The following is a 144179-nucleotide window of genomic DNA, read 5'->3' as shown; positions in this document are numbered from 1 at the left end:
TATATTGCATTTTGTACTCAGCTTAACTGCCTATTGGCTTTGACATGATATTCAGCTCAGCTGCCTATTGGCTTTGACATGATATTATATATTACATTTTGTATTCAGCTCAGCTGCCTATTGGCTTTGACATGATATTATACATTGCATTTTGTATTCAGCTCAGCTGCCTATGGGCTTTGACATGATATTATACATTGCATTTTGTATTCAGCTCAGCTGCCTATGGGCTTTGACATGATATAAGACATTGCATTTTGTATTCAGCTTAGATGCCTATTGGCTTTGACATGACACTAGACATTGCATTTGATATTTAGGTTAGCTGCCTATTGCCTTTAACATGACATTGCATTTGATATTTAGGTTAGCTGCCTATTGCCTTTAACGTGGAGTTAGACATTGCAGTTGAGAATCCAAGCTGTATTTTTCCAAGCTGTGTTTTTGCACCAGAGAACCAAGATGTTTTTCTCACAGTAGACTAGACATGATAAGAGAGAGTACATGGGTGTTGTTTTTTCTTCGCTTGAGCTTGGGAACAGGAGTAGTCTTGGAGACCTGGCCAGTCTCCAAAAGGCTTGCTCAGTTTCCCAGGTCTGAGAGGAGGGGGCACACCTTTGTAACGAATGTAACAGGCTGCAGAGATTCAGATTCGAATCTGCCGGACCTCGTGCTGGAGCTTGGCGCAGGCTGCCAGCAATCCCGTGTGGGTAGATGAATCTCTCTTTCTCGCGGCTGACAGGGGTCATCAGCTTGCAGACCTTAGAAAGATGAAGCTGTAGATAGTTCCCACACGGTGAAGTATTTGTTTTGCTTTGCATTCAATATCTTATAAATATAACCTGCTGTGTATATTGCAAACTGATATATTTTGTTTGATTAACGCGGACTTGAAAGCTACTAATTCGTCATTCATAAATATTGTGGTTGGGGAAGAATTAACAACAATAAAAGTCTTCTTTGACCTCAGAAGTGCATTTCTGTTGTGTTATGTTAGTGCTTAGAAACTAAATAAGAGGAAAGCACTACACCGACAAAAGTGCAATTATCCATGTATCTGGCAAAAGTGCAATATATCCATGTAACAAGGTTGATGTCAAGCAAAGCACTCATCTACTGCCCAGTGAGATTGCGCTGCCTGTGAAATAAAGAGAAATAATAGTCCAGAAACCACGCTGAAAACATGGAGCCTCGTATGTTTTCAGTTGTTGGCCGGTGCACTCGAGGAGAGATACACCGGAAGAGGCATGACGCACGATTGCCTTTCCCTAATTAAATCAAACTAACCAAACTGATGGTTAAAAGCCCACAGAGAGATTACGCCAGGGACTCAGAGCTTTGCGCACAACCCTAAAAATGACTAAAAGCTAAAAAAAAAAAATTCTTAAACACCATACTTTTTCGTAGTAGTACTTGACACTTAAATGAACTACTTTGGTGTGGATATGTTTATTGTGAAAGGGCAGAATGGAATTGCTCATAGTGAAGATAGGTAATGGCTGAACCAGACCTACCCGTTGCCCATGTCAAAGCTGAAGTGGCAGGGAAAACATGCACTGCTAAGGCCAATAGGTCCTAACCATGTTATACAGAAGAGTGGTGTTGAGTGGAGTGACTTAGAGAAGTCTAGAGTGAAGTGGCATAGATTGGAGTGGTAGACGGAAGATAGGTGTAGAGGAGAGCAGTAGAATGGCATGCAGTGCAGTAGAAAGGCATGGACTGCAGTAGAGTGTAATGGAGTTCAGTAATGTGGAGTGGTGTGGCGTGGAGTAGAATGGAATGGAGTGGATTAGAGTGGGATGGATTGACGTAGAAAGGTGTGGTGTAGAGTGGCATAGAGTGAAGTATCATAGAGTGGAGTGTGTAGTGGTGTAGAGTGGAGAGTCATGAAGTAGAGTAGAGAGGAGTGGAGTGGCATAGAGTAGAGCGATTCACTTGTATGCAAGGATTGGTGAAAAATAACACTTTGAAGGAATATTAGATGTAAGAATAACTTAAGTGTAGTGCTCTGTGAGATTCACACTCACTGAAGAAAACTAACAAAGAAGCCCATCCTAGTTATTTACCTGTGGATATAGATAGAAGGATTTTTTCAAACAGTTATATTATTGATTTGTTATGTTTCTGTATTTAAAGCGGGAAGACCTAACAATCAGGATGCATCACTGTCCTGTAAGGTAAAATGTATTTGGTTGAACATATCTTTCTCAGCAGCAATGGCCACGAAGTGTCCAATACTGTCCACAAGTGCTAGATTCAGGCTCGATTTTCAGGATATCCACAAAAATATATTCACATAAAGTAACCTGAAAATTTCAAAATCTGTAATGTATGTTGCCCTTGTTGCTGAAGGCCATACTGAGAGACTGGAAATGTTGATGACATTTTGGTTTCACACCATCTTCTGTGGCCCTCTTTGAATAATGGCATGAGTTATTAATTAGAAGTCGCATGAGAAATCAACAGTGCTTCCACAATAAACAATTTGGCAAGCATAATGGGATATGCAGCACAACAATATGTTAGATCACGCACAAAACAGTCCTCTTAAAGGATGTGGGGAAAAGCAATTTTAGCTTCAGTCTTTCCAATCTACAGACGAGCAATGCATGTTGTGCACTGTGTTTTTAAAATTATCTTCAGTTTCTACCTTTTAAATGTGTCCTCTTTGACGTTGCTTGTGGCCTGGTTTCGTCTACACCCAGTCCCAGCTTGGTTTATTGTGACCTACAGTCAATCCTCTGAATGTTGTGCTGTTGGAAATGTCACTGAGAAAACCTCTGATATTTTATGCCTAACTTGAGTGGAGGAGTAGGTGGGAGAGGTGACGTATGTGACGCTGCGGCCCAAGCAGCCAACCTCTGAACCAAGTAACATAGGGCTTCAGTCTCGGCGTCACCGCAACAAGAGCCTGTGATTCTGGGCAAACCACTTAATGTCCTGGCTGGCTTTAAAACAAATAAATAATGCACACTTGTATAGAGTAATGGTTGCTCATGTAAGGCCGCTTTAAAAACAAAAAAAGAACACAAACTTGTGTAAAAGCAGCAGCGAGTATTGGAGCAGTAATAAAACACATTTTATTTAAGTGAAAACACAAATGTTATTTTAAAGTGACTCCCGGTCTAAACGACTGGACAAGTTGTTTAGTTCATGTAAAGCGTCCCAATACCGTATCGAGTTTGCGCTATTTAAGCATAGCGGACAGACACCAATTAAATAAAATAAATCTGTACTTGGTTGATGCTCCTCACAAAGACCAGGAAGTGATGGCATTGCAGTGCTGCCAAATATGAGGGCAGCAAAGAAGAGTGATGATTATGCCAACAAAGGTAAATTAGGGATGGGCTACAAGCCCCTTTTTAGAGAGCTTTTTTTTTAAGTTACAAAAAATCATCACCATAGCAACAGCACATGCGCTGTCTGCAGGCTCAACCTAAAAATGTGAAAGAAAGTCCACTGAATGACACGGTCTGGCTGAAAGCTGTTATAAGTGTATCACACATATAAGTTCAGTGAAATCAAAAGGTCTTGGCTAATGCCAGACCTAAAAATCCTGTGACACTTCAGCTTTCATGTATGTAAATAAGTATGTATAGAATTAGTATTTCTGTGGTCCAGACTTAAGAGTGCTGTACTGGTCAAATACAAGCATCAAGTCAATGTGTGATAGGAGAGATAGCTGGTTGGTGAACCATTAATGCATTGTGTTGTAGTACCCTTTAAAGGGGTGTATCTTCAACTCTTTTCTAAATTGGAGCAGCAGTGGGGTTGTCCTGATGGATTAGGGGATGTTGTACCATAGATGAAAAGTACTGCTTCATTGTGTTCTTTTACCTTTTTTACACTTCTGAGCCTGACGTCTGATGGTGTCCTGGTTTTGGGTTTGTCAAGAACTACCAGAGATGGTGAGCTTGTATGCAAAAAAAGAAGGGGTATTAGTTATGATGGCGTTGTAAATGATGCAGCTGTTCATGCACTAGTCAGCAGAGATCATGATTTCTCCTGACTTCTGGTCACAGAAGATCTATGCTGCCTTGTAAGGGTGAAATCACAAAAGTTACTAAATAAACCTGAGCTCAAACTTCTTAAAGCTGTCGAACAAAGCAAACAGACAACTTTAAAAGCAATGTGTAAGGTATTTATAAAGTACTTAAACTGTAATAAAGTCAAAACACAGCACAATAAAAGCCCCAAATCAATTTAAAATAGAGTAAATCTAATCAGTAGAATATGAGCTGTCAAGTCCTAAAGTTTAAAGTAAAAAATAGCCCCATCAATTGCTAAGCACTTAGCGTGGTCATCTAGTTGTGAGACTGGCACGAAGGTGAAAGTGAAGGCCAACCACAAAAGAACATGAGTTGGATACAATTACCAGGTTTGCCCCGGTCAGAATGTTACTTTCGCATTTAGAAAATTTACTGATGTTGACAGCCTTTAGTAGTACCAGGCAGCAGGCTGGAGTCGAGAGAAGACGCTTGATGTTGATGGATTTTGGCACTGGGTGAATCCATTGGTTTAGGCACGAAAAGCTCAGAGCCGGAAATGTTCAACTTTCTTGACCTGGAGGTCTTCAGCATTAATTGGATGCCCTTCGATGACAAAGCCAGTGGAGCTCTCTATGTCAGACTTAGAACTGTCCTAGAGCTCTGATTTCCTCTGTGGAGAAAGGATGCAGACTGGAGCTGAAGAGTGCTCGGTTTAGACAGATCCCAGCATCAAGGCAAGAATGTAGCAGAAGCTATGACAAAGTCAGGATGGGTGGCGATGCATCCTCATGGGGCTGGTCATTCAAATTAGTTCCTGTCTCTCATGGTTCTCCAGGTAAAAAATTGCAAAAAGTTTTTAAATCCGAGTTTCCAGGGTTAGGCAGGGAGCGTACACTTTGACACCAGCCAAGGGCCCAGAACCATTCCAACAACACTTTAGAGGTCAAGACTCACTCTAGCAGATGACAGGAGCAGGATCCAGGGCAGGCCCAGTTGGTAGTGGTCAGTGGGGAATGGAGGAAATAGGCCTCTTGAAGTTTGTACCCATGTAGCTCAAACAGAAGATTAGCCCTTTGAGTCTTGGAGACACTTCTGCAGGTCCAGTCCAGTCAAGTCCAGTCCAGGTCCAGACTTCCTATGTCTTCAGAAAGCAGGGCAGTCCTCTTAATATTCCTTAGGTCCAGCAGTGTTCTGAAGAGAGGACTGGGGATGCCACATTTATGCCCAGTGCCAACCTGTGGCTGGGGGCAACTCCTAGCAACTTCCCAACCAATAGGGTAAAAGTTGTCAGGGGGGCTCCTAACCACTTTTGCAGCACTTTGTGTGTGTTTTACTGTAACCTATCTCACAATGCCTCTCTCTCCCTAAATCCAACTTGGCAGAATCTTTCTTTCCCTTCTCAGAGCTCCCGGAGCCCATCCAGAGGTGGTGCTATGGAAAGGGACAACCTCCCCTTGTGGTCTCTTTTTCGTTTTCGGGCAGATCCCCCTCCTGCAGGGATTATTGACAGATTGATTAGAGGGACAGTAGAGGAGGCAGACTTAGGTGTGAACTGCATCTGCCCATGAGGGTAGGCCATCTTTGAAGACAACCAAGTGCTTCAGCACAGCCCCAAAGACATCTGGTAAAAGGAATTACCACACTTCCCAAACCCAAGGCCCTTTGTCCGTTTCCTAGGAGCTATTCCCACCTTACTACAGGGGAGCCATCATCTTCCAGATTAGTGTTAAAATACTTTAAAAAAGCTTTAACGGTTATAGGTAGAGAAAGGTGTGTTTTTTTTAGAAAAGCAGGTTCCTTGGGATTTTGTCTAAGTAATAAAAATGGCCCTTGAAATAATTTTCTAGCTGTTACCAAACCAAAATGAGCATTAGAAATTGTAAGAATGTAATCTGGTGTTTCTCAATGGAAGCAGTCAGCCTTGCCACAGTGAAAATAGCTTTTAGTTGTTTCCACTGTAAGGTCATGTGGAACATTCAACTTCTACAGGTCCCACATGTAAATACAATACAGCCGGCCTTTATGAGTGCTAAGAATTAAAAAGGAAGATTTAGGCCTGTCAAAATAGTTTATTTCAACTGGTTGAATTGGCAGTTTAAAAATCGCTCTGCCAGGCTACAATGGTAGGACTGCAGTCAGGTTTATTGAGTCACTGCAGTGAGTAGCACAATGCGTACTGCAGCCCAATGCTGAAATCTAACTTACAGCCCCTAGGTACTCTCTGTACCATATACTGGGGCCTATAGGTAAATAAAATGTGTCAATCAAGTGTATGCCAGTTTCATCATGTTTAAAGGGGAATTACAAGCACTTTACTTTACCACTGATTAGCAGGGTTCAAAAATAGGGAGCTTTATGGCCACTATAAACAGTCAGGAAAAAATTATGGGGTGATAAAATGGAAAAGATGGTAATTTTCAAAGAACTCCTAAGAAAATCTTAGCAAGTATACATATTCATTTTGTTTTACATATTAAAAACTTAATTTACATTTTTCAACACACTGTGGCATTGTCACACATCACAATTAAATTTATATGACATTTTTTATTGAAATTATATGAAAGCATAATTAGGACACATGGTTTTCAGTCTGCCCTTGTCTGATACCTTTACAAGGTCACCAACATATTTGCATAATGTCTTTGTGACTGATGATATAGCAATGATTCGCTTGATCTTGTAGACTGTCTTCTTGCAAATGCATTGCCACCTGCAGCCCCACCAGTGTCCCCCCTCACAAACTCAGCACATCTGCCCACACCCGCTCACAGCAGCGGCTAGTGAGCTAACACTCTACCGTAGCAACCCTGCGACTGCTCATTGGCCAGAATCAGAGGGTTCCTGCTGCTTACCTCCTTCCTCTCACTTCCAGATCTGATGAATAAGGGAGCTGCAGAAAAAACATCATCCATTGAGTACTCCATGAGGCAAACCATATTTTGACCTTCGTCTTGCTGCTTCTCACCCCCACCTCCCACTCAAAACAAAGAAAACAATAAGAAACTGGAGGAGGTACAACAAATGAAAACAAGCATTGTTCCTCTTTGAGAAAATGGGCTTAAGGTCACCCCAAGGTGTACTTCTTAATCCTCCAAGTCTCATGAACCTGCAATTGTAACAACTGCAACATCTACATCTGACCTGTCTTTCAGTCAACCAGTCTGTCTGTCTTCTTTCTCCCAGGAGCCACTCCCATACAGACAAGAGAGGAAAAGGGTAGGAGTGTAGGGGTTTGTGTGACAAGGGGCACATGGAATGCAGGGGACAGCAACAAGGGTAAGGGGGAAAGGGGGAATAGCTGTGTCTGGAGTCTCATACCCATAAAATGCAACAAGTGCATTGGCGTCTGGCATTGTGCTGATCTGAACATGATGTTTCTCTATTGTACCCGTGACCTTGTGCATACCTGTGCATGTCCTGCGATAAAGTTAAATAAAATACAGAAACAAAAGCCTTTGGTGTGGCTACCCTCGTCATTTTGCAGGCTTGTGTACTACACATGAACCTGCCTACAAAGTGGCATAGGATTTTTTTTCTGTTTTAGTTACCCATCTGAGTTACATCAGAAACTAAAAATAAAATAAAACACACAAAAGCATTATTTAGAGCTGATTAGGTAGCTGAAGCAATACAGGGGAGTGTAGGGGCAACGGCAAAGCAACATAGGGGAGGGTGGGGGCAAGCAGCAAAATGAGACAGGGGAGAGTTTGAGAAATTATGAAGCAACATCTAAGGCGATTAGAAGATAACAATGAAAGAGGAATAGTAAGAGAGTAAAAAAGCAACAGCGTATGGAGGGAGCAAAAACTAAGTGGATGTTAAGAGAAAACAACACAGAGGGCGTGGGTGGGGGAGTAATGGGCAGAAGCATATGGGTGAGCTCAAGAAGGATAATGTGGGAAAAAGAAGTTGGGCAACAGAGAACCACAGGGAGTGCAGAAGAAGAGACATAAATGAGGTACACAGCTTGAAAACACATGCACAATGAAGTGCTTCACACAAAAGAAAAAAGTAGTGCTTGAAAAGCAAACAGTAGCAACAACAATACCAGAATGTCAAAGAGATTGTAAAGAGGAAATGCTTCATGCAAGGGACAAACACAAGATTAACAATCTGGGAGACCAATAAGAAGCAGTCAGATTAGGGTGACATGGAAAGTCAGCCAATGAAGAGCAATGGCAGATTCCAAGTCTCTCTATGTTTTTGATAAACCACAATATGCCCCACAAAGGACACTGCATGCACTGTCTAGTAGGATTGAAAATGAAAGCTGCAAACATCCCTGTGCTGATGTCCTCGGGTCCAAAAAAAGAAAAAGGCAAAGCATACAAAGAAATATCAGCAAGAATTCAGGTGCAAACATATTCTGATGGAGAAAAACATCTAAGAATACGCAGAATAGGCCACATCAGGAGGAATACAAGGGTTGCCTTTGCATTACAGTTAAAAAAATATTTACCAAACTAAGCCATGATGTTAAAGATTAGCATGTTGAAATGACTTGATCTGTCTACAAATTTTGTAAACAAGGAAAATCAGTTCTGGAAGAAATGACCATCTTTTGCATGATGTTTCCCTAGTTTTTGCCTTATATACTTTACTAGCATTAAGACTCTGCACACATTACCCAAATTAATCAGGAATAAAGTGCCTGTGCTCCCAATTTAACGGTAGTTGAATATTCTTAATTGATATATTTATCTTGTCTATAAGTCTCTAATATATGGTGAAGAAAATGCACCCAGGGCCTTGAAGTTAAATGCCACCTGTGGGCTGCAGCGTCCATGGTGCTTTCCACAGAGTAGGCTCACAGAACATGATTTCAGGCCTACCATTGCAGTCAAATAGCTGCAGTGCAGCCAGTCAAAACAGCCATTTTTTACAGGCAAAAATCTCTGTTTTAAATATTTATAATTCACTCTATTTTGACCTTATAGCCCACAAGGTAGCGTGCATGTCATTTAAAGTGTGACATGTAGAAAATCACTATCTTGCTTGTCACTACAGTGGCAAGGCCCCAAAAGCTATTTTCACTGTGACAGGTCTGGCTGGACTCTACAGAGAACCTGTTCACAGAATAAACAATGTTTCCCAGACGTTTTAGAACCCCAGCCCAATTTTTAGCTCAACAAACTTTTGTGACTTACCTAGCTGTAATGGATATGATGCAGGGCATCTTTTAATGTAACTAAAGCATTGTGTCAAAGCATACAATCATTTACAGTCAGTACATTTTCCAATAAAATGGCAACTAAATTTGCACAGATATATATTGGATACAAATTATAAGATATGGAAATTGGTTTTCAGTGAATATTTATCATTTGTTTATCACCAATGTCTTGATTTGGTTTGATCCTATTAAAATCTTTGTTTCCGTCACACGTCAGAATCACAAAAAATATGCTTTATTTCTGCTTTCTTAACTACTGAATGTGTGCAGTTCATTCACATGTATCTACATTTAGTTACATGTTACAAAAAGGCCTCCAGCCTTTCATTCACACTGTGTGTACCCCAGCAAATTCTCACATAGTTCACTTTACCTTTCATTCTATTATTGCAGAGTAGTTTGTAAACACTAAACCCATGTTAAAAAATATAAGCTGCAATTTGTCAGCAGAAATATGGGCTGATTACGAGTTATGCAATGGTCTGGCGGAGTGGACCGCCGTATTACGAGTTTGGTATAACACAAACTCATCATGTGGGGGACCCCATGGGCAGCAGTTACATGTGTCATACAACACACACACACAAACATACATTACAACTGATACCCATACACTCACAATATGCACACTTTAGTCAGCACACACACATCACACTACACAAATACATATGGCCACACAGCTAGGGAACAGGGAACCTGAAGGCCACACAACATTCTCACATACAGCAACAACAACACAACTACTGCACATATACAAATACAACTCACACACTCACACCTAACACTGGCCAGGAACTGCCCACATAGACAACACACATATCCATCGATGTGGCATGGAACCCATACAACACCACCATGAAACAAACCTGCAGTGGGCATACACATCACACACCCACAGCTCAATGGAAGAACAATGGCATGTACAAAACACAAAGAGACAAATAGACAAAAGAGTCAAAGAACACCCAACCAACAATACCTGCACATATGGACGGGAGCATCAGGAGAAACATGTAAGGAGGCTGTACTGGGACCTCATGTTGAACAGGGCTCTCAAATTACCTGCACGCAGGAAATGGTCCTACATGGATACCAGGTACAAACAATGCCAAAACCAATTGTCATGCACAGCTTCACAATGGAGAAAGGCAAGTCTACAAAGCACATACAATTCCTACACCATGGGACATACCTCTACACAAACTTGTTTTAAGGGACACACCCCTAAATGGACTCATGCGCACACAAATGCAAAGCAACATAGCACAACTGAGCACACTTCATGTATGCACTAACAAAACCCAAGAAGACACACATCACATGTATACAATAGCCATATCAGGGGGACAAGTCAAACACCACACATGCCCACATTGCACAACACAAAAGATATACTTACCATAACAAAGACTACACAATCTAATGACACTACCATTGTATCTACACACAAATAGCCATCGCACAACAGATATTCTTGTCTTTGGGGACAACAGCACTGCACACAAACTCACATACTGTAAACAACACCACATGGAGCAGCAAGTAGGCACAAACGCACAACTACAGGCACACAAGCAAAGTCACTCAGGAACAACAGAAAGCTAGGGAAGGAATTAAATGACAAAGGTGTACCCAACAAATCATTTGGATTTATTAAACAAAGGGGTGTAATTCAAAGGCCATAGGCCAGTCCACATGCTGTCCAAATAATGGCTCTGTGTTGTGCACAAACTTGACTCGTAACTGCCATGTAACATCCACAGTAAGGGGCATTGAGGGGGCAGGCAGGCACCTCAGTGATTATCTGGGGGGATCAGCTTTTAGAGGGGGAGTTTGGTTTGGGCTTGGGAGCCTCCTTATTGGGAGGGGAGGGCTTCTTCTTTGTGCTTGCAGGGCGGCAAGAGAGGCCTTGGAAGTGGAAGGGATGGCCTTGACCTAGACAGAGGACCTTTTGGGTGTGGTACGTGGGGCCGAACAGGGGAAAGGTCTAGGTCACAAAGGAAGAGTTTCTTTGGCACATGGGGATGGGCATCAGAAGGGTTTTGGGATTTGGAGGTTGAAGGAGTGGTTGTCTGATGTGTAGAAGTGGATGTCTTGGATGCGTGCTGATGGGAGGTATGCTTGTGTGGGGTGGTTGGCGAGTGAGGGCTTTTATGTGTCTTGGGCTGAGGGGGCTTGAAGGTGCTGGGGGATGCAATGATAGGTGGGTGGGTGGCTGTTGGGGTGGTGACTGTAGGTATGCTGGATGTAGTGCATGTAGGTGCATCTGTAGTTGTGGTGTCTGTTGGTGTGGTAATAGGAGTAGATGTCTGAAGGGCTGCTGGGGTGTTGTCCACGGGTAGGATGGGTGTGGTGGGTGTGTCAGTGACTGTTGTGGTGGTGTCTGTAGTTATGCCAGATGTCGTCTGTGTGATGCTGGGGGTGGGCGGGTATCAGGGAGAATAGTGACTGCTACTGTGTCTGCAGGGGGATATTGTATGTGTGCATGACAGTGTGTCTTGTGGTTCTTCTGTTTGTGAGCGCTTTGTGTGTCTGTGGAGGTGGATGCATGGAAATCTGTCTGTGTGCTTTGGGTAGGTCAGGAAAGGTGATATTTGGACTGGGAAGAGCGAGGTGGAGGGGGACAAAAGACAAGGGGTGACTGGGTGCCATCAGTGTGGAGGCCAGAGCCTGAAAAGATCTCTGTAGGTCAGCCATTGCACCATGAATGCCCTCCAGAAATGCAATTTTCTGCTGGAGTTGGGTTGCTAGTCCCTGGAAGGCATTCATGATGGTGAACTGACCCACAAGGATGTTTCTCAGGAGGTCAAATGCCTCCTCACTGAGGGCAGCAGGAGTAACAGGGGCTGGGGTGGAGGTGACTGGAGCAAAAGAGATGCCCACCATCTTGGGTGAGCGAGCACGGTCAACGGGGTGAGGAGCAACAGGGAGGGCAGTGACAGAATGGGGGTGGTGGACAAAGATGATACTGGGGGGGTTCCCTGATGGGTCCGCTACCACTAAGGGGTGGCCACTAGAGGAGGAATCTGATAATGTAGAGGCTGATTCAGTCTCCCCTGTGGTGCTCCTCTCACCCTCCAGGCCACTGGGTCCCTCTGTGTCGGTTGTATTTTGAGCTGATGTCCCATGGCCAGATGCTTCCCCACTCGGCTGTGCTCCATCTCCTTCACCTGCCCGTGCTGATGCTGTCAAAAGTAAGAGAAATAGGTTCACAACATGGATATGAAAACACTTCAATCACAACTCTGAGAGGCAAACCATGCCATCATTTCAAGTAGCCCCCTGCATAAAGTTCCACCTAAATGGCACAATCATGTGCCATTACATAACCATGCATGCCATCTGGAATTACAAAAGTGACACAGGAGAAAATCAGGATCTCAGACAGCTACAATTGCAAGCATGAAGTCTAGCAACCACACTAACCATACCACAACAAGGTTACCACTCCATCCTCAAACCTGTGCCACATGTAGCAGCCCCCAGTGAACTAGTAGCCAACAATTGGATACCATTGTAAGGTACTCTACCAAATACACAGACATAAGCTCAGGCACACATCTATACTGCACTGACGTGATGTACCAACAATATCAGAGGTTGCAAAGGAAATGCAGCTGACACAGGTAAAAATCTGCAAAAACCTGGAGTAAGTGACATGGAAATGCTCATGTCACTATGGGCACATCACAAAAATGTACAGCATCACAAGTGACACCTGTACAAAATGAGTCAAGGGGTAGTACCAATGTCACTCCGACATGCCCTAACTGTGGCATTGTAAGGAACAACAATGAAGCCATGTTCAAAATCTCATGGAGCAATGTCTCTAAAATACACACAACAATGGTACTGAAAGGTGCAGGATAGCCACACCAATGTCTGACACCCACTACAATGTTCATGTCTGAGTGTGTTTGTAATGAACAACTGTACCATGCAGGTTGGAGAGATACAAACCTTGCAATCACCAACAGAAGGACTCCAACTTGTTATTCAATGAGAAGCTACATCACTACCCACATAGCAAGCATAGCATAGCATCTGTGGCAAGCATAGCATCTGTGATGGAAACATCACTGCAAGTCACTCCATAATGCATTCCAACAGTCAGGGCACAATCCCCAATCATTACACAGGTGCAGTGCACTTCTCACCATGACTCTACATCAAGGGTACATACGAACATAAAATGGATCCACACTCTGGCCCTACCTGTCAGTTACCTCATTGCTACTGCAGTTTTACATGGCTAGTGAAATGCTATGAGGCATGAAGGTATCTGTCAGACGACATATGATGGTGACACACTCCTGTCTGTGACACCACAAGAAATGGACCAGCATTCTAGGTGTACACTTACATCAACAGTTCCCCATACACATATATGTGAGAGACTTCAGACATCATCCCATCAACATGGGTAGCACATGCATAAAACAGCAGCATAGATGTGTATCCTAAAGAGAATGGAGCACATGATGACATGTAGGCTGTTGGCTACAGTGATGGCACATGACTCATGCCCATGCACATTCCCCACTTACCAAGGGAATGTAGTTTGCTACTGCTGCCAACAATTAGCCATGCAACTCATGCCACATATATGATGGACACCTACCCATCACAGACTGCAGTGAGGCACCACCTCTCATCATATACTGAAGATAATTAGCTTCTGTGTGGCAGATGACAACCTACACATATTCCCAGACACATGGCAGAGGACAGTGTTCCACATCCTACTTACCTTTGGCTTGTAATATTTGGGAAGAGTTTTCTGTTGGAGATAACTAACACCCAGTAGAAGAACAAAGAAGAACATCCACACCCATATGTGGTCCCTGCAAAACAATAGGTCTGAGGATTCCTCATAGTTTTGTCCTAAGTCCCAGGTCCAAAAGGAAAAGCACACCAGTTGGAAACACATAACCTGTTTACAAAAATAAGCTCCCATAAGATCTGTGGAATATGACACATCACTGATTGTCTGGGGAAGCAGTCAGTCCTTCACTCATTCACCTGGCAAAGGGACAAGCAAGATTTTGCCTTGTACTCATCCCCTTCTGGCTGCTGTTCCGCCCTCAAACACCCATCCAAATCAGGGTAGGCCACTGTCAAAAAGGGGGCCACTAGGGGGGCATATTGTCCAACTGCACTCTGTCCACATTGGGAGGACAGCCTCAGCTGGCCTCTGCGATCTTCAGGGCCCAGAGTCTCAGGTCGTCCCACCTATTCTGACTGTGGGCTCTCCCCCGCTGTGGACCCCCAGGGCCCACACCTTCTTGGCAATGTCTCTTTAAATTTCTTTCTTCTGATGGCCATTGACCTGCTTTGATGCAAAATACAGGACATCATGTCAAAAAGTCCCACACAAGATGGCTGAGTCACAAACGTGTCAGTGTGCTAAGCTACGAACATCCTGTTCTGACCATACTGCCCACATGTGGCACATAGCAGTCAATTGACACAGAGACATGACTACAATCACTCCCCAATATGCTGTCCTACACACCACCCAGCTCAGGCCTTGCACAGACTAGGTAGATCAACAGTGACTTCTGGGGGATATGAGCTAGCAACCTGACATGGATCAGAAACACTATGAGGCACACCATACCAAGTGGCTAGTGACAGGTAAATCCCCCATCCAGGAATGCACATAAACATCCACTATCCCGGATTATCAACCGCAGCATACAGTCCCTACAGGCCACAGCTGGCCTATAAACTCCACTATTGTCCTTGGCTCACAATGAAGGAATTGGCAGAGAGGACACACAGAGAGTCAAGACAGTCCACGTGTGGACATGTGCATGTACGGATGTAGGCACCTGACATTTCAGGGACGGGGTCTGTGTCTCTCATCAACAACACAAAACACATTCCTACACATGTTCACCTAACCTAGGATACCTTTGGAAAGAGATGGACATGCATTGTCCTGCTATGTGCCCAAACAACAGAGTCACATATCATGGCTCATAGTAAAGGAACTCACTGTTTCCACTTATGCAATGACCTAGATGCAATGACCATGCACAGGACACATGTGTCCTGGATGAAGGTGATAACAGGGCTGTGGGATCAAGGGATCTGTCAAGGCTAGGTAACACACAGTGACAAAGATGATAAAGCACATCCATCACAGATCACCAGTCTGCCCCTAATACAATTTCGATTCTAATCAGTGGACAGAGGCTCAATAAGCTGCATATTGGCACTGAGGCCTTATTTGGAGTCTGACCATGCTGTGCAAGGATACAGGGTGTGGGCACAATGTCACACTTGCATAGCAAAAGGGATTCAATACCAGCCCGGATTACAACAGATACACATTAGACAGGACCTGGTCTCTGCAGGCTGAGCATACATGTCTACATGAAACACTACATCTGACACTTACATGCATAACAGTACATCATGTAGCCAACAGCTAATTGGCGTGTGGTGCCTATGTGCCAAGCTGAGGGCCATAGTAAGTCATGAACTGCCTTCTGAACAACAGAAAAACAAATCCAGTGGTGGTTTGAGGTCACTGTGCCAACATACACATAGCTCACATTAAAAACACATACATGCATTCTCTGCTCCTGCTATCATGCAATCACATGGGATCGCACATTGATAACATCTTTTGGTAAGAGATGCCTAGGGATGGCTGTCATGACACTTCACCTAGTTATGTGCATCCAACACAAGCTGGGTCAGGGAACACTCAATACACACTCCCCACAATGTCTCAGAAAACAATACCTGTCACTTGAGGCAGAAACATGCCCCTTGACTCACCCATTGATGCACACTGACAGCACCTACAGGGCTTTGATTACACAATCTGAAAAACTGGGCCAAACTCTCTAAAGGTAAGATATGTTAAGGTATAGAGATTATTGTGCACATGGGGTACTTACCTGTTTCTCTAGGGCCCCATAGAGCCATCCATACAGGGCTAGGACCTCCTCCACAAGCTTCTCCAGGGGAGAAGGCACGAGCCCTACCGCCAATTGGACATGGACGGTCGTGTGCGGTTACTAATGTCCAGTGGAGTAGGTAAGGCAGCCGCCATTGCAGAGGCATACTATGCCATTTTAGCTGTTTTAGATGCCTCACAAATTTGAAAATGTTGTTCTGGCCAATTATGAGTGCTGGAATTGTCCTGTCATGTAGGTCAATTGAATTTGACATCATTTTGGTATGACACCAAGCACATGTGACCACATGGTTAGGGGTACAGGCCCCATCCCCCCAGGGCATTGTTGGTTTGGGGTATTAACTCACAGTCCAAGTGGCAGGTCACATGCACATATTGTTGCTTTCCAGATAGATGATGTGTACACATGTGTGTAAATGCAAAAGGGAAACATGTTACTTATGCGTAATTGAAGGTGGTGATGTGTGCTGTGTATCATATCCCCCACTACTCACATGCCATGTCATTGTTCATTCATGACATGCATTATGTATGTTGCAAGGAACACATCAGATGACGGTTATTGTCTCCTTTTGTCTACATAGTGACCCTGGGAGGGGAAGGATCAGACAACCTCCTGTGTACCGTCCACTGGCAGATCTGTAGACAATGTTGAACAGACACATCATCAAGATATACCAAGTATAGGCAGACAATCATGTATCTCTGTACTCAGTTGGAGCCAGATCTGATACCTGCCATCAGTCATCCAAATAGCATATCACCCATCACTAAAGTCATGGCAGTGTTGCATTTCCTGGCCACAGGGTCTTTCCAAAATACAATGGCCCTATGTACTCGGATGTCCCAGCCTATGTTCAGTCTGGTCTTGAAGGATGTACTCTCAACAATGTTGAAACACCTGGACAGATACATCCGCTTCCCTCAACATTAGTATTTGGCCCATGTGAAGGCTGAGTTTTATGGTTTGGCACACATCCCACATGTGGTGGGAGTCTTTGATGGTACACATGTAGCCTTGGTTCCACCGCATGACAATGAACAAGTCTATTGAAACAGGAAGAACTGCCATTCCATTATTGTCCATGTTGTTTGTTTGACAGACCTCTACATTTCCCAGGTCTGTGCCCGTTATCCTGTTTCAGGCCATTATGCCTTCATCATGCTGAACAGAGCTATTGCATATCTGATAACACAACTGTACCCTGAGAAGACCTAGCTGGTTGGTAAGTCTCATATGTCCTGTTTGTTTGTATACTATGGGGGTCATTCTGACCCCCGCGGGCGGCGGGAGCCGCCCGCCTGGAGGGAGCCGCCATATGGCCGCTGGAGGCCATTCTGGCTTTCCCGCTGGGCTGGCGGGCGACCGCCAGAAGGCCGCCCGCTAGCCCAGCGGGAAACCCCTCCCCACGTGGAAGCCGGCTCCGAATGGAGCCGGCGGAGTGGGTATGTGCGACGGGTGCAGTGGCACCCGTCGCGTATTTCAGTGTCTGCAAAGCAGACACTGAAATACAAAGTGGGGCCCGCTTACGGGGGCCCCTGCAGTGCCCATGCCATTGGCATGGGCACTGCAGGGGCCCCCAGGGGCCCCACAACACCCCATACCGCCATCCTGTTCCTGGCGGGCGACCCGCCAGGAACAGGATGGCGGTATGGGGTGTCAGAATCCCCATGGCGGCGCAGCAAGCTGCGCCGCCATGGAGGATTCTGCAGGACAGCGGAAAACCGGCGGGAGACCGCCGGTTTTCCTGTTCTGACCGCGGCTGAACCGCCGCGGTCAGAATGTCCTGAGGAGCACCGCCAGCCTGTTGGCGGTGCTCCCGCATCCCCGGCCCCGGCAGTCCTTGACCGCCGGGGTCGGAATGACCCCCTATGTCTGCTACTAGGGAGTCGATGCTTGGGACTCATGGTTGCTCATAGCTCGGTGATTCTGCATACCCAAACCGTCCATGGTTGTTGACACCAGTGGGGAACCTGACTACGGCAGGGTAAGTCCGCTTCAACGAGGCTCATGGAAGGACAGGGTGTGTCACAGAGTGGGCTTTTGAGCTCCTGAAAGCCAGATTTAGTTGTATGGACAAGACTGGTGGAGCCTTCCTTTGCTCTCCAGGAAAAGTGTGAAAGATCATTGTGGCCAGCTGCATGCTTCACAACATTGCCCCGAGGAGAAATATCCCATACATTCCAGATGAGTGGTAGTGGGCAGTGCCACCGGGTAAGCCTCCTGAAATGCCACATGAGGATAACAGTTATGAGGATTAAGGTGGAGACATGCTGCAAGATATCATCAATCACTGCTTAATTTGAGTGTAAGTATGTACTGTTATGTGATTACTGTGAATGTATGGGGAACTGTAGGGGTCAGGATGCTTTGTGTAGGGTATCTATTTTTTCCAAGAGACAGGGCATCTCATGATATGCACTATACAGGCAAGGTTTGCTAGCTAAGTCAGACTTTAACATGTGACTACCTTGATGATCTGCTTTGTTGGGCTCAGTCTCATTTTATTGTCAGAGGATCAACTGAAGTTTGAAATGTTATTAGGTCATATGGATGCCTTTACCTGTCTGAACTCCTTGTATTGTATTCGTTCTTCCTGGTGTCTTCAGCATGCCATCCTCATATGGGCATTTCAGATTTGTGTCATTGGCAAGTAGCTGTTACTAGTCTAACATGTGAAGGGGACATGGATAGATCCAGGGATTGTTGGTCACAGATTCAGGGTGCACGAGTCCTGTTCCCAAGCAGCCTGGTCAGTGGGTGGGTAAGAATCTGAAATATACAATGCACTTGTTTGCTGTGGTGTGTTGGTCCAATGGTCTTATATGTTTCGTCATATTGCCTTGCAACATATCATCCGGTGCAATCCATGCATTCTACCTTCAAACTGTGTTGACATTGATCCTGTAAGATCTTTTTGTGGCTGTTGATGTGTTTCCTCATTGCCTGTGCCACAACACTGACACAGGTTTGTGACATTCCACCAGATGCTTGCTCATTGTAATGTTGAAGTACATAGGGTCAGGGAATGTCACACTGCCCTCTGTCTGTGCCATGGCGTATGTTAAGTTGGCAGACCTGGTTTTGGCATGTGATAAGACTCAAGCTGGTGAGAACATCCATTATTCTGTTAACCTAATCTATGGGGCAAGGTCTGATAAAGTCCTTTTCTGTGTGGTCTCGGCGACGGTACATTTGGGATATCTGGCCTGACTCAATATGGCTTGGACATTCTTGGTTATGACTGTCCAGACATGTACAGTACAGTGAAATAAAATATTTGGTGTGACCAGACACTTGTGACATTGTGTTGCTAGCCATCCTCTGCATGTGTAATGCTATCTGTATTTAACCACCAACTCCATCTTGGCCACTGACTCCATTTTGTGCTTAGCTTATCTTCAGGTGCTTCCAGCCACATCAGTGGTGCAGGATTTTTCCGCACTGAGTTTAGCCCTCATTACAACATTGGCGGTAAAAGCCACTTACCGCCATGCAGAAGACCGTCAACACACCGCCGCGGCAGCAGAATTCCGCCACGGTCATTATGACCCACTGCTCGGAATCCGCCAAAATTGAGACACCCACAGAAGTCCGCCACACCAAAGGTCAGTGATAAACTGGCAAAAACAAAACCTCCACCGTCACACCAACAGAAATACATCCACACTATCACAACACACGAATCCACGCGGCGGTCTTTCAACCGCGGAATTCCATTGGTGGTACACACTGCTGCGCTCAAAATACACACACATTTACAAAACACTACCACATTGGACAATTAGAAATACACACACCTGTTACAAATACACAAACCTCTCCCACACACCCATTACAATATAAAACACACACCCACATCACCCACAAACCCCTACGACAAAATTACAGAGAGAAGGCAGAGAGAGAGACACTACAAACAACTACCAAGCATTCACAGGCACACAATACCATCACCCACATAATTTCCACGCACCTCACACAACACACCACTAAATATCATCCCACTTATCACTACACACACCACCCCACACATCACCCACACCACCCCATGGCACGGCAAAGACACCCTGTGTACTCTGAGGAGGAGCTCAGGGTCATGGTGGAGGAAATCGTCCGGGTAGAGCCACAGCTATTCGGATCACAGGTGCAGCACACCTCCATAGCTAGGAAGATGGAGCTATGGCGCAGAATAGTGGACAGGGTCAACGCAGTGGGACAGCACCCAAGAAATAGGGATGACATCAGGAAGAGGTGGAACGACCTACGGGGCAAGGTGCGTCAGTGGTCTCAAAACACCCCCTTGCGGTTCAGCAGACTGGCGGCGGACCCTCACCTCCTCACCCCCAACCAACAACATGGGAGGAGCAGGTCTTGGCGATTCTGCATCCTGAGGGCCTCACAGGAGTAGATGGAGGAATGGACTCTGGTAAGTCAAATCTTAACTATTACATCCCCCCCCTACTTGCATGCTATCACATACCCCCACCCTCACCCCCATCACTCCAACTCCTCACAAATGTCTCAACATCTCAAACCACACATCCTAACACCAAGTCCTGCATGCAACAACAAAGCATGGACACCCATCACCAAAGCATGGCCACTGCACATACCCATACACCCCCCTGAACCACCATCACACAAGGACCCACACGGGAATGCAAGCACTGGGGTACACGGTCACCCACCCATTGCACACCATGCCACACACAGATGTAATAAACATCCTTTTATACCCATGCAGGACCCCTACCCAACGTCACCGGACAGGAGGGACCACACATGTCCACACCACCAACAGAAGAGGCCCACAGTGATGACAGCAGCTCTGTCCAACTGGATCTAGATGACCAGCCCGGCCCATCGGGGACCTCTGGACAGTCGGTTCCCCTGACACAGTCACAGGCCACCACAGAGCTTCCCCCCTCTGGAAACACCAGCACAGCACCCACCCAGCGGGACCAAACCTCTGTCCCCAGGACACATCAATCAGCAGTGTGCCCACTAGTACAGGGAACCCAGGCTAACCCACCACCCCAACAACAACAGGGACCTGGGGGCAGTGGCAGTGGGCACACGGTCCAGGGGACGGAGGCCCAGGAGCACAGGGGAACTGGGAGGGCTGCTGTGCGACAGGGGGAGGACAGACCTAGGTAACCCACTCTCCACGAGGCCCTCTCCAACATCATGGGAGCCTACCACCATTCCCAGGAGACGATTGCAATGGTACTGGCTCAGTTTCAGGAGACCCAGCACCTGCAGGAGGAACAGTATTTGGGCTTCAGTGAGGAACTCAGATCCATCAATTCCACCCTGGGCACCATCGTACGGGTGCTGAAGGAAGTCCTCAACACCAGGAGGGACACTGTGGCACAACAAGGGGCCCCTGACACTAGCCTGGACGATGAACTGCCCACCAACTCTGCTGGCGATAGTGGACAGAAGGCACCGCCCCAGGACCACCACCCCAGCACCCCACCACCTGCAGAGGGTGAACCACCCCGCAAGCGGTCCCTGAGATCCACGACAAAGACAGAGAACTATGCCAAGATCCCCGCCAAGAAATGAGACCACCCTGAATGTCATCCTTCTATCACAGTTTATCACCCTGTCCATCCTAAAACTACCCCAGCTCCACTTCCTATGCCCATTTCGGCAATGCACCTGTAAGACTAATGGACTGGACTCTGCCATGGACATTCCTCCACCATCACCTCTCACCATTTTACGACCCCCTCCACTATTGAGCACTTAAATAAACACCCTTAAAGCACAAAACAATCTGGAGTCAGTCTGTAATTTCGAAATAGTGTATTAGCAATTACAGTGTCAAAATGCTCTTTCAAATGTAATGTCAACATACCTATGTCACACAGCTCTAGTCCATGAGGAAATAAAGCAGATGTCACACAGTGGGACCCACATCTGTGAAATCGTAAGGGAAAGTGACATCTCAGTGACCATACACTGGGTGAAAACAACAGACAGTTGAGAGGTAGTAGTGTTAAAGTACATGTAGTTAAGCAGGTTTGTATTCTTACCTGTGTCTCACTGGAAATATTGCAGGATCACTGAGTTCCTGTTGTCGATGTCCTCTTCTTCTGCTTCCTCGTCTTCACTGTCCACAGGCTCCACAGCTGCAACAACACCGCCATCTGGACCATCCTCCTGCAGAAAAGGAACCTGTCGTCGCAAAGCTAAGTTGTGAAGCATATAGTAGGCCACGACGATCTGGCACACCTTCTTTGGTGAGTAGAATAGGGATCCACCTGTCATATGGAGGCACCTGAACCTGGCCTTCAGGAGGCCGCAGGTCCGCTCTATAATCCGCCGAGTTGGCCCATGGGCCGCATTGTAGCGTTCCTCTGCCCTTGTCCTGGGATTCTTCACTGGGGTCAGTAGCCATGACAGGTTGGGGTAACCAGAGTCAACTGCAAATGGCGAGGGACAACTGTTAGACACACACTAACCTGTAGGGATATCCCCAGACAACCATTCCCACTGACTTGCTTCCAGTTACTCACCTAATAGCTACACACGGTGCCTCTGGAGTTGCCCCATCACATAAGCGATGCTGCTATTCCGCAGGATGTAAGCGTCATGCACTGAGCCAGGGAATTTGGCATTAACATGGGAGATGTACTGGTCGGCCAAACACACCATCTGCACATTCATGGAATGATAACTCTTCCGTTTCTGTACACCTGTTCACTCTTGTGGGGGGTACCAAAGCCACATGTGTCCCATCAATGGCACCCATGATGTTGGGGATATGTCCCAGGGCATAGAAGTCACCTTTCACTGTAGGCAAATCCTCCACCTGAGGGAAAACGATGTAGCTCCGCATGTGTTTCAGCAGGCAGACAACACTCTGGACAACACGTTGGAAAACATAGGCTGGGACATCGCTGATGCTATGGCCACTGTTGTTTGAAATGACCCACTTGCAAGGAAATGGAGTACTGACAGCACCTGCACTTGAGGGGGGATTCCTGTGGGATGGCGGATAGCTGACATCAGGTCTGGCTCCAGCTGGGCACACAGTTCCAGGATTGTGGCATGATCAAGCCTGTAGGTGATGATCACATGTCTTTCCTCCATTTTCAACAGGTCCACCAGCAGTTTGTACACCGGAGGATACCGCCATCTCCTCACATGTCCCAGCGCACGGTGCCTATGAAGGACAACAGCGAGCACAGAGTCAACCAACTCAGAGGTACGTACCCACAGCTTACACAGAACACAAATCTTAATCCGAAATTTGGCCTGTATGAGTGTTGAGGCAAGGCCTAGGTATGTGTGACGCAGTTAAAAAATTAAGCCATGTGGGCCCCTGAAATGGCAGCTGCCTTACCTGGAAAGTGGGACAATGGGATGTTAGGTAACTGTGCTGGCGTTGTACACCGTCGCTGTAGGCGGTCGACGACAGCAGCGCAATTCTGCATTGGTTAACATTGGACCCTATGGGTCCCAGGAGCCAATGACGATGTACGCACCGCAGCGGACGTGACCGCCATTTTCTATCTGTTCAATCACTCGATACCTGATCTTCGACAGGAGAGGACCTACAATGCAAGTGCTGCTGTGACCTCGGTCTGGACGAGACAATGGCTTGTGCGTTTGGGCAAAAAGGCCCCTGCCTTCACATCGGAGGAGTTGGAGAAACTCACGGATGGGGTCCTCCCCCAGTACACGCTACTCTACGGTCCTCCAGACAAACAGGTAAGTAAAATGGGAGCATGATGTATGGGCTAGGCCTGTGTGGAGTGGGGTGGATGAAAGATGGGGGTGGAGATTGAGGCGTGCATGAAACAACGGTGAGTGCATGTGCCACATGGCAAGGGTAGGGATGGGGGCCAATGACTGTTACGGTGAAGTTGGTAATAACTTTTCTTTTCCCCCTGTACAATTCATGTATGTCAGCACCCACCAGAAAAAGGATATTTGGCGTGCCATCGCCAAGGACGTCCGGATCCTGGGGGTCTACCACAGACGGAGCACCCACTGTCGTAAGAGATGGGAGGACATTCGCCGCTGGATAAAGAAGACGGCGGAAGCCCAGCTGGGGATGGCCTCCCAATGTGGGAGGGGTGCTTGTCGCAACATGACTCCCCTGATGTTCAGGATCCTGGCAGTGGCGTACCCAGAGTTGGATAGGTGCTTGAGGGCATCACAGCAGCCACTAGGGGGTGAGTACACTCTCATTATGCTGATTTTGCATGCAGTGGAGGTGTCTGGGTGGAGGAGGTGGGCTGTGGGTTCCCCTAGGCCAGGGCGAGTGTGCTAGTTAGGTCCCCTTGTTCTGGCAGACCCTGTGGCACCCCACCCCACCTGTGTACAGTGCCAAGTACACCTAATCAGGCTCCTGTGTCATCCACATGTGCAGATGTCAGCCATAGCTTTGTAGGCCATGTCCCAGGGATTGAACAGTGGAGCCCAAGTGCGCGGCGTAGTGCAGGGGGCTTCTGTGTCTGTCGTGTCCGCCAACGGTAGCGGTAATGCATGCACTCAACATGTCTTTCTTCTGTCGCCCCCCCCCCTTTTTGTGGTCTCCCTGTTCTTGTGTGCATTAGCATCTTCAGGCGGAGGAGCAGTGGCACGGGAGCCAGAGGGAGCTGCATCCCACATGGCCCTGGAGGGCGAGACAACGGACTCGGAGTTCACCAGTGGGACAGAGGGCGAGGGGAGCTCCATGGCGGGGACATGAGCTGAGACCAGTGATACGGACTCGTCCTCTGATGGGAGCTCCCTTGTGGTTGCGGCCATATGTGTGCCGCCCGCATCTACAGGTACAGCCGCAACCCCCCCTACCAGCACTGCCCTCCCAGCAGCCCCTCAGCCTTGTGCCGTGCCCGCTCACCCAGGAGGGTGGGCATCAACTTCGCCCCAGGCACCTCAGCCCCTGCCCCAGTCACCCCTGCTGCCCTCAGTGAGGAGGCCATTGACCTCCTCAGGTCCCTCACTGTTGGGCAGTCTACCATTTTGAATGCCATCCAGGGTGTAGAAAGGCAGTTGCAACAAACAAATTCATCCCCCCTCCAACTTCCTCCACCCAGACCCAATCACCTGTACCTCAGCCTATCCCAAGCACACCTTCAGACCAGCATGCACACACGTCACACACAAGGGAAGCTCTGGCAAACATAAGCACCACACATCCCACAGGCACTCACTCAAGCATCACACACATGCAGACACACCAACATCCACTGCCTCTACTGTGTCCCCCTCCTCCTCATCTCCTTCCCAATCTCGTCTCCACTCACACCTGCATGCACTACATCTACAGCCACTACTTCCATCAGCAGCGCACACACCACCACACCCCGCTCACGTGCAGTCACCACCCCCACTGCCATTCACACGTTCCCTGTGTCCTTTCCCAGTGTGTCTGTGACGCCAACTCCCAAGATACACAAACGCAGACACACACCCACCCAACAGCCATCCACCTCACGACAGCCTCCAGCACATGCACCTTCACCCAAAGTCACCAAACAAACACCTCCTACAACCACAACCTCTTCCTCCACTCCCAAACCCCCTCCAGCTACCCATCCCAGAGTTCTCAAGAAACTTTTCCTGTCCAACCTTGACCTCTTTCCCTCACCTCCCCCACCACGTCAGTCTCCTAGGGCCCGACTCTCCAGGTCCCAACCTAGCACCTCAGCCACAATATCTCCGGGACCAGTGGTGCCTGTAGTCACCAGAATCTGGAGTGCACCGGGCAGCAGGGCAGCCAGTGTGGCACGGAGCCACAGCACAGACAGTCCCCCACCTGTGAAGCATTAAAAGTTGGCCAGTGCCTGGCGGGAGAGGGGGAAGACTCCAGCCACCAAAGCTGCTCCCAGGGGTACATGTGGGAGTGTGGAGTCAGCTGCGACACCTTCCAAGGTGGGGAAGGGCCACAAGAAAGTCAGCAAGTCTGGGAAGAGCAGCACAGCGGAGAAGACCGCCATCATCCCCGCTGCCCAGGAGGCCACCGCCATCATCCCCGCTGCCCAGAAGGCCACCGCCATCATCCTCGCTGCCCAGGAGGCCACTGCCATCATCCCCGCTGCCGAGGAGGCCACCGCCATCATCGCCGCTGACAAGGAGGCCACTGCCACCAGCCCGCTGCCCAGGAGGCCACCACCAGCACCAGCCCAGCTGCCCAGGAGACCACTGCCAGCAATAGCCCTGCTGCCCAGGAGGCCACCGCCAGCACCAGCCCAGCTTCCCAGGAGGCCACCGCCAGCACCAGCCTTGATGCCCAGGAGGCCACCGCCAGCACCAGCCCTGCTGCCCAGGACAGGACCGCCAGCACCAGCCCTGCTGCCCAGGACAGGACCGCCAGCACCAGCCCTGCTGGGAAAGAGAGGACCGCCAGCACCAGCCCCGCTGGGCCAGACAGGACTGCCAGCACCAGCCCCGCTGGGCCAGACAGAACCGCCAGCACCAGCCCAGCTGCCCAGTACAGGACCGCCAGCACCAGCCCCGCTGGGCCAGACAGGACCACCAGCAGCTGAGTCACTGCCAAGGACCCCGCCGCCACAGGCACCGCTGAACAGTACACTGCCGCCACAAGCACCGCCGAACAGGACACTGCCGCCACAAGCACCGCTGAACAGGACACTGTCGCCACGAGCACCGCTGCCAAGGATACCGCCGCCACAAGCACCACTTCCAAGGACACTACCGCAACAAGCACCGCTGCTAAGGACACCGCCGCCACAAGCACCGCTGAACGGGACACTGCCGCCACAAGCACCGCTGCCAAGGACACCGCCGACACAAGCACCGCTGAACAGGACACTGCCGCCACAAGCACTGCTGAACAGGACACTGCCACCACAAGCACTGCTGAACAGGACACTGCTGCCACAAGCACCGCTGACAAGGACACCGCCGCCACCAGCACTGCTGCCAAGGATACTGACGTAACAAGCACTGCTGGCCCATGAGCGCCAAGGGCACTGACACTACTGAGTTCGTCATGAGCAGGATGAAGCACTCTGGGCACAAGACCCCCTCCAGAACCAGTGGAGAGATACATCCACTACCTCTGTCCTTGGCAGGAAGAAGCACTCTGGGCATAAGGCCCCCTCCAGAACCAGTAGAGAGATACATCCCCTACCTCTGTCCTTGGCAGGATGAAGCACTCTGGGCACAAGGACCCCTCCAGAACCAGTGGAGAAAGGCATCGACCTGAGAGACTGTGGCTTTGCACTCCCCAGGATGAAGCAGTGGGCAACCCACCCACTTTAGAGGCTTGAGAGACTGTGACTTTGCACTCCCCAGGATAATGCAGTGGGCAACCCACCCACTGGAGAGACTTGAGAGACTGTGGCTTTGCACTCCCCAGGATAATGCAGTGGGCAACCCACCCACTGGAGAGACTTGAGAGACTGTGGCTTTGCACTCCCCAAGATAAAGCAGTGGGCAACCCACCCACTGGAGAATCTTGAGAGACTGTGGCTTTGCACTCCCCAGGATAAAGCAGTGGGCAACCCACCCACTGGAGAGACTTGAGAGACTGTGGCTTTGCACTCCCCAAGAAAAATGCAGTGGGCAACCCACCCACTGGAGAGAATTGAGAGACTGTGGCTTTGCACTCCCCAGGATAAAACAGTGGGCAACACACCCACTGTAGAGACTTGAGAGACTGTATATATATACATTTTCACTCCATATATTCATTGTTCATGTATTGCCTGAGGTCATTCTACCTTTTCCTGATGTCGTCCCTTGCACGTGCAGAGATGCCTAGAGTATTTACTATGGGGGTCATTACAATCCTGGCAGACAGTGTTAAAGCGGCGGTAAGACTGCAAACAGGCCGGCGGAAAAAAAGGGAATTATGACCGTGGCGGAAACCGCCAACAAAGACAGCCACTTTAACACTCCGACCGACAAGCAGAGCGGCGGTCACCGCCAACAGACAGGCGGGAGACAAAGTACCGCCCACAGTATCACAACCTACCAATATGCCACCTTTTCCAGGGCGGATTCACCATGGATAAAAACACGGCGGAAACAGCCATTTCAATGGGAAAACTCTCACCTCCACACACTCCACGAGGAACGAGGGCACCATGGAGCCGGAACTCCACATACTCCCTGCGATAGTCTTCCTGCTTCTGTACAATCATCATCAATGCCGGCGCCGAAGACAACGGTGAGTACTGCACCTACGACATAGGGGAGGCAAAAGTCAGGGACACACACACGCAACACCCCCACCTCGACCGTCACCCACTACAACACACACACCAATGCATATTCAAACATAACAGTAACAACCCCAAAACCCCCCGGAAGAATGCAAAGACAAAAGGAAATGAGTGCAACCATTGTAATGTATCAAAATACAGTAAGCAAATATATACAGATATATATACACATTCAACAAAATATACATCATGATTAGTAGTACAGGTATGCACCATTCAATGTCCGTGGACCACTGGGCCCAAAATGCATGGGCGAGGCCCACACACGATACCTGAGCAAAATGGAGAGAACACTGCAGGAGCATCAGATAGAAATACAACAGGCACCTCAGGGGGAAGAAAAGGGGGGGCACCTCAGCCGGATGACAGCACCACGCCAGATCCACGAGGGGGCTCCATGCCCACTGATGTATCCTGGGGAGTGCAAAGCCGCAGTCTCTCAAGTCCCTACAGTGGGTGGTGTGCCCACTGTTCAATCCTGAGGAGTGCAAAGCCACAGTCTCTCAAGTCTCTACAGTGGGTGGTGTGCCAACTGTTCAATCCTGGGGAGTGCAAAACCACAGTCTCTCAAGTCTCCACAGTGGGTGGTGTGCCCACTGTTCAATCCTGGAGAGTGCAAAACCACAGTTTCTCAAGTCTCTACAGTGGCCTCCTGGGCAGCGGGGATGATGGCGGCCTTCTCCGCCGTGCTGCCCTTCCCAGACTTTGGCGCTTTCTTCTACCCCTTCCCCACCTTGGGAGGAGTCACAGCTGACTCGACACTCCCACCGGGACCCTTGTGAGCGGCTTTGCCGGCTGGAGTCTTCCCCCTATCCCGTTGGGCACTGTCCAACTTCTGGTGCTTCTGGTGCTTCACAGGGGGGGGGGGGATTGGCTGTGCTTTGGCTCCGTGTCACACTGGCTTCCCTGGTGCCCGGTGCACTCCACATACCTCTAACAGGCACCACTGGTACCGGAGATGTTTTGGCTGAGGTGCTAGTACAGGACCTATGAATTGGAGGGGGGGTGGTGGGAAAGAGGTCAACGTTGCTCAGGAAAAGTTTCTGACGAACACTGGGATGGGTAGCTGGAGGGGGTCTGGGAGTGGAGGAAGAGGAGGTGGTTGTAGGAGGTGTAACCTTTGATGATTTGGGTGCAGGTGCATGTTCTGGAGGCTGTCGTGAGGTGGATGGATGTTGGGTGTGTGTGTGCCCGCGTTTGTGTACTTTGGGAGGGGGCGTCACAGACACACTGGGAGAGGACACAGGGGACGTGTAAATGGGAGTGGGGGTGGTGAGTGCAGGTGAGCGGGGTGTGGTGGTGGGTGTGCTGGTGCAGGTCCTAGTTGCTGTAGTGGTAGTGCATGCAGGTGAGAGTGTAGAAGACACTGGGAGGGAGGAGGGAGACGAAGAGGAGGGTGACACAGTGGAGGCAGTGGATGTTGCTGTGTCTGTATGTGGGTGATGCTTGTGTGAGTGCCTGTGGGATGTGTGGTGCCTATGTTTGCCTGAGCTTCCCTTGTGTGTTGAGGTGTGTGCAGGCTGGTCTCATGGTGTGCTTGCGATAGGCTGGGGTACAGGGGATTGGGTCTGGGTGGAGGAAGTTGGAAGAGGGAGGCTAGACACAGGGACAATGGCTGCCATCAGTGCTGAGGCAAGAGATTGCAGGGTTCGATGATGGGCAGCCTGACCAGAATGAATGCCCTCCAGGAATGCATTAGTGTGTTGAAACTCCCTTTCTACACCCTGGATGGCATTCACAATGGTAGACTGCCCAACAGTGAGTGACCTGAGGAGGTCAATGGCCTCCTCACTGAGGGCAGCAGAGGTGACTGGGGCAGGGGCTGAGGTGCCTGGGGCGAAGGTGATGCCCACCCTCCTGGGTGAGCGGGCACGGGGTGAAGGCTGAGGGGCTGCTGGGAGGGCGGTGCTGGTAGGGGGGGCGGCGGCTGTACCTGTAGAAGTGGGGGGCACAGACTTTGCCGCCACCACAAGGGAGCTCCCATCGGAGGACGAGTCCGTGTCGCTCGTTGCAGATCCTGTGACCGCCGTGGTGCTCCCCTCGCCCTCCGTCCCACTGGTGTATTCAGAGTCCGTGGGGTGGCCCTCCATGGCCACTGTACCTCCGTCTGATGATGCTGATGCACACAATAACAGGGAGAGCACAAAGGGGGGTGGGACACGACAGAAGAAAGACAGGTTGAGTGCATGGCTTACCGCTACCGTTGGCAGACAATACAGACACAGCAGCCCCCTGCACTACGCTGCACTGTTGGGCTCTACTGATGCAGTTCCTGGGATATGGCCTACATGGCTATGGTGGACATCAGCACACATAGATGACACAGGGGCATGTATACCTGTACTTGGCACTCTACAGAGGTGAGGTGGAGTGCCACATGGCCTGCATTACGGAGGGGCCTAGCCTACGGAACTCGCCCTGGCCTAGGGAAACCCACAGCCCTCCTCCCCCACCCAGACACCTTCACTGCACGCAAAGTCAGCAGAATGATGTTGTACTCACCCCCTTGTGTCTGCTGTGATCCCCTCAAGTGCCCATCCAACTCAGGGTAGGCCAGCGCCAGGAGCCGGAACATCAGGGGGGTCATGGTGCGACGGGCACCCCTCCCACATTGGGAGGCCATCCCCAGCTGAGCCTCCGCCATCTTCTTGCTCCAGCGGCGAATGTCCTCCCATCTTTTACGGCAGTGGGTGCTCCGTCTCTGGTGGACCCCCAGGGTCCGGACGTCATTGGCGATGGCATGCCAAATAGCCTTCTTCTGGTGGGCGCTGACCTACATGACATGTACAGGGGAAGAATAGAAGTCATTACCAACTGCACCGTCGAAGTGAGTGGCCCACATCCCTGCCCTTGCCATGTGGCACATGCATTCACAGTCCTTCATGCTCGCAGAACTCTGCCCCCTTCCTTCTTACAACCAGCCCTCTCCACCCAGGCATAGCCCATACAACTTGCACCCTATGTACTCACCTGTTGGTCTGGAGGACCGTAGAGTAGCGTGTACTGGGGGAGGACCCCATCCACGAGCTTCTCCGACTCCTGTGCAGTGAAGGCAGGGGCCCTTTCCCCAGACGCACGAGCCATTGTCTCTTCCAGACCGAGGTCACAGCAGCACTTGCAGTATAGGTCCTCTCCTGTCGAAGATCAGGTATTGAGTGATTCAACAGATAGAAAATGGCGGTGACGTCCACGGCGGTGACGTCCGCGGTGGTGCGTTTAATCACCGCCGGCGCACTTCGTCATTGGCTCCTGGGACCCATAGGGTCCAATGTTAACCAATGCAGCATTGCGCAGCGGTCTTCGACCGCCTACCGTGACGGTGTACAACGCCAGCGCAGTTACCTCACATCCCATTGTCCCAGTTTACAGGTCAGGCAGCCGCCATTTCAGGGGCCCACATGGCTTCATTTTCAACTGGGTCACTCATACCTAGGCCTGGACTCAACACACATACAGACAACTTTTTGGATTATGTTTCGTGTTCTGTGTAGCTGTGGGTACATACCTCTGAGTAGCTTGACTCTGTGATCGCTGTTGTCCATCCTAGGCACCGTCAGCTGGGACATGTGAGGAGATGGTGGAATCCTCCGGTGTACCAATCGCTGGTGGACCTGTTGACAATGGAGGAGCGACATTTAATCATCACCTACAGGTTTGACCGTGCCACAATCCAGGAACTGTGGAGCCAGTTGGGCCCTGACCTGATGTCAGCAATCCACTATCCCACAGGAATCCCCCCTCAAGTGCAGGTGCTGTCAGTGCTCCATTTCCTTGCAAGTGGGTCTTTTCAAACAACAGTGGCCATGGCATCAGGGATGTCCCAGCCTATGTTTTCTAACGTGTTGGCCAGAGTGTTGTCTGCCCTGCTGAAACACATGAGGAGCTACATAATTTTCCCTCAGGTGGAGGATTTGGCTATTGTTAAAGGTGACTTTTATGCCCTTGGACATATCCCCAACATCATAGGTGCCATTGATGGGACCCATGTAGCTCTGGTCCCCCCCCCCAAAGGAGTGAACAGGTGTACAGGAACCGGAAGAGTTATCATTCGATGAATGTACAGATGGTATGTTTGGCAGACCAGTACATCTCCCAGGTAAATGCCAAGTTCCCTGGCTCTGTGCATGACGCCTACATCCTGTGGAATAGCAGCATCCCTTATGTGATGGCTCAACTCCAGAGGCACCGGGTGTGGCTATTAGGTGACTCTGGTTACCCCAACCTGTCATGGCTACTGACCCCAGTGAGGAATCCTAGGACCAGGGCAGAGGAACGCTACAATGAGGCCCATGGGCAGACTAGGAGGGTGATCGAACGCACCTTCGGCCTCCTGAAGGCCAGGTTCAGGTGCCTCCACATGACAGGTGGTTCCCTATTCTACTCACCAACGAAGGTGTGCCAGATCATCATCGCCTGCTGTATGCTTCACAATCTTGTTTTGCGAAGCCAGGTGCCTTTTTTGCAGGAGGATGGTCCAGATGACGGTGTTGTGGCAGCTGTGGAGCCTGTGGACAGTGATGAGGAGGAAGCAGAGGATGAAGACATTGACAACAGGGACTCAGTCATCCAGCAATATTTCCAGTGACACACAGGTGAGAACACATTCTTGCCTACTACAAGTACTTTCACACTTCTACCTTTATCCTGTCTGTCTATTTCAAGCAGTATTTGGTAACTGAGTTGTACATATCCATTACGGTTTCACAGGTGTGGTTACCAACGTGTGTCATCTGCTTGCATCCTTCATGGACTGGTGATGTGGGACATAGGTATGTTGACAGTACATTTGAAAACGCTTTTTGTCACTGTCATTGCTAATACACATTTTCAAAATCACAGACTGACTCCAGATTGTTTTGTGCTTCAAGGGTGTATATTGAAGTGCTAATTATTGGAGGGGGTGGTAAAATGGTGATGGGTGATGGTGGAGGAATGTCCATGGCAGAGTCCAGTCTATTAGTCTCACAGGTGCACTGCCCATATGGGCATAGGAAGTGGAGCTGGGGCAGTTCCAATATTGACAGGGTTACAAAGTGGGACAGTGGGATGACAATCAGGGTGGTCTCATTTCTTGGCGGGGGTCTTGCTATCGTGCTCTGTCCTGTTCCTGGATTTCAGGGACTGCTTGCGGGGTGGTTCTCCATCTGCAGGGGGTGGGGTGCTGGTGTGGTGGTCCTGTGGCGGGGCGTCCTGTCCACTAGCGCCGGCAGAGGTGGTGTTCCGTTCTTCATCCATGCTAGTGTCAGGGGCCCCTTGGAGTGCCACGGTGTCCCTCATGGTGTTCTGTATGTCCTTCAGCACCCCTACGATGGTGCCCAGGGCGGAGCTGATGGTTCTGAGTTCCTCCCTGAACACCAAATACTGTTCCTCCTGCAGGCGCTGGGTATCCTGAAACTTGGCCAGGACCGTAGCCATCGTCTCCTGGGAGTGGTGGTATGCTCCCATGATGGAGGAGAGGGCCTCGTGGAGCAGCCCTCCCAGTTCCCCTGTGTTCCTGGGCCTCCGTCCCCTGGACTGTGTGCCCACTACCACTACCCCCAGGTCCCTGTTGTTGTTGGGGTGGTGGGTTATCCTGAGTTCCCTGTAATGGTGGACACACAGCTGATTGACGTGTCCTGGGGACGGAGGTATGGGCCCGCTGGGTGGGTGCTGTGCTGGTGTTTCCAGAGGGTGGAAGGTCAGTGTTGGGCTGTGCCTGTGCGAGGGGAACTGACTGTCCCGAGGCCCATGATGGTCCGGGCTGGTCATCTGTATCCAGTTGGGCAGAGCTGCTGTCATTACTGTGGGCCTCTTCTGTGGGTGGGGTAGAGATGTCTGGACCCTCCTGTCTGGTGACGTTGGGTAGTGGTCCTACAGGGGTATAAAAGCATGATTATTGTATCTGTGTGTGTCATGGTGTGCAATGGGTGGGTGAGCGTGTACCCCAGTGCTAGCATTCCTGTGTGGGGGCTTGTGTGATGATGGTTGGGGGGGTGTTATGGGTATGTGCTGTGGGCATGCTTTAGTGAGGGGTGACCATGCTTTGTAATGTCATGCAGGGCTTGGTGTTGGGATGTGTGGTTTGTATTATTAGTACATTAGTGAGGAGTTGGAGTGATAGGGGAGGGGGTGAGGGTGGGGGTCTGTGATAGCATGCAGGTAGGGTGGGGGATATGATAGTTAAGATTTGACTTACACGTGTCTATTCCTCCACCGACTCCTCCGAGGCCCGCAGGATGTATGATGGTCAAGACCTGCTCCTCCCAAGTTGTTAGTTGTGGGGGAGGAGGTGGGGGTCCGCCGCCAGTCCGCTGTACCACGATGTTGTGCCTGGAGACCACGGAATGCACCTTCCCCCGTAGGTCATTCCACCTCTTCCTGATGTCCTCCCGATTTCTTGAGTGCTGTCCCACTGCGTTGACCCTGTCCACGATTCTTCGCCATAGCTCCATCTTCCTAGCTCTGGAGGTGTGCTGCACCTGTGATCCAAATAGCTGTGGCTCTACCCGTACGATTTCCTCCACCATGACCCTGAGCTCCTCCTCAGAGAACCTGGGGTGTCTTTGCCCTGCCATGGGGTGGTTTAGGTGATGTGTGGGGTGGTGTATGTGGTGATGGGTGTGGTGATGTGTAGTGGTGTGGGGTGTTTTGTGCGTGGATGTTGTGTGGGTGATGGTGTTGTGTGCCTCTGTGTGGTGGGGTTGTCTCGGCTGTGCTGTCTCTCTGGCCTTCGTCTAAATTTTTGGTCATAAGGGTTTGTGGGTGATGTGGGTGTGTGTTTTATATAGTATTGATTGTGTGGGAGTGGTGTGTGTATGTGTATCAGGTGTGTGTATTTCGAATTGTCCAATGTGGCGGTGTTTTGGAGATGTGTGTGTATTTTGAGCGAGGCGGTGTGTACCGCCAATGGAATACCGCGGTTGAAAGACCGCCGCGTGGATTCGTGGGTCGTGATAGCATGGGCGTGTTTCTGTTGGCGTGACAGTGAGGGTTTTGTTTTCGCCAGTTTATCACTGACCTTTGCTGTGGCGGACTTGTGTGGGTGTCTGAATTTCAGCGGATTCCGAGATGTGGGTCATAATAGCTGTGGCGGATTTCCGCGGCGGTGTATTGCCGGTCTTCTGCACGGAGGTAAGCGGCTTTTACCGCCAATGTTGTAATGACCCTCTATGTCTCTTATCCTTTGGCTCATTTCCATTTACCTTGTGATAGTAGTTTGCTGGACTTGATCTCCGAATAAGTGAGGCTCCAATCTAGCGATTTGGTTCACCAGGACTCTTAACTCATCATCAGTGAAATGTGGATTTTTCTGGGCTGTTGGATGAACACCTATATTGATGGGTGCTCAGTGCTAAACAGGTAATGCGGAGCATTTAGAGTGGGGAGGTACAACTGGATGTGATGGGTGTGTCTTGAGGATGTGGGATATGTGATTGTGAAAGTTGGAGGGCTGCCTAATCTATGGTTTGGATTTTCTTTTTGTGAGCTCTATCTTGCTGTGTGTGGCATTGTAGATGCCAAGGATTGTGGTGTGTGAAGAGGGGTGTTTTATAGTGTGCTTTGCAGGTTTGTTGAGTGTGTGATTGTGTGTCAGCTATGGTGTTTTCGAACATATCCGATGTTGTGTAGTTTATTACTGTGGTGACCTCCAACTGTCATGGTTCAGACGGCCATTGGAAGACTGCCATGGGAGGATCGCCATTGCAACTTTTGACCTGTAATACAGTTGGTGGTTGGCTGATGGGCTGGCAGTGCCGGTGGTTTGACTGACAACCTTCCAGCCTCCAAAGTCCTGGCAGGGTCATTGTTTTGACAGACTTTTGGCAGTCCTGCCTATGCTACTCCTAATTAGGCTGTCTGTGTGACCACCAACATAGAGGTCTTTTGGCAGCCGCCACTATGACGGTCTGACTGCCAAACTCGTAATGAAGCCCATAGTTTGATATTAGACCTTTATCTTTGATGCAGAGCAAATGTGACAAGATAAATGAGGAATTTATAGATATCTTTATTTATTGGTTGGACTTTCACAACCTACCAAAAATTGGCTCAGGACCCCCAGGTGGGTCACAAGTCACAGTTTGGGAAACACTGGACTAAAATATTATTATTGCTATCTCAGATTTCAACAAGCTAGAAAAACAATTAAAATAAATTAAATTTAAAATCAAATTGAAGAGTGAAGTTGGATGTTTACTAAGTAACAAGGAAAAGTAACATTTTGAAAGTTACATATATACTTTCTGAAGCTCTTGGAGGCTGATTTGCATTAGCTTTTCAGTTGCTGTCAAACCTGTACTTAGCCTCCTTTAAGGTGTGACATTCCTTCCAGGAGCCACACAATAATGAATGCAAATATCTCAAATAATAATTAAAAACTGTTAGGGCACTCAGAAGCCATACAAGGACAAATTAGGAAAACAGAACCCACTACAAATCAATAAGCAGAACGAAGAAGGAAAACACCTTGCAAAATAAATTTATTTCATTACAAGTGGCACTGGAGAAATATTTGCAGACATTTTGGCAGAAAATTGGTGAAGGTCTACAAGCAAAAAGATGCATAAAGACCAACATCTCTGAGAATGACTGGATAAATCCTTTCCCCACCACATTTGGCACACTCAACCCATCACCAGAGCACAATTTCAATGTTTTCGCTGAGCCATAACAAGACGAAATAGTGACTGAGACAGGCTTATCAGCCAGAAAGGTATTCCTGGACACAATTTTCAGAGAAGACAAGTGGCCATAAAGTAATTAGCAAAAGGGAAAGCACTGGATCCCAGTGTGATACTAGCAGAGGTATTTAAATACAGTGCGTATTGGTGGCAAGAGTTTCTAACACTGACTCTTGTATCATTATATTTTGCAGGTGTTTGCCCCCACCCCTTCAGGAGGAACAGCATAACCATACCCCTGGGCCAAAAGTGATCCACGATCTTACAGTCTCATGGGCCTGACATATTCTGAATGTAATATTTTCTTCAAAATGATTATTAAAGTGGTTTACGAATGGATCCAAGGAGGACAGGTTTTAAATCAAATTTAAGGAGGCTTCATAAAAGGATTGTAGACCATTGACCAGATCTTTATGTTCTGCAAACAGTCCACAAATATGGTGCAAAAAAGTCCCACATTATTTAGCCTTTTGAACTGGCTGCTTTAAAGGGATGTTTTGAAAGCAATCAGCAATAGGCAGCTTTCTTGCCCCAGGGTTACTATCTTCCGATGATTCTATCCTGATTGCTCAGTCTCAGAAAAGCCTTTAAGCCCACCTTTCAGCATTGGAAAATACTGTAGTGTAAATGGCCCAAAAGTGAACACTGCAAACAAAGGCTATGGTCTTCAGGAAAAATGAACAACTTGAAGTTGGAAAACGTAAATTCCTTTATATATCTCTGTATTCATATCTCAAACAATCTGCATTGGGGCTTGCACATTAAAAAGGTGATAGACGAATCTGAACCTTTCCTTAATTAATCCTTGGAATCTTTGGCACTCATGGCCATAGATTCTCAACACACATCGACAGAGTTGTAAAGACTGGAAGTCAGATCATCTACGGAGTGATACTTGGGGTCCTGGACCAAAAAAACTTCTAAAATCTGACTTGAAAGGATATTCTTAAACTGGTTACTGATGTTACTTACAGGGATTCTGAGAACTGCTTTAGAGAGTGGGTTTAATTTAACTTCCATCCTAAGCAAATGCCAAGTGAGCCAAACAAAGAGTACACTAAAAAGAATAAGGGGCAGATTTAAGAAAAATGGCTCTACGTCCAATGCAGCGCCACTTTTCTTTCGCCCATAGCAATCCCCTAAGGCCACCATGTGTGCGCCATATTTAAGATATGGCGTACCATGTTGGTAGTTAGGGAAATAGCGTCAACATTTTTTATGCTAGTTTTGTGCTTTGCAGAATCAGCATTAAAAATGTTTATGCTAATCCTGCTCAGCACATTGAGACCAATAATAAATAATGGAGTGCCTACTTTTAAAGCCTGTTCTATGCACACATTAAGGCCCATATTTATACTTGCTTTGCGCTGAATTAGCATAATTATTTTACCATAATTCAGCCAAACTTAATTTAGTTAAAGTCATTTTTGGGATTTGTGAAACCATCTTGCTGAGCACCATTATTTAATACCTGAGTCAGGGTAGGCGATAGGAGACCTGTGGACTCTTTTCCATGGTTAAACACCATGGAAAGTGCCCACAGGTGCCCACCCCAAGCCCCAGGAACACCCCTACCCACACCAGAGGGACAACACAGGATGGGGGGGGACCCCATCCCAAGTAATTAGGTTAAGTAGAGGTAAGTATTTTTTTTTAAAGTGCCATCGGGGTCCTGAAATGGGGCCCCATACATGGCATTGGGTGCAATGGCCATGCCCAGGGGACCGTTGTCCCCTGTCCTTGCCATTGGGGTGGTGGGCATCACTCCTGTCCTTTCTAAGACAGGAGCCATGTGGCATGGATGGTTTTGCGTCAGAAAATTATGCTAGGCTGGTTAGAGTCATCTTTTTCTCCTCTAACCAGCATAATGTCAGTTTTGGGTGCAAAACCCCCTTCTCCCATACCCCACCCGGCTAACGTCATTTTTATTGACACTAGTCCACCCTTTGCACTGGCTTGTGGGATTCCATACATTTGGCACCCGGATGGCACCCTGGAATCACGCAAGCTGGCGCTATAGTTTTTGACGCAAAACTGTGTTTGCGCAGTTTTGTGTCAAAAAGTATATATATGGGCCTAAAAATGCCTAAAAATGGTGCAAAGAATCTTTTAGATTTTTTGGCAACATTTTTGGCCCCTCTAACGGGGAAATGCCCCACTTGCATAACTTATGCCTGGTGCAGGCATAAGTTGGTGCAAGGGGTTACAAAGTGGCACAACGCATGTATTGTGCCACTTTGTAAATCTAGCACGACGAGTTTGGTCTTGTTGGGCCACATTAGTGTAAAAATAAATGATGTTAATGAGGCGCAAAGAGGCGATAGGCCCTCTTAAATCTGGGCCTAAGATTGTCTGGAACACATCTCATAGATATAATCTGGAAACCTTAACCTTCAAAACTCTTCTTTTGTCACAGGTTGGGAGAAAGCAACAAACAGCTTGGGCCTGGTCCTGACACTGGGTAACCCTTTATAAAAATGATGACAACAAAAGAATAAACTGAACTGTTCATAAACAATTTCCCACTCTGAAAAGGGTCATAAAATATAAAATCTTTAAAAACTTTCACCAAGGATGGCTTGGTGAACCGTGTGACATTTCGCCACATGCACAACCCTATCTGGCACAGCTTTAAAAAAAAAAACACATGTCAAGAATGTGTTTGACATTAAACAGAAGCGGCATTCTTCCTCTAAACTACCTGCTAAAAACAGAGAACAATCCACCACAACAGACTGTCTTTAGAATGACGCCCAAGACATCATGCATTTTGTGATTAATTGCTCCTCAATGATAACATCAGATAAAAAAAAGTATCAGATATATCCTGAACAAAGAACATCATAAGTCTGACGATAAATGCATCTTCTGCATTTCAAGTGATGTGTCCACAAAGATTATGTTTAAAAAAAGGGAGAAAACCCTGTAACCCGTGGACCAGGGTGAATAAGTTTATGAATAAAATGGTCCGTGTGGGTGAAGTGTCAGCCTCGAGTTCCATGGCAAAGTGCACCCTCGTTCAGTATTCCTTGGTTGCCACTGGCAATGGGGACTGGTGATTTATGGGACTGGGTTTCAAGAGGGGTTAGTCCGTAGTTTTGGTCCGGCAGAGATTTTGAATATGTTGCAGTCTTATCTTAAGCATATTTTGAGCTACAGGTTGTGCACACTGGGTCACATACATACTTGATTGTTGCAATACACTATGATTTTGGTGTGATTAATTCACGTAGTGCTTATTGACACTTCCTACTTTATTTGTTGGTCCTGATGATAACCCATTGGTAATTTATTTACTGTTGGGTCGAAACATCAACAAAAAATAATGTGGACTGTTGACAAACACATAGCTGTTGATTTTTGAGAATCAAATAATGGATGTTACATTATGTGAACAAGGAATCTTTTGACAGCCACATGTTCACGTGTATATATTTGGTTCTGGTGCACTTTATGTTCACTTATTCACTTTTCACTGTGCAGTCACCTTGTGCGAGCACCTTACTTTCCTTTCCAATTTTTAAGAACGTTATGGTTACTTTGGATGTTCTGATTTGAGTTTATTTTTGATGTGTACTATTGAAATTTGCAAATAATTTTCCAAGGAATTTGATTTTCATAATAAAAAGAAGAATTATTAAATATAATCAATCTATAATAACATTACCTTCTGGGAGGGTATATTTTGCCTTGGAAGATGAGGCTGACACTTCCCCCGCATGGAACATTTTTGTTCAGAAATGTATCCATAGAGATAGCTGGATGGGCAATGAGACACCTGGTCAAAAGCTGAGACCTGAAAAAAAATGGAAAAACAAATTGCAAATCTCAAAAAACTAACTGAGTGTGCCGTTTCACATATAAAACTCCTTGTACAGTTTTGATTTCTTCAGTTATTTAATTCTCAACAGTGCAATGTAATTATGCTTGTGCGAAAGGCAGTTTTTGTATACTGAAACCAACAATAAATAAACTCTAACTCTTCACAAGCGCCATCATCTTTGGGGCAGTAATATGCAGTTCCTCTGGTGTGGGATTAAATGTCAACTCCCTCTGGATGTATTTTTTCTCATAGGATCACTACAACATAGTCATAGTCAGTGTATACAGGATACAGCTCCTTTAACATTCGACTTAAAATAAATTACACCACACAAGTTTTCCTTTGAAACTAAACTATATTGCGGGCTTATTAAAGACAGTAATGGGTAAATTTGCAGGTGATCCAAGAAAAACCAGACAAAGTTGATATGAATGACTGCCACCTGAGTCACTATCATCCACCAGGGATCGTTACTATATTTATTATCTGGTCTTCTTCTTTTGGGGTCCATCATACTCTTCATCCCAATTGCCAAGGAAATGTTGCTACAGTACAGTTCATAGCAACTAAAGGTATGTTCTGCAACTGCTCAGGATTTAAACTGCATTTAATAATGGGTCCCATTATATCTGTCTCTGGACCCTGCCTAAGGAACTCTTGAGGTGTTGCCTTGCTGCCATCTTTGTGCTCCTCACTATGGTTATTTGTTGCGTTAGCGTCCATTGTATCACCCTATAACTCCACCTGCAACTGTAATGCAAAATCAAAAGCTGATGTAAAATATACTAAAACATTCTGCATATTATACATAGTTTTCTGGTCCTGGATTTCATCATACACAAATTCACACAGTGTTCTCTTTTGGCCTGCCCTTAAGGAGCCACACTAGGCACAGATCCAAACACTCCCCACTGCCAGAAAATAATAATGCTTGGCAAAAGCATAGGATGACTCACATTACTATATTGAGATGTATAATACAACCACAATTAAAATGATTGCAATAACTGATTCATATATTTAAATTTCCCCTGGAAGTGCTTAATTTGAGCTGGTGGTTGTCAATGGGGGACATCCACATTCATTTTTGGGTACCGGCAGCAGGACTCTGCAAGAGACAGATAAAGGGACAGGCAGTTTCTGGCAGTTGATAAAAGAAGCTTGATGGATATTCAGGACTATGCAACTTTGGAATTCGTTGTGCTGACTTTTAATAATACTGGCCTCTGAGCAGCACTTTGGGCACCCACACTCATTATTTTGCAAATTAAGCACTGTCACTTGGTCAAGACTCCCCAAATCCACATTGAGATGTAGCTGGTACTTAAATCTGGACCACTGTTTATTTAGTGTAGTTTCCAGGCACACTCTTTAATTTTGTCTGTATGATCATGTTTGCTAAGAAAGATGTTGAGAAGATAGATGCAGCATTCAGTGGGGAAATGGTGTTCTCCTTAGATAAGAACACTTGGCCCTGCTGCTGATATGCCCTCCTATTCTTGTAGAAGGCAGGGATAGTCAGTGTGGCTTGGGGGTAGCAACACTAAGGGCCATGTTTATACTTTTTCACACAAAACTGCGCCAACGCAGTTTTGGGTGAAAATGTTTACTGCAGGCTAGTGCCATTCCAAAACGCCGGCCGAGCATCTTATTTATGGAATGGTGCAATCCAGCGCAAAGGGTAGGCTAACGTCATGGAAAATTACGTTAGCCAGGTGGGGGTGGCGGTATGGGAGAAGGGGGTTTAGCACCAAACAATGATATTAGGCTGTTTAGAGTAAAAAAAGATGACTGTAACCAGCCTGCCGTCATTTCTTGACCCTAAACCTACCATAACACAAGGCCCCTGTCTTATAAAAGACAGGAGTCATGCCCACCAACCCAATGGTCAGCACAGGGGACAAGAGTCCCCTGGGCATGGCCATTGCACCCACTGCCATGTATGGGGGGCCAATTTCAGGGTCCCCAATGGCACTTTAAAAAACATTCAAAAACACTTACCTATACTTAGCTGGGATGGGGTCCCCCTTCCCCTTCTGTCCTTCCGGTGTAGGTAGGGGTGTCCCTGGGAGGGCATCTGTGGGCCTATTCCATGGTGTTCCACCAAAGAAATAGGCCCACAGGTCCCCTAATGCCTGCCCTGACCCAGGTGTTAAATGATGGGTCTAAGCAAGCTTAGAGCTATTATTTAGGCCTGCCTCCCTGCCGTACACCATTTTTACACGGGAGGATAAATAAGGCGCCTGGGCCTTAGAGTCATTTTTGGCCCGGGAACGCATACCTTGCATCTCATTGACGCAAGGTAGTTTTTCCCCAGGCAAAAAATGACTTTAACTCCAATATTTTTAGTGCTCGACATGTCTTGCGCCAAAATATAAATACGGAGTTAAGTTTGCTCTGAATTAGCGTAGCAAAAAATGACACTAATTCAGCACAAACAGAGTATAAATATGCCTCTAAGTCACTGCAACAGAGTAAATTTTGCTCTGCATGCGAAGAGTTTGGTCCCATCTTTTTCTAAGTATTTTGCTTTATTGGATTAATCATCTCTTTTTAATCTGTTTACTTTTAATATCTATGTATATATATATATATATATATATATATATATATATATATATATATACATTTCTGTGTAACTAGGCCATAGAAAACATTATACATAAATAAAACATTAGAAATACGTAGTAGCTGGTGGAAATGTAATTCAACGTGTTCAACATTTATATTTCCATCAGATGTCATTGATCAATGTGCACTCATAATTTGAAGTAAGATTCATAAATGCCAACATGAGCTGGGCCCATTGTCGAGTCTTATGTCTTAAATACTATTGGACAACTTCCTGCTCCTCAAGTAACCCATAGAATATGTTTGAACGGATGTTCTTGCCTACTAAGCCACATTTAAGATGAGACTTAAAAACAAGCGTTAACCCAGATCAAAAATGCATGATGGTATATTTGATGAGATATGGTTCTGAAAATCAAAAACTTGAGTATATGATGTACATTATATTAGAAGCCTTTTTTTCAGAGTAGTGGTGGCCTCTGAGTTGTACCAAGATGAATTCACACCTAGTTGCCCATAGAAATGCATTATAGTAAGGTGTGTATAAATATGCTAACCTTTAGAGCTGAACTTTGTCAATTGATTAACTGTGAGCTATTTCAGCAGAGAGACCGAAACTGCAACTGCACCTGCACTGGCACAAGAGGAACTATTTGTCAGCAGGAAGATTGAATGTAGACTACAAGTAGAAGCTACTGTGAAGTTTGTAGAACGCAATATAAAATCAAGTCAAGCAGTCTCCAAAGAGGCATATGCGGTATTTTTTATTAAACAAAATATTTGCATCTACAAAAAAGCCCTACGTTTTGTCCATGGCCCATCAGTACTATGGCCCTGATTGATGTCAGGGTGGACAGCCCACTTGTCATCATGGGCACAGAGTAATTCCATCCCCATGATGAAGGGACCACCCGCCTAAATTAGAACTGACAACCAAGCAGATCAAATGCGTGCCAGGAACCACCGTCACAACAATTCTTGTCAATGCAAGAACATATGGGGTTGCATCATCTCTGTAGCACAGAGTATTATTTTTTTCTTTTCAAAAATAAATAATGCTTCACTCACCATGGCAGTTTTTCATATAGCAGGGTGTTCAATATTACCATTTAACTGTCCTGTACAATTCAAGACAGTAAAAAATATCTACATGTTTGCCAATCTAATTTGGGCAAGTGGGCATGTAGCCATTTCTCCAATGGCCCTTGCTCACCAGGGCCATCAGGGAAATGCGGTCATAGTGCAGATTGACTATTCTCTTCTGTGATTAAAGTGAAGGTCCCCCTCATTTAGGATGGGTGGGTAGACCACTATGGTGGCAGACAGGGAATCTATTAATTATGCCAACACATAAATCGGGCCCTAAGAATGCACCATCCATAAGGATCATAATCAGTTCAACCTTACACACCTTCCTAAGCAGAAGTGGAGACAAGTAACTCGTCCCTCTAATTAATTTTCTTTGTGTTCAGAAACCAAACATTTGTGTGCACACTTTATTAAGTCATGTATGCATTCCAATGATGGACTGCGCTATTGTGATGTGTAGGGTGGAAGTTTCCCCTATTGGCAGCATCTGGGGTTCTCCTCAATATTTTTTACTGAAAACATTTCCTAAACAATGTTTACCAGGTTTTTCAGCCTTTTCAAAGCCCAGAGATTTAAAAACTATTTTAAATGGGCTGAAAAGTTGGGTGGAGGAACTCTAAAGGGCTATGGCTTAGGGAGAATAACTAATAGGCATTTATCAGCAGTATAGCCTTGTTATAATACATGTGGCATAGAATCAGACTGACCACCTCCTTCTGATCTACCGACTGCTCATCTTTTTGGTCCTCTTCTACCTCCTCCTTCCTGGTTTCCTTTTTACTGTCCCATTCCTAGTTTTTAACATCCTGATCTGTTTGATGATCTTGGTCATGGTTCTATTGGCCCTAGCAGCTTTAATTCAGCCCTTTTCATCCTAGGTCTGTTCTTTCAGAGTCTGGTGCTACTTTCTCCAGTTTTTCTAGTCACAGTGTTCCTAGTACTTCTTCCTAGTCCACTTGTTTCAGTACCTGTTCACTCTGTCCCTCAGTTTAGTGTGTGCTCCCCCTGGTGGTCCTCCTGGTCCTCCTGGGCCTCCTCCTGGCTAACCCCTTTTTTTTCTCAAAGAACTGGACTTCCGGGCCTTGGACTGCCTATATAACCCTTTTCTTACCCATTCTTTTGATACTCTTTCCTCTAATACAGATTGATTCTAATCTTCCTTATCCTTTTAGTCTTGATGCTCCTAGCCATGATTCTTTTGGCCCTAATCCCCCAGGGCCCCTTCTTTATGCTCATTTACTTCATGGCTCTCATACAGTTGGACTTTGTCGTCTTCATTTTGCTGTTCCTACCTGCGCACTTAGCTTTACTCATCCAATTCATGGTCCCCTGGGCCTTAGTACCTCTAGTCTTTGTTCCACACCTCCTGACCCTTCAGCTCCTGGTTATCCCGGGAATCATAATGCTGCTCCTCTTGCCCCTGTTCCTAATGTTTTTTGTCCTTTTGTTCCTGTCCCCTTGCTCCTGGTTCTTCTGTTCCTCCTGGCCCTGCTCTTCCCGGCTGTGGCCAAGTAGCTACTAGTCCTGTGGAATCGTGCCATCCTGCCACTGGTCTTGGTGGTCCTAATCTTGATGCTAGGGTCACATGTTACTGTACTAGCCGCCATAATGCTCACGTTTTAATTAGTTAATTCTCGTATGTGAACTTTTGCTTGTTAAATAGCAGCTCTCCATTTGAGTGTCTAGCAAGCATTTCTAAATTTGCGCAGCAAATTGTTATGTCCTATAAAAATGTGGTGCACTACATTTTCCATTTTTAGGCTAAATATCTAATAAGTCAGTCTTAGTTCCTTTGCGTAAGAGCAATCCTTTTTATTTCACACAACCAATGTGTGTTTCATTTCTTTGGTTAGGATTCTTCAAAGCAGTAAGCAATCAATTAGATGTATTTTTATTATTGTATTTCACCCTCTCAATATGCAAAAAGTACATGATCATATGATTATGTAAAATGTATTAAAACATCTTAACAATGCTTCTAAATCACTTGTTTTGCATTGTTCACCCTGCAGTAAAAGGCTGGTGGAAATAAATCAAGCAATGTTCCTTTAAAAAGGATAATCGGGTTCTTCTTTGCTTTTATTATTATTTCATTTAATCATGTTTAATAAGCAGTTACTCTTGTTAAAAATTAAACACAACATGATGGGAAGCCCTCAAGTTGAACATGCACGTAATGCAAAAATAGGGAGCAGCACAGCAAATAAATAAAAACATGTCATTAAACTTAAGAGCTCTCACTAAAAAAGAATCAGTTGGAACCTAATGCTACAATACATGAAATTTAGTACAGTTTGCTTTTGCTTAGGAAAAGTCTATAGACCTAATCATGTAACAGAAGATGTTCCTTTCAGCAAAAACGTACCTAACAAGCAGGTGGCTGGATCTTCTCCTGTGGGAAACGTGTTATGTCCTTGAGGAAAGGACATCATTCATAAAGACAATACTGAGTTCATTATTCTCCTAAAATCCTATTTCTGACTACCAGATCTGTGAACGAGGTGAGCTTTTCAGAAATATTCAAACATACCACTCTGAATAACATTGCTTCTGGGCAAACTAGAGCCATGAAACATATCAAGCATAATTTAGGTTATACAAAGCTTCAGATGGTAAGAAAGACATCCATATTAGCTTATAAAATGTATCCGTTTACAAAGTGATATATATAAAAAACAAAATGCTGAGTACATAATAAGGGATCATGTTTTCACCTCCCTCTTTTTTCCTGGAGGAACAATTACTCACAATACAATGATTCATTAGAAAAGAGCCTCATCACTTCCTTTTTTACATCTTACTTTTTTTGTTACTAGTTCCGAGGTCTGGCAGAAGCACATTCGGGTTGTTGCGTATGGTCTCATTATTCTAATGAGACTACAGGATTTGGGCGGCAGAATCATTGCACTGTGGGGGCCCGAGTGTAACCCACTACAGGTGACGCCTGTTGGCCTAATATGGGTTTTCTCTGGCTAACTAGCAGTGCCTCATCTCTACCCAAGAGCAGGGATGATGGGCAGCCAAGCACATGACACAATTGATTCCTCAGGATAATCGTGGTCACTCAGATCACATCCGTTTCTCTCAGTTTACATTAGTCTCACATATACACAGACAATCAGAGGCAGTATATGTTTCAATAAGGTTTTAATGAAGCAACTGCATCTTAGATAATAAAGCGTGTAAAGATTTGCAAGTCCACAGTGGTCCAAGTACACACATTGTAAGGGTTTGTTGGAAATTAGGAGTGGTGTCTGCGCTGGGCGTTTGACGGTGGAGTACTTAATTTGTTGGCAGATGTCACAACAAAGGACATACTGCATGGTCTGTTTGGATAGATCTAGCCACCAATAACGGGCTTCCAATAATGATATTGCACCTGCCAAACCAGCATGGGCAGATGCAACCCCCTCATGCGCCGCTTTAATCAACTCTGGTCTCATGTCTTTGTTGGGAATTACTTGAACTCACGCACCTGGTATTTTTACTTCTGCATCAAGGGAGACTCCCATTCGGTAGTAAAATTATTTGGGATAGGGCGTGCATTCAGCCGTAGCTTTCACGGCAAACCCATATGTCATTGTCTGGTTTAATTCCAGAACGAGTTACTGCAGGAACAGCAGCCGTATCTACTGCTGATTTGGCTGCTTCATCAGCCGGTGTATTTCCAGCAACGTGTATTCCAACGCGCTGGTGTCCAAGTGTATGTACAACATGGACGTTTGGTAGCATGTCCTTCAGATCCGCTACTTTCCCCCACAGAAGTCTGTGTTTAATGGTGTTGCCTTTAGAATCTCTGAATCAATCAATCATTAAATTTATAAAGCGCACTATGTACCCGTTAGGGTTTCAAGGCGCTGGGGGGGAGGGGTGGGGGGCAGCTGCTATCGGTCGAAGAGCCATGTCTTGAGGAGTCTCCTGAAGGTGAGGAGGTCCTGGGTCTGGTGCAGGGAGGTCGGGAGTGAGTTCCAGGTCTTGGCGTCGAGGTAAGAGAAGGATCTGCCGCCGGCGGTCTTGCGTTGAATTCGGGGAACGATGGCGAGGGAGAGGTTGACAGAGCGGAGTTGGCGGGAGGGGGCGCAGAAGTGGAGTCTGTTGTTCAGGTAGGCGGGTCCGGCATTGTGTAGTGCTTTGTGCGCGTGGGTGAGAAGTTTAAAGGTGATCCTCTTGTCCACGGGGAGCCAGTGTAGGTCCTTCAGGTGGTGGGAGATGTGGCATTGGCGGGGTATGTCGAGGATCAGACAGGCGGATGCGTTCTGGATGCGTTGGAGTCATTGGATGTCTTTTGCTGGGATGCCTGTGTAGAGTGCGTTGCCGTAGTCTAGTCTGCTACTGACGAGGGCCTGGGTCACTGTTTTTCTGGTTTCCGTCAGGATCCACTTGTAGATTCTACGGAGCATGCGGAGGGTGTTGAAGCAGGAGGAGGAGACTGCGTTGACCTGTTTGGACATGGTGAGGGCGGAGTCGAGGATGAAGCTGAGGTTGCGTGGGTGGTTGGCTGGAGTAGGTGGGGGTCCCAGTGCGGTGGGCCACCAGGAGTCGTCCCAGGCCGAGGGGGAGCGTCCGAGGATGAGGACTTCCGTCTTATCTGAGTTTAGCTTCAGGCGGCTGTTTCTCATCCATTCGGCGATGGATTTTAGTCCCTCGTGGAGGTTGGCTTTGGCGGTGTATGGATCTTTAGTAAGGGAGAGGATGAGCTGGGTGTCGTCGGCGTAGGAGAGGATACTGAGGTTGTGCTGCCGGGCCAGTTGAGCAAGGGGTGCCATGTAGAAGTTGAATAGCGTTGGGCTTAGCGAGGAGTCTTGGGGGACTCCGCAGATGAGGTTGGTGGCTTCGGAGCGGAAGGATGAGAGTCGGACTCTCTGGGTTCTGCCGGAGAGAAAAGAGGAGATCCAGTTGAGGGCTTTGTCTTGTATTCCGGCTTCGTGGAGACGAGTTAGTAGGGTGCGGTGGCAGACCGTATCGAAGGCGGCGGATAGGTCTAGGAGGATGAGGGCTGAAGTTTCACCGTTGTCCATTTGCTGTCTGATGTCGTCTGTGGCGGCGAGGAGTGCAGTCTCGGTGCGGTGGTTGCGTCTGAATCCGGATTGGGAGGGGTCTAGGATGGAGTTGTCTTCGAGGTAGTGGGTGAGCTGGATGTTGACGATCTTCTCGATGACCTTCGCTGGGAAGGGGAGGAGGGAGATCGGGCGGAAGTTTTTGAGGTCGTTGAGGTCAGCCTTTGGTTTCTCGAGGAGGGCTTGGATGTCGGCGTGCTTCCAGCTGTCCGGGAACCCATTCTGGCCCCAGTAATGCAGGTATTCATTGAGGTACTGGACACAGTAATACAAATCAGAGACGATCATGTTAGCTGTGCAGGATCCGTGTGTTCCAGTGCCGTCACCAAAGCCTTTAGCTCTGCTAGTTGTGCCGTGCAATCCCCTAGGATTTGCGTGAATGTATGCTGAGGACAAAATTTAGTATCCTCTATGTTGCCACTTCCAACTGCGCAAGCAGTAGAGTATTGACGTTTTGTGGCTATTGCAGTTTGTGCTGAGCTATCGGTGTACATGACTCTTTGGTATTGATCAATAGGCAGTGTATTTGCCAGAACTGGGTATTCTAGTTCATATTGCAAAAATTCTTGGGTTTGTAATTTTGGGTGGAAAATAGTCAACATCAGTGGCTATCAAAGACATTGTCCATTGAATCCAACTTGGATGTAATGCTTTAGGCTTTGGTAACAGCCTCAAGGGCTGGAATTGGAGATACAAGAATAATGCATTTCCCCTGGGCCACTGGTGTTTCTTTGATGACAGCTATCTGAACAGCAGTGGGAATTTTCTCAGTAGGAGCAAAGCGTTGTTCCGCTGCTGAATTTAAATGTGATTTTATGCAAGCGAGAATGTCTCACGCTCATTGAAAGTTATGTTGGTGAAACCAATGGCACAGGTAATTACTCTGATGACCAGATGTTTTTTATTGTCCCTTGTGTGTAAGTGTTGTGCTGCAAGCATGTCTGTTTGCAAAGCTCTAAGAATGCATGTGTGTTCGACTGTCCAAAATTTACTGGAAAAGTCAGGACGTATTAAGTCATATAAAGGTTTTATGCGTGATGCGTAATCTGGAATGTAAGTTCTGCCAAAATTTAGAAAACCCAATAAGGATTGGAGTTTTTTAATGGTATTTGGAGGTTATAACTGTGTGCATTTTTCCAAGAATTGTGTCGCTAGGCTCTTTCCTTCACTCAATAGCTCATATCCCAAAAAACAGGACGCTAAGGAAGACTATTTTTGTTTTCTTGTAGTTGAATTTATAGCCAAATTTGGCAAATCCTACAACAATGTGGGCTACCCATTTTAGATGTTGCAGTAATTCATCATCCATGAAATAGATATAATCTACATAAGGCAGTGCTTCAGGGTCAATGTCGTGCAGTATTGAAGTCACACGAGCCGCAAACAATCCTGGACTGTTCTTGTACCCCTGGGGTAAACAACAGAATTTTTTCTAGGAGCCTAGTGCGCTGAAACTTGTTAAGTCTCTACTCTAAGGCCCTATATTTTGGCAGAAGAAACCATTGGAAATATCCAGTGTTTTGTATTTTTTGTGCACTATGTTGTTCATGAGTGCTGGGCTATGCGAGTTTTGTATAGCATATGTGTGTGTATTACTGTTTACATGTCTGCAGTCTTAGTCTATTCTGTACGAATGTTCCGGTTTAGCTACTGGGAATAAGGGATTATTCATTGGTGAGACACAGGGTTCTATTACGCCCTGGTACTCCAGTTGTGTGCGGATTTCCTTCACGTGTGCTTTAGCATCATGTTTTATTAGATACTGTGGTTGAGGTTGATTTTTAATTGGAATTAAATGATACGGGGAATCTTTATCCCATCCTACGTGATTGCGATATAACATTGGTGCCTGCGCCAATGCCCAATTGATGGCATAGGATTCTGCAAGCTCATGGGGAACAAGGGGTGAGAAAGAATGTTTGATAACATCTTCCCCATATGGGCAAGTACAGACAAATTCAGGTGGCCAATCCCTTTCGGCCAGTAGAAAATCATATATATTCATGACACAATCCCAAAAGATTGCGTTGATTGTGCGCTCAATGTCTCCTTCTAATTGTAACGTTACTTTGTACACCCTATCAGGCATGGAGACACATGTCCACAATTTCAATTTGTAAGAAATCATCAGTTACTTTCACCTCCAGATGCTTTAGAAGATTCCAGCCAACTATTGTGACCTCTGCCACGCTGTCTAATAGCGCTAAAGCCCACTACTTGTTCTTCAATAGAGCCCTCTTCTTGAGTGGCATGTTGAACTACAACTGCTGCCACTTTTTTCTTTTTAAATTGGGGTTTTTGTTGTGGAAGTTTCTCTTCTTTTTAACAGAAACTTCTGTTGAGCGTTGTGATTCCTGTCTCGGTTTCACGTACTCAGTTCTTCACTCTGACAGCCCACCTCTCTCATTGCATTTTTCCAGTGAGTCCTAAATGGAACGAGATTGGCGTGTATCAGTATATTGATATCTGTCAGGCGTTTTTATACTATCTTTATTTCTGAGATTATATCTATTCTGTGGGGTCTCTGTATGCAGAGATTCTCCCCTTTCTTTTTAAGGTGTTTATCCGAGCGTTTCTTAGTACACTCAGGAGCTTGCTTGGTAGAATCTTTATTAGATTTACCCTGAAGTTGTGGTTTTGTGGGTCTGGCTCCAAGACTATCGTAACCAGTGCTGAAGTAGGTCACCGTGATAAGGAACATCCCGGAGCCACATGTGCACCGCTAGTGCAACTGCTTCCCCTTTAAGGTTACCTAATATAATTGAGGATACTGTGGCAAAATTGCCCATTAGTTGCATCCCCAAGGTCAGGGCCGGGGCAGCCCCGTATTCATCTTGAATTTGTTTCAACTATTTTGGTAAATTGGCATGTGTCGGAGTTCCTTGTGCACTAGTGTAGAGTGTGGCAAATACTGTGCCCCATGTATTGCAGTTATCTATTGTGGGAACCATCCCAAATGGCAAGCACATAATTAATATTCTGTGCTTATCCTGAGGTCCCCTATGGAAAAATACTGTTTCCAGTGCATTTACTTTTTGAGCTAACAATCCGCAATTTCTTCTTGTTTGGCAGGTACTTTACCCATGATCGAATGTACAGTCGCCAGATTAAGACCTGGCGTTACTGCATGTGGTTGCGCCAGAGCAGCATGTGCTGGGTTTGTATTTAATGTTTGCATTACAAACTGTACTAATCATCTGAATATTTCTGTCAGCTCAGCATATAAGCAGCAAGCTTCAGCTACCGTCAAGGTTGCTGCATCAGGGTTCAGTGTATATGTGGCCAATAAAGGCCAGGTAGGACCGTCATTACTTAGAGGACCTAACCTAATGTGTAATATTGTCTGGGGTAGGGCGCCATTAAGCCAATTATTATTTTCTTAGTAAGATAGAGGTATTTATCGGTATCCATATGGTCTGTATTGTCCAGGCATATTTGCAGGTGTATAGTGATGAAATGTATTTGTGTTCCCATCAGCTGCTGAAAATGTGACCCAGGTTTAAAACAGTTCTGTTCTATAGGCTGGATGAGCCTCAACAACAAATGTAACTGGACCTCCCTGGGCCGTTAGGCCATGTGCCAATAAATGTGCAGTAAGGGGTGGTTGAAAGCAATTCCTGCCCGTTGAGGGTTCACCATAATGAATGGTAAGTTTTGTTCAGAGATAAGCACACCAAACTTGGATTATCCTTTTAGAGTTCAAGCTTGAACAACCTACAGCATTAGTTAGGTACTCCCTACTTAGCTGAGGAGGAAAATCCTCAATACCATGGACGTATATAGTACTGAGGTGTCTTTATTTGTAGTGAGACAGAGTTACTCAGGAGAACCCGAAAACTAGAGCCTGACCGAACGTTGGTGGCGCCATGTCGCGTAGGCTCTCCTCATTCTAATGAGACTACAGGATTTGGGCGGCACAATCACTTGCACTCTGGGGGACTGAGTCTAACCCACTACAGGTGACACCTGTCGGCCTAATCCAGGTTTTGCTCTGGCTAACTGGTAGTGCTTCTTCTCTACCCAAGAGCAGGGATGATTGGGCAGCCGAGTGTATGACACAATTGATTCCTCAGGGAAATCGTGGTCACTCAGATTGCATCCGTTTCTCTCAGTTACATTAGTCTCACATATACAAGGACAATCAGAGGCAGTATATGTTTCAATAAGGTTTTAATGAAGCAACTGCATCTTAGATAATAAAGAATGTACTGCAAGAAATAGGACGATGAAGCATGACAGGATTCAAATTGTGACAAGGAGAGTAAAGCATTAAAATAACACTACCATATTGTCACTAGAATCATTAAAATAATTCCTACCTAGACTATGGTAGAGCACAGCATGTTAAGCTCTAGTTCTGACCTTCAGGTTCCCCTGGGAAAACATCATCCCTCATACCTGAGCAAGAGGCCTGTAGTCTACATAAGCAGTTGTAGCGAAGCATTTGGTAATCAGCATACAGTCGTGTTCATCTGGCTGGAATCTCCCTCTAACGTACATGGGTCAAAATAGTGTTTTTATAATAAAACAGCTGATGTCCCAAGAAAGGGTCCCTACGTAAGCGTCTGTATGTTTCTATGAACACTAGAGACAAAGCGTTACCACGTTTCCCGGCAACCTATCTTACTGCAGCCTTGAGAAAAGCACAGAGTGAAAGAAATGTCTTGTTTAAGAATGCAGTGCTGACCTAGGCAAAGAACAGCTAGATAGAGAGAAATAAAACAAGACCACAAATGTGGCTATTGTTAAAATAATAAACAAAGACGAATAAAATATCTAGGTTAAAGTGCACAGCGGCAGACCTAGTTTGCTAAAATAACGTGTATGGAGCTATAACTAAAATGGCTACACAACAGGGTCGAGCCTTGCTGTGAGCTGCTACATGACCTGCGCTGCATTGCAAAATCTCCGGCCGGTGGGGAGGGACTTGCAATGAGGGGAGGCACAGGGTTTTCTGGTGTGGTAAGGCAAACAAACTTCACCATCCCAAAGCCAACCCAAACCCATCGCAGCACTTCAGGGCAGCCAGGAATAACAGCAGGTTTAGGTTCCATTAAATTCGTGGTTGAGCCCAGAGCTCACAGAGGCAGCCCAACTAGGATCGGATTCAGCTTGCAGGATGTGCAAGCTCACACTCCTGCACCCTGCACTCTGCTCCCTGTAGGCAAGTACAAGGACAATCGCCTACCATCCACCATTAGGCCTTCTGGGCCTGCACCAGCCTGGCAGTGCCTGACCTGGTACCCCAGCATCAGATGCTCCTGGTATCATGCAGTCCTTTATCTCCCAATTTCCCAAATTCTGCAATGCGCTTCTGGTGTATTGGGGACTGCAAGTACCAGAAGTCATCTAAACAGACAGTTGGGGGTATTCTTAGATAGTAAATTCAGGAGGCTGTGGACTTTGTTTGTGACTTAAGATGGCAAAGAGGTAGACACTGGGAATTAAGGACTATGTTAGTTCTCATTGTGCATCCCATAGCGCCACCCTGGACTCTTTGTTGGCTAGCGTAGTAGGGGTGGTCATTAAGGGGAGAGGTCTCATGGCTATTACTTGAGCTCTGTGAATGTCTTTCGCCCCTAAGCCAGCTGGTCATCTGCGGAGCCTTTGGTTTCTGTGGATAGTTCTGGGATTACTTCGGAGGTCCTGGCCTCTCTGGCATCACGTTTATGTTCAAATGACTGGATTGCCTCACCAGCAAGTAAAGGAAGACCTAAAAACCAAGAGGAAATGGTCCCTAAATGCAAGCAAGAAAGGAGCAATCTGCCTCGGCAATAACCTTCTAGCCCAACTGAACTATTACGTCCCTCTAATTATTTCCTTTGACTATGTTAAATCAATTCAATTCAATTCATAAAGCTTTATTCGGCACATATAAATGACCATAAAAGCATGAACAAAGAAGAGAAAAAAAAAAAAGACAACAGTACATATTTACAAAGACATTGCAATTAAAACTTACAGTTATTAATTATAGTTAATGGCTCATTGAGTAATACATATGGTCATTCATAAATATATAAAAAGAATAATAAAATACATTAAAAACTCATACTTTTCCTGGAATTGATGCACTGATTTAAAAAGGTGGCGGTATAAAAACAAATATCTGCCGATTGCAGATTAAAAATTAAAGCCATGGCATGTTTAACTGTACGTGTTCCGTATTTAACAAACAGAGGTTTCAAAAATACTATACGAAAACATGTATACAGTTTACAGAACAGCAGAAGGTGCACAGTGCTCTGTGTAGATACATTATCGCACCTACATGGCCCAATCGGGTGTTTCTTAATGTTTGGATGGGCTACTAAACAATGTGCCATCCCAAATCTTAGTCTGGTTAGCACAAATTTATGTGAATTCCTAGTCACCATGGTTAGGTAAGATGGAAAACCCTCCATTAGATTGTATCTATTATAAAAAATGACGGAGGACAATGATCCGGCTATAATTGCTCGTTTCCTTTCTGCATAAGTTAGAAATATACTTTTCATTTCTGATTTGGAGATCGTGGTTGCTGCACTAGGATTATTTAAAATATTCAGATTAAAAATGTCTGAAAAACAGACAACAACATATTTAACCCAGGGAATATCTCGATATTTATCCAAACGTAGGCAATCCTCAACAATAGTTCTGTTAAGTAGCTTCTCATCGCCAAGCCAAAAAGACCGCCAGACCATCAATGGTTTAAGTGATATCAGATCAGTTAAATAATTAATGGCTAATTCGCGATGGCTTAATTCAGTTGAGGCAGAGATAGGCAAAAACAGGAGCTTTTTTAAAAACATATTTTCCTCCAACTGTAAGTTGTAGGTACAGCTATAACCCCATACTCCTGCCCCATACAGAGCAATAGTCACACATCTAGCTTGGTAAATCTTGAGCATATCCCTGGTTCGACGATCCCCAACTTTTGCAGCAAATCTATAAATACCATAAGCATTTTTTGCCATTTTATTCCGGATGTTATTAAATTCATTGTTCCATTTCCTGTCGTTAGAGAAGGTAATACCTAGGTAACAAAATTTATCCACCTGTTGCACCTTTTCGCCGTCTATAAAGAAGGCATTTAACATTTTGGCTTTAGCTCCGCAGGTCATGGTATGCGTTTTTCCCTTATTAATTACTAGTTTTCTATCTTTAATAAAGGAGGAAAAACTATCCATTAGTCGTTGTAATCCGACAGGTGTTCGAGAGAGTAAAACAGCGTCGTCGGCATATAGTAACACCGGCACCGGAACACCGTTGATCTGAGGAGCATCAGCATTAACCTTTTTTAAAATATCATCAATTCCATTAATAAATAAAATAAATAAGAGAGGTGCCAAAACACAACCCTGTCTAATTCCTCGTGTAACACAGATTTTTGGAGTACATTCTCCTCTGGTTCCAAAACGTACGTTGGTTTTCAATTTATCGTATAACCTAGCGAGGAAAAAGATTATGCCTTCTGGGGCTCCTAAATTTAACAGAGTTGGCCATAAAATGGAATGATCTACCATATCGAATGCGCTGCTCAGGTCAGCAAAACAAAGATACAGGGAACCGGGTTTCGCTTCAGTATACTTCCCGATCAGTAAATCAAGATTGATGCACTGGTCAAGCGTACCTCGTCCCTTCCTAAAACCATACTGGCTATCAGCCAGTATGCTATCCTGCTCAGCCCATTCCTCTAATCTTACTAACATCACTCTACTCATAACCTTGACTGAAGAGTCAAGGAGAGAGATCGGGCGGTAATTCTTAGCATCAGATCTACTTCCCTTTTTATGAATTGGCACAATGATTGATTCACCCCAAGTTATAGGGGCCTCGGCACACACAGCAACATTAAAAACAATGGTTAAAAGGGGGCCCCAGACATCTGGCGCAGCTTTATAAACGTCTATAGGTACCCCGTCCGGGCCCTGAGCTTTCCCTCCTTTGCTAGCCCGTATACCATATTTGACCTCACTAACGGATATATCCAAAGGCAGAGTAGGCCACTTATTGGGACTAGGATCATTGTCTTTATCAGAGTCAAAAATGCTGGAGAAATGTGCAATCCAACCCTCGCTAGAAACATTAGAAGTCAACTGTGGTGTTTTTTCATCCCTTAGAAAAGGCGAGTTGACCGTGGCCCAAAATAATGTACAATTTGATAATTCAGCAGCTTGGTTGAGGGAATCCCAAGCCTGTTCCTGCAGTTCACCCTTCCTCTGTTTGAGCGCACATTTATATTCCATTCTTAATTTATTTACCAGTTTTTTGTCCCTGGGCCTCGCTGCTAAAGCCTGCTTGAGGCCAGTTAGTGCGGAAGTGCAAAGGTGATTAAACCATCTCGGTCCGTTCCTACTTTGCCTACTATTGCGACTGGTAAACTTGGCATCAATAGCTTTATTAATTTGGTTAAAACAATATAAAACCCTCTCAGAGTCAGAACTATTTTTTAAAATAGAAGCAATGTCCAGCAGGCTCTCATTAATTATGGAGCTAGTTAAATCATCGGCTCTTTCACCAATCCATCTTAGCCTTACACCGTTAGTCCTATGTGGTTCTACATTAGAAATAATAATTCCCACATCCACCGAACTACCGGCCCAAAGGGTAGTGTCCAGAATAATACGGTTGTGGTCACTTAGGGTAGTTACTTCAATTCTTGGTGGATCACAGTAAGAACTAATATTAGAAGATGTGATCACATGGTCAATGACCGAGCTGGTGTGCCAATTTTTAAAAGTGGGAATGGGTAAACCATTAACATCTTTACAGCACTCCACTATTTCCAGGTCATAGCAGCCCATGAACTTATGCAGTGCTTCCCCATAACTATTATGTCCAAAATGCGGGACATCCCAGCCGGCACTGTTAGTAACCCCACAAACCCTTTGTGTAGACAAATCGCACAAAGTAGTATTGAAGTCCCCTACCCAGATGAAGTCAAATACAACATTCTGTTCCAGACATAGATTTTCGACAGCGCCGGCTAAGTCTGTTACTACTTTGACCCGGGTAACATCAAAAATGTTATTATAATAGTTAATCAATAAAACATTATGGTCTTTGTCATCCACAAGCCAGAGGATCTGCACAAGGTCCCCTACAGGTATATACTTTTTAACCACAATAGGACGACAGATCGTTACAAGTATAAGGAGACCGCCTTTCGCTCTACCTATACCACCTCCCAACGCCGGTAAATTGTAAGAATCGAATCCCTCATAGTTAACTTCATCTTTACACCATGTTTCTTGAAGACATAAAATGTCATGGGCATTAACAAACGTTAACCATCCTGGATCCCTCTCCTTCGATTTCAGCCCTGCCACATTCCAACAAACAATAGTAATAGTATCCTTACCCCTAACACAATTACTGTCAGGCACCATACCATTGTTTCGTCCCCAATTCGCATTCTGGTTTGAATTGCTTATGTCCCCACAGTCGGGCGGTGCCCTTATATCCACCGCCAATTCAATTTCTGTGTTGTTGGGCATCTCTTGGGCCATGGTATTGTCTATACCGATATCCACACAGGGAATAATAATCACCTGGGGTAAGAACTGCCCTCCCTCATTAAGTCAATCATTTGCATCCAGAGAACTTAGGGGTTGAAACCGGTTTTGCATTGAAATATCAGGGTATAGCCTGTGTGTAGCCGGGCATAATCTACTTCCTCTACTCCCATAAGGGGCATTATTATGATGGCTGTAAAAGAAAGCAAGCGAGCGGGCACACACATTATTATCAGTAATTGGTAATAAGGCAGCTCTTAATAATACACTGGCAGCATGTTGAGGGTGTTTAAAGTTTATAATGACACAGTCACCACTAAAACTTTTCTTAGAGCTCCCTATCCAATTTACCCTTCTGGTAGTCAGAACTTGATCTGAAAGTTCAGTTGGGAATCCACAATACCTGTGCATCCAGGAAACGGTTTTATTTTTTAAAGACTCGTGGGTTTCCTGATGATTCCCCTTTGCAACAGGGGGAACATTAGCTAAAACTACCACATATGGTGCGCAGTCAGGAGGGAGATTAATGGCGCGCCTTCGCCTTACCTCAGTCCAATTCTCTTTTCTATCAGGTATTAAAACAACCTGGCTATCATTACAGGCTAAGGACTGTGCTGTCGGGTAGTTCTGTACAACACTCCTACTAATATCTAAACCTGTAACATCACCGGGAGGAGCAACCTGAGTATCATGATTGCTTATTGTTATTGGGGCTGACACACTATCTGCTTCCACAAGTGTTTTTTTGAGGAGATCGCCTAATCTATTAACCTCCGCGGTTAGCTGATCAATTTTTACCATAAGAGGTTTGACAATACCCTTAATCTTTAAGTCAATAATACTTACTAAGTTTTTTGTTTTTTCTACATCTAGTTTAACGTCGTCGATATTTGCCGTATTATCCTCATCCTTATCTGGATTCTTTAAGGGGCTAACTAATCTTTTTTTTGCGGGCCGAGCACCCCCACGTTTAGTCTGGGTCTTTCTACATGCTCTAACCACTCTAGGTAGTGGGGTGGGTGGATGTTGCACTATGGGATCAGTAGAAACCTCTAGATCGGCTAAGGTAGAAGTATTCTGCATAATCATTTCCCTATCAGGAACACCGGAATTAGTGCAGACACTACTACTGTCATCCAGAGCCAATGGAGCAGGTGAAAGTTGCACACTAGATAATGGGGGGGGGCTGCTGAGCCCTAGGGATTGTCTCCTCTCGCAGTTAATTTTACTAACAATCTTCACTAAATAATTATCCAATGTCTGGGGTATAGAGGTGACTTTTTGCTTTGACATGCTTAACAGTCACAAATTATCACTTTAAAATCGAATAAGGCTTTTCCAAATTACACACGAATAATAAGATAATAAGGGCTGCTTGAAAACAAAATGTGATATACACAACCTACATACAGTCCCAAAAAAAAAAACACTTAATGAACTCTCACAGTGTACAGGTATACAGGTCACAAAAGTCAGCAGCCTGTATAAACCAGAACCTCGTCACAAACTGTCCGCCCTTTATCCGGGCTTCGTCCTGGGCGCAGCTGTAGGCTACCTGCAATATAGGGAGTCAACAACCAATGGGCAGATGGACGTACACGGCTGAGACTCCCCATGCGCTCCCCATGCGCTCCTGGGAGCTGTAGTCCCGTGTAGCGCTTCACCAGCTCCTTCCCAGCAGTCTCCAACAATCGCACCCCCTCTAGGGACTACGGCGACACAGGTATCGAGATGCCTCCAAAGCGCTCTGTCCTTTGCCGCCCACCTCGGCTGCTTCCTCACTCTATGCGGCTGTCTCGACGGTACACAGACACCGACAGAGCCCGCTCTCGACGGCACACAAACACCGACTGATCCCGCCGCACAGACACAGAAAGAGCCTGGTCTCGGCAGTATACAAACACCGACAGAGCCCCTTGCTCTGCTCCGTCTTTGCTCCGTCTTTGCCTCCACACCTCGTCACTGTCTCGCTTCCCCTGCTCGGAGCCCGCGATCCTCGCAGCCGGCGTCGTCACTTCCTGCTGCAGCACTCTTGAAACCAGCCCGGTCAGTCGTTTCCTTTCCTAGGCTCTTCCTCCAGCAGCGACTCCTGCGGCTCAATCGTTTCACAATTACCATGGACTCACGGAGAAGCAGCTCTGCCGCGCAGCATGCCTCGCCTACCCCGGTGCCGCCCCGTCCGGACCCTGCTTCACACGCTCGTTGGGACCGTCTAACACCGCCGCCTCTCGCACTCGGACCGCACGCTCTGCCCGTCGCTCAGCCCGTGCGCACTATGTTAAATCTATTTTGTTCAATTTTTTTAGCCCAATTAAAGTGATTATCAAGGGTAGTTTAGTTCCTCTGATGGAAATGTTGAGATTTCTGAAGTCGACGTTTCAGATTATATGAGACTGCATAAAGTAGAGGCTGGGTCACCAAGTACCGTGTTGCCCATAGAAGCTAATGATATAGCTAATAATATGGTTACCCAGGAGTGAGGCAAATTTCACCACCTTGTAGTATTAACACTTCACCTTCTGTAACCTGAAAGGGTGATCCTAATGATACATCAATGTCTCAAGCTAGTATAGACAATTTAAATGGAATTGCAGAAGGGCCATATGCTAATATAGAGAAAGAAGGGCAAGGCATAGGATGGTATAAGGGGAAGCATTCATTTTTTAATCTTCCCCCTAAATGCTGCCTATATGTCACTGTACTAACAAATGTACTACTTTTGCTGCCATCAGCTGAGGAATCCATTATCCAACAAGGTCTGCTTCTGGTTAAGCCAGAACTCTGACTTTCATCCCATCAAGTACAAGGACATTCTATTCATTAGGAGGATTGGAAGCACTACTTTTTGGATAAGCAGCTGAAAGGGGATTGTATTTTCTTTAATTGCCATTGCCCAGGGCTAGGTTGTTGTTTGATATTTTCTAACAATCAACAAACATATTTGACTTATGACATTAATTTGGTGACCTTGGCTTTTTAACAAGCATTTACAATCCAAGGTGGAGACTGTGCCACAGCGATTCCATCTTGATGCAGCAGTGGTTGATGGACTTCCACCTCTCTTGACTAGTGTTGGCAAGTCAGACCTTAATAAGTAAACTTTCAAGGGGAAGCAAATAGGTCGATGAACCTTTTGAATCTCATTTAAGATGTTCCCATTATAGATCCAGTACATGCAGATCAATAATCAATAACCAATCAGTAACATCAATAATCAATGATAATCAATAGCAAAGCAATCTGGCTTTTGAAACGGCCACTAGACACCAGGGATTTTCTTTTTTTGTTTTGAAATTGGCATAAGGGAGCGACCCCTTGGGCAAGGGTCGCTCACGGCCTATTATTAGGCCGATCTGCCTCCGGGGGGGGCAGAAACCTCTAGGCACCAGGGATAATTTTTATTTTTTTTCTTTTTGTTTTGTTCTGGTTTTTTGGAGGTGGGGAGCGACCCCTTAGGCAATGGTCGCTCCCCTAGGGGGGAAATTATATTTAGACCATTTCTGCCCCCCGGGGCTGGCTGAGAAAGAGGCCAAAATCCACAGGTAGGCACTTTGCAAAAAACACCTCTGTTTTCTGTGAAAAAATGTGATGTGTCCATGTTGTGTTTTGGGCCATTTCCTTTCGTGGGCGCTAGGCCTACCCACACAAGTGAGGTACCATCTTTATCGGGAGAACACTGGGTAGAAGGACATTTGTGGCTCCTCTCAGATTCCAGAACTTTCTGTCACTGAAATGAGAGGAAAAAGTGTTTTTTGGGCCAAATTTTGAGGTTTGCAAAGGATTCTGGGTAACAGAACCTGGTCAGAGCCCCACAAGTCACCCCATCTTGGATACCCCAGGTTTCTAGTTTTCGAAAATGCGCTGGTTTGCTAGGTTTCCCCAGGTGCCGCCTGAGCTAGAGGCCAAAATCCACAGGTAGGCACTGTTTTCTGTGAAAAATTGTGATGTGTCCACGTTGTGTTTTGGGGCATTTCCTGTCGCGGGCACTAGGCCTACCCACACAAGTGAGGTATCATTTTTTTCGGGAGACTTGGGGGAACGCTGGTTGGATGGAAATTTGTGGCTCCTCTCAGATTCCAGAACTTTCTGTCACCGAAATGTGAGGAAAATGTGTTTTTTTAGCCACATTTTGAGGTTGGCAAAGGATTCTGGGTAACAGAACCTGGTCAGAGCCCCACAAGTCACCCCATCTTGGATTCCCCTAGGTCTCTAGTTTGCAAAAATGCACAAGTTTGGTAGGTTTCCCCAGGTGCCGGCTGAGCTAGAGGCCAAAATCTACAGGTAGGCACTTTGCAAGAAACACCTCAGTTTTCTGTCAAAAATTGTGATGTGTCCACGTTGTGTTTTGGGGCATTTCCTGTCGCGGGCGCTAGGCCTACCCACACAAGTGAGGTATCATTTTTATCGGGGGACTTGTGGGAACGCTGGGTGGCAGGAAATGTGCGGCTCCTCTCAGATTCCAGAACTTTCTGTCACCAAAATGTGAGGAAAACTTGTTTTTTTAGCCACATTTTGAGGTTTGCAAAGGATTCTGGGTAACAGAACCTGGTCAGAGCCCCACAAGTCACCCCCTCTTGGATTCCCCTAGGTCTCTAGTTTTCAAAAATGCACAGTTTTGGTAGGTTTCCCTAGGTGCCGGCTGAGCTAGAGGCCAAAATATACAGGTTAGCACTTTGCAAAAAACACCTCTGTTTTCTGTCAAAAAATGTGATGTGTCCACGTTGTGTTTTGGGGTATTTCCTGTCGCGGGCGCTAGGCCTACCCACACAAATGAGGTATCATTTTTATCGGGAGACTTGCGGTCACATAGAATAGCAAAACAACCGTTATTGCCCCTTGTCTTTCTCTACATTTTTTCCTTCCAAATATAAGAGAATGTGTAAAAAAGACATCTATTTGAGAAAAGCCCTGTAATTCACATGCTAGTATGGTCACCCCGGAATTCAGAGATGTGCAAATAAACACTGCTCCTCAACACCTTATCTTGTGCCCATTTTGGAAATACAAAGGTTTTCTTGATAGCTATTTTTCACTCTTTATATTTCAGCAAATGAATTGCTGTATACCCGGTATAAAATGAAAATGCACTGCAGGGTGCAGCTCATTTATTGGCTCTGGGTACCTAGGGTTCTTGATGAACCTACAAGCCCTATATATCCCCGCAACCAGAAGAGTCCAGCAGATGTAACGGTATATTGCTTTAAAAAATCTGACATTGCAGGAAAAATTTACAGAGTAAAACGTAAAGAAAAATTATTGTTTTTTTCACCTCAATTTCAATATTTTTCTTTTTCAGTTGTTATTTTCTGTAGGAAACCCTTGTAGGATCTACACAATCAATCAATCAATCAATCAATCACGATATTTATAAAGCGCGCTATGTACCCGTCAGGGTTTCGAGGCGCTGGGGGGAAGGGGAGGGGTGGAGGTGTGCTGCAGTTAGCGGTCGAAGAGCCAGGTTTTGAGGAGTCTCCTGAAGGCGAGGAGGTCCTGGGTCTGGCGTAGAGATGTGGGGAGAGAGTTCCAGGACTTGGCGGCGAGGAAGGAGAAGGATCTGCCGCCGCAGGTCTTGCGCTGGATTCGGGGGACGACGGCGAGGGCGAGGTTGGCGGATCGAAGTTGACGTGTGGGAGCGTAGAAATTAAGTCTGGAGTTGAGGTAGGAGGGTCCGGCGTTGTGAAGTGCCTTGTGAGCGTGGGTGAGGAGTTTAAAGGTGATCCTCTTCTCCACCGGGAGCCAGTGGAGTTCCCTCAGGTGAGGGGAGATGTGACATCAGCGGGGTATGTCGAGGATCAGTCGGGCGGAGGCATTTTGGATACGCTGGAGTCGTTTGATGTCTTTGGTTGGGATGCCTGTGTAGAGTGCGTTGCCGTAGTCAAGTCTGCTGCTGACGAGGGCTTGGGTCACCATCTTTCTGGTCTCTGTTGGAATCCACTTGAAGATTCTGCGGAGCATTCGGAGGGTGTTGAAACAGGAGGAGGAGACGGTGCTGACCTGTTTGGACATGGTGAGTGCAGAGACCAGGATGAAGCTGAGGTTTCTTGCGTGGCTGGCAGGGGTGGGTGGGGGTCCGAGGTCGGCGGGCCACCATGAGTCGTTCCAGGCCGAAGGAGAGCGCCCGAGGATGAGGATTTCCGTCTTGTCGGAGTTGAGTTTCAGGCGACTGTTGTTCATCCATTCGGCGATGGATTTTAGTCCTTCGTGGAGGTTTGTTTTGGCGGTGAGTGGGTCTTTGGTCAGGGAGAGGACGAGCTGGGTGTCGTCGGCGTAGGAGATGATGCTGAGGTGATGCTGGCGGGCCAGTTTTGCGAGGGGGGCCATGTAGACGTTGAACAAAGTAGGGCTGAGGGAGGATCCTTGGGGGACGGCGCAGATGAGGTTGGTGGCTTTGGAGCGAAAGGGGGAGAGTCGGACTCTCTGAGTTCTGTCGGAGAGCAAGGATGAGATCCAGTGGAGGGCTTTGTCTTGGATGCCGGCTTCCTGGAGGCGGGTCAGTAGGGTGCGGTGGCAGACTGTGTCAAAAGCATCTGATAGGTCGAGGAGGATGAGGGCCGAGGTTTCGCCGTTGTCCATTTGATGTCTGATGTCATCTGTGGCGGCGAGGAGAGCAATCTCCGTGCTGTGGTTTCGTCTGAATCCGGATTGTGAGGGGTCCAGGATGGAGTTGTCTTCGAGGAAGTGGGTGAGTTGTGTGTTGACGAGCTTCTCGATGACTTTTGCTGGAAAAGGGAGGAGAGAGATCGGGCGGAAGTTTTTGAGATCGTTGGGGTCGGCCTTGGGTTTCTTGAGGAGGGGTTGGATTTCAGCGTGTTTCCAGCTGTCCGGAAAGGTGGCGGAAGTGAAGGAGAGGTTGATGATCTTGCGGAGTTTGGGGGCGATGGTGGCGTTGGCTGTGTTGAAAACATGATGAGGGCATGGGTCCGTGGGGGAGCCTGAGTGGATGGTGTTCATGGTTGCTATGGTTTCTGCGTCGTCCACATGGGTCCAGGCGGTGAGGCGGCAGTCGCGGTTGGAGACGTCGGGGGGGGATCTGGCGGTGGGCCGGTGTTGAAGCTGTTGTGGATGGTAGCGATTTTCTGGTGGAAGAAGGTGGAGAGGTCGTCGCAGAGTTTCTGGGAGGGCGGAATGTCGTTGGCGTTGGCTTTGATCACAAATGACCCCTTGCTGAATTTGGAATTTTGTCTACTTTTCAGAAATGTTTAGGTTTCAGGGATCCAGCATTGGTTTCATGCCCATTTCTGTCACTGACTTGAAGGAGGCTGAAAGCACAAAAAATCATTAAAATGGGGTATGTCCCAGTAAAATGCCAAATTTGTGTTGAATAATTGGGTTTTCTGATTCAAGTCTGCCTGTTCCTGAAAGCTGGTGATTTTAACACCGAAAACCCTTTGTTGATACCATTTTCAGGGAAAAAACACAAGCCTTCTTCTGCAGCCACTTTTTCCCATTTTTTTGAAAAAAAATGAAATGTTCACTGTATTTTGGCTAATTTCTTGGCCTCCTTCAGGGGAACCCACAAAGTCTGGGTACCTCTAGAATCCCTAGGATGTTGGAAAAAAAGGACGCAAATTTGGCTTGGCTAGCTTATGTGGACAAAATGTTATGAGGGCCTAAGCCCGAACTGCCCCAAATAGCCAAAAAAAAGGCCTGGCACAGGAGGGGGAAAAGGCCTGGCAGCGAAGGGGTTAATCACACACACACTTTTGTGGGTGGGGAGGAGCTACTTTGATTGACTATATGTTTGTTACTGAGGATTTGAGCCAGCTTGTTTCTGCTAGGGAGGGTCAAGGAACATGTGCATAGTGATCACAAACTATAGAACTGGCACTTGATGTACCTGATTATCGGTGACCCTACAAACGTGTATGGCTGACAGACCTTGTCAAAAAAGATAATGGTCTTAGGGTTAGTTGTCAAAGAGCCCATATCCTGTCTGTGTTCACTGCTCTGATGGAATCCACCCAAGGGCTGATTAGGGATTGTCTATTGGCAGATAATCCCTCTCCATTTCAAAACTTATTGGCAATTGGGAAATTAAATAACTGTCAGGGATCTGACTAATGGCACCCATAGACCTGTAAGGAGCCCCTATGCAGGATCGTTTGGCTGCTCATGTAGAGCTGCAAATGAAAGGTTACGCCTAGCACTTAAATGTGAACCCAGAAATAAGATATTGGTAGCAGCTGCCAGGATGGATCATAAGCAACCTATTAAAATTAGAATATCTGTCAGGGATCCGACTAATGGCAGCCATAGACCTGTAAGCAGCCCCTATGCAGGATCGTTTGACTGCTCGTGTAGAGCTGCAAATGAAAGGTTACACATAGCACTTAAATGTGAACCCAGAAATAAGATATTGGTAGAAGCTGCCAGGATGGATTATAAGCAGCCTATTAAAATTAGAATATAGGGGATCAAGGTGAAAATGTGGGAAGCTCTTGGGCAAGTATGTAATCTGTAGGGTACTATGAGATTTTGAAACATCATAAATAAAGGGAGTTATAGTAATAAAATAACAGGGGTGTTAGGGTCCAATATTCTCCCCGCATGTTGTCAAGATCACTCCAATCAGTTTTATTCCTACTGGGATAGTTTGGGGAAGGATGAGATGGTTGTTGTTCTTCATTTTCCCTTGGAGATTTGATTTTATCTTGAAGAAGTTATAGAGGCTAATGAAAATACTCCATCTAATAAGGTGCCAGGCCCGACAGTGTTCGGATGGACCTTTACAAAGAAAATATCACTCTGTGAGCACACATTATCACTAATTTTCTTAATGCCGTTGTCTCCCAGAAAATACCTGCTTCTAGTGAAATGGCTTGCATAGTACTTGTTTTTAAGAAAGGTAACTGATCCCCAGTGTTATAGACTGATTTCGTTGTTGGATCAAATGATGAAGATTATTGGGTGTATTATTTTTTTTTAAATTGAGGACTGGAAAATTATATCCTCAGTTTTGTGCATTATTTTGTAGGGGAAATATATGATTTCCAAAACGGGAACATTATGTCATGCTTTTATGGATCTCAGCAGTGGCTTTGATTGCGTGAATCATTCTAAACTCTGGGGTATTTTCTCTCAGCTCGGACTACTCTAGATGATAGTTGAATTGTTACAAGCATTGCAGGAGGGGTTAGTGCATCAGTTAGGTACAGTATGGAGGGTGAGTTCACCAAATCTTTTAACCTTGTTAGGGGTTTCAGTCAGGGGTGTGTTTTGGCCTCAGGCTCTGGCCAAAAGAAGCATTGTGCAGATAACAGTGCTTTGATTTAAGCAGAAAAACATTTATTACATTTTTAAAAAGGTAGCTGAACTTAACTGCAATGTTTAAACAAGTATAAACATATTTAAAAATTGCCAACTTAATAGCATAATTGTGTAAAATTCAGAGGGGAGCCCGATTATTTTTTTTTCCCACTGGGGGTGCTCGGCATTAAAAAGTTTGAAAACCATTGGACTATATTTACCCTTTGGGGCATCTATAAGGGGGTATTGGGACTGCTCCAGTTTACAGCAGGAAGAGTACTGCTTCTGTGGGGGATTGCTCCTGGTAGAACCAGGTAGTCCCCTTTTTTTTACATGAGGAATTATGCCAGAGTTTTGTGGAAGAGCGTATTGACTGTTTGACATGTGATTTGGACCACAACAGCCCATGGTTAAGTTATATTAGGAGCACTGCTAATAGTTTGGGAAGGCCAGAGCTGATTGTATCCTCACCTCTGTTGAATAAAAGGGAGGCTGGTTGGATTAAGAAGGAGTTCCCGAGATTTACCTTTGCTGTTACAGAGGTGAAGGAACTTGGGGAACTATCTTTGAGAGTTTACATTACGTTTAAGACATATCACGGTACTGAACTTTATCTCTCACAGGTCAACAATGTTTGGGAAAGATCACTCTTGACCAGGTTCCACTGGGGACCATCAGATGCAATCTTTGTTTCCTTTTGAGATAGTATAACACTAAGGGGCATATTTCTACTCCATTTGCGCCGAATGTGCGTAAACCTTTTTGACGCACATTCGGCGCAAACCGTGCACCATATTTATACTATGACGCCCGACCCCGCGGACGTCAAAAATCCTATGTGTGCGTCAATTTTTGGATGCAGGAAACCGCCTTGCGTTAATGACATGCAAGGTAGGCGGTCCCGTCCAAAAATTGACTTTAAGACCTGTGCGCCTTATTTATACTCCTGCGTCATTTTGCCGTACAGGAGGGGGTGGGCCTTAAAAAATGGCGCCCAGCCTGATGTGCTCCGTTTTTTAACGCTTGGGTGAGGGCAGGCGTTAAGGGACCTGTGGGCTCACTTCCATGGTCTCTGACCATGGAATCAGTCCAGAGGTGCCCTTCCCTGCCCCCAGGGACACCCCCTGCCACCCTCTCCCACCCCTGGAGGACACCCATGGATGGGGGGACCCATCCCAGGTAAGTACAGGTAAGTTCAGGTAAGTATTATTTTATTTTATTTTTTTAAGTGGCATGAGGGTCCTAATTTGGGCCCCCTATATGCCACTGTGTCCAATGGCCATGCCCAGGGGACAGAAGTCCCTTGGAGATGGCCATTGGGCAAGGGGGCATGACTCCTGTCTTTGCTAAGACAGGAGTCATTTCAATGGGGGTTGTGTGTCAAAAAATGGCGCAAGTCCGGTTTGAGCCATGATTTTTTACCCAAACCTGACTTGCACCATTTTTTGACGCACAACCCCCATTTTCCCCTACACCGGTGCTGCCTGGTTGGAGTCATTTTTTTTTTACTCTGACCAGCCCGCAGTGCCGGCTAACGTCAATCCTTAAATATGGTGCCTGCATGGTGCGTAGGAATGGCGTTAGCTGGCGGTAAATTTTTTGACGCAAACCAGCGCCAGCGCTGGTTTGAGCCAAAAAGTATAAATATGGGCCTAAATGTATTCTTATGTGCCCTTGTGATGATGGCACCATACTTCAGACACTGATGTACTTTACCCTTTTTTGTAAGTTGTTTGAAACTTTTAGATGCATATTTTTGTTACCTATTTTAAAAACCCAGGACTTTTGGCAATGTATGCCTGCATTTTATTACCTTTATATAGTAGCTGATCCTGTTGTGTGTTCTTCTGTGGGGACTTTTATAAAAATACATATTGTTGGTGTACTCATGTGAATTTATATTACTGTTATACATAACTTGTATTTACATATCTAATGTTTAGCATATATTTTATATGTTGTTTGCTCTTTTATGATTATTTTTAATAATCAAATAAAGATGAACTTGAACTATGTCTTCATTTTAATTGCCCCATCCACATCGAGACCTACATCTGGTCCACTCTTTATTTAATGTAGTTTCCTTGCACTCTCCTTAATGCTATGTGTCTACTAATGTATGCTAAGGGAAGTGTTGAGAAGATGGGAAAACATTCAGGCCCTACAATATCACAAGCTGCCCCTTTGGCCTCCAAGAAGTAATTAACTGCTGCCTTATTTTGAATTAGTATCTTGACATGGGCATTTAGGTTCTCTGTCTCTAATCCTAAAGCTATTGCGGAAGAATTAGCAGTTTCTTCCAGGATCTTTGCATTTCTTCATATTCAGTAAAAAACAACATTCACCCAGTACATGGGAATTAAAGCAGAAAAGAAACTAGTAGCAGTTGAAATGGCCCACGTACCTTTCCTCTGCTCTGCGGGATGATCATCAAATGTCTCTTAGCAAGAACAATGTCTTCTGGATAACAAGCCCCAGTTCAATTGAAGGGAAATGAATGGAAGGCCTATTACCTGCACATGAAATGAAGGTCATCTACCTGATTTTGCTTATGAAACAGCAGTACATGAGGTGGTACTGAAAAGGATGTAGGTCAAAATGATTGTTTGAGAACTAAGTTAATATCTACGCCTCCCAAAATCAATATTATATCTTGGAATGTTGCAGGAATTAAGTTAAAGTTGGGTGACCCGGAATGGGTAAGCCTTGTTAATAAACAAGATATCTGTCTTTTTCAGGAAACTTGGACTGCAGAACAGATACCCATTCAAGGCTTTACAACCTATTTTTCTGCTGCCCAACCTCCTTCTGGTGGCTTTGGAAGACAGATAGGAGGGTTAATGATTTTATTGAACAACAAGCTAGAATGTGACCACTCTATGATAAAGTTTAATTCCTATGATCTGCTGGGTGTGCAACTCACATTCCGACCTGGATTTCGGATGATAGTTCTGAATACTTATGCAAGATCCGTTCCCCGTGGGTCAGAATCAATTGTTCTCACCCAGCTGATGGAATATATAGAGCTTTTGGACTCTTCAGATTTTCTGATTATAGCTGGTGACTTTAATTGCTCCTTTGTGTTGGACAACACCATCAGAAATCTGACTACTGAGGAGGACGAATATTGGGGTATTCCCCAATCCAAGGAAATGGCGTCTCTGCCAGCTTCTCGTGTTGCATCTCAATTGTCTTCCCTTTGTCTGAAATATGGCCTGAGAGAATGCAATGGCCGCACTAAATCAGATCCTGAGCGAGCTATTACTTTCAAGCGAGGGCTTTCCTTCAGTACTATTGATTATATTCTGGTGGACATTAGGCTATGGTCAAGCTCACTGGACATGGAAATATTACCCCGCCTGGATAGTGATCATAATCCCTTGTGCCTTGTACTGACCAACCGTGCATTTTTAAGAGTCCAGCACACAACGACCACTAATGTCCCACTCCCTTACCTGAATCATAGACGCTCTCGGGTCTGTTGGCCGAAGGTCGAATCCAACCCGTACTTGACTAGGGAAATATATTCATCATTTTTAAAGCTTTTTGTAGATTACGAGGCACAAGAAGTCTCTGATATTCCTATTATGGTTATCCACAATAAATTGGTGGATTCCCTACAGGGTATCTTCTATAGGGAAATCTCTTCTAAACCGAGACCTGTTGACATCCCTCGTAGGGATTGGTTCAATCAGGATTGTGTGCGAGCAAGATCTAATTTAAACGAGGCTGTAAAAAACTCTACTCAAGAGGTTACTAAAGAGGCCCGACGTAGGTATGTCAATGCCCTGAAACAAGCAAAAAAAGACTGGGATAATGAGATATGGCAGAAGCTGCTTGAAGCAGTCAAACATCAAGATGACAGTTCCTTTTGGCGGCTGTTGACCTCTAGCTCGAAAAGGGGTAATGATGATATTGGCATGTATATTCAGCCCGAAGATGGGTGTCCTATTTTTCTGGAATTTATGCTCTGCCTGCACCGCAAGCTCTGGAGGTCCCTGGATATGATGAGTGTTGGGCTGTCACCAAGACTTCAACTGAGAGCATTGTTTTTACCTTAGCCGAAACAACAGCTACAATTAATTCTCTGAGGCCAGCTAAAGCTCCTGGTCCAGATAAAATTCCAGGGGACCTGTTTAAATCAGAACCAAAGATATGGGCATGGTACATTAACTTATTGTCTAATGCCATAGCAGCTGGTAGCCCTATTCCAGATTCTTGGCGTGGTGCAGAAATAATTCCAATTCACAAAAAGGGTGATGTAGGTTCACCTGCAAATTATCGACCAATCAGCCTTATCGATATCCTTCAGAAGACGTTTGCTAATCAAGTCTTGGATAGGCTTACTGATTGGATTCAGGATAATCAAATTATATCCCCCTTACAGGCCGGCTTTCGGCCTAAAACTAACACCATGGACCAAGTCTTCAGGCTGTCATTATTATTTTGGAAGTATGTCACCCTATCTAAGCAAAAACTCTATGTTGCTTTTGTAGATTTAAGATCTGCGTTCGACTTTGTCCCAAGAGAGAAACTATGGGGAGTACTAAACAAAATCGGTATCCCAGGAAACTTAGTGCATTTAATTCAAAGGTTACATGAAAAAACATTTGCACAAGTTAGATGGGGCAATCGGGGGGAACTCACTGACAAAATAGATATTAGGAGAGGAGTGCGCCAGGGCTGTGTTCTTGCCCCAACTCTATTCACATTGTTTATTAACGAGGTGGTGCAAGTCGTTACCAACTGCCAAAATGATGCTCCATCCTTGAATAACCACAAAATTTCAATTTTGCTATTTGCTGACGATTCCCTCCTGATTTCCAGAACTCCTATGGGTCTCCAGGTACTTGTGGATAAGTTTAGTTTGTTTTGTGATGTTTATGGACTTGAACTTAATCAGAGCAAAACTAAACTTATGACCCTGGGCTGTGGCTCCACTAAGAGATATTCAATTTTCTATAATGGAACCCCCCTAGGCATGGTAAACTCCATAGATTATTTGGGGGTGAGAATTAGCAACAATCTGCATTGGGGGGCCCAAATCGATAAAAGTTTAGCTCTTTTGGCCCAGAGATCTGGGGCTATTCTACGCTTCCACAAGTCTACCTGAGAGAGTGATTACTCCAACCATTAAAATCTACCGAGCTAAGGCACAGAGTGCTGCGGTCTATGGGGCAGAAATCTGGGGGTCCTCGAACACTGGCAAGTTGGCAGTGGGGGAAAACAACTTTGTAAGGTCAACTTTGTCTTGTCCTCGTAATACCCCACTGCTGCCAATGTTCTGGGACCTTGGCCTGTCATGCATCTCAGATGTAATTGCCCTACGACCATTGCTTTTCTGGGTCCGTGTATGGACCACCCCTGAGCTATCCACATATAAGGAGTCTATTCAAGACATTCTAGATAGACCAAATGTTCTTACTATTCCTTGGTTTAATCACATCCCAAAATGGTTTTATAGATTGGGTCTTAGTGAGTTTTGGAGCCATCCAGAAAGTATAAGGAAGGATCAGAAGAACCATTTGACAACTGTTTACTGGATATATGTCAGGGAAAACTACCTGATGTGCTCAACACACTGCAGATTGACCTCACAATTGTTTGACTTCAAATGGTATCCGTATCTGGAACCATTTATGGATACAATTCTTGATCCATTAAGTAAGAGTTTATACATTCAGTTCAGATTTGGTTGCCTGCCTCTTAAATCTTATGGTAGTACACGGAGTCTGATTACAAGATCTGATCCCTGTCCTAGTTGTAATCACACTTCTGAATCTATTGTACATTTTATGTTTATATGCCCTGCATATATGACTGCGCGACGGAAGTGGTTACGACCTGTGTGTAGAAATATGGGGATAAGACACTGTATGGCTGCCTTGAGGATCATGATGAGGGATACTTCCCTCTCTTTATCTTGTGCGGTTAGCAAGTATATTGTAGCTGCTTGGCATATTCGTATCAGTACCCTGGGGAAAAAATTATGATGAGGAACAAATTATTTTAGCTGCTAAATTTTAATAATGCACCTAAGACTGAAATAAAACCCTATGGTTAATTTAAATGACAGATATTAGGGGGTCAGGCGCATTCTTGATGGAGTGCAATTTTATGTGTTTTAAGGTTGAACATATGTTATTCTATTTTATTCTTATCCCTTTTTTTAACTAAAATTCTTTTTCTTTTTTTATTCAATTGTTGGTTGTTTGCTTTTATGCTTGAAAGTAACCGAATAAAGCTATGTGAAAGTGAAGTGATTGTTTTCTACTGTTGAATCATGTTTAATATGTCCAAGAGAAACACTATAAATGCTTGCTTCTCAGTGTTTGATTATAAATCCTTGCTCAGTCACTGTAAAATGAGCCACATCAGACAACTTTCATGTCATAGGGTTGTTAAACTTTTTAAAGCTTGGTAAGAGAGGCCGGAATGCTCTGGCAGTTGGTGGTAATGGTAGAAAAAATGAAGGCAAATATCATTATAACTAGGGCTCCTGGTTTCATTACATTTATTTTTTAACATTTACATTTGTAATTATCCATATTTATTTTTTGACCATCTTAACGGTATTTATCGAGACTTATTTTGTGTTTGATGAATAAATAAAGTTGTAAAATTGTATATTTCCAAATTTATTTAACTAAGAAGTGTGTGCTCATACTTTGACACCTGTTGTGTTTTATGAAATTAGACAGCCAAATATAACATAACAATAGACACACAGGTAGCGTTATAGTTCAAAAGGATGTAGACATATGTAGATATTTAAGGAAATCTCACCCTGTTTTTAAATCCTCGTCCCATTTATCTGCTCAGCTGTTGGCCTGTAGAAGACAGTATGAAAAGTCACTCAAAAGAAGCCCAATTTGTCTCTATTGTTCAGTTTCTAAAAATAAAATGCAGTTAGGAAACCCATTGTTTTCTGTCTATGTATATATATCTGTAAACATCACTGAAAACAGAAAGCTGGGCTCCTTAGTTATCACTGATTGAGACAAACAATTTATTGTCAACCTGTACTTCTTCAATATCATCACCTAGAAGTTACTTTGGCAGGCACAGTGGTAGCTTGGCAAACAAAAAGGTTCAGTACAAGTCTGTTTCAGAATAACTGTCCATTCTGCCAAAGGATGTATCCCACCCCAAACCAGGTGCTCAAAGTTGTGAAAAAGATAGCAGTCCAGATCCACAAAATGATCTGGTATCAGGGAGGGGGCTGCTTACCTTGGACATAGGTGGTAACTATGATGGGCTACATGGGTGACAGTGCATGGTGATGGTGTTACAGACAAAGTAGATGGAATCTCTGATTAAACACTTAGCTACTCTATAGGCATTGGCATGGAGATACTTTTCCACCCATCCTGAAAACAATTAGAGCTATGAATAACTTGCACATTTGGGCCTGTAGATAAAATACATTTGCATGTACACAAAAGGGCGAAAAGGGAGAGAGGGAGCTGCGCGGTTCATCTTAAATCCCTTTATGACATGCTGTGACTGCAGATGGTGCATGACTGCCAATATTTCTGGCCTATGGAAGAAAAGAAAGACCTATACAATTGGGTTCCTGCTGCATGTATCATGTCGTCGCTGAAAACATGATCTGCTCTGTGATACAACCTAGGGAGTTTGAGGAATAGACATTTTTTGTACAACCACATACCTAGTTCTGTCTCTCCACATCACCTCAGAGTGTCTTTTACTTTTCTGCTTTATCAAGGATTGCTATTTGCTTTCTGAGGTATGCTACTGTAGACAAACGCTTTAGCATTGTATAGGAAATAAACCAGTTTTGATTACGTACACAGTAACTTCAGCAGTATTAAACAAAGCAGCATTTTAAAAGCTAAATCAACTAGGGTGTTACCCCTCAAAACATCATCACAGGGATGCTTCCTTTTTGGCAACTACAGTGCATTCAAAAGATTTTGATAATACTGTCTATCTTTAAAAGAGTGTAATGAACCTATTGTGTAAGTACAAGGCAAGCGTTTTGCATTACTCCAAATGTAAGTTTGAGTCTAATTTCCTTGGTAAACGTGAGCCAAATTCACAGTTGGCATATGACAACTCTTACAGTCCGATACATCAAGGGTTTGGTTGTGTGTGCAGTAACACGGATAAAATCTTGGGGTTTCCTATCCTTACAACTGGGCATTATGGAGGAAGGTTTCAAGGCTTGAAACCAGCTCAGGGTAGTGTGAGAAGAAGACAATAAAAGTTCCTACTGAGACAAGTGGACTGTAGAGAAATGCGGGATTTTTGTAGTGAGTGCAACAATTGAAAAAGGCACAATAACACTTAAGTGAGATTCAGCGAAATGTAATTTTAAGTATTCGGTGAGGAGATAGATGTAGTCCTCATTGCAATAATCCAATAACAGTGCCAAAAGTTGGTTGTCAGCATATTGGATTGAAGTAGATTCCCAGTAGAAAGTCAGTGAATCCATATCCTTTTAGATGGCCTGGGAAAATATTGAAGGGAACAAAGGTCAATTACAGTGGACAACTGGGCATCTACAGGCCTGCAAGAAAGGATGGCTGCAGGTTAGGGAAAGAAAGATAGAGTTGATCCCATTACTGATGGCTTTAAAAGCTTGCATGCACTGTTACACTTTGTCCTTCTCCCCTTACATATTAGGACAATCAAAGTATTACATCTACTAAGAGTAGATACTAAAATTCACTTGGCACGCATATGCAATCATGTTCAAAAACACATCCTTCACTGCACCCAATTCTATATCTTTTCCAGGGACTGCTCTCAGCCAGGGCACTTCCTCTGCCAGTCTTTTTACACTTCACTTGGGACCACCAATCACAAAAACTGATTCACATTCATGCAATTGAGTCTGTACACTTCAAAAACATTTCTGTTGAAACTAAGTGAGGATTTCCTGGGTTTTACAGAACTGCTACTCATTATATCAGAAGTGGTCCAAGGGACTTGAACCATAATTCTATTGCTGGCCACTGGGTACTCTTCTCAAGGCAAGAAAGGTGGAGGAGGAAGGGCTTTCATCACCAGCACCACTTGAAAAAGTAGAGCACACATTCTAGACAAGCATACTACAGCCTGTCTCAAACTTTTAAGAGTAATGGTAAGGCTTTGTTCTGCCCCAGGACAGACCTTAACCTTGTCCTAGGCTGATCCGCAGTAATGGAATCAGCCTTTTATCTACATGTTACTTTGCATCCTTTAAGAAATGCTTTACTGTCAGTGAGTCATATTTAAGTTCTTCCTTCTGCTCAATCCACCTGCATTTCTGCAGGCACTGCTCCAGTTCTGAGTGCTCTACAGCAACATCCTCACCCTCTTTGGCTGTCTTGCGAAACATATCCAAATAGCCTCCTCCTTTTTATTCTTACAATCTTTCTCCTTCTCCTATAGGTCAATGAACTGCAGCAATAGATATAAAGAAGGCAGTTCATTTAGAGCACAAGCCCGAACTTTGTCCCTAAGGTGACTAATTTGGTATTCCATTTTCTCTTTGGACTTTCTCATTCCTCAAACTTGGCCTCCTTATGTCATTATATGAAGAGAGTCCATTATTTAGCACCAATCCTTTATTTAAGATCCTTCAGTTTCATCTACATCTTCTATATCAAGGAGTTCTTTTTATTCTCATTAGTGAGTTCCCCCACTATGATAAATATTTGCATGTGTGTTTACCATAATATTGGTGCATATTTATGGGCAAGAGTCCCTTCAGGTGTAGGCTTGCTATGTTTAACATTTTCTTGCCTCCCATATCTGCTCCTTTTTATCTACTCACACCTGAGGAACAAAGAAGGGGGTCTGTTAGATTTGTACCTGCAACTCATCCCATGGAGAGGGAAGTGAATGGGACAGAAGTATGGATCGAGTTCCCCCAGTTATAATTACAGATTACAGTTTTCTGTTAAAGCTGATTTTAGCGGACAAAACACCGCCAAAGAGAATATTAGTTTTTCAATGGAAATCATAAAACACAGAATTTTGCTGCACTTGTACTGTTTTGGTACCCTCCACTGTCACAGTTGTATAAGTGCAGTCTCTACCTTTAGGCACTTTTCTGTGATGGGTGATCCCACTATGATCCACTTAGACCATGGTAAGCCAGTTAATATGTGTTTTTTAATATCCACAAGCTCCCTTGAGCCCCTAGACTTCATGGTTTTATGTGCACCCCTGTAATTGGAGTATGACTCAACTCATATGGCTTCAGTTCACTTATCACTTTTCACTGACGGTTTGTATCAAGCAGGTTTGTAGCTGTACTATAAGCAGGATCTCTATCCAGGACAAGATGCAACACCATGATATAGACCTCCATAACTGAGGGTGGGAATGTACTAGAATGCTGAATGCTGCATAAAACACAAAGATAAAATGCTTAGGGCAAATCTTGCATGCCTCACCCTCTACTGCTGTCAAATAAAGAAAGAACCACAAGCTTTAGTGGCTTTGCATTGACTTTCAAATCAAATAGAAAATGCTACAAGCATGGACCTACACTCGAGGTGTGTGGAATTTGCATAATTTGCTCACTTACGTGAAATTATGTCAAAATTATACATACATTAAACAAAAATGCAAGCTATAATTTTGAGCTGTATTTTACATTTAAATGAATCCTCATGTCAATATTTGGTGCAAGGGCACATTTATACAAATATACTGCAAACAACAGCCTCTGGCTTTATCTTGTTTCTGTGCATTTGTGGTCACTTTTACCTGTGAATTGCTCATATGCTGTAACTTTTTACAGTAGATGCCACAAATGCATAATGGAATAACTTGGGGAACGTGATGTAATAAGTGCAATTTGAAATTCCAAAAATGATGCAAATTACAGGCAAAGGATCAATGGCATCCTGGAGGTCAGGAAATGTCTTTATTATCTCAGCTGCATTTTTAAACAGCAGGATAGTTTACTATAATTAAGGACTCTGGGGCAGATTTATGAAAAGTGGTGCTGCACCTAGTGCAGCAGCACTTTTCTTGTGCCCTTTAGATCCCCCTCACGCCACCATGTGTGTTCTGTATTCATAAGACAGTGCACCATTGCGGTAGTCAGGGGGACTAGCATCATAATTTTTTACGCTAGTCCAGCGCTTTGCAGGATTAACATCAAAATGTTGACGCTAATCCTGCACCCAGAGGCCCATTGAAAACAATGGAAGACTCTTTTTAAAGCCTGCTCAATCAATCAATCAAATCAGTCATGGATTTGTAAAGTGTGGCTAATCCCCCATAGGGTCTCAAGGCACTGAATGTAGGCGTGCTGCTCAGTCAAAGAGCCAGGTCTTGAGGTCCTTCCTGAACTGCTTCAGTGATGCGGTTTGCCTGAACTTGAGCTGAGGTGTGTTCCACGTTTGGGCTGCGAGGTAGGAGAGGGATCTTCCTCTTGCTGTACTCTTCTGGATCTTGGGGATGGCTGCAAGGGTGAGCTAGGAGGAGCGGAGATGTCTGTTGGGTATGAAGTAGGTGAGGAGGTGGTTGAAATATGCCAGTCCTATGTTGTGCAGTGCCTTGAAGGTGTGGCTCAGGACTTTGTATGTGATGCACTTGTTGATTGGGAGCCAGAGTAAGTCTCTGAGGTGGGAGGAGATTCGGCTGTGACAGGGGATGTCCAGGATGAGTCTGGCTGCTGCATTCTGAACTCTTTGTAGCCTTGATTGAAGTTATTTTGTCATGCCGGCATAGAGTGTGTTGCCGCAGTCTAGTTTGCGAGTGATGAATGTGTGGGTGACAGTCTTCTTCCTGTCGGGGGAAATCCATTTGAAAATCTTCCACAAGAGACGGAGGGTGTAGAAACAAGATGAGGTGACAGCGTTACCTTAGCAGACGATCGATAGAGAGGATGCCAGGATGAGGTTGCGTGTCTGATCAGTGGGGGTGGGGGCATTACCCAAAGCGATGGGCCACCAGGAGTCATTCCAGGCAGAAGGGGTGGAGCTGATCACAAGGATCTTTGTCTTGTCCGAGTTAAGCTTAGGACAGCTGGCCTCCATCCAGGTGGCGATTCCTCTCTTACCATTGTGGAAATTAATCTTGGCTTGCACAGAGTCCTCGGACAGGGAGATGATCAGTTGGGTGTTGTCGGCATAAGAGACTATGTTTAGCTTGTGTTCATTGGTGATCTTAGTGAGCGGGGCCATGTAAACGTTGAAAATCGCTGGGCTGAGTAAGGATCATTGGGGCACTCAGCAGCAAGTGTCTTTAGGTTCGGATGTGAACGGTGATAGTCTGACCCACTGTGTTCTTCCGGTAAGGAACGACCTGATCCAGTTTAGGGTTTTGTCTTGGATGCTGGCATCGTGCAGTCTGTTGCAGAGGGTGAAGGGGAGACAGTGTGAGATGCAGTGGAGAGGTCGAGGAGGATGAGTGTGGCTGTGCCTGCTCTTAGCAGGCGTTAAAAATGCTGATAACAATGACACAAAGAAATTCCTTAGATTTCTTTGCACCATTTTTTAGCCCCCCCTAGTGCCGGAATGCCCTTGTTGCATACATTATGCCTGGCGCAGGCATAATGTGGCACAAGGGGTTACAAATTGGCACAATGCAAGCATTGCACCACTATGACATGGCGTTTTTGGGCTTCCAACTCCACTTTAACATAAATAAAATGATGCTAATGTGACTTAGGAATGACGCTAGGCCCTCATAAATCTGGGCCTCCATATCTAACAGTATACATAATAATTCCTTAGCTGCCTACTCCACTATGGCTGTGTACAGGAGGAATAGGCCCAGATCAGACAGTAATATCACATTAAATAGCTACTCACAGATAACAACATTTTAAGAAATTGTGTTGTTGGTTGACTGGGGTATGAGCCCTGTCAGCAATCACAGCCCTTGTCAAGGGAAGACACAAGACAATACCCAAATTAACCTGTTCTCACCCCTCTGGTAGCTTGGCACAGAGCAGTCAGGATTACCGTGAGGCAATGTGTAAAGTATTTGTACAGAACGTCAAACAGTAAAACAATGAAAATACCACATACCTAACTCAGATTAGAAAAGTAGAACTTAATTTAATAAATATAACAAGATCAAAATGACAAAATCCAATCAGTAGAAATTAAAATATGATTTTTCTAAAGAATAAACTGTAGAATAGAGCTTAAAAGCTAAAAGTGCCTACCGGGGATATCTTGCTGTGCTAGACTGGGACAAAATCAAAAGTTTAGACTGTCCATGATGAAGCACTGTCCAGCTACAGGGACCCAGCTAGTCCCATTGAACAAATTACCTTACATTTTGATTGCAGAGCATTGTGTGAATCTGAGTCGAAGATGCATCATGCAGCCGAAGCAATGTCCTGATTCTGAGATGCAGCAAGGCTGTGGTGTGAGTCGTTGAGGATCTCATCAGGGGTGCTCGCGATGTGAAGGCAGATGTCAGGGTTGAGTTGTACAGTCGAGGTGATGCAGCGGTTTTGATGAGTGGTGAAGCTGCAATGTTTAGCTTTGGTGTCATGTGGAGGCTGCCGCTGATGATTGATGCAAGGACTTGCTCCAGAAAAGTGTCATACAGTGACAGTTCTGAAGGTGATGCGTTGAACCCAAGATGCGAGGTGCAGCGGTGATGCAGTTCTTCTTCATCGGGTCCAATCCACGCAGGAGCGGTGATGCATCGGTTCTGCTCGAGGATGCACTGATGAGCCAGGTAGATGCATCAGTTCTTTTTGCAGATGCACTGCTCAGCTGAGAGGATGCATCGATTTCCCTGGTAAGCACCTTAGGCCCACTTCCAGGGGTCAGTGGACTGGGTTGACACCAGTTGGCAAGGTAGATTCACAGATGGCAGAGTCTAGGTGTAGAAGCAGGGTAATTGAAAGTCTTTTGTGTCTCGGAGACTTCAAATCATGAAGCCAGCCAACTAGCCTATGGAGTCACTCTGGACTAGAGAGATGCAGGTCCAGTCCTTCTCATTCCCAGGAGAGAGGGCAGCAGGTAACAGGTCAGCAGAGCAAAGCAGGAGGTCAGAAGAGTGCAAACCAGCAGAGTGCAAGTCCTTAAGCAGTAAAGCAGCCCTTCTTCCGGGCAGAGTATCCACAGGTCCAGAAGTGTACTGAAGTGGTGATGCCTGAGGACCATTTCTTATACCCAGTGATATCTTTGATGTGGGGGAGGCTTCAAAGACATGCCCTTGAAGGACACAGATGTCCTGCCTTCCCTGCCATGGCTCCAGACTAACTACAGGAGGTATGCAGCTCTTTGTGAGGGGACAGATCACAGCCTATTCATTATAGTCCATTATATCCTATGGAACTCGTAATACGGCTGGTGATATATCCGTCACTTTACCGTCACTTTTGGGATGGATTAACACCTCCTCCAAAGTTGTAATAACCCCCTCTGTGTCTTGCTCCTCTCTTCCATCCTGCCCAGGATGGCACATCAAGTCACACCTAAGCTGCCATGGTGTGTGACTTTCTAGGAGGAATATACAAAGCCCAACTTCCAACTACATCAAGTCCTGTGACAAGAGACAAGCTGCAGGCACCAAATGGCTAAGGCTCTAAAATGCCAATTTTCTAAAAGTGAACACCCTAAGGGCCAGATGTAGCAAAAAAGCAATTTGCGACTTGCAAATTGCGAGTCCCTGCGACTCGCAATTTGCAAGTCGCAAATTGCTATGCAGTACGGTGTCTCAGACACCGACTGCAACTCTCAATGGGGTCGCAATGACCCACCTCATGAATATTCATGAGGTGGGTCGCAAATTGCGGCCCCATTGCGAGTATAGGCACTCACTAACATGGAGGCCTTCTGACGTCAGCAGACCTCCATGTTAGCGACCTGCTTTTAAATAAAGCAGTTTTTTTTTTTTGAAATGTAGCCCGTTTTCCCTAAGGGAAAACGAGCTGCATTTCAAAAAAATCCGAAACCTTTTGTTTCGGTTTTTTCAGGGCAGGGAGTGGTCCATTGGACCACTCCCTGCCCTGAAAAAATGTTTTGGGGTCCAGTCTCAAACTGGAAGGGGTCCCATGGGGACCCCTTCCAATTTGCGAGTGGGTTACCATCCACTTGAAGTGGATGGTAACTGCGACTCCATTTGCGACCGCCTACGCGGTCGCAAATGGAGTTGCATACCACTGCGACTCGCAAATAGGAAGGGAACACCCCTTCCTATTTGCGATTCGGAAATGCATTTTGCGAGTCGGTAACGACTCGCAAAATGCATTTCTGCATAGGAAACACGCATTTGCGAGTCGCAAACGGCAGATTTTGCCGTTTGCGACTCGCAAAGTGTTTCCTACATCTGGCCCTTAGGGACAACCCAGTATTCCCCTTGGAACTGGGTACAGACAATGTCTCACTTAAAAATGCTCCTAGCGGAATTATTTAGATATAGTATGCGTACATATTATACAGTCTTCAATTAATGAATAAGACAACTCCATACTGTTAAAGTCCAATATATTACTCAATAGGATTCAGGAAGTTCAAAAACATGTACAACAATTCCAAAGAATGTCCATTTCATAAACAGCAACACTGTATATAACCCCTCTAGATCATAAGATTGAATCCCTACTGCAGATCCAGAGAGGGGTTATAACCCTTCTCATGACATAGTTCTGCACAATAATTGCCTGGTTTTCAGTCCCAGTTCAAGCAATATCATGGACTTTCAATTCAGCTTGACAAATGAGAAGGTAATGTTGACGTTTCGGCATGTAGTGGCAGTCAGAGGTCCACCAGACAATCATCAGGACTCCGGTGGTCATTCTGACCTCGGCGGTCTTTTTTGTAGACCGCCGAGGGACCGCCATATGGAAGACCGCCAGTGCTGGCGGTCTTCCGCACGGGCCATTATGACCGTTGGCAGCGCTCTGCCCGTTTCCGGACGAAGAGCCGCCAACAGCCATACTGGCGGCAGGCGGGGAAGTGGAGGTAGCTCCACCTCCACTGCCACGCCAACAGAACACCGCCCAGCGAATCACGACTTGTGATTCGCTGTGCGGTGTTCTGTTGGCGTGATGGTGTCGGCGGAGCTGCCCCCATGGGTCCCGTTCCCTCCCGGAGGATCACCGGAAAAGGTAAGGTGATCGTCCGTTAGGGAAAGGGGGTGGGGGGGTGTTGTGAGTTGTGTGCGTGCATGGGGGTGTGCGTGTGTGTATGTTGAGAGTGCGTGCATGAATGCGGGGGGGTGTATGTGCATGACTGCGTGCATGTATGCGTGCGTGTATGTGTGTATGTGTGTGTACATGTTGGGGATCGGGGTGGGGAGGGGGGTCCTGCAACCTTTTGGGGGTGGCAGGGGTGGTGGGGGGGTAGAGGAGGGAGTTGGGGTGGGGGGTGTGGGAGACCCCTATCAGTGCCAGGGAAGGGATTCCCTGACACTGATAGTGCTTACCACCATGGATTTCATGGCGGTCCCAAACCGCATGAAATCCATGGCGGCAAGCCGGGGTCAGGCGCGTCGGAATACCGCTGGCGGTATGTGACGACCGCCGGGCTGGAGACCCAGGTCTCCAGCCCGGCGGTCGTTACCGCCGTGGCGGTCGGAACGGTGAAGCGGCGGCTGGCCATGGCGGTAACCGCCATGGTCAGAATGTCAGAAAAAAGACCGCCAGCCTGTTGGTGGTCTTACCGCCGCTTCACCGCCGACCGCCACGGTCGGAATGACCGACTCAGTGTTGTTAAATATTACAACAGGTTGCAAAAATAAGATCTGTAGCAACACACCAAGGGACTTCAACCTACAAGCCCAGGTAAACAAATCTTTTAAATATGGGACCGTTAGAGCCTGTCTCCATCCACATCCGCTCAACTGTGTTATGCATGCACACTATCTCTAAATAATTCCTCTAGGAGCATTTGTAACTGAGAATTGTTTTTAAAGTGGCATTTTTAGACTTGCAATTTAAAATCTGGGCATGCCATAAGTTAACATTAGAAATTGTGATTTTTATAGAGACAACAAACTTGAAGGGGTTATCTTTTCCCATCCATTTGGAAATTATATGTATTATGTGTAATAAGGCAATTTCAATATTCACCTATGGGAGAGATAGGCCTTGCAGTGGTGAAAAACAAATGTAAGAGTTCCTCACCACCAGGACATGTACAACTAAAAAGTACATGTACTACTTTTTAAATACATAGCACCCTGCCCTCTGGGTTGTCTTCTTGGCTGGCCTACCCTAGGGGTGACATATGCATTAGAAAGGAAGATTTGGGCCCGGCAAAAGGTTTATTTTGCCAGGTCAAAATGGCAGTTCAAAAACTGCACACACAGGCTCTGCAATGGTAGGCCTCAGTCATGTTTAAAGGGCAACTTGAGTGAGTAGCACAACCCGTGCTGCAATCTTACAAGTAGCATTTAATGTACAGTCCCTGTGCACATGTATTGCACTTTACTAGGGATAAATAAGAAAATTAAATAAATATGGCAATTTGGTCTATGCCAATGTTACCATGTTTTAGGTAAAGAGCACAAGCACTTTAGCACTTGGTAGTAGTGGTAAAGTGTGCAGAATCCAAAAATGTAGTGGGAAAAAGAGTAGGTTTGAAGGCAAAAAGGTAGGAAAAACCACACCAAGGATGCCAGGTCTAACACATGCCCCCCAAGCTGAAAGTGCAAAAAACTACCCAACCTCTTGGGAGTTCTCTTCACTAAGGTAGAAAAACATGGAGAGACCATCAGCATTGGCGTGGTCGGTTCCAGGACGGTGTTCTATTGTGAAGTCCATTCTCTGTAGGGAGATAGACCATCGCAACAGGTTGGGAATATCACCCAGGTGGCAGGGGTATTCTTCAACCTGAAGGGCATTACCCAGAACTGGAAGTACCTATCTGAGTCAGAGAACACAGACCGCTCTTTGGTCCCTTTGGTCAAAGCAATCTGCCAGTACACAGACAACAAATCATACATGCGAAGGAACTTGGCAGCTCCTAGCCAATTTATGTGCTCATCAGCACTGGAGATGGGGCGTGAATCAGTCTTGGTGACTGCATTGAACCCACTGTAGTCCACACACAACCTAAGTCCCACAGTGATACCTGGAGAGGAAGCCTTGGGGATCAACACCACTAGGCTGGACCAAAGGTTGTTTGAGGGCTCAACAACCTTTAATTCCAGCATCTTGGAGACTTCCTTCTTAATGCTGGTTCTCACCTTACCATACAACCTGTAAATTGTACCCTTCACAGGCATACTATTCCCAGTATCAATATCATGGGTACACATGTATTGAGCCCTGGGGTTGAGGGGGAAAAAAGAGGAAAACTGACCCAATAACGGGTGTCTGTCTATCTTTTGGTCTATGGTCAGTGTAGGGTAGAGGCTAACACCCTTCACTGACCAATTCTGCTCCTTGGAAGAAAGGAGGTTGTGGATAGGTTCACACTCCTCTTTCCCCTCATCATCTATGACTAAGAATACATGATAGAAGGTCCCACAGAACACTGAAGAAAGTGTAAGATAAGTCAAAAGTCATACAATTATGATTCTTTTCTTGAAATGCTGGCTTACTATCCAGAAGAATATGAATAATTATTGGCAAAGTCCTCACAAAGTGGCATCCAACACATGTTTCATCCCATGGACCTTTTCAAGGCTGCAAAATGTATATACAATAACCAATATAGATTCACAGCTGTCAGTGTCACACAAACAAGAGTACACACAATATATGTGTACAATATTGAAACTCACCCTATTTCAATACAGCATTTGTGTGAAAGCAGTGAATACACCATATAAAATGTCTAGTGCATGACACCACTAGTGCCACCTATTTAAATATAAAAGTGCTTACCTAGATGGTATGCCAAACACCAACTCGCTGCAACGCTGTTATCAAAAGTGCCAGGAGAAAAAAAAACATTAAAAAGAGAAAAGCCACATGAAATGATCAAGCAGGAAAACAAGTGTGTGCCACCCTTGAACCCTTTTTGTACAGGCGTGCACATACAAGGGGAAATGGCATGTCGTATAAAAAATGACATGGTCAACTCAGATACCTTGAATTGGGGTTTGAGGCAAATCACATGCAGGACCTGCAAAGGGTTCCTAGTGGTCTTAATGTCCACCAGGAAGGTGATATCATTCTTTCACGCCTTCACCTCATAAAGCCCACACCAGCACTCTTGCAAGGCTCTGGGATCAGCAGGCTCCATCACCCACATTTTTTGATGAGGAGAAAATTCGAACAGAGAGTCATTCTAGTCATACCTTCAGTTCAAGTCCTCTTCGTAGAACTCCTCCATGGTGCGATCCCCTTCCTTCTGCCAGTTGGACAGCTGAGATAGGGTTCTCAGTTTGGCAGCATCCTGTGGGCTCTGAGGTGTCCCTCTCAGGGTCAACCTCCTCCCAGACTGTGGAAGTCTCAGGAGTGGCTTTCCTATGCGCCTTTCCCTTCTTCTTTTTGGCCAGGCCGTGGGCCATCCTTCCAGGCTTCAGTTCCTACTGACTACCCTCTCGGGTTGCCATAGACCTTGTGGTTAAGCTCACCCACTCAGGCAAACCTAGCATCTCCAAGTTGGAGCTGAGGTCGACCTCCTTCAGAATGGTGTGCTCAAGGTTCTTGTCAAACAGACAATCCAGAGACATGAACGGACTCACAGCTACCCTGAAGGAAACTGAGACCACACCTACTCAAAGGGAGATATATTAGGGAGTACCTACTCTGAGGTTACTGTCGGGCATGTGGACCCTTTACACCCAGTGAAGCAATGACCACACAGCAAATGCCCCACCTAGCATAGTACAGAGTCATATTGGAAGGGAACACAGAGTCTTGAACATTGCCCCGCAGTGTTATTGAATGTTGTTTTGAATGCTACCTCAAGTGATATTAAACATTGACCCAACAGGAAGAAAACCAGTGTCAGGGACATTTGTGGGGATATAAGTGTCATCGCACTAGCATCTATGTATTGTTCTGAAAAAGCACAAGTCTTGTGAAGTCTTGCAAGAGTTAAGGCAGATGTGGTCGAACGCGGCTGCTATTTAAAGCCATGCCCATTCTCAAAAAAACAGTTGTTGTTTGGACTCTCACCTGGCACAGTGCATTTTTCTCCAGGCTGCTCTGCGAGATGCAGATTCTGGCCAGATCCCCACGGTATCTGGAGGAAGAAAACAGCAGAGAGCAATTAGCCTCTATCATGGACAAATGTGGCAGTACATGCTACATTATACACATGCATGGCTTGATTTTAAGTGATGGCTTTTAGATTTGCTAAAATGCTTGTATTGTGTTTAGCTGTTTTATTCTGCAAAGTCTGTGTACTTTCCTAATTCTTCTGCAGACTCCCTTGTCTGTAACAAAAAAACATGATTAGTAATGGAGGAGACTAAAAGCATATGCTGAGAATTGTTATTAACCATTGTTTTTTTGTTGCCACCCTTGTTCCTTATGTGCATGCATGATGCTCTTACCTATAAAGGTAAATACTAATGTTGTATACAATGATAGCCTAACCTATGTACTAAATGCTATGTACTAAATGCAATGCATGGTGATGCATTCACATATGATCATAGTGGCACGTGTTATATGTGTTAAGGTTCTAACCAGTACAGTACTGTTAAATAATTATTTTGTTAGATGGCCACAAATAAAACCTCATTGTGTGCTTCTTTAACACTATGGCCCTCATTCTGACCTTGGCGGGCGGCGGAGGCCGCCCGCCAAAGTCCCGCCGTCAGGTTACCGTTCCGCGGTCGAAAGACCGCGGCGGTAATTCTGACTTTCCCGCTGGGCTGGCGGGCGGTCTCCTTCAGACCGCCAGCCAGCCCAGCGGGAAAGAGGCTTCCACGATGAAGCCGGCTCGGAATCGAGCCGGCGGAGTGGAAGCTGTGCGACGGGTGCAGTTGCACCCGTCGCGTATTTCACTGTCTGCGCAGCAGACAGTGAAATACATTTAGGGGCCCTCTTACGGGGGCCCCTGCAATGCCCATGCCAGTGGCATGGGCACTGCAGGGGCCCCCAGGGGCCCCGCGACCCCCCCTACCGCCATCCGGATCTCGGCGGTCCGACCGCCGGGATCTGGATGGCGGTAGGGGGGTCAGAATCCCCGCGGCGGTGCAGCAAGCTGCGCCGCCGCGGAGGATTCAATGGGGCCGCGGTACACTGGCGGGACCCCGCCAGTGGTGCCGGTCCGACCGCGGCTTTACCGCCGCGGTCGGAATCCCCATTGAAGCACCGCCGGCTTGTCGGCGGTGCTCCCGCGGTCCTCCGCCCTGGCGGTCAAAGACCGCCAGGGTCAGAATGAGGGCCTATGTGTGAAACATGAGCCTTAAGCCTTGCGTACTAACAGAACTGGAAGTACATAGGAGGGGCATAATAAGAACAATCTAATAAGGGACTTACAACAATAGGGGTGGTAGGTGCAATTCTCAGAGGGGGACACTAAGTGAACACCGTCATAATTACCATTAATACTTGCTTTTAGTTTACATTAAGAATGCCAAAGGACTCTACTTGGAGAGAGTTCAACAAGAACGGGAAAGGCGATCATTGCAGATATACAGGAGTAGAATAATACACATTCTCAGGTAAAGAGGGCGTTAAACCCAAGCTACAAGCGTTGTGAATAGATAAATCCAGATTGTTCCTATTGCAGAGTGTATCCAGCTAATTAAACCCATCTTGCTGAACATTGCAGAACAGGACCAGCACACAACAATACCTCTGTCTCTCTCTATCTCTCTCCATCCCATCCTCTTTTCCCCAGGATGCCCCTGTGCTAGCTACGTGGCGTTCGTTGGTAGGCTTCCTTGTTCAGGTGGAGTTGGACTTAACAGCTGGGAGTCCAGTGTGTCTCCGTGGGATAAACAGGTCAGTGCTTGACAGTTTCCACATGACATCTGATGGTTGTCATGCTGGCTCCAGTGTCTCTCAGAGCCTCCACCCTCTGCCTATTGATGGTGACCCACTGATTGTATTTCCTAGTATTACTAGGTATTAGAGTTCTGCACCATCTCTACATCACCCAGAGAAACTATGATAACCTCTACTCTGTCCCCAACACTATCTGAGACAATCTTCTCCCTAAGCACTACATTAGCCTTTAACTTACAGGCCCAAGGCACATGTAATGCACTTTACTAAGGACTTATAAGTAAATTAAATATGCCAATTGGGCACATGCCAATGTCACCGTGATCTAAGGAAAGAGCAAAAACACTTTACTACTGGCTAGCTGAGGTAAAGTGTGCAGAATCCTGAGACCAGCAGAAAAGAAGTCAGCAAAAACAGGAGGTCAGAAGGCAAAATGTTAGGGGAAACCACACCAAAGAGGCCAGGTCTATACAACCCTACTTGAAAATCTCCTCTACTTCAGGCATCCAACTCCTCAAACGCTTCTTGCACATCATCCAGACCTGGAAGTCCAGAACCTGCCTGAAGCTCAACCCCACCTGTTATTTGTCAAGAATAACAATCATGAAACAGTACAAACATAACTCAATGGCATGAACCTTGATGGCTTCGAATCCCAGCTTTCACTGAATGCCAAGTCACTTGGATTTACCATGGTAATCCATCTCACCTCAAGGAACACAATGCCAAAACAACAAAGATGGTCTGGTACCACACAAAGGGGGTCATTCCGACCCTGGCGGCCGGCGGTATGTTGGCGGTAACACCGCCAACAGGCTGGCGGTGTTCCGCCAGCAATTCTGACCGTGGCGGAAAAGCCACGGTCAGACCGCCAGCCCCTCCACTTATGCCTGACGGGCATAATCCCCAGGGCAGCGGTGCGAGCACCGCTGCCCTGGCAATTATGAGTCCCCGACCGCCAGCCTGTCCGTGGCGGTAAACACCGCCATTGAAAGGCTGGCGGTAAGGGGACTGGGGGTGCCCCTGGGGCCCCTGCACTGCCCATGCACTTGGCATGGGCAGTGCAGGGGACCCCAGGCATAGCCCCATCGCGCATATCACTGCCCGAATTTCGGGCAGTGAAATGCGCGACGGGTGCTACTGCACCCGCTGCACATCAACATTGCCGCCGGCTCTATTACGAGCCGGCGGCAATGTTGATGTGCCATTTCCGCTGGGCCAGCGGACGGTAACGCTGTTACCGTCCGCTGGCCCAGCGGAAATGTCGGAATAGGGAGGCATGAATAACGCCGGCAATGACGGTATTCTGTCTCCCCCGGCCTCGGCAGTCTGAAGAAAAGACCGCTGAGGTCGAAATGACCACCAAAGTGTTTTTTCTTGTAAGCAACATCAGACTTAAGGCCTTGTTACGAGTCTGGCGGTCACTAGAATGCTCCTCTGTCTCCTTGCTGCAGGCACAGGCTCCCAGCTTGCCCTTTGGCCAATCCTGATGCTACTTTAAAGCAGCATCATGATTGTCTGGGAGCGCCTACACAGTGCCGGGTTGGAGAGAGCCTACTGTGCATGTGTTTTTGGCTAGCCCGAGTTGGCAGGCCAAACATACATGCCAGTGAGGGGGAGTCAAAGTTTATTATCGTTTTTTTAAAAAGGTTTTGCAGCTGTCACTGCTGGTAGGGCTGAGGGGGTTGATGCTCCTCCGCCCTAATGGAGGCGCCGTCCCTGTTTTTTTACTAATTATGCACTGCCCAGAAGTGGAGAAACAAAGAATAAGTAGAAATTCAAATAAGGATATATGTTGATAAAAATGTATATCTAGGTTTAGACAAGGCCACTGAGCCCTCATGACATTTCTAAGCACTTTAAAAACCGCAGGTATTTGTAATCATTTATTGGTACTCGATTTCCCGACCTCGGAAAGATGTACTGTTAGCCTAGCAATAATTCCAACGCCTGATAACTGCCTCACAGCAGATCACTGAGACACTTACTGATATTAAATTCAGGGATGTAATTTACAAACGGTATACTGAATGCGAGGAAACTGCAGATATAAACAGCAGTTGAGTACAAGCATCCTGCCCTCTCAGATCTGCACAGGACCATTATACTGCTGCTTGAGAGAAGTCACCCTGAATAAATCTCGAAATTTTTTGCAAAAAAGATAGGATTTGCAGAAGTCGATGGTTGAGCAAACATGAATTCCAAATGCATTCATGTTCCTTAAAACATAAGGGGACTTTCAGCAGTTAATTAGCAGCTTTATAGAAAGCAAGACACATTCAACTGAGCAGACAGGTAAAAGCACATCCAAACATGAAAAGGGAGATGGATTAGTTGTTCAAATGAAAGTGGAAAATGACAGAAAAGGCACAATGACAGGGCTGCAGAATGATTAAGATGAAGCTGTTCATTAATGTTAGCGTGGTAACTCTAATCCTTCAGAAAACTACATTCAGCAGTTTTGCAACGTTTTAATTGAATTCTTTCAGATAGGTTTAATGTGATTTTGCCATCCACTCATTTTTAGCCTTAAATAAATGAACGTATGATTAGATTTATTTTTTCTCGAAAGGAAAATGTGACTCCTGCAATGGAAATGAGAGCTGCCATGCATACAGATAGAGGAAATTGTTTTCTTAATTTTCCAGTGCAAGGAAAATACATCAAGGGATGTTATTTCATTAAAACGTTCTGATATGAAAGCAGAATAGTGCCATTGCCGTTAGTCTATGTCCATCTTGACACCAACTATATGTGAAGATAGAACAAGAGATGTTCCATTCCAGTTTCCTAAATGTAGATTTGTTCAAGCATGTTGAATAGCATGGGTTTAACGAGCAGGGTTTGGAGCAAATACACGCTTGTTGGTAAATTTCCAACTATATTAACTCTGAAATAGCACTAAATGTTCTTCTTTTCCAAAAGTTAGGAGACAACTAGAAACAATACATATTTAAAATGACGCCATGGTGATAATTAACATTTTTTGTTGTCATCTTATAAGGTGTCTGCTTAAGAATTTCAGTAATTTATCTGGGCCAGAGTGGATGCAACAGATTTTGTTTGGGTCCAAGACCTCCATCCTTTGTAGTCAGATATGTACATGGTCCATATCAGACTCTGTCACTGGGACACAGAGGCGGAGGGGCACAATAAGTAATCCAAAACTGAGGGCTCATAGCAGCTTCCAGAAACTAGATCTGCAATGGAAAGTAGATGTCAATGAAGCTTTCTTGACTCTTAAACAAGAAGGTTTATCTTAAGGAGAGTGGTGTGGGGTGACTATGAACAAGGGATAGCACAATGTCCATAAATTATGAAGGTCGACCCAATGTGTATTACAAAACCACTTCTAATGTTATTTCATACATTAAATATATTTCCAGTATAAACAATTATTAGCAAAATTACAAACCAGTTTACACAAATATAATACAGTAATCACACAATGAAACTGGTAATCTCACAATGGTAATGGTAATCTCATTCAGACAATAATATGTCAGGAAAGCAGGTAGTAATAGCACAAAAGAACGGTAAAATCAGGACCACTGGCTAAATACTCTCTGTAATGTTTGCAGCGTGTTAAAGTTCTCAATTTTAATTTTTTACAAAGCTATAATGTTCGCAAGTTCAGAACACATCAAGAAACCAAAACAGCACAGAACAGTGGGAAACTGGAAATACGGTTACAGCAGGCCTGTAGTAAAAAGGGGTATATATTTTTTTTACAACCCATGTTGGACAGAGACACAAAGGATATTGTAACAAAGGAAAATCACAAACACAATCTCCTTGAATCAATGATTTAAAAGGGTTGTGACCACAGAGAACTATAAACAACTTACCAGCACTAAGAACATACTAATCCAATAGAAATTCAAGTTACAGCATACCTGGTACCAGCATTTTAAGTGGAAGATATTTCGTAAATCGTGAGCCCTAATCTCAGTCATAAATGTAGTTACAACCAATTTGACCTTTTTCCACCTGCAAAGAAAGCACAAAGGGATCTCCGACATTTGCATAAGAATTTATAACTGTGGATTTCTGTGTAACATGTAGAAGGAAATCCACCCTCATACCTTACATGCAAGAGGTGGATACACCACAGCCTGGTTTGACTGCTCTAGAAGGTCACCTGTGATTACACAATGTCATCTATGGTATGTTCCATCTGCTAATGTATATTCATGAATCACTGCATAGTATTTAGCAGTGTGTGCATAATAAATGTACTTCTCATTTTTCTAAATAATAAATACGGACTGGACATTAATTGAGTGCTATTGTTGTGCACTAGTGATTGGTGATTACTAGCCCATACCACCTCCCTTGAGTAGGCCTTAGACTGTTCCACCTCACTACCCTGTGAGAATCAAGTGGTACAATGGGGTGTTTGATTCCCACTGAGGAACAATTACTTGTACTGGCCACACAACTAATAGCCCAATTTATAACAATAGGTATCCAGAGAGCACTACAAAATATGGTTATTACATTTACTTAATTAGATGTCATTCAGTTAAAATCTGATAAATTACCTCAGTTGGAGTGTCCTATTTCTGTTGCATTGAATAATCGTGGGCAAGATCCCCTTCAGTTAGAACCAAGATTAGAAATGTTAGAATTATTATGAGATGGAAAGTCTTTTGAAATAGTGAACTCTGGTCCCTCAGTACAGGGAGGAGTGAGCTATACATACATTTATAATATGTGAGAAATAAAGTTAAGGAGCTTCCAGGGCAATCTGGAGTTACTGGGCTCAATTATCTCACCTCTGAGTTTCAGGGGCCCACACACTTTCAAACTGGAGAGCAAGAACCTTTATACCTCTTTTAGTACATGAGTCTCAGTTTTCCAAGCCAGAGCAGTCACGGGTCGACCCAGGAAGATGCTGTGGATCAGAAACTCAGAAGTAAGCAATTCACAGAAAAAAGTATTTTGATAAACACCTAAATACAATTATCAAATCTACAAACATTCACAAATTGTTCGATAGAAATACCAATTGAAAACTCCTTGAAAAGGGCCTCACAAGCTAAAATGGTATAAAACACTTACCTGAAAGAAGTGTCATAATTACATGCAACAAACTTCCTAACTATAAACCACACTTAGTTTAGTAGTGCCTTTATCCATTTGTGCACCGGTAGGCTCTATCCCCTAAAAGAGCAATACCCTCTATGTATACCATCCAATCATTCATGATAGCTTTTTTAAATTCACTTCAGTTTTTTTTTTACAAAGGACCTTCAATTTATAAAATACCTCAGACTATTTGATAGCGCTATCAACGAGATATTGAAGTCTACTGTCCTATTAATAGTTGCTATTGTAACAATCAGTGCCTCACTGGAACACAGTTTCATTCTATTTTTCATTTTGATCGAGAATATTGTGAGATGTGGATGGCCCAATAGTTTCAAGTAGCTTATTAGCCCTGTAGCACCAATTCTTTGTTGATTACAATGTTAATTTTTCTCTTTAGTTTTTGATCCTTACAATAGTCATAATTTGGCACACCATTCATTACTTGCATACACAATTTTAAACTCTTTGTATGCAAAGTAATCTCTAAAAATTGTTGTACGGCAAATACTAAATTATATAGCATTGATTCCCTTTACCGAATTTCACACTGAATAGTCTCTGGTGCTAAAACAGTCCGACACGTCATGGAGAGCATATTTATAACTCATAATTGATACCATTTATGCAGGTAAAACCCAAACATCTTTTTGCGTAGAGAAAAGAAAAATCAAGGCCCATATTTATACTTTTTGACGCAAAACTGCGCCAACGCAGTTTTGCATCAAAAATATTACCGCCGGCTAACGCCATACTTTGACGCACGGCGGAGCAAAGCACAGGTGTGAGTCATTTTCATTGACGCACACCACAGCGTCACGTCGTAAAGGAAAACGACGATAACAGGGCAGAAATGACTGTGAGACGATTCATGACACCGCAAACAGGATATGAGGAGTTTTTTGACGCAATAGCGTCAAAACTCGCCGCAAACACAGCACTTTTTGCAGAGGAGAGCCAAAATGGATCCCAGATGCTTGCACAGACCCCAGGAAGATGACAACAGACCACGAACCAGCCAGGAGGACCCACACAAGACCCAGGACAGGGAGAAGAAGAAAAGAAAGTGTTGCTTCAGTGCAGAGGAGCAGGAAATTCTGGTTAAAGAGGTGACGGAACACCAGCACCAACTGTTTGTCACCTCAAAGTTGCCAATCAGTAGGAGAGAGGCAATATGGCAACAAATTGTTGACAAGATTAACAGTGTGGCAGAAGTATGCAGAACAGTCATTGAGTGCAAGAAACGCTGGCATGACTGCAAGCGCAGGACCAAGGAAAAGATGGCCAGGAACAGGAAGGCAGCACTGCAGACTGGAGGTGGGAGTCGAGCACCACAGGAGACCCTGGAACACATGGAGGAGATGGTCGCAGCCGTCATCCCTGAGGAGATCATCACAGGGATTCAAGGACAGGACAGTGCAGACTACCAGGAGACAACGCACATGCAGGGTAAGTCACATGGGGAATTAAAATGCACAAATGTTAACTGCCAGGGCGTTTGGGGGGAATACCTACTACACAATGCATGTAAGACATTATGTTCAGGGAGTGGCATGGGTAAAGGGCCACAGCACCGGGCCATGGCCCGTTCAGAGGAAACCTGGGGCACACGACTACACAACACCAACAACCTTTCCATGGATGTATGCTGCCATGCCAACGATGTTGCAAAGGAAAAGCCAGGCCAGGAGGAAAGGGCACAACTTCAAACTGGCATCCCGTCACACGTCAGCCACTATACTCCCTACATTAACTAGGGCCCAATTAACAACTTCTAGCCATGCTGACAACTGGAATGTAACATTGACAACAGTTGCCACTACCACCTCCGCTGTGTGTGCTGGTCAAGTAGCTAATGGCAGTAACGTCCTCATGGATCAAACACACCCAAATTAGAGGGTTTAGGATGACAACGTTAACAATCCCCTGAAACCGGACAAATGTTTCAGTCCTGTCAAATGTGAATGTCCATAGTTGCCGCAAACATCAGCCAATGTCATCCACATTAGGAGGTACACAGCACTAATGTCATACCCATGCTGCATATGTTAGGGTCTATCCTGTGCCTGGGTCACAGTACAACATCCCAAATGTCACACTGCTCAGACAACAGCATTGAGGGGGAGGACACATGTAACTGGTCACAGAAATACACCTGCACAGTCAGAGGAGGAAATAGGACACTGCTATGACTATCAGGGCAATCCAATGTACCACACATTCCCCAACATCAGCAGTACACATTACCAATGCTGACATCCATATTGTGCCATAACAATGCTATACATAGTATACGCTACATTTCAACTACATAGAGGTGGATGTGAAAGATCAGAGACTGGGACAGGTCCAGATTGTTAAGTGTGGTGCTAGTGCCATCAGAGCACCCACAGCCAGTGAAAGGCCTCACCATGAGAATGGAAGTAGACGGAGAGTTGAGTAGGACAAGAAGGTGGCAAATCACAATTTGGCCAGAACCAACACCTAGAGGAGATGATGTTGACAAGTCCAAAAACTGACCACAATACATATGACATGCAGGTGGGGCATAGGCCTGGGAGAATGCCCATCTGAAAGACAGGAGCAATGAACAGGAACCAAGATCACAATGTGAAAATAATCACAAGGCAGGCATGCCACATTACAAAGCCCACAACACTGACACACAAATTGTACCGTATTTCATTGCAGAGGACGATGGATCTCCTGCAGATATGCCTGTCCAGGACTACCCTGATGACATGGATGACGAGCTGACAAACATCAGCCAGCAGACCCTCCAAGAAGTCCTTGGAACCCCCCAGACCCCACCTTCAGTCACAAGGAGGAGCACAGATACAGCAGCCATCACAAAGGACCCACCCACCACCCCAATTGTGCGACCTGCCAGCTCCAATAAAGCTGAGGACTCTGACGACACTGGCACCAGCTTTGAGAGAACTGTAGTCGGAGTACAGCGGGAGCTGGCCAAGGAGGTGCGGATGGGGATACAAAGTATGGCAGCCAGCCTAGAGGGGGTGCGTTCGTGCATGATGTCAACTGAAGAACAGGCAGCAGCTATGCAAGGGCGAACAACTACCTTGCAGGAAGTAGAAAAAAGGCTGAAGGAAATCAGCACAGCTGTAATACAGTTGACCCAACACCTACAACAGCAATCCTGTTAACGCTTGCACGAATGCAACATTGAACCCTTCAGGGCTGACCTGGCTGCCTACCATTGTGATGTGGCTGCTATTCTTAAGAACCAGCAGATCCTCCTTGCAGCAGTACTGCCCTTAAGACCCCCACAGTTGTCAGCTATCGGGATGTCTGACTCCACGTCTACACACACTGAGGTGTGTGTTGCCCCTTCGCAACCACCACCACCAAGGGCAGAGGAGGCAACACACACATCAGAAGATGAAGACCAGGAACAGATCACCTTCACACGTAAGAGTACCCGGTAGCACTAGTCCCTGCCACATGGCCACCTATTACCAAGGTCCTGCGCTTTGTAACAAGCCAGTCTTGCAACAACTGTACTCAAGCACTGATCTGCAAACCACTGTTTATCTTGTCAGCCTGCCCTGTCATTGTCTCTCACTAATTCATTGGCAAATCCTGTCCCTCTGCACTGTCTGACACTTCACCCCAGCTTGTCCAATGACATGTCCTTTTGCACTTGTTTAGGATCACAATGGAAGATGTCACTATAATGGACTCACAATCATGGACAATGTACATATAGCACTACAGCACTTTTCAATAAATAGCACTTACACAACCACTTTGTCTCTGTGTAATGTGGCACATCAACCGTGCAGTAGATCAGTGAAGATTGCCTCCTGTCAATTATTATAGATTGTCAATACAACTGTCCTGAACAAATGTGGGCTGATAACTATGCACAGTGGCCTGGATTGTACCATACTCTGCCCTTCCTGAGGGTAATTTCTGAGGAAAATAGAAACTATACACCATAATGCTGTGTTGGACAGAATAACGCTTCCTCAAAGGATGTCAAATCCAGAAAATAGTGCCTTCAAATTTTTGCTTCAATGCAAAACTAACGTATGTGACATTTCCCACAAATTTAAGCTAACACACACCAAACTGCATGAATGGAGGTGTATGAGTTTACATCCAAATAAGTAATCATGCTGAGCAGTGTAACAAATGATCTATGTGAGTTATGTACACTATACTACAAGAGAGCTTACCACCACTCACCTTATAAGGATTTCCTTGGACATGAGACTGTAGTCAGACTTAACACAGTGTACTAAATCTGGAAGCACAGTATGTGACATTGAAAATATACATCATGAAAAAACCACACTTTGGGATCCATAGTAACCATCATTGGTGGTTGCAATGAATGGCCAAAACTTAGCTAAGTAGCTTTGGGGTAGCTGCCAATATTACTGTTCAGTTGGGATTTGTTTGCAGCATAGGACAAAAAATCTAATACAAAAGAGACACTGTTCACTCATGCCAAGGCCCTGATCTACAAGCATTTGACACATACTGTAAAGGGTTACCTAGATATTTATTAAACAGTCAAAACAGAAGTGGAAACTCGGGGAAAGACCTTACCTAACCTAATCTACTCGAACTACTCATTACCCACAACTGTCCCTAACTAACCTATGCTAAACTTACTTATCACATTTAACGAAATGATCAAACATCAACCCCCCGCCCTCTTATGAGACGGGACACATGGAGGACAACAGATACTAACCTAAACACATACTATCCTATACTAAACAAATATATATATTTTTATTTTTTTTATTTGTAGATTTTCTTCTTTTTTTTTAAACACAAGAACCCCAACATTGCCCAACACACATAAAAATAAACAGTAGAAATATTCAGGAACCCTCACCCACTAATACTAAATAAACTAACAGCCTATACTAACCTAACACTAAGCCCCCTAAACCCACAAAGTATAAGAACCAGGAAAGAGGAGGGAGAGGAGGGAATCATGTCCGTCTACATGTCTATAGGTTGGCCCTCCGGAGGGTCTTCTTGATGGAACGCACCCGCCGGTTGACCTGTCGCAACTCCTGCTGCAGTCTGGTCATCTTTCTAAGGACACAGTCCAATTTCCTTTGCATTTGTGAAAAAGCAGCAGGGTCAATGGCTGCAGCAGGGTTGGTCTGGGTGCCAGCCGAGGAAGCATGGGCCCGTGTTGTGGCAGTGGCTGTAGGCTGCCCTGCAGGTGGTGCTGTGCTTGGTCCAGGAGCAGTTGCCTGTTGATGGTCCCGCAAAGGTCCCAGCTGCTGTTGATGCCACCTGGGTGTGGTGATGGAGGTGCTGGTGATGGCTGTGGTAGACAAAGAAGGGCCGCCTTGTGCAAATCCCCCCCAGGCTCCAGAGGCTCATTCATGGCGCTATCTTCGGGCCATGTTGCGGTACCCAGACTCGTCATCAAGTTTGTGGCGGTATCTCATTGCCCGCCGTTGAAACTCCCTGACCTGGATGGGAGTAATATTTGCAGCTGTTAAGACAAATAGAAAATCTAACATTAGGTACTGCATTGTGTGAAATGGCACAAGAAGTAAATCAGACAATATATCGAATGTACTTGTAACAGCCCATATCATCATACAGATCATTGATTGTCCCTGAGGAAGTACATGGCAAGCCAGCCTACAAAGGTCCTATCACACATAGCACATCCCAACCCTACAAGATGGGTAACAACTGACATGCATTTGGCATCATAGTTCTGCCAGTTGTCAGCTAAAAATCATGCTGCACATCCTCCACCACTGCCAGGGCTACAAATGTCATTGTACGGGATGGCAATCTAGGGCCACATGATCTGCGAGTTGTAAATGGACTTGCCAGTATAGAAAGCATGTGCTAATCATGAGTGGGTATACTAGGTTCAGACAAGTGATTCACTGATTTACATGTCTGTGTACCAGACTTGTATCATCAGTCCTTGGTTCACTATTCACAACGCTATGCCTGTGTCTGAGGGGGGGTGGACTATCAACTAAACATTTCTAACAACAAGGACACCCAGGAAGCTGGACATGGGTTTGGCCCAGCACACACACCACAGATAAGGAGGATCTCCAAATAGGAGACAGCTAAAGCTTGACCAATCCCATCAACACTCATGTTTGGAAATGCAGACCTTTGTCCACATCATTTACTACCAGTAAGCCATGACTTACAACAAACAGAGAGATGCAAGAACACCTCTGGCCATGAGTTGCATGCACACCTAGGCCATTGTACTCAAGTGCTGCATACTCGTAGCACTACATGTGGAGCTACATGCTGCTAGGAAGTTTAACATACAGTTCAACATGTTCATTAGTGAATAGGGAAGCAGAAGTCTGTGGGTAAGACTTTGGCATCCCTATTCTGGGAGAATTCGGGTCTGACTGGCTGACTAATTCACTAATATGGTCTAGTGCGACTTTTTCTGAATCAAGTTTTATCCACATGACTCTTCCCTATTCACATTGCCGTGCCTACAGGACTGACCTAGAATACCAAAATATGACAATACAATAAGGATTAGCCAACTCAAAGATGGTGATAAAATGATATTCGACTCATGGAACAAAACAAAAGATTGGCCAGCGCATCACACCTTGCTATGTGTCCAACACACAGGAGTCCATCACACATCACCAGCAAACACAACACATAACAGACATATCAACAATTACTGGAGTTGTCTGGGTCCTCAAATCGAGCCACCTCTCCAACAGTGTAGGGTGCCGGCCCACCTGTAAGGCATGGAAGGGAGAAGTGTGCTCAATGTCTGTGCACTGTACAACAATTCCAACGACAAATACTGTGTGTAAGATTACATCAGAAAGTAAAGCCTCTCAGACATGATGATACTGCATCCTACATACCACAGCAAACATGTACAGACTCAGGGACTCCAGTGAGTGATACACACATATCTGCACACATGCACTGGCCCTAACTATCATGTGGTGGCAAACATGCACCTTCATTAGTGAGCAGACAAATTCATGGAGTATATTTGTCTCATCATGTGTATCCATGAGAGACATCCAAAGCCACTTTCCGTGAGGGCTGCATTACCAGTCAACCAGCCATTGTGACTATGACCAATTTATGACACACAGGTACAATGTACAGAGGGCCAGGGACAGTTGTTAGCCCTCAATTTGTTACAGTTTCTTCATTTGATGTGGCACAGCTATGATGAGTTGTACCAACCATAGAGATATGAACCCATTTGCATACCTTTGGCCGGCCATCCCTAATTTAAATGTGGCACTACAAACTCCAGATACCAGTCTAAGATGTTAGCTTAGCACAGCTAGAACTTGTTAACTATGTGTCCAAATCCAGATCAGACATGTATCCGAAATGAAGGAGGGGCACAATAATTCCTAAGATTTTTGGGATTTCCATGATCGGTTTCCTTGCCCACTCACCAAACACACATGAGACATATGTTTGCGCCACATTGATATCATCAATTGACGTGAAGCCTGCACTAATTTCCAGGCTCCTGTTGTGCTTAGAAAGTCAGTCTAGCTGTTGCTTCAACAAATGACGGTAATGTGTCGGAAAATTCTATACCTCACAGGCAAATGTGGCCTATATCTATACATAATTGCCACCTGATTTGTGTTGCTGTTTGACACAAAGGCAGCACTAATTTACATAACACAAATATATTCAGTAAGTTTGCGGAGCTCTTGCTTCCAAACAGCTCGCAATTGTGGTCCTTAACAAAGTAGAAATATGACCCTGTATGTTTCACTAGCATCCCACACACTCAACAACATTGCTGGCAGATATAGTAAAAATCAGCTAATGTCACTAAAGAGCATTTAAACGTGCACATTAACATGATTTGTACTCACCAACAGGGCCACCAATCACAATCCCCAGGTGGTCCAGCAGATCTTGCTCCCTGGAGACAAGGTCAGCCCAGTAGTGCTTCAGCTAGTGGTCGTTTCTGGGTGTGTTGTAAATCCATTGCAGATGATGCAACACCTTTGCCCACCGGAGCCTCGGTGCCTCAGAGTGATACCCCTGTATCACACGCCCACCTGCCTCAATCATCAGGGGTAGGAAATGGCACACCAGCCAAATGAACCCACCCAGTTCCTCCTCTCCCATTCTGCCAAGACGAGGCCTACCCAACATAATGGTACAAAAAGAGAAATAGGGGATAAAGGGGAACAAAGGAGATTAGGGGGAAAGTAGGACAGGAAAAATTCAAATAAACTACTAACAAAGCCCAACTATACCCAAACTGATACTACCCACAACAGACTCCCAATAAAACAAAGACAATAGTTTACAACACAAATGACCACAAAAAAACACTCAGACAGGATACCACAACGAGTTTTTAATCACAAAAGGACAATAAAAAGACCACACAGGAGACAAATTCACTAAATGCGCAGAGACAAATCGAGACACAGCCACACAGTCAGGAAATATCACAGACTGCAAAGTGAAAGTGAAAGTACACCCACTGTACCTATTCTGTAAAGAGGCTATCCTATTACATCACTTCCTTCCTAAAATGCCGGGCATTTTTATTGTCATGCGTCAAAATATTTTGACGCATACAGTCTGCGCATCATTTTTTATTGACGCACAGGAGTAGATTTAAGCCCGCATCCATATGGTTCAAAATTGTTTCAAACTTAACCAATTTTCTGAGGTACAGTGTGGAAGATACCGCTCAGGGCCAATGGTTCTTTCGGTGCATTATGCGTTGTTTTTAGTGCATACGTTTCATTTTTAGATACTTATGCGTAATTTTTTGGCACGTATTCGGCAAAATTTCAGGCATTAACTGGGTTTGGGTCATTTTACCATTTTAATGGTGCATTAAAGTTGTGACAATACTGAGATAGGCTGATTGCACCCACTTTGGGCATGACGGTGTATGGGCACATGTGACACATCATACTACTGCGGACCATGATCCCCTACTTCATGTACAGGATTTTCATTCTTGACTGACGCAATAGATGGCCAAACGTGTGGCCTACATATATGTATTGCACAAATTGGGCATGTTTGGCGTCAGGAGAAGATAGCAAGGTGACACACATAAGTACAATACCTCAATGCCTATGGCTCAATGTGTGTGCATTGGCTACTAATATTGTTGTTGACCCACTGTGTGACCATCACAAGATGCATTATTGCAAATATGCTTGTATGCATGTGGAGTCAATGTCTCCAACCCTCAGATGCAAGTCAGTGTGGAAATGAGAGAGGACATGTGTTAGTCATACATGTAGCAACAACTGCTATGTGCACTTTCTAGTTTTTGGGTAACATAAACACCACAAATGACAAAGCATGCACCAGATGGATAGCAGATGGTTGTTCATGTCAATGGTCCAAAACTTGGCCATCACATGTCCTGGAATTTTGGATACTGCTTCCTAGGCACTTGTTGGTGAACCCACCATGACTCAGGCACATGTACATACTAAGTGGGTACCGTGTTTGTGACACAGAGAGCCAAAGATAAACCACATTTGTAATGTCACACCACATTGAGGTCATATAACTGAGCCACAACTCTCTTGTGGCAGTGGAGGACCAGCAGACCAAGGAGCACCTGGCCACATATTTCCAGTGATAATTGCACAGAGGTTTCTGGTTTATGTGTGTGGGCCAATGTTTAGCCTGTATATTTTTAGGGGTCTATGTTGTCACAGTTATGTCCCGGTCTAGTCATGAGTCTGTGGCAGCTATTCCTGTATCTACTGAGTATCCTTCAGAGATCAATGGAAGTAAAGCCAATGAGTATTTGAGAACCCACATGGTGATGGTCCTACTGCAGACGTGTTATGAGACTGTCAACAGGGCAACCTTGGTGTGCTGACTAAGATAATATCTCAGGATTCTTGTACCGGCAGGTATCATCACGACATTTGTACACAGGTTGGCCTCTAAAATTCCCACTGCATCTGGGAATATCATAGCCTCTGTGCTGATTATTCTTGCAGCTATTCACCATGCACTGCCCATCAATATGTTGTGAGCAATGTGAATGAGTGTGTGGACTGTCAGGGTCCTAACATGTGTGGACTTTTCATGCACATTATCTGACATTGCTGGTTCCCCTGGAGGCACCATACCCAATCCCTGCATACGGCCATGGTACATTGTCACAATTTGTCACTCATGCATACATGAGGCCCAGACAAGGGATAGGCCATGATTTGGGTATTTGGAGACAAGTCCCCAACAATGGTACGATAAATAAACAGATTATGCTATACAATGTATTTGAGTATGCATTGTAGACCCACCTGACAAAATACCCCAGGAGGAATGTGAGGGTTGGGAAAGCAACTATAATACATATGTAGCCACAAGGAACCTTTAGGGTAACGCACAGACAGGAGCCAGTCAGGCTAACAGGATGCAGGGTCAATCAGGATCCAGCAATTTCACAAGGTACATACTCAGTGGTCTGACTGAGACTGGTCGGAGGAGGAACAAGACAGTTCTCCTCTTCCTCCTCTTCAGGAATTTGTGGCTCTGGTTCCAATAGGGGAATGTTCCTTCGTACACAAATGTTGTGCAGGGTGGCACAGGTTAAAATGATCTTGCAGACCATTTCTGGTTAGTATAGGAGGCTGCCTCCAGTGATGTTGAGGCACCTGAATCTTGACTTCAGGATGCCAAAGGTCCTCTCAACTATGGTGCGTGTCCTCCTATGTGCCTCATTGTAGGCACACTCTGCTGCAGTGCTTGGGTTGGCAAATGGGGTCATAATCCATGGCTGGATCCCATACCCCTGATCAGCTGAAAGAGAAAATGATTGAGATCATGTTGATGTAGCTTGCCCCATTAATACCACCTTGCATGGCAGTAGTTCTCTTGTGTTGTCTGTGACTCATTTGTGTTTGTGTTATTGTGTCGATTCCTAGGCTTCTAGGATGTACCATCAGCATTGGGTTGTTTCCTTGGCTGAACGAGTGTTTGGCTGCTGATCGGTTGTCAGCAGTAGATTTTGAGAGTTGCAGTACAGTGTGTACTCCCTTGTATTTTGGCTTGTGATACAGGTGTCCCTGTGTCTTCACTGGGGTTGAGATGATAGTTCCATACACAGAATCAATTCGACAGTGGTGGTAACACGTTTGCATCTATGTACCCTGGACATCCCATACATTTTGACATATGCAATAGATTAATTTAACCATCAGTGAGACGCTTACATTTTGCAAGGTGACAATTAGCCAAACTTCTCCGTACATTGTGATCTTTGACGTCTTAACATTTGACTGTACACTAATTTCACATGTGTGACAAGTTCACTGCAGACCTAGTTCTCTGCCCTTGGCAAGTTGACTCAGGTTGTAATGTCTACCTAGACTACTGCACATGGTCTAGTTCAGCTGGCTAACTTGGTTGTGAGGTTGTTGTTTTGAGTTTCAGAAGGTCCGTATGGCAGTACATCTGTTGTGTGTGTTTTAATTTGTCGCAATGCGTATGTGTAGGAATGTGCACCTTCCAGATTGTCCCATCAAGATATGTTCTTTGCACAGTCCACTTGCCTCTTGGTAGTGGGCAATGTGAGAGCAGGAGTGATGTTAGATATTGGAACGGCCTCAATGATTGCATGTGACCTTCATTGTAGTCATCATAATGCTATGTGAGACACAGTGTTTGACCTGCAGCAAATTCCATTCCACACCCCTTACACAGTACATATTGGTGGGAAGGGTGTTTGATTGAGTGTTCTTGATGTGATATTGAAAGCTTAAGCTTCCAAGTTGTACTGCCAGTTGAGGCCATGTCATTGTCTTTGTGTTGTTTTAAATTGTTCCCTTGTGTCTGTGGAGTGGTATCTGTTGTTATTTGGATCTGTCATTTGTCCATAGGTGTATATCCAAATGAGTGAGGATATCAAACATGCCTAGGGGTGTCACAACCTCAGTGTGTTCCTGTCCACATGTCGATGTCGTGGTGTATGTGTTGTTTGTCCTAGAGGGTTGATGTGCAGTGTCTATTTCAGTAGGTTTCTGTACTTACCAACAAGTAGTCCATTTCCATATCGTCCATCCTGGAAGTGTTGATTGATGGTGCTGTGGCGGAAGATGAATGACTCATGTACACTCCCAGGATACTTTGCAACAATGTTGGTGACCAATCCCTGGTGATCCACAATGGCCTGCACATTCATGGAGTGTGTGTGCTTCCTGTTGCGGTATAGATGTTCAGTTGCAGCATGTGGCACAAGACGTACATGTGTGCAGTCAATAGCACCAAGGACGTAAAATCCCTGTTTTGTCTCCTGCTGCTTCTGCTGTGTGTTGGGGAAGCAGATGTGACAGGGTGTGAGTGTGATGATGGCATCCAGTACCTTGGGCAGGAAGGTGGAGAATGATGGCTGTGAGATCCCAGCAACCAGGGTGCCAGTGGTTTGAAAGGAGTCACTTGCCAACATGTGTAGTACAGCTAGCAGCTTGGTTTCTGGGAGGATGGTGCGGGGTGTGTGCAAGCTGGGTGCCAACTGTGGCTCAATGTTGCGCAGCAGCTGCTGAATAGCTTGCCAGTTCATCCTGTACCTCTGGATGATATTATGTTCCCTGAGGCCATGAAGGGTTGTCCTGGTGCGGAATATCCTCTCCTGCCTTCTTCGTTGCCTTTGGGGTCCCTGCTGGTGTTGTGGAAGCTGCTGTTGCTGGTCCTGTGCTCTGCGTCTGCGTGCACGCTGGATGAGAAGCACCTTCATGTCTTCCTTTTGGAGCTCTGCTGTTGCTTCTCCATGTTTTCATTAAATACAGGTGTGTTTGCCCCATTTTAATGCCTGCCCTGACCCAGGCGTTAATTTTTGACGCAAATCAGGCTGTACGTCATTTTCTGACTCCGCCTCCCGGCCCTGTGGGATTTTTGCGCGGTAGCATAAATAAGGTGCACAGGTGTTTGTGTCATTTTTTGGACGGGAACGCCAACCTTGCATGTCATTAACGCAAGGTGGTTTCCCGCATCCAGAAAATGACGCACACAGCGGGATTTTGATGTCCGCAGGCTCGAGCGTCAAAGTTTAAATATGGTGCACGGTTTGCTCTGAATGTGCGTCAAAATTTTTGACTTTTGACGCACACTCGGTGCAGACGGAGTATAAATATGCCCCCAAGTGTTTCACTTTACATGGTTCTGGAAGTAGGGGTATGTGTGGGGGTTGCTGTCATACCCCATACATCCGTGTTGGAGTTGAGTTAGTGTATTAAAGAAAGTTCTCTGAATTTCGCACAGTGACAAAGAAAGACGTGCCAGCATTTAAGTACATTGAAGAAACGGAGTTTGTCCTATCTGCCATGCAAATACTTCTCTTTCTTCTTTTTTTTTAATCAATATTAATTCTTTCGTAATGAATGATTATAACTGCAAAGGGACTTATGCTTTGACCAAAATAAGAGGGCAGATTTATGAAAAGTGGCCTTGCACCTAGTGCAGCACCCCTTTCCTTGCGCCCTTAAGCGTCCCCCTAATGCCACCACGTGCACATCGTATTTAAATATGGCACACCATTGCAGTACTCAGGGGTACTAGCATCATATTTTTTACGCTAGTCTGGTGCTTTGCAGGATCAGCGTAAAAAATGTCACTACTCCTTTATGTAACATTGTGTTTATTGTATTTTAAGATCATGTATATGATAAAAATAAAAAATAATTATAGTACCGAGCCCTGTTAGGAATTGAGTTTCTATTTGGCAGAGGTTTGCACTCTGTCCAAGTAGGGATCACAATCCTAGTCAGGACAAGTAAGAAACACACTTAAGTTTACCTGTGCTCACCCTCTGGTAATTTGCTACAGAGCAGTCAGGCTAAACTAAAGAGGCAATGTGTAAAGTATTTGTGTGCACCCACAGTAACACATTGAAAAGACTGCAAAAGGACTCCACACTAGTTTTGAAAAATAGCCAATATTTATTTGGGTCAAACAAGACCAACATGGAAAAAATTCAACATACACATGTCAGGTTATGAATTTTCAAAGATTAAGTCAAAATGCAGTGCTTAGAAGACAATAGCTCTATTCGAAACTATCTGGTCGCTGTGGACCGGGGCAAATTCAAAAGTGCAGTGCCATTCTGATGAGTGCATGACGGGTACAGGTGTCACACAGACCAGCTGACAGTACATTTGTTGCATCAATGCTTGGTGACGATGCGTTGATCCAGATGAGGGGATGCGTCATGCTTGCTGGCAGGGGTGCGTCATGCTTGCTGGCGATGTGTCATTTCCTGATTGGGCAACGTTGTTGATGCATCAATGTCTAGAAGCAATGAGTACTGGTTCCAATGAAGCACTGCATTGGACAAGCCGGGACTGCATTGTAAGTTGGGGTTGTTGCGTTGTGTTGTGCATGCAGCGTGCAGTGTCTGAGCTTTGGTGCAGGCAGCGGCAAAGCAGTGTTTCTGTAGCGGGATGCGTCACTGCCAAGTGACACACTGGTGTATTTGTGTCAGTTCTTGTGTTGCAACACCACACTCACTTCCAAGGGCCCAAGACTGAATTTGGCACAACTTAGTAGAGCAAGACTCACAGCAGAGGAGCAGCAGTGCGGGTAGCAAGATGTGGGTGGAGTGTTTGATATCCCTAAGACTTCAGAGACAGGAGTCAAGCTCAGTCAGGCCAATAGAGAAACATTAGATTGCAAGTACGTAGAGAGTTAGATCCAGTTCTCTCACTCCCAGGCAAGAAGATGCAGGCAGCAGGCTAACACAGCAGAGCAAACAGCAAAGTGGAAGTCCCTCCTAAGAGTACAGTGGTCCTTCTTCCTGGTAGAATATCCTCAGTCCAACAGTGTTCTGAGTATATGGCGTCAGGGCCTGGTACTTATACCCAAGAAGGCCTTTGATGTAGGGGTAACTTCAAAAGAATTCTCTGAAGTGCACAAGGTTCCCTTTCAACCTAGCCATGGCCCCAGACTATAAGTAGGGGGTAATCAACCTTTTGTGTGAGGGCAGGACACAGCCTATTCAGATGTAAGTGTGAACTGCCTCTCTTCTCCCCACCCAGGACAAATATCAGTATGCAGATGTACCTCCTGTCACACCCAGCCCTTCCTGCTTAAAGAGAATGCACAAATGTAGCTGTCCCCTAAACCAATAAGTATATTCAGAGGCAGGCTAAGGCATCGAATGGTTAAATTAAGAAAATGCCATCTTTCTAAAAGCAATATTTTCAGGCTCGCAATTTAAAAACAAACTTTGCCAAAAGATTTATTTTTAAATTGTTAGTCCAGAGACACCAAACTCAAGTTTTCTATCTTTTCCCAATGAGAGAATACACTTATAAGATGTTCCAATGTAACCCCAAAGTTAGCCCATGGGAGAAATGGTCCTTGCAATAGTGAAAAATGAATTGAAGGGTTTTTCACTACCTGGACATATTAAACTTAAAAGTACATGTCCCACTTTTTAAATACATTGCACCCTGGCCTTGGGGACAACCAGTGCCTACCTTAGGGGTGACTTACATGTCATAGAAAGAAGGTTTGGTCCTGGCATTGTTTAAACAATGGCAGTTTAAACAATGGCAGTTTAAAACATGTTTGAAAGGCTATTGTAGTGGGCGGCACAACCAGTGCTACAGGTCCACTAGTAGCATTTGACTTACAGGCCCTGGGCACACAAAGTGCAATTTACTAGGGACTCACTAGTAAGTCAAATATGGTGATCATTTAGAAGCCAATGTTACCATGCTTTTAAACACAGAGAGCACATGCACTTAGCACTAGATAGCAGTGCACAAAGTCCTAAAGCCAGCAAAAACAAAGTTCACACACAGTCAAAACAGGAGGTCATAAAGCAAGAAGTCAGGGTTTCCACCCCAAAAGATGTCCGGTCTAACAAGCCCGCTCAAGTATCACTTATCATTCACTGCAGCACTACAGTGATTGTTATTTGGGCACATGTTTTACCTTTGCAATGTACATGTATAGGAGAACATGTAGACTGTGGTATAGTTCTACACTTAGGGTGAATTAGATTTTATAATCAAAACAAGTTATATGTAAGGTAGGAATAAATATTGGTGATGCAGCCCATCCCTTGTTCAGCCAGTAGTGTGCAGTGATAGGGCTTTGGACGTTGTAGGAAAGTTTGCTTTGGACCAGTGGCAGCCCCGGGTGATCCGAGAGCACTGACTCCCACAGTGCAACTATCTTTGAAGCTCAAATACGGATGCAGTCTCAGTGCCGATCTCCCCCACCAGAGCTCTACCCTTAGCACTGCAGCAGCAAAAGACGTGGGCTGCCAGTTTCGCACACCAGTACCTGCCCTCCCATTCACTACCCCTACCCACCCTCCTGCTCACCATCCTCCCGCTCACTACCATCACCCAATTGTCAAAGGTAATAGCTCTCCCATAAGCGAGACCCATTGGCTTTGCCAATTCTTGTTATTCAGTTTTTAGTTTATCAGCAAAACACAACCCATGTATCTATTCAGTCATTATAGATCACAACCTTTGAGTTAATTTATGCAAGGGAGCTCTTCTCCCTGTGATCACTGTCCCTTAATCCCAGTAGCTACATTTTCAAAGGACATTGTATAGCTATATTAAAATAATCTGGCTAATTTCTCTTTCCTCAAGAGCTTTACCTCTACAAGGCTGTGTGAGCTATGTCAATTTGTCACTCGAATCCTTCTTGTCATTGAAATGCCAAGAGAGAAATTAGAAAAAAGATTAAAGTTAGTTTGTTTGAGTGTAGTTACATAAAGAATGTTAAGACAACATTTTGGGAAAAGTAATAGATTTCTGCCAGGGGCCTTTTATGCCTAGCACCTGAGGAAGGCACTTCTTTAAAGATGTGGTCTGCTACTTTGCCTTCATTATCATTGAACTGCACGCATGTGGTGAATGTTAGTTATGTTATTCCCCAGATAAAGTAACTTTATGGTAGGATTTGTACTAAGTTCAAGACTGAGTCAAAACTGTGGAACTGGAAGCACAATATGCCATGTGAGAAATCAATAGAAAAGGACTCACTCTTGCCTAACCTCATAAAAGGCACATGGTTGATCACTAATATTTTCAAAGAATTGACGTAAGGCATCACTGCAAGTCTTTCAGCTGTGCTGCCTTATGCCAATTTGAAAGGGTAGGAATGCACTGTATGTACACAATACACTGCATTTCTGTCCTTTCTCCATGCGCTGGCACACAATTTGCTGCCTAGCACCAATGCAGGCACCCTTCCACCATGGTGCATATGTGTCTGCATTGTTGGCAGGATTGGCTTTGTGCAGGAAGGGGCACCTTCCTGCACAAAACAAATCTTCAAGAGCTGCTTTCCTCTTTGCACCCACTACAATGCCCATGGAACTCATTCCCTGACGCAGTGTAAGACAACGCAGTGACTTGTGCTGTGTTACCCGATACCACATATAATAGCCTCGTAGATATAGGTCTGCACACTGTGCCATCAGGGCATCATAAAAAATTATGCACTGATGGTGCAAGGGGCTTGAAAATATGCCGCCCCCTAATATCTTAGTACGCAGCCTCATAACTCACTTTGGATTTGTAGTTACTGACAAGGAAAAATTTTGTGGGGGTGCCAATGTTAGTAAGGTTTAGTGGTATCACAACATCTGTTAGAAATCGGGTCTTTGGTTGGCAGTCAGGTTAAACCCTGTCCAAGCAAGGACCCTCACTCTAGTCAGGGTAAAAGAGAATCACCCTCAGCTAACCCCTGCTTACCCCCTTGGTAACTTGGCACAAGCAGTAGGCTTAACTTGAGAGTGCTAGGTGTAAAGTATTTGTACCAACACACACAGTAACTTAATGAAAACACTACAAAATGACACAACACAGGTGTAGAAGAATCTCTAAACAAAACAAGACCAAAATGACAAATATTCACAATACACAAGTCAAGTTATCAATTAAAAAGAAAAAGAGTCTTCATGTAGTTTTAAACACACTCTAACACTTTTAGTGTGAGAATGTACCTTGGGTGTGTCAAAAATAGCCTTGCAATGGGGGAGTGTGCATCAAAAAGGACTTGCAATGCGTCAATTTCACTCACGAGCGAGACCTTGCGTCGTTTCTCCTTTCGTCGGGTCGGGGCACGTCATTTCTTCTCTCCGCAGGAGAGCGATGCGTTGATCCGGTCAGCACTCTTGGGCTTGGGCAGGCCGTGCATTGTTTTCACACGCCCAGTGGTAATTGCTTTGGAAATCCAGCCTCACAATGATCCAAAAACCACGCAGCACGGGTTGCGATCTCACCAGCCTTCGTCAGCGATGCTGTGCGTCGTTTCTCCAGCTTCGTGCGTCGATTCTTCGGTTGCGTTGCAGGCAAGCGTCGATTTTCAGCCGCAAAGCCGTTGCCCTTTCGATTTCCCAGCCGCAGATCAGAGTCATGTCGGTCTTTTCCCTGCACGGCGTTCTGTGTGTGGATTTCTTCCTCTTAGGCTGCCAGCTTCTTTCAGGGTCCCAGGAACCGGATGGGCACCACAGGGCAGAGTAGGAGTCTCTCCAGAGACTCCAGATGCTGGCAGAGAGAAATCTTTGCTATCCCTGAGACTTCAAACAACAGGAGGCAAGCTCTAAATTAAGCCCTTGGAGATCTTCACAAGATGGAAGGCACACAGTCCAGTCTTTGCCCTCTTACTCTGGCAGATGCAGCAACTGCAGGATAGCCCCACAAAGCACAGTCACAGGCAGGGCAGCTCTTCTTCCTCAGCTCTTCAGATCTTCTCCAGGCAGAGGTTCCTCTTGGTTTCCAGATGTTTTCTAAAGTCTGTGGTTTTGGGTGCCCTGTTTATACCCAATTTCTCCATTGAAGTAGGCCTACTTCAAAGCAAAGTCTCTCTTTAATGTGAAATCCTGCCTTGCACAGGCCAGACCCCAGACACTCAATAGGGGGTTGGAGACGGCATTGTGTGAGGGCAGGCACAGCCCTTTCAGGTGTGAGTGACCACTCCTTCCCTCCCTACTAGCACAGATGGCTTATTAGGATATGCAGGCTATACCCCAGATCAGCTCCCTTTGTGTCACAGTCTAGTGTGAGGTGCAACCAGTCCAACTGTCAAACTGACCCAGACAGGGAATCCACAAACACGCAGAGTCACAGAAATTATATAAGGAAGAAAATGCTCACTTCCTAAATGTGGCATTTTCAAACACACAATCCTAAAGTCAACTTCACTAAAAGATGTATTTTTAAATTATGAGCTCAGAGACCCCAAACTCCACATGTCCATCCGCTCCTAAAGGGAATCTACACTTTAATCAGATTTAAAGGTAGCCCCCATGTTAACCTATGAGAGGGACAGGCCTTGCAACAGTGAAAAACAAATTTAGCAATATTTCACTGTCAGGAAATATAAAACACTTTACTATACGTCCTACCTTAACCATACACTGCACCCTGCCCTTGGGGCTACCTAGGGCCTACCTTAGGGGTGTCTGACATGTAAGAAAAGGGAAGGTTTAGGCCTGGCAAGTGGGTACACGTGCCAAGTCAAATTTACAATTAAAACTGCACACATTGACACTGCAATGGCATGTCTGACACATGATTACAGAGCTACTTATGTGGGTGGCACAACAAGTGCTGCAGGCCCACTAGTATTATTTGGTTTACAAGCCCTGGGCACCTCTAGTGCACTTTACTAGGGACTTATTAGTAAATCAATTATGCCAATCATGGATAAGCCAATGACATACACATTTTGTAAAGGAGCACTCGCACTTTAGCACTGGTTAGCAGTGGTAAAGTACCCAGAGTAACAAAAACAGCTAAATCAGAGTCCAGCACACATCAACAACCTGGGAAACAGAGGCAAAAAGTTAAGGGGGACCACGCCAAGGATGAAAAGTCTAACAGCATCATTATGGACAATAGTGGTTATAAAGTGAGTGGGCTTATGATAGGCCTATTTTGGCATGGGAGGGTAGAAATTTGAGACAATAATGTTGATGTAGTTAGGAATCTGGCTGGCTTGTCTGTGGAATTCTTGGAAGCAGGGAGATTATCGAGTTGTAAGATGATCAGGACAAGGCTGCTGGATTTGTGATGGGCTCAATTGTACTGCGAACAATGCATCACTTATTTCTTAAAGTTGTATTTCCAGTATGTTGATGCCATGCAGATTATTGTACATTACCAATATGATACAATGTCAAAAAATCTAACAATGAAAATGTGAAAATGTGTTAAAAGTGAAAAATGTATTATTTGACTTCAAATTCTACCATGAAAAAATTGGTAATTTGTGCATTTTTTTCAAGCTAAGTTTGTTGGCATTTTTATTTTCCCTGTGCAATGTTAGCATATGTGTATATTGTTGTTTGCGTCCTAGTAAGCAAAAAAATTATTGCATACACTAAACAGTTCAAGACAATGCCATTCATTGTGAGTAAAACAATAAACAGAAACAAAATCAACCAATAAGAGAATTGATAAACACAAAATACGTTGTCTGTTGTCTTTGACTGTTTAATGCGCCAGTATTAGTGATGTTAGTATATAGCAAAATCCACCTTTATTTAAACTGTTAGCTTTGTCAATCAAGACTGGTATTTGGGAGCCCAACGTATGTTCTTCTCGTTCCCGTTTGGAAGTCAGCAGGTACGGCCTGGTTGTTTTGGGTTGTTTTTCTGTGGTCTGTCCATTTCTAATTAGCTGAGGAGATGCAGTAATGCCAATTATTTGACATGTGGGTCTCCTAAAATTTAACAATTGCCATGTTATTATGCATGCTAGCTCATGGAGGTTTGTCACCCATTTTGCTCCTCTGAGGTTAGCAACATCTTGCCCCACTTTCAAGTTACATTGGCCTTTCTCGTTTCTCTTTTCCTTTCCATGTTTATAAGTTGACATTCAATTACCACCCATTACAAAAGTTTAAACACCCATAATTCCATACAAGGGCCGAGTGTGACTGCCATATCTATGCTACATTGAAATTTTTAATGCTAATTTCACATAACTATTACAGTTATTGGAAACTAATCTTTGACCTAAGGAGATCAGTTTTCCCTGTGAAGTCAATTTCTAAACATTTAGCCCCTTATTTAGAGTTTGGCGGCGGCGGAGGCCACCCATCAGTCTCTTTGGGTTGGAAAACCGCCACTCCCGTTTTCTACACGCCGGCCCTATTATGACTTTTCCGCTGGGCCAGCTGAAAACTCATGACAACATTGACGCCGGCTTAATGTTGTGCTGCTTCGGGTCACGCTTTTCACTTCCCGTACTTCAGGACACCCGTTCCCACCAGCCTCTTCCTGGCGGTGAAAACCGCCAGAAACAGGCTGGCGGGAAGGGGGTCAGAATGCCCAGGGCAGCGCTGCTTGCAGCGCTGCCCTGGCGGATTCGCCCAGCCGGGGGAAAAACGGCGGGAAACCGCCGGCCCCGGTTTTCTGACCGCGGCTTTACCGCTGCGGTCAGAATGGGCTTGGAAGCACCGCCAGCCTGTTGGCGGTGCTTCCGTCATTCGCGACCAGAATGACCCCCTATCTTTAAAATGAAACAAAAACAAATAAAATCGGATAAGGGGAACTGGAGATATGAATTTTTAAAGAATTATTGTTTTTTTTAGTGCTTAGAAACAAAAAGCGACAATCGGGTCATCAGGTCGCACCTCGACCGGGGCAAAGTCAAAGTTTAAAGCCGACCGCGATGGAGCCCGGCTCGGCTACAGGCCGCGGGAGGCCTCGGTCAAAAGTTTACCTTTGCACTTAGTCTTTTTTCTCTGAAGATTTTCTTCAGCGGGACGAACCTGCCAGTGCAATCCGACCTCCTGGAACCCTTCTCCGGATACGCGTCGCGGGAATCCTCGGTGGAGATTTTTACCTTCGGACTTAGTCGTTTTTCGAGGTGAAAATCCTTCGACCGGGGTAAACCTGGATCTTGATCCGACGTCCTTGGAGCCCTTCTCGGATACGCTGGCTGGAAGGTCCTGGTCAACTTTGTACGTTCGGACTTAATCTCTTTTTCTGAGATTTTCTTCACCAGGACGAGCCTGCAAATCAGGCTGGGTCGCGGTTGAGGCAAGCCGGCTAGAGTTGCCACAGCAGGTCGGTCCCTGTATGGAGCTTTTTTTCAAAAGTTCTCCATACTTCTGGATCTTCTCAAAGATGTCCCTTTAAGGTTCTTTTGGGGTCCACAGTTCACCCAAAAGGTCCAGAAGCTCTGAGATGATCCTTGGGGGTGTGGACTACAACTCCCAGAATGCACCTGGCGCAAACTCCTTTTTGGCCACTGGGCAGTGGTCAGCTGGTTGATTTCTTCAGGAGTTGGTGCAGGAGACTCTGGTTAGCAATTTTTCACCTGTAGCAAACAGGGAGTCCCTCCTTGAACCAGTTGAAGCCAGGCAAAGTCCTTCTTGTAGTGAAGCCCAAGTGTGTAGCTGGTGCAGTCCTTCAGAGTGCAGGGTCCAGGTGCAGGCCAGGGGTCCAGCAGGGCAGTCCTTCTTCTCCTTTGGTTCTTCCTTGTTGGAATCTGATGGGGATCTGGTAGGGAACTGAGGTGTGGGTGCAGGTCTGCCGGTTTTATCCTTGCTCCTGGGTGAAAAACAGGGGGGTCCTGATTCTCCTATCAGGTGCAGGGTACTTCCCCCTGTGATGACCACTTCCTGGGAAGTGTGGCAAAAATCAATCCCAGGAGGCAACATTCTTCAAAAATCCATCATGGCTGAAAATGATTTTTGGAGGTTACATCTGGCTGAGCCCACCCACTGGTGTGGCTAAAAATCATAAACACACCCCTCTCCTGCCCTCTCCTAATCTAATCAAGGGGGTGCCTAGTTGTCTGGGGTTGCAGGATGTGTGGGTGTTGCTGGGTTGCGTCCTTCTCTGCCTTTGAAGACCAGTATGGCAGTCCTCCCCCTTCCTGCCTCACCATCTGCTGAGGGGAGATTCCCTCCCACAGGCACATCTCTTTGTGTGAAGCCAGGCCACTCCACACCTCATCAAGGCAGCCTGGCCAGGCTGCCAGAGGCTGGGCAATCAAAGCACAGCAGCAAAAACAATGCAGGGCTGAAATTGGCAACTTTTCAAGTAAAGTTTAAAACTCTTCACCTGAACAAGTTACATTAAATCCAACAACTGGAAGTTGGGGGATTTTTTTATAACAATTAATTTGATACCAATCTCTTTGTATCTGTCATTTAAGGGGACTTTAAAAATTAAAATAAAGTCTCCCCATTCTAGCCTAGCAAGGCCATTTTATATGGTCCCTGCTTATAGTTACATGGCACCCAGCCCTAGGGGCACATAGGGCACACCTTAGGGGTGACATACATGTAAAAATAAGGTAGTTTAGGGCTTTGGAACTACTTTTAATTCCAAATTCGAATTTGCATATAACTTGAATTTAAAAGCATCCAGCAAGGCAGGCCTGCCTTTAAAATGACACTGTGCACCTCAGCAGTGCACCTGTGGGTGCACCACCTATGCTGGGGTCCCTAAACCTACCTGCCTTACCATATACTAGGGACTCATAGGAAGGTTGACTTAGCCAATTTTAATTAGCCTAATTTGCATACTGATTTTACACAGAGCACAGGCCCTGGGACTGGTTAGCAGTATCCAGAGTCAGGAATACACCAGCAAAAAGTGGAAAATGGGAGCAAAAAGTTAGGGGGAGTCTGCAATCAGCCCTGTTTTCTCACACCCCAGAATAAATTGTGGCTGGTTGCACTTCCCAAGAGTTCCTTCAGAAAATACGGGTAGCCCAACACAAGGTTCCCGGTTCAACTGATGTGTATGAAAAAGAGGGTTTACTATACCATGCTGATCAGTTGTACATGTCTACCAAACAATTACGGGATACAGTGTTACATTGGGGAAAGTATTCTGTCCTCGGAGGTCACCCGTATGAGAAAAATATATTAGATCTCTGTCAAGCATGGTTTTGGTGATCCACACTTGTGCAGTATGTCATAAGCTACGTCCACACTTGTTCCACCTGTGTTCGGGCTAAAACCCCACATACTCCAGCCACAGGATTGTTACTTCCCATGCCAATTCCGGTGTCCCCATGGCATACCATAAGTATGGATTTTATTTCTGATCTCCCAGCTTCCAATGGGCACACTGTCATATGGGTGGTTGTAGATTACCTAACTAAAATGGCTCATTTTGTTGCAATAAAATGCCTCCCTACGGTTTCCAAGCTCTATGATTTGTTTGTCCAACACATTGTATGGCTTCATGGGTTGCCTACCATAATTGTTTCTGATCGAGACCCCCAACTTATATCACGGTTTTGGCGTAGCTTCTGTTCCTCTGTCGGTATGGGCGTCCACTTGATCTCTGCATATCATCCACAAACAGATGGGCAGACGGAACGTGCCAACCAATCGCTGGAGCAAATCCTGAGATGTTACATTGACACATGGTCTACTGAGTGGGATAAGGCTTTACCTGTTGTTGAATTTGTATATAACAACAGTGTCCACGTGGCTACAGAAGTATCCCCATTTTACTGTTTGTTTGGTCTGCACCTAAGAATGCTACCTATAACTGGGTCCCAAACATCCACAAGAGTCCCATCAGTACAGAAACACCATAAAGAGTTACAGGAGATTCGAAAACAAGTACAACACCATTGAAAGCTCAAGTAAAAAAACAAGCAGACAAAAGAAGGAGACCTGCTCCCTCTTATGAGATAGGAGATCAGGTGGGGCTCTCATAAAAAAATCTCCATCTTGCAGGATCCAGGAAATTAAACGCCTGATTTTTAGGCCCCTTTCCTATTGCCAAAATCAACAATCCTGTGGTAGTAGAACTGACATTTCCAGATGATTTCAAGGTATACCCCGTGTTTCATGTGTTGTTACTCCGTCCCTATTCCCCTGATACCCGCGATACCCAACACCTCCCCTAGTAAAAGTACACGGGCAATGGGAATTTGAAGTGGCCAAAATTCTTGACTCCAGGAGCGTGCGTGGTGTTATACACTATTTATTGGCTTGGAAAGGCTATGGGCCTGAGGAAAATTCCTGGGAACCCGCGTCCACAGTTCATGCTCCTCGTCTTACTAAAAAATTCCATCTCCTGCACCCTTCCAAGCCCCGCCCTTTGCGAGGGTCCTTGGTGGTGAGGACTGTCAGGAATCCCCAAGGTGCCTCCTGCGTTATCTGTCAGCATCCCCAGGGATTAGGGTTCAATCATATCTCTGTTCTTGGTTAAACCTTCATGTTTCTAAGTAAACATAATGTGCTGTGTTACACAATTGATTTTATCAATGTTTGTTTTACCAATGTTTGTTTGCTAATGTGAGCAGGTGTAGACATGTGCTTCTAATTGGGTGTGGTGTAGACATGTGCTTCTAACTGGGTGTGGTGACTCAGCCACATGTAGAAACTCAACTGCTTTCCTGATTGACTATAAATAGCAGAGTGAAGCATGCCTCCCTGCTTGGCTTTGTTTTGCTTCCTGATCTCAGCATCTGATTTGCCAGTCCAGCCCCTGCTGTCATCCTCGTATTCAGGACTTTTGAGGCAATTCTTTTCTTCGTTCCTGTATCAGCTGACACAAGGCGTTCCTCCAGCACTCTAGAAAAGACTGCAACTAAATGACTAGTATTCTCCAGGGAGTTTGTTCTTTGAGCGCCGCGCTTTCCTAGAACAGCTGGTGTATTTCAGACCTCGTATTTTGGCAGAGTGCTTATCTTGAAGAGACAAATGCATTTCCGAACATTCTACATTATTATTGTAGTTACTTGCCTAAATGTGCTTAAGGAAATCTGCTTGAGCTCAAGTACTACAAAAAGTGACAGTGCAATTTTAAAAGAGCATTTACATGACTTTTCTTTCTCTAATAGCATAACTCTTGGATTTAAATTGTGTCATTCATGCCTGTGTTTCAGGTATGAGGAATTTGCTTTTGAAGGGTTTTTCACACACACTGTGAAACCAAACCAAACTGTGCTACCCTAACTGTTTAAACCTAGAGTGGACATTTGTATTTCTTGGATTGTTTTTGTTCCTTTTAGTTTAACCCTATGCATGCAGGAAAGTTATATGTGATATAATTAATGACCTTGTTTGTGTTTCTTGTGCATAATAGGTGCAACCACAGTTCTAATTGTAGTGTGCAACATTGAATCTCTGTGAAGCCAGCCCTAGTGTCGCAGTACTTATTGTTATGGTATTCAGTTTGGGTTTTTGGTAATAAAGTGTTAGTAATTGTGCCAATAGTTATTATTATCCAAGAAAAGTGCTGGAACATCCTGGTGTTCTTCTACCGGTCCTGTGCCCATATCAGAAAGAGAGATTCAGTTTCAAGGAAGTTTGAGTGCATTAACTCTCCTATCACTCTGCCAACAACGACCTGCCCCCCGAAGATACAGGGTGCGTGGCTGGACCGGCAAGATGTGGCAGTGTTTTGTCTCTTTCTCTTTCACTCCCCCTTTCCTTTTGGGACAACTGCCGGGGTTTCTGTGTCCACCAGGAAGTACCGAGAGGTGTTCCAGGAGGTTGGGGGGCATACCATTGCCCGCGCAGACATCCTGCTTTTCTGGTATGTGGCCCCGTCACGACAGTACCGTGCTGTATATGTTGCATGACAAATCAGCCATATAGTGGATTCAATTGGCTCTTTCAGGGGTAAAATATGTCCTTTGGAGAATACTAAATTACAGTAGTTCAAATCTATCATTACAGGGCATCTATGGCTTGTAGCCAAGTATTAATTCCCGATCCTCTTGACTCACATCCCTCCCCATCTCATTGACCCATTTTTCTCCGTGCATTTAAGTTATCTTTGAACTCATCTTGCAGTGTTCTGTATGGGAAAGTGCTTGCTTTCTTACAACTCCCTACTGTGAACAGCAGATTAACGGATCATGTGTGGGAGGTTCAAGTTCTCAAAGCCCACTGATCTTAATTTCACTCTTTTCTCTTAAAATAAAAAGTAAAAAGTGTCCATTTATTGCCCCACTTATTTCTATTAAGTACTTGTGTTGTGAGTTCATCTTAGCGTTTCACTTGAGCATACTTATTTTAGCTCCAGACCTGCGGCCTGTGCCCTTTTGCTAATTACACATTTTCTTTCTTTTATTCATTTTATTCGCTTTCAGCATTGCTTGCTCTTAGCAGGGATGTTTTTATTTTCTAGTCAACTGCTTTTCTCCAAAAACATTGTTGTCAGTTATTTGCACAACATTTTAACCTGTGTCTTTGCTCAAGGTTGTACATGATAGTTTTCAGAGTACAGAGAATATGGAGCCAGCCTTCTAAAACCTAGATGTATATTATCACACCAAGCCTGTTCTCAGAACACTACTTTTTTTTAAAAATAAAAACACCATAGGAGGTTGGAGGGAATTCCAGCAAGAGCCACTGCATGCTGTCTGCCATGTTGTCAACAGCTACACTGACCCAGGTTTTGTCTTCTAGCTAATCAGGAAAATTGCCAGCAGAATATTGAAGAGACTCCTCCCAAACTCTAGGTATGGGGTCAGGACCTCTTCTTTAGATTGGGACATGCAGTAAGGCTACACAACAACATGCTCTCAGGTTTCGAGATCAGGGTGTAGGTAGGAATCACTAGGTTCATGCTTATTCCAGAATGTTGGGACTTTTCACATTTTTCACACTAACGGTCACAATCATGTCTGTGCCATGTTTCATGCTCATAATAATCGCAGATCATAATTTATATGTGAGGATGTAGGTGTTTCAATAAAATATATTGAAACTTTCCCTACATCTTTCTATTCACCTTCATACATATGAGAATTTGTGGCTGTGAGAGAAAAAGGTGTGATCTGTCCATCACGACATCCCTGACGAGTCTGAGGGGTCTATTTACTGAGCTTTAGTGCTGTGTTTGCATCACAAAAGTAATGCAAATTGGCAATAATTGTTTTTCCACTAATTTACTTTCCAGCGCTAAACTTGTAGACAATGTTTAGTATCAGAAAATAACACCCATTTCAGATAGGCACTACGAAGGAAAAAAAAAACTTTTCTCCTTTATTTTCCCACTTTGCATGTGTGCTGCACTGTACAGCACACATACAAAGCGGGGAAATGTTTAAAGTTAGCCTAAGACTAGCAATTTCTACTGGAAGGGTATCTTTCTAGGACAAAACCTATGCTAGACTCACAGAGACACCATTGCACTATGTGTCAGTGGCTCACGGCAGCACATTTCTGTGCCGGCAGTGGCAGAGAGGAGGAGATTGCCATATTTCTGTGGTTATGGTGCTCTCCTGCTCTCTTCTTCCCTTGCAACACAGCATTTGCAGCTGCTTCACTACACTGCATGTCAAACTAGTAAATCTGACACTGAGTGTTATGTCTCTAGGTTGCCAGAAATCATCTTTACTCCAAAGGTGTGGATGACGTGCTGCTAGCTAGCCGACACAGTCAGGCCGACACCTCCAATGTGCTGCCATCCTAAATTCAGCAGTCCTACCCCAGCGGTAGGAGTCCTATGACACTCAAAGGATCTGAAAAACATTCTTTGAAAAAATCACCCGTAGATTTGGTACAAATGTGATTCATCCATGGGGACAACTGAAATAGAACTGGTACCCTCCTCTAGGACTCAACGTAGGTTCTCAGGGTGTCCCAGATGGCATGAAAGTGCACTTAAGAATTTTGCCTGGTAAGTGTAGGAAGTGCATACACTAGCTAATGTTGTTTTTGCAATAAAATATTTGGTCCCTAAGTACTTTGCTGTGAATGGGCCTCCTGGCCCCCTGGAAATACCCATATCAGAGTATGGTGATGTAATGTGCGTTATACAATGTTGTAATGTGGGATGTAGAATGTTGGGAAGTAGCACGGGATAGCATTGTGTGGAGCAATGGAATGACCGTTCTAGGGTTGACAGTTGGAGACTGTTGGAGAAGAGGGCAGGCCCCTCTTCACTAGCCACCTTCACAATAAATGATACCTTTCTAATGACCAAGGAGGTGAAGCCTCGTTATTCGAACAATGGCGACGAGCAGAAAGCAGTATCATGTTGATGTGGTGAAGAGCAGTGTTCTGTTCCTGCTTATCATTGGAGGATACTGGCACTAGATTCATGAAAAGCAGTAAAGCTTGTCTGGTTCCTGAACACTGCATGTGGGTAGTGAGATGTGTGGCTTTTGGAGTTGCATATGCGTGGAGACTCATAGCGTTGAGAATTGCTGTGCATTAAATTAAATTAACAACGCCAGCCATTTTGGATCAATCTGTATCTATGTAAGTACGTGATGTGGTGGCCATTTTGGCTACTGGTGTGGAAAAGGTGATCTACACACCATATCCATTCATTGGGATACAATTGAGTGTATTACAGTGATTTACTTCACAGTGATAGGCTCACCTTTAAATTATATACCGTGGCATAACAAATCAATTGGATTTGAGTGGATAAATTCTTCCTAATGATGTGCTCACCTTCAATTCATTACTTGTTCATTCTCATTTGGTCATTAAAATGTTAAAAGGCAATTTTATGAATATTGTTGATACTGTATAGTGGAACATCATTGATCCACTCAACATTCTATTATTGTTGATTGCATAAATTAAGCTACTCAGGCGGTCATTCCAACATTGGCGGTAAAAGCCTCTTACCGCTGTCAGAAGACCGCCACCATACCGCCGCGGCAAACCGCCACGGTCATTCTGACCCACAACAGGCAAACCGCCAAAATACATACGTCCACAAAAGTCCGCCACACCAAAGGTCAGCGAGAAACTGGCGATGACCAAACCTCCACCGTCACGCCAACATAAATACGCCCACACTATCACGACACACGAATCCACGCGGCGGTCTTTTAACCGCCGTATTCCATTGGCGGTACACACCGCCGCGCTCAAAATACACACACTCTTACTAAACATCACCCACAAACCTCCACTCCTAGAGAATCGGTACCACGCACTGAGAAATAGATATCCGAGCACCCAGACGCACATATTACATTCACCCAGCAATATTACCACGCACTTCACACAACACACCAATACACAGCACCACACAATCCACCCCACACATCCCCCACACCACCCCATGGCACCGCAAAGACACCCCAGGTTTTCTGAGGATGAACTCAGGGTCATGGTGGAGGAAATCGCACAGGTAGAGCCACAGCTCTTCGGAACACAGATGCAGCACACCTCCATTGCCAGGAAGATGGAGCTATGGAGCAGAATAGTCGACAGGGTCAACGCTGTGGGACAGCACACAAGAAATAGGGACGACATCAGGAAGCGGTGGAACGACCTACGGGGGAAGGTGCGTTCAATGGTATCCAGGCACAACATCGCGGTTCAGCGGACTGGCGGCGGTCCACCACCTCCTCCCCCAGAATTTACAACATGGGAGGAGCAGGTCTTGGCGATCCTGCATCCTGAGGGCCTCGGGGGAGTATCTGGAGGAATGGACTCTTGTAAGTCTCATCTTCACTACTTCATCCCGCCCACCCCACCAGCATGCCAACTCATACCCCCACCCACACCCTCCCCCCATCACACCTACTCCTTGCAAATGTCTCACCATCACAACCCACCCATACCAACCGCAAGCCCTGCATGCGACCACAAAGCATGGACACCCATCACCAAAGCATGCCCACTGCACATCCCCATCCCCCCCAAACCACCGTCACAAAAGCCCCCACACAGGAATGCAAGCACTGGGGTACACGGGCACCCACCCATTGCACGCTATGGCACACACAGATGCAATAACCATCCCTTTATACCCCTGCAGGACCCGAACGCCACGTCACCGCGCAGGAGGGTCCACAAATGTCCACTCCACCCCCAGAAGAGGCCCACAGTGATGACAGCACCTCTGTCAACCTGGATCTAGATGACCAGCCCGGCCCATCGGGGACCTCGGGACAGTCGGTTCCCCTCAGACAGCCACAGGCCACAGCAGACCTTCCCCCCTCTGGGAACACCAGCACAGCCCCCCCCCCAAGCGGGCCCATACCTCTGTCCCCAGGACACGTCAATCAGCGGTGTGTCCACCACTACAGGGCACCCAGGTTAACCCTCCACCCCAACAACAACAGGGACCTGGGGGCAGTGGTAGTGGGCACACGGTCCAGGGGACAGAGGCCCAGGGAAACAGGGGAACTGGGAGGGCTGCTGTGCGACAGGGGGGGGACAGGCCCAGGGATCCCACTCTCCACGAGGCCCTCTCCTCCATCATGGGAGCCTACCATCATTCCCAGGAGACAATGGCGACGGTACTGGCCAGGTTTCAGGAGATCCAGCTCCTGCAGCAGGAACAGTATGTGGGGTTCAGGGAGGAACTATGAACCATCAGTTCTGTCCTGGGCACCATTGTAGGGACTCTGAATCTGATAGTCACCACATTGCGGGACACTGTGGCACCACAAAGGGCCCCTGACACTAGCATGGACCAAGAACTGGCTACCACCTTTGCCGGCGCTAGTTGACAGGAGGCCCCGCCACAGGACCAACAGGCCACCAGCACCCCACCCCCTTCAGAAGGAGAACCACCCCGCAAGCGGGCCCTGAGATCCAGGAAGAAGACAGAGTAAGATGCCAAGACCCCCGCCAGGAAAGGATACCTCCCTGATTGTCATCCCACTGTCCCACATCGTCACCCTGTCCATCCTTAAACTGCCCCTGCTCCACTTTCCACAGGCATTTTGACAATGCACCTGTGATACAAATAGTCTGGACTCTGCCATGGACAATCCTCCACCATCACCCCACACCGATTTGCAACCACCCACCAATATAGAGCACTGTAATAAACACAGTTATTGCACAAAACAATCAGGAGTCTGGCTGTGATTTTGAACAAATGTATTAGACATTAACATGCCAAAATGCTTATTTACATTGTGATGTCAACATACCAATGTCACACAGCTGTAGTTCATGGGGAAACAAAGCAGATGTCACGCAGTGGGGCCCACATCTCTGAAATCGGAAGGGAAAGTCACAACTCAGTTACCATACACTGGGGGAAAAGGACAGACAGTAGAGAGGTAGTAGTGTTTAAGTATATGTAATATGCCGGTGTGTATTCTTACCTGTGTGTCATTGGAAATACTGCTGTATTACTGTGTTCCTGTTGTCTATGTCGTCTTCTTCGGCTTCCTCGTCTTCACTCTCCACAGGCTCCACAGCTGCTACAACACCACCATCTGGACCATCCTCCTGCAGAAAAGGCACCTGTCGTCGCAAAGCCAGGTTGTGAAGCATACAACAGGCCACGATGATCTGACACACCTTCTTTGGTGAGTAGAATAGGGATCCACCTGTCATATGGAGGCACCTGAACCTGGCCTTCAGGAGCCCGAAGGTCCGCTCGATCACCCTCCTAGTTCTCCCATGGGCCTCATTGTAGCGTTCCTCTGCCCTTGTCCTGGGATTCCTCACTGGGGTCAGTAGCCATGACAGGTTGGGGTAACCAGAGTCACCAATTAGCCACACACGTTGCCTCTGGAGTTGACCCATCACGCAAGGGATGCTGCTATTCCACATGATGTACGCGTCATGCACTGAGCCAGGGAACTTGGCATTAACATGGGAGATGTACTGGTCTGCCAAACATACTATCTGCACATTCATTGAATAATAACTCTTCCTGTTTCTGTACACCTGTTCACTCCTGTGGGGGGGAATCAAAGCCACATGGGTCCCATCAATGGCACCTATGATGTTGGGGATATGTCCAAGGGCATAGAAATCACCCTTCACTGTAGCCAAATCCCCCACCTCAGGGAAAACGATGTAGCTGCGCATGTGTTTCAGCAGGGCAGACAACACTCTGGACAACACCTTGGAAAACATAGGCTGGGACATCCTTGATGCTATGGCCACTGTTGTTTGAAATTACCCACTTGCAAGGAAATGGAGCACTGACAGCACCTGCACTAGAGGGGGGATCCCTGTGGGTTGGCGGATTGGTGACATCAGGTCTGGCTCCAGCTGGGCACACAGTTCATGAATAGTGGCACGGTCAAGCCTGTATGTCAGTATGACATGTCTTTCCTCCATTGTCGACAGGTCCACCAGCGGTCTGTACACAGGAAGATTCCGCCATCTCCTCGCATGTCCCAGCGGACGGTGCCTATGAAGGACAACAGCGAGCACAGAGTCAATCAACCAACAGGTACGTAACCACAGCTTGCACATAACACGATTCTCACTCCAATGAATGCTTTGTATGAGTGTTGATGCAAGGCCTAGGTATGTGTGACGCAGTAAAAAGTAAGCCATGTGGGCCCCTGAAATGGCGGCTGCCTGACCTGTGAAGTGCGACAATGGGATTTGAGGTAAATGCGCTGGCGTGGCACACCGTGGCGGTAGGCGGTCGAAGACCGCGGCGCAAAGCAGCATTGGTTAACATTGAACCCTATGGGTCTCATGAGCCAATGACGATGTGCGCCGGCGGTCGCGGTACGCACCGCCGTGGGCGTGACCGCCATTTTCTATCTGCTTAATCACTTGATACCTGATCTTCGACAGAAGAGGACCTACACTGCAAGTGCTGCTGTGACCTCGGTCTGGAAGAGACAATGGCTCATGCGACTGGGGAAAGGGCCCCTGCCTTCACAGCTCAGGAGTTGGAGAAACTTGTGGATGGGGTCCTGCCCCAGTACGCGCTACTCTACGGTCCTCCAGACCAACAGGTTAGTACTGAGGGAGCATGCTTTATGGGCAATGCCTGTGTTGAGTGGGGTGGATGAAAGATGGTGGGGAGGGGAGCGATTGAGGCATACATCAAACGACGGTGAGAGCATGTGCCACATGGCAAGGGTAGGGATGGGGGGCCACTCACATTGAATATGCAGAAGGTGATGACTATTTTTCTCCCCCTGTACATTTCACATAGGTCAGCGCCCACCAGAAGATCGATATTTGGCGTGCCATCGCCAAGGACATCCGGACCCTGGGGGTCCACCGCAGACGGGGCACCCACTGCCGGAAGAGATGGGAGGACATCCGCCGCTGGAGCAGGAAGACGGCGGAGGCTCATCTGGGGATGGCCTCCCAACGTGGGAGGGGTGCCAGTCGGACTTTGACCCCCCTGATGTCCCGGATCCTGGCGGTGGCCTACCCCGATTTGGATGGGCGCGTGAGGACATCACAGCAGACACAAGGGGGTGAGTACACTCTCATTCTGTTGACTTTGCGCGCAGTGGAGGTGACTGGGTGGGGGAGGAGGGCTGTGGGTATCCCTAGGCCAGGGCTATTTCTGTAGGCTAGGCCCCTCCGTAAGGCATGGCCCTGTGCCCCCGCACCCCACCTCTGTAGGGTGCCTAGTACAGCTATTCATGGCCCTGTGTCATCTATGTGTGCAGATGTCGTCCATAGGCTTGTAGGCCATGTCCCACGGATTGAATAGTCGACCCCAGGTGCGCGGCGTAGTGCAGGGGGCTTCTGTGTCTGTCCTGTCCGCCAACGGTGTCGCCAATGCATGCACTCAACATGTCTTTATTTTCTCCCCCCCTTTTTTGTGGTCTTCCTGTTCATGTGTGCATTAGCATCATCAGGCGGAGGAGAAGTGGCATCGGAGCACGAGGGAGCTGCATCCCACATGGCCATGGAGGGCCATGCAACGGACTCCGAATTCACCAGTGGGACAGAGGACGAGGGGAGCTCCACAGCGGGGACTCGGGCAGACATCAGTGACACCGACTCGTCCTCTGAAGGGAGCTCCCTTGTGGTGGTGGCAACATCTGTGCCCCCCGCAACAACAGGTACAGCTGCCACCCACTGCACCAGCGCCGCCCTCCCAGCAGCCCCTCAGCGTTTGGCCCGTGCCCGCTCACCCAGGAAGGTGGGCATCTCCTTCGCCCCAGGCACCTCAGGCCCTGCCCCAGTCACCCCTGCTGCCCTCAGTGAGGAGGTCATTGACCTCCTGAGGACGCTCACTGTTAGGCAGTCTACCATTTTGAATGCCATCCAGGGTGAAGAAAGGGAGGTGCACCAGAGTAATGCATACCTGGAGGGCATTCATTCTAGTCAGTCTGCCCTTCAGCGATCGTTCCAGACTCTGGCCTCAGCACTGATGGCAGCCATTGTCCCTGTCTCTAGCCTCCCCCCTCCAACTTCCTCCACCCATACCCTATCCCCTGTACCTCTGCCTATCCCAGACACACCATCAGACCAGCCTGCACACACCTCAACACCCAAGGGAAGCTCAGGCAAACATAAGCACCACACATCACACAGGCATTCACCCAAGCAACATCCACATACAGACATACCAACACCCACTGACTCCACTTTGTCCCCCTCCTCCTCGTCTCCCTCCTCCCTCCCTGTCATGTCTCCACTCACACCTGCATGCACAACATCTTCAGCCACTACGTCCCTCAGCAGCACACACACCAAAACACCCCGCACACGTGCAGTCACCACCCCCACTGCCATTTACACGTCCCATGTGTCCTCTCCCAGTGTGTCTGTGACCCCCTCTTCCAAGATACACAAACGCAGGCAGCCACCCACCCAACAGCCATCCACCTCGCGACAGCCTCCAGCCCAAGCACCTGCACCCAAAGACACCAAACTTACAACTCCTACAACCACAACCTCTTCCTCCACTCCCATACCCACTACACCTACCTGTCCCACTGCTTCTAAAAAGTTTTTCCTGTCCAAACTCAACCTCTTTCCCAAAACTCCCCCACCCCGTCCATGTCATAGGACTACAGTCAGCCCCTCAGCCACGACAAAACCGGCCCCTGTCATCACAGTCTGCCATGGGCTGTGGAGTGCCGCACCCTCCAGGGCAGCCAGTTCGGTACGAAGCCAAGGCACGGGCAGCCCACCCCCGGAGAAACATCCAAAGATAGGCAGTGGCCGGCGCGAGAGGGGGAAAACACCAGGGACTAAAACCTCTACCATGGCTCTGGCAGGAAGTGTGGAGACAGCTGGCACACCGCCCAAGGTGGGGAAGGGCCACAGGCGATCAGGGAAGGCTGGGAAGGGCAGCACGCCGGACAACACCGCCATCAGCCCAGCTGGCCAGGAGGGCCCCGCCAGCCCCATCCCAGGTGGGCAGGAGGCCACCAACAGGCCTGGCACAGCTGCCCAGGAGGGCCCCGCCAGCCGTAGGACAGATGGGCAGGAGGGCCCCGCCAGCCACAGGACAGGTGGCAAATGACCTCCCCACCATGGCCGGATCCGCTGAACTGGGCCCTTCATCTCAAGCACCGCTGAACTGGGCACCGCCGTCTCAAGCACCGCTGCACTGGGCCCTTCATCTCAAGCACCGCTGCACTGGGCCCTTCATCTCAAGCACCGCTGAACTGGGCACCGCCGTCTCAAGCACCGCTGAAATGGGCCCTTCATCTCAAGCACCGCTGAACTGGGCACCGCCGTCTCAAACACCGCTGAACTGGGCACCGCCGTCTCAAGCACCGCTGAACTGGGCACAGCTGTCTCAAGCACCGCTGCACTGGGCCCTTCATCTCAAGCACCGCTGCACTGGGCCCTTCATCTCAAGCACCGCTGCACTGGGCCCTTCATCTCAAGCACCGCTGATCTGGGCACCGCCGTCTCAAGCACCGCTGAACTGGGCACCGCCGTCTCAAGCACCGCTGCACTGGGCACCGCCGTCTCAAGCACCGCTGAACTGGGCACTGCCGTCTCAAGAACCGCTGCACTGGGCACCGCCGTCTCAAGCACCTCTGAACTGGGCACCGCTGTCTCAAGCACCGCTGTACTGGGCCCTTCATCTCAAGCACCGCTGAACTGGGCACCGCCGTCTCAGGCACTGCTGCACTGGGCCCTTCATCTCAAGTACCGCTGGCACATGAGCGGCAGGGGCTGGCCCGCATCTGTGTCGGGCAGGGCTGCACGAAGCACTCTGGGCACCAGGCCCCCTCCAGAACCAGTGGAGACTGATATCCACTTGTGAGACTGTGGCTTTGCACTCCCCAGGATGTAACAGTGGGCAGCCCACCCACTGTCTGGACTTGTGAGACTGTGGCTTTGCACTCCCCAGGATTGAACAGTGGGCATGGAGGCCCCTTGTGGATCTGGCGTTGTGCACTCATCTGGCTGAGGTGCCCCCCCTTCCCTTCCCCCTGAGGTGCCTGTAGTTTTGCTATCTGATGCCCCTGCAGTGTTCTCTCCGTTGGAGTCAGGTATCCTGTGTGGGCTTTGCCCATGTGATTTGGGCCCAGTGGTCCGCGAACAATGCTTGCTACATTGCTTGGACTTGTACATTTATGTATATAAGAGTTTTTGATGTGTATATATATTTTTTTGCCAGTAATAGAATATATTCAAATGTTTAGAATAATTTCCTTTTGTCTTTGCATTCTTCCGGGGGGTTTGAGGGGTGTCACTCTGATGTGTTGCTATGCATTGATGTGTGTGTTGTAGTGGGTGAGGGTGAGGGTGGGTGTGTCGCGTATGTGTGTACCCGTGATGATTTCCCTTCCCCCTCCCCCCTCCCCTGTGTCGTAGGTGCAGTACTCACCTTTGTCTTCTGGGCCGGCGTTCGAGCTCCTGGTAGAGGAGCAGGTACACTATCGCTGGGAGTATGTGGAGTTTGGGTTCCATGCTGTCCTGATTCCTTGTGGGCTGTATGGAGGTGAGCGTTTTCCCTTCGAAATGGCTGTTTCCGCCGTGTTTTTATCGGCGGGGCTACCGCCCCGGAAAAGGTGGCGGATTGGTAGGTTGTGATACAGTGGGCGGTACATTGTCTCCCGCCTGTCTGTTGGCGGTGACCGCCGCGCTGTTTGTTTGTACCGCCGTGGCGGGCGGTGTGTTGATATGGCGGTCGCTGTTGGCGGTTTCCGCCAGGGTCGGAATTCCATTTTTTTTCCCCCCAGCCTGTTTGCGGTTTGGCCGCCGCTTTAACACTGACCGCCAGGGTTGGAATGACCACCTGAATCATATAATTCTAATCGTCTAAGTCTTTTGGGCTATCATTATACCTGAATTAACCATAAACATAACAGCAAAGTGCATTGTGCATCTCAATATAAGCATAACAATACAGTACATTGAACATGATAATATCTGAAATTACTAATTTACATTAGTCAAAGTCTACAACTTCACAGCTATATTAATATATATTATATCAGTTTTCCATGCTTTATCCGCTAATTAAACAAAAAGTGACTGATGGAAAATACAACAGGAACTGACGTGTCAGTCCTCATGGTACCCTGTGCATCAATACAATGAGTGATGCCCATATTCAGACAAATTGGACAGAGCTATTTGCTGTTCGCATCACGATACTCCAGGCAGACATACATGACATGATCTATTGTTTCAGGAGGTGCGCCACATGCTGGACGTACTAGAGAAACTCGGTTTCCTTGCAAGTTTTCTGTGAAGGTTTAAGTTGGAAAACAGCCACGTCTGAACTTCACATAAAAACTTCTGGCCATTGGTGGAGTAACACTGTCCAAATAAAATAAAAAAAACGGAGCTGGTTTGACTGCCAAAAACTGTTCACTCAGGTGCCCTGGATCTCCCCTTGTGTTTTTTTCAATATGCACATAAGACCAAAACTTCCCTTTTGAAACCCTTGCATCCACTTTGGAAACAGACTCTGACGCTTTCCATAATCTAATTTATCCCAACTTCTTGTGCCTCTCTTGTATGAAACTGAACGAAGGGACCTTTGTAGCTTCCTCAAGGGATAACAAATCTCTCAAAGAGTCCCTGTAATCCACTAACTCAGGTGTCAACCAAATCCAAATCCAAAATAGCAAGGGCTTCAATTGTGCTAGTTCAGCTACTCGTCTCAGGCCCAAATCAAAATAGAGTGGAATAAGGGGAGTACTGACTGGTACTCAGCCACCTGCAGTTAGTGTGAATCAACATAGCCCCGTATTTTTGCCCCATACAAAGCAGCTCTCTGTACTTTGACCCAAGAGGCTTTTAAGGTTGGGGAAATAGAGCAACTATAAGTATTCTTTTGGAAGAGAAGTATGGGTTTGGATCTGTGTGAAATTACCAGGGAGCCTTTATTGTTTGAGACCCCATTTGTACTTGTTAGACAAGGCCACCCCAAATAATCAAAGCTTTAAACCCTCTCTAATCATTCATTCTTAACCTTAACAGTTCGACTTTTAGTTGCATTTTTGCCAAGGACCATAAGCTTAGGTTTAGTCGTATTAACTCTAATCCCTATCCACACAACAGTCCATAAATGTATCCAAAACGTTTTGCAGGCCCATCCCGGATTTAGAGATTAGTAGGGAATCATCTGCGAGCAGCAGTATAAGTGTTTTAGGTCCTCTCAAAACAGGGCAGTCACTAATACAATCCAATAGCACCTTACCTACGTCATTAATATATAAAGTAAACAGGGAAGGTGCCAGTACACAACCCTGGTGAATCCCTGCGAGATGGCAATAAGCTTAGTCAATTCCTCACTATTTCCCCAACTTACCTGGTGTAGTACTTGTTAGTAGCTGTGCCTTTATGTAGCTGAGCGCGAGGGAGCAGCTAGAATGCTCGTATGTGAGGGGGTTGCTAGGTGTTGTGGACTGGTGGATTTGAATGGAGGACAGTTGCAGTGATCAGAGCAGCCCATGTCCTGACGCGCACAGAGTTATCATCGTTGTACAACATTTTACCGAATAAAGATGCTGAATCAAACTACGCTCCTCGCTTACTTCATAGTGGCGACGAGGAGGTTTTTTCTTCGAGCGAAGTGAGCCCACGCATATGCGGCGAAGCGGGTGAAAGACGACGCCTCCAAAGCCCATGTCGTTGAAAACCAGGATCTACGGTGCACCTCGTCCTACATAATTTACGACAAGCTTTACAGGTCAGGGCATGACGCGCTAATCATTAGGTTTCACTCGCTGTAAAAACAAATTGAAGGCATCTTGGAGGAGTGGCTTAATTCTCCGATGTTACTCCCATAGGCTGTAGAAAAGAAGCCTATTGCTCTCATCGGTTGTGGAAAAGAATCTTTTTCTTCATCTTTTCCACATGTAGCAGCTAGGAGGCAGTACGATTAAACTGAGGAGCTATCTAAGAGGTAAAAAGGACTGTCTGGACTATCTATTAAGAGTGAACATATTTTTATTCTAAAACAAGAGAGAAAAAAAAAACAACAATGAACAAAAACATTTTTTTTTTTTTGTTGTGTTTTTTCGGGGTAGCAGTTTCTATTGTCTGTCAATATACTTTATTGGAGTGCACCATGCAATCCGTTGTGCTGCCACCGCCATTTCTAGTAAACCCCGGTGAACCACATATAGGGGGTTATTACAACTTTGGAGGAGGTGTTAATCCGTCCCAAAAGTGACGGTAAAGTGACGGATATACCACCAGCCGTATTACGAGTCCATTATATCCTGTGGAACTCGTAATACGACTGGTGGTATATCCGTCCCATTTGGGACGGATTAACACCTCCTCCAAAGTTGTAATAACCCCCATAGTTTGGAAGCAATGGTATAATGCCTTCGAGACCTATTTAGGAGCAATAGGAGCATCACGGTTTAGACCGGAACGTTAAAAATGCCTTCTTCTGCATTGCATTAGTTTCGTAGGAAGGGCGATTTTCAAGCACCTACCAGACTTACAAATGGATGAAGGCGAAATGGATGAGTACGAGACAGCAGTGAAGAAAATGAGTAACAGGTTTGATGCACCTCCCAGTTTAGTGGTAGCTAGGCACAAGTTTTTTAAAAGAGAACAACATTCTGGTGAAGATGTAGACAATTATATTTCTATGTTGCGTCTTTTGGCTGCGGAATGTCAGTTTGGAGAGCTGGCTGATCAACTGATCAGAGACCAATTTATTTGTCAAGGAACAGATACATCTATCAGACAGAAGTTGCTATCGTTAGACAATGCCACATTGTGGAAACAATAAGAATTGTAAAGAGCATCGAATCTTCTATCAAGTCTTCTAGAGAAATAGAATTGGCAACCGTTAGCAGAGTTAGCGCTGTCAAGAACAAAGACGACAAAAGTGCAATGGACAAGTCAAGTGGACAAAAAAAACAATAAGTTTGCCAATTCTAATTTTTTTTAAACAAAGGAACATTTGTTTTAGATGTGGGAATGCGCTTCATCAAAAAGGTGTTAGGAGTTGCCCTGCTTGGAATATCCAATGTAGGAACTGTGTCAAAACTGGTCATTTTGCTAAAGTGTGTCAAGATGGAAAACGAGAGTCAGTGATGATGGTGATGGAAGAGATTGATGAAGCATTTGAACACCTCATGGGAGAGGCTCAGGACATGGTTTTGGTAGTTGATGGCGGAGTGGTTAAGACCGGTGATCCTGATAATTGTGTGGATCCTTATGTGTGTATAAGAGTAGGAGACTAATCTTTGCGCCTACTGATTGACTCAGGGGCTAGGATCACCATGATTACCCAAGATTGTTCGAGCAGAATTGGAAACAGCGAGCTCTCGAGACACCTGACAGGGCTCCGGGGTCCTATGAAGGAAGGAAGATTGAGCTTCAAGGTTTCTTTGAGGACATTCTAGAGTTTAGGGGGAGACGTATACATGGGAAGATCTATGTAGCAACAAGAGGGTTGAACATTTTAGGTTGGTTCCATCAGGGCCTGTTTGGAATGATTTTACGACCTGGTACGTCTGATCAGGTTGCAGTGATTAGAGAGATGGAGAAGATTGAAGGTCTTCTCAATGAGTTCCCTAAAGTCTTTTCAGGAGAGTTGGGGAAACTAAAAGGCTTTAAGCATAATACCAAAGTGAAAATGAATGCCAAGCCAGTCAAACATAAAGTTAGGTCGGTATCTTTTAGTGTGAGAGAAGATTTGGAAAGGGAATTAGAAAGTTTACAGAACAAAGGGATCATAGAACCCATTGAATCCTCTCTATGGCTTTCTCCATTGGTAGTGGCTAGGAAGAAAATGAGGAATTGAGAATTTGTGTGGACCTCAGAGTGCTTAACAGAGAGATATGGGTGGACTCACATCCCTTACCCAATATTAGTGAAATGTTGTCTACCATTAAAGGTGCAAAGATGTTTACAAAGTTAGACTTCCCTACTGCATATCATCAGGTGGAATTGGATAAGGACTCCAGGTACTTGACAGCATTTGTATCGTCTTTTGGTGTTTTCCAATTTTGCTGTATGCCATTTGGGCTGGCATCTGCAGCCTCAGTGTTTCAAAGGATTATGAGTACACTTTTAAAAGATATTTCCAATGTTGTGGTTTTTCAGGATGATCTACTAATTCACACGCCTGATCAGCAGGTTCATAACAAGATTCTTAGACAAGTGTTACAGAAATTCATGGCTCATGGTATAGTTCTTAGAAGAGAAAAGTGCCAGTTTATGAAGTCGTTGGTTGAATATTTGGGTCATGTGATTGGTCAGGATGGTGTTAGTCCGAAATCTGGTTTGATTGATGCCATCAAGGCAGCACATCCACCCAGTGACAAAGCAGGAGTGAAAGCGTTTTTAGGCATGTGTGAGTTTTACTCTTGGTTTATACTGGAGTATGCTAGTCGGGTTAGAGTCTTGTCAAATTTATTGAAGGATAAGACCAGTTTTGAATGGGGTGCTGAGTGTGTTAAAGCGTTTGAAGATATCAAGCTCCAGTTAACTCAAGCTAAAGTGTTAAAACCATATGATCAACATTTCCAATGCTGTCTAACGGTTGACGCTAGCAATGTAGGATTGGGGGCTGTGTTGACTCAAACAATAGAGGGTGTGGAAAACACTATTGGTTTTGCATCCAGAGTATTTAGAGAACCAGAAATGCATTACTCTGTCATTGAAAAAGAGTTACTAGCCCGTGTTTTGAAAAGTTCAGAAGCTATATTTGGGGTAGGCATTTCATACTAAAAACAGATCATAAGCCTTTGGTTTCGATTTTAAATGGAACCAACAACAAAAAAGGTACACCTAGGATTGCTAGATTAGTGGCAAAGTTGATGCAATATGATTTTGAAGTCATGCATATTCCCGGTGGGAGTAATGTCAGAGCAGACAATCTGTCAAGATTTCCCAGTCAGATTAGCCTTTCTACTGATGAAGTTGTGGATGATGAAAGTTGTTTGATTGCAACTGTTGAGGTTGAAAATGTTTGTGTTTGCTCTGAGAAACAGTGGAAGGAGAAATTGGCTGATGACAACGACTTGTGTGAGGTAATGAGGTTTATCGTTGAGGGCTGGCCATATGAGAGAGACATGACTGTGGCGGTTCAACCCTTCTGGAAAATATCAGATGAGTTAATGATTGAGGATGGTATACTCCTGAGGAATGATAAACTCATTCCTCTGGAGGATTTGAAGAGTTCAATATTGAAGAAGGCACATGAAGGCCATTTGGCGGCCACTTTAACCAAAAGAAGAATACGTGACAGCTTTTGGTGGCCACGCATGGACAGTGAAATTGAGCAATTGGTAAGGAATTGTATTGTATGTTCAGAAAACTGTGACACCACCCCTCATGCCTATTGGGTGTCCTGGAGGTCCATGGCGGAAATTGTGGGTCTATATGGAGGGACCATTTCACTCTTTCAATTGCAGTCTACGGTATGCATACATAGTTGTTGATTACTTTTCGAAGTGGCCATATTTGTACAGGAACCCAATGCTAAGTCACTGGTGACTTTCTTAAGAGAAGTGTTTATGAATGAGGCGTTTCTGGAAGAAGTCATTTCGGACAATGGTGTTCAATTCGTGTCTGAGGAGTTCAAAGCATTTCTGAAGCAAGGTTCAGTTAAACATTTGAGGTGCTCACTTTATCAACCCCAAACAAATGGTTTGGTAGAGAGATTCAATTGTGTGTTTGGAGACTGTGGGGGTCATTCCGACTCCCGCCCGCCGCGGTCACCGCGCGGCCGGCGGGAGCCGCCAGAATACCGTTCCGCTGTCGAAAGACCGCGGCGGTAATTCTGACTTTTCCGCTGGGCTGGCGGGCGGCCGCCTTCAGGCCGCCCGCCAGCCCAGCGGGAAAGAGGCTTCCACGATGAAGCCGGCTCGGAATCGAGCCGGCGGAGTGGAAGCTGTGCGATGGGTGCAGTTGCACCCGTCGCGTATTTCACTGTCCGCGCAGCAGACAGTGAAATACATTTAGGGGCCCTCTTACGGGGGCCCCTGCAGTGCCCATGCCATTGGCATGGGCACTGCAGGGGCCCCCAGGGGCCCCGCGACCCCCCCTACCGCCATCCGGTTCCCGGCGGGAGAACCGCCGGGAACTGGATGGCGGTAGGGGGGGTCGGAATCCCCTCGGCGCATTGCGTAGAATTGTGGTTTTTATCATTCTAGAGTGGACAGTTGGAGGCTGTTGTAGTAGCTTCACAATGAATCTTACCTTTATAATTATCGAGGAGGTGAAGCCCTGCTACTCTAACACAAAGTTCCCCCAGCATAGGTTGAGAACCCCATGAAATACAACTGTCTCCTCCATCTTCTTTTCAGTCCATGGCTCTTATCTACTGCAACATTCATCTCTTTTAGCAATGCCACCTGTCCCCCACATCCTTTCATTTACATATGCATCTTTTATTGGCACTGCTCATGCCTCTCACATTTTGAGTAAGGAACGTATAGCCATTAAGAGATTTCATTAGGAATTTTGACAGATGACATCCATGACCATCTCGCAATGACCCATGCCCAAAAGTAAGCTGCTTTAGCTGTATAAAAGGTACCACTGTCTGACACTGCAGTATTATTTGACCTCAAAACAACATTTCCTCACAAACCCCTCCTTGGACAGGGCAGCGACCTGTTCCAGTTAATAATAAATACAGAAAAAAAAGAGAGCAATTTCTGTGTCCCCATCTTGTGAGAAGGCTGACTGGGAGAGGGTGAGGGGTCAGTATCAAATACAAATTTCCCATATGGAATGCAACATATTATTTCATTAGGGAGTTCCTTAAAGTGACTTCCAGGATTAACATTTGATATCAGTTAAACTGCTAATCTCCATTTGACCTACAGTAGTTCCTTCTTTTACTCTCCGAAAGACCATCCTCTGAGCCATCCTCAGAAGAAGAATCTCAGTTTTAATGAATTATCTGAACTGTGGTTTTACTGTGGCCTTAACTGTGGCCTTAACCGCTGCTACTGCCCTGTGTTCTGCTACTGCTTGCCAAAGGGATGGTTTATTGTTGTTTTGGTAGTTTGGCTTACTGTTCCTCTGCCTTTTCCATTGCCCCTGGCACCCATTTGCTGCAAAATCCCAAGCTTCCTTTGGTTCTGTTAGAAATGGGGTCTTTGGTTGGCAGCCAGGTTACCCCCTGTCCAAGCAAGGACCCTCACTCTAGTCAGGGCAAAGGAGAAACACATCTGGTTAGCCCCAGCTCACCCCCTTGGTAGCTTGGCACGAGCAGGTAGGCTTAACTCAGAAGCAATGTGTACAGTATTTGTACCAACACACACAGTAATACTGTCAAAACACTACAAAATGGACACTAAACCAGTTTAGATAAATAGGTAATATTTGTCTTAATCAAACTAGACCAAAATGACAAAAATCCAACATACACAAGTTAAAATATGAATTTTCAAAAGAATAAGAGTCATACTCCATAGAAAACAATGGAAACAATATTTTTGCACAAAGTACATGATTAGCATAAAAAATAAAGCCACCTTGGCAGCGTGCATCATGAAAGGCAGTGATGCGTTGATTTCTTCCTCGCAAGGGAGGCGTGCGTCGTTTCTTCTCTGGTCGGGTTGGCGATGCGTCATTTTACTCCCCCAGACGGGGTACCCCAGATCCGCTCAGAGTTGGGTTCACTTTGACACCCGGGACGATGCATTGAAAATCCTGTTGCACTCTATTGGAAAAATCACGCTGCATAGGGTTTACATTGCTATCAGCAGCCACAAGCGGGTGTTGCACGTCGTTTCTCCAGCCATGATGCGTTGATCTCCCAGCCGCAATGCAGGTGGAACATTGATTTGAGCCGCAAAGCTGGCGACGAGTCATTTATCAGCCGTGTTGCAGATGGTGCGTCCAAAAATTTCCCTGCACAGTGTTCTGTGCATGTATTTTCAGCTCTTGTCTGGCAACTTCACCTTTCAAGGGCCCAGGGACTGGATAGGACACCACTTCGCAGAGCAGGAGTCTCAGCAGAGAGTCCACATGTTAGCAGAGGAAGTTTTGATGGCCCTGAGACTTCAAAACAGGAGGCAAGCTCAGTTCTAGCCCCTGGAGATTCTTCTCAAGCAGGAATATACCACAAAGTCCAGTCTTTGTCCCCTTTCACAGGCGGAAGCAGCAACTGCAGAATAGCCCAACAAAGCACAGTCACAGGCAAGGGCAGCACTCCTCCTCAGATCTTCAGCTCTTCTCCTTGGCAAAGGTTCTTCTTGGTTCCAGAAGTGATCTACCTTTCAGGGGTTTTGGATCTGAAACGTATACCCCTCTCTGTCTTTGAAGTAGGCCTACTTCAAAGGAAGGTCTCTGTTGTTCACAAGATCCTGCCTTGTGCAGGCCAGGCCCCGGACACACAGAAGGGGGTTGGAAACTGCATTGTGAGAGGACAAGCACAACCCATTCAGGTGAAAGTGACCACTCCTCCCTCCACTCTAGCACGGATGGCTCATCAGGATGTGCAGGCTACAGCCCAGGTCCCTTTGTCTCACTGTCTAGAGGGGATTTACTAACAGCCCAACTGTAAAACTGACCCAGACAGGAAATCCACAAACAGGCAGAGTCACAGAATGGTTTAAGCAAGAAAATGCCTACTTTCTAAAAGTGCATTTTCAAATTAGCGATCTAAAATCCAACTTCACTACGAGATGTATTTTTAAATTGTGAGTTCAGAGACCCCAAACTCCTAATTTCTATCTGCTCTCAAAGGGAATCTGCACTTTAATAATATTTAAAAGCAGCCCCCATGTTACCCTATGAGAGAGATAGGCCTCGCAACAGTGAAAACCGAATGTGGCAGTATTTTACTGTTAGGACATGTAAAACACATAAGTACTTGTCCCATCTTTAACATACACTGCACCCTGACGATGGGGCTACCTAGGGCCTATCTTAATGGTGCCTTACATATATAAAAAGGGAATGTTTGGACCTGACAAGTGGGTGCACTTGCCAGCTCGAATTATCAGTGCAAGACTGCACACACAGACACTGCAGTAGCAGGCCTGAACCATGTTTACAGGGCTACTAACGAGAGTGGTGCAACCAGTGCTGCAGGCCCACTAGTGGCGTTTGATTTACAGACCCTGGGCATCTCTGGTGCACTTTACTAGGGACTTACTAGTAAATTAAATAATGGATATGCCAATTTACACATATATTTTACATAGGAGCACTTTAGCATTGGTTGGCAGTGATAAAGTGCCCAGAGTATCAAAAACAGCAACACATCAACAACTTGGGAAGCAGAGGCACAAAGTTAGGGGAGACCACATCAAGGATGCCAAGTCTAACAGGTTCCATCCAGCAGATCACTTTGTTATTGGTAGTCATCTTAAGCTTCACAATTATTGTATTCCCATTTCTCGAGTCTACATTTTACAACTAGGAAGGTTGCACTGCCACTGTGTAATGGTCTGCTAAATGTCTTACAATTTAAGCTGTAAGTAGAACTGGATCTTATTTTCATTAGTCCAGTAGTCATATCATTTTAAGCCAAGAAGGTGCTTCCGGAGAAAAGGTCCTGCAAAGTCTTTGCATCCATTCCATGGCATAAGAGCTTGAGAGTCCTCTTTTCACAGGTTTTTGCCCATGGAACTTTTCAATGTATGTTACCATATCTGCTCCTTCATGTACTTCGTGTAGGCCCCTAACCTGTATATTATTGCTTCTGAATCCTAAACTCACTACTCCAGAAACTGCTGTATTCCAGTACTTTCTACACTTGTGTTTGTGCCTCAGTCAAGCTTGGTTGTATTTGCTTTAAAACAGGTCAATTCTTCTTTACTTTTTCCAACTTTTTTCTGATCCATCTCTATGTTATTCTCCTGTGTCTCTCCTGTAGCAGTGATGGTTCCAAAGTTTTAACCAGTTTGTCAGCCCAAGGCTCGAACCGGATTCTCTTGACAGGTCTTGATAAAGAAGGTGTGAGCAGATAGGATCTCCAAAGCGAGCATCTTTTTCCATATCCGGCTGGTCACTCCCCAAAAATTAACAAAATATTACGGATCAATATACAAGGGCTAATAATATCAAAATATGGCTAATTTTTCCATGTTCTCACATTTTCAGTGGCCCATTTGTAGTTGTAATTTTCATGTTGGCATTGACTCTAACAAGAAAATGCGTTTAGAATTTTAATCAAACGTTATATTTCATCTAAAGGCCCGTATGACGTCGCAAACATGTGAATAGGAGTCCAACAAAAGATATTTGAGCCTGTAAAAGCAGTGTTATATTATGCCATTATGCCACCTCTACTCCTGTACTTTATTGAACATCGTATTTCTACTCCTTGGGATTAGTATGTGTTCTTAGGTTAACCATTCTCCACACTAATAATAGATATTGTTAAAATTATTTGTGTGAGCATGTGTGGCAAAGCCCTAACCTGTTTTCAGCAACAAATACACGGCATGCAATAAATGTGCGCAACTGCACCATCACCGTTATCAATGGCACTTATAAGCTAATTTAAAAATAAACTAATTCCATGTTTGTACAGATGCCGAGCAATTAGAAACTAGTCATATTGTAATATTTGTAGAATAACAGTGTTTTGACATGTGTGCATTGTCACTCCGACTCCCATATATTTTACCTTAAACTGTTGTGATATGAACATGTGCATATCATACATAGGGGGTTATTACAACTTTGGAGGATGTGTTAATCTGTCCCAAAAGTGACGGTAAAGTGACGGATATACCACCAGCCGTATTACGAGTCCATTATATCCTATGGAACTCGTAATACGGCTGGTGGTATATCCGTCACTTTACCGTCACTTTTGGGACGGATTAACACCTCCTCCAAAGTTGTAATAACCCCCATAGTGTCGCTGCGTGACTGCAAGCTGGGGCTCATATCTGTGCGGTGGCACAGTCCAAACACAATCCAAACGTTGTGTGCTTCGATATTATAATATTTACTGTGTGTGCATGAATATGAAGCCGAAATATGCACATGAATTGTTCTCAAGTTTGTGGGGGTCATTCCGACCCTGGCGGTCCATGACCGCCAGGGCCGGGGACCGCGGAAGCACCGCC

This window comes from Pleurodeles waltl, chromosome 9, assembly GCF_031143425.1.
Source record: "Pleurodeles waltl isolate 20211129_DDA chromosome 9, aPleWal1.hap1.20221129, whole genome shotgun sequence".
Classification (NCBI taxonomy): Eukaryota; Metazoa; Chordata; class Amphibia; order Caudata; family Salamandridae; genus Pleurodeles; species Pleurodeles waltl.
The sequence above is the reverse complement of the archived record's forward strand: the minus strand, read 5'-3'. Positions refer to the sequence as shown.